Source organism: Microtus pennsylvanicus, chromosome 3, assembly GCF_037038515.1.
Source record: "Microtus pennsylvanicus isolate mMicPen1 chromosome 3, mMicPen1.hap1, whole genome shotgun sequence".
In the NCBI taxonomy this organism is placed as follows: Eukaryota; Metazoa; Chordata; class Mammalia; order Rodentia; family Cricetidae; genus Microtus; species Microtus pennsylvanicus.
In genome coordinates this window covers 44,294,789-44,438,967 of record NC_134581.1, presented here as the reverse complement: position 1 = coordinate 44,438,967, position 144,179 = coordinate 44,294,789, and the positions used below count along the sequence as shown (strand labels likewise).

General features: G+C 38.1%; 2 protein-coding genes across 2 annotated transcripts; one reads left to right on the top strand and one right to left on the bottom strand.

The window, feature by feature from the left end:
* Window positions 1-49,127: 49,127 nt before the first annotated feature.
* Fam83b (family with sequence similarity 83 member B) lies at window positions 49,128-114,304 on the bottom strand. Its single transcript, XM_075967746.1, has 5 exons — window positions 114,250-114,304; window positions 105,063-105,559; window positions 67,855-68,019; window positions 66,192-66,316; window positions 49,128-54,995 (listed from the first exon to the last, which is right to left on the bottom strand). Exons 2-5 carry the CDS (start codon window positions 105,504-105,506, stop codon window positions 52,691-52,693), a joined length of 3,039 nt encoding a protein of 1,012 aa, XP_075823861.1. The 5' UTR covers window positions 105,507-105,559; window positions 114,250-114,304; the 3' UTR covers window positions 49,128-52,690.
* Window positions 114,305-134,536: 20,232 nt separating this feature from the next.
* On the top strand, window positions 134,537-134,919 carry LOC142846998 (large ribosomal subunit protein eL39-like). Its single transcript, XM_075967745.1, has one exon. The coding sequence runs from the start codon at window positions 134,609-134,611 to the stop codon at window positions 134,762-134,764; it is 156 nt and encodes a 51-aa protein (XP_075823860.1). The 5' UTR covers window positions 134,537-134,608; the 3' UTR covers window positions 134,765-134,919.
* Window positions 134,920-144,179: the final 9,260 nt, after the last annotated feature.

Sequence of the window (144,179 nt, the reverse complement as noted above, 5' to 3'; positions counted from 1 at the left end):
AGGAATCACTAGTAGATAGTCAGCAAAAAGTCAGAGTTCTCATTCATGAAAACACCCATGCTCTGAGTTCTGATAACAGCCACATGCACTTAAAGGAGGACTAATAAGATGCACCCTGACTAAATAAATAACTATAGACTGTAGACACATTGAGAAGTGGGTCAAATCAAGCCACCCATGACTCCAGGCTCTGGAAACTGTGAAAGAATATATAAAGGTGTTAATATCCTCTCTGTACTTATTTGCTGTGTCGTTACAGAAAATAAATCTATTTTTGTTTGTGCTTTCAAGTCATGACATAAATGTCAAATAAGTGAAACTTAAAATTCTTAAATACTTCAGCATGAAGTGATTTTTGTATGAGTTTAAGTGCATGGCTTTTTCATTGGCATAAGCTTGAAGAGTTCATCTGGAAATGGAAAGACGCAGATTCTACAGCTTGGTGGTGCCTTAGTTCAACAATAGCAACCTGATTATCCTGTCCTTGTTGTGCCTATCTTGATGGCACTGTCGCCAGATACCCTGCCTGTGCCTGACATGAGGAGAGCCATACTTCCTAATCAAACCAATCAGATGGCTCTTCCTAGAATTTGAGTCTCAAGAAGAGCAGCAGCACTGGAAAAAAAATCAAGGCAGACGTTTTATATTTATGGCAACCAGAAAGGGACAAAAAGAACAAAAGGTGCATTTTAAGGCTTCTGCTACCCTCAGCAAGTTGAACATTGAAGGAAAGGAAAGAGCGAAGCTTACAGCCAGTGCTGAAGTCATTTTACTCTAGGGACCTTTTCCTGTTTTCCCACTCCAGATGGAATCAAATTCTTTTTAACCTACTTGGTGAAGCAGAAAAATGAATTATTTGCACTTTGCTTTGGATTCTTGAAAACGTCTGACCCCTTGGTTTATCTCCAATATATGTACCATGGCCTTTGGTTTCCTGTTTACTTTTGGGCCCCTTCTGATAACTTGGTTTCTGAATCATTTGGAGCAGCTATCCTTTGATGACTGGCCTTGTGCTTTAGGGTTCTTCAGCTGAACTCTTTGGGCTATTACGGGTAAAGTAAACAACATGGCTGCAGCAGTAGAAGAGACAGAAGTCTCAGAGGTACTGGAGACTGGACCAAAAGTCAAAGTTAGGAACTGCAGAGATAGGGAGATGTTGCTCTTCCATTTCTTCCACCAGTCAAAGTTGGGCCTCCTTTGTCTAAGGTTTTCTTTTTTCCTGCATAGACCTGTGTGTATTAACCTTCATACAAGGGAGCCTGTCAGTTCTAGTGGAAAACATGGTGTGCTTTTCTTAAGCTATGAGGTCTGACATTGAATAGAGTCCAGCTAAATGGATGGGCCTGGGGCTAGAAAAATGGCTCAGTTGTTGAGAGCACTGAATATGCTTGCAGAGGACAGAGGTTCGATTTCCAGGACCCACATAGCAGCTCACAATCATCTGCATCTCCAGTTTCAGGGAATTTGGCACCTTCTTCTGGCCTAATGGACCACGCACAAATACTGTGTGTTGGCATACATGCATGGGAAACACCCACATGCATAAAGTACAAATAAATATTTAAGGAAAAAGGTAGAGAACCTATGATCTAACAATAATGATATTGATAGGACAGACCTTGTCAATTTGAAAGTCTGTTCGAACAAATGTGGTGGTTTTTTTGAACTATTATGTATGTATGTATATATGACCTAAAAGATTTAGAGTTCTTTTGAGCCACTGTGGCTTTATTGAAACATCTGAGATAAAGAAACAAGAGTGATAAGGATATTTCTTCTGCAATTTACATAACCAAAAGCATATAACGTCTTCATTGCATTGCTACGCACCAGGCAGAAACATAGTGTTCTGGTCTTTTACAGTGGTGTCTATGCTAGCAATGGGTCGAATCCCAGTCTTTGGCTCTGGAGAATCTGACACTAAGAAAGAAAGCTCTGACTTTCCTCTTTTTGCATTTTTTCCTTGTAAAATGCATTATACACTAAAAATTATGATTGACAAGGCTCTTTGGAAATGTGTGTGAATTTATTTATGACTTGGGGACTATTAAGGGCATTTGGTTCTGTGCCTGCTTTTTGTTTTGTTTTGTTTTTGAAGCTAGTTAAAATGCTAAGATTTAGATACAATTTTAATATGGAGGGCATGGTTTTACTGGTCTCTAGCCTGGCAGAATTACCCAAAATTCTAACTAAAATAGTAATTTTGAGCTTGTTTCTTAGTGATTGAGGTCTAGTCCTTTCAAATGTTAATTTTGAAAACTTTGCTGCAGCGGATTGGTTATAAAAAAGTTTTAAAGAATACAGTTTAAATATTTGGAAAATTCTGAACTCCTATTTCTAGGCAAACATAAAATGTACAATTAAGATTAATTTTAGGCTTGACCTGTGTAGAGGTACTTTTGCTTTGGCCCATTTAAAATGTACATACATTTTTGTTAATGTAGCGATGAGTGAATTTTGCTGAAGAGCCTGTAACCCCTAATTCCAGTAACACACATTATGCCGAAGTACTCTCTAGAGTTCCTAAACAAAAAAGGTTGTGCTGTCCTTTACGGAGTAATCAGTTTGGATAGATGAGTTGAGGTGGGCTCCTGGCACTACGGTCAGTGTAGCAGACTGGAAGTACAGTTGATGCAAAAGAAAAGAGGCTTGCTGATGTGCATGTGGGATGCTCTTGGAGTTACTAGATTAACATCAATAGCTCATAATGAAACTGGAAATGATGGGAAGCGATTCACATGTGGATTCATGAGATAATAATTTTTTTTCAAAAAATCAGAATGCTTAGCATTGATGTAAATCCAGAAGCCAAAGATATTTATGGCCACATCTTCTAAAGTCAGCAAAATGCTCACACGTCGTCATCGTACCTTTGGGTTCTCATCCCATACCTAATGAAGCTATGACTGACTGGTCATCTTCACTAAGCCAATTAGAGTAGCCAAATTAATAGTGAAAAGCAGAATAAAGGAGATTTATTCCATGTGATAACATTGGGGAAAGGACGAAGAGATGTAGTGACCTCGAGTTTGATGTGAGCGTAAAATTTATGCAAGAGATAGGTGCCCACCAAAGTATCAGCCTACAAGATCATCTGACAAGTTGATATATATATATATATATATATATATATATATATATATATATATATATATATTGAGGAGACAAGATTCTCTTCTCAATGCTTTCACTACTGTTTCTCCCAGTAGGAGATTCCTGAGGACATTCTAATTTATTAGTGCCTATTCTTAAAGTCGGATAGGCAATGAAGAGAGCAGAGGTGTCTTTTGAGACTGTGTTCTTATCTGCCAGATGATAGGCTAGTTGCCGCCATGGCCATACTGTAAGAAAGGTTTCTCCCTTGTCTCCAAACCACAGTAATCAGCATTCCAGAACTAAAGTCACTTGTTTTCCTGCATTCCTGCCCAAGTCTGGGTGCAGACCCCTGATCACGGCTGCCCATAAGAGATGCTTATCTATCGTCTAAAGTCTGTCAGCATTACTCACCATTCTTTGTCCCTTCTAGCAAAGGTAACGCTAGGGCCCAAAAGGAAACTGGTCCACATCCTTCTCCACTCCTCCCCTGTCTGCTCTATGACTAGGGCAGATTGCATGTGGACAATAGACCCTGATTCCTACAGAAACAAAACCCTCCTGCATCCTCCTCTGCTCCTGAAGGCTTTTTTCCCTTTTAAAATAAAGCCTGCACCCTTTTAAGGGATCCTCTTGTCTATTTTCTTTTACCCCGACCTTTTACCAATTACGTACGTCAAAATGCAAGACCACACTGAAAGCACTAAAGTAGTGCAGAAGCCATGGGAAATTAAGTTCCAACAGATAGACAGAAAGAGGGCTATAGAAATGAACAATTTCAACACTGTGGAAATGACTTGCTTTACAGAATTGTTAGCAAACAAACATAGATAATATTCTTGGCATAGATAATATTCTTGGCATTTGGATTGACAAAGATATTATGAAAATAAAGAAGAACTTACTATATTTTATGACCTGAGAAAAGATTAGCATTTGCTAAATATTACAGTGACTTAGACTATAAGCATCATTAATAATATCAACTATACATGTACATATATATGTATCTATACTTAAAATCCTGCACATGTTTTTGTTGCTGACATCTAGACAGTTCTATGAGTATATCAATATACTATATTTAAAGATTGAACACTGAACTTTTAATATAGCTTGATAGCCAGAAAGTTTTGCCAACTTCCATTAGTATTATAAGTCCTCCGATTCTCCTATATCATAAAACTTTCAATGTCTATCCAATGTGGTAGTCACAAAAGGTATTTCCTTTCAATCTGTAGTTTAAAACAAATAAAATTCAAGTCTAGATTTTTATGTGTGCCTTTTTTTTCCTTTCAGGTTGAAATATAGTCTAACACTTCTGGTATTTTTGTTAAGCTTCAAGTTGAACGAACCTAAGTTTTCTGGTCTAATCCAACAATGGATAGTTTCTTCATTTATTTATTCTGATTTTCCTTGTCCATGCTTGAAATGAATTTCATACTATTCTATAATACTTTTTAGTTGAGTATTTCAAACAAAGGCATTTTAAGTGCTAAATTATTAAGAATATTTTACACGGACTTCATACTTTGATATGTGGTTATTTTAATAAAGTTGCAAAGATGCTGCCCCATTTAATTCAGCATTTTCAGCTAAAATTCTGATTTCAAGGTAATTGTTGGCTTCTAATACCACCACTTTCTTTCATGCGATAACTTCCAATGTTTCTCATCACATGTGGAATCTTTTGAAAGTTGAGCTCAGCCTATCTTGGTGTGAATGTTTGCTCTAACTTCTGCTACTGTGTTGTAAACATTCAGTTAACCCGATTAACACATGCCTTAATTGTCTTCAATTCTGACAGAAATGATCATTTCCTCATTTTCTATTTTGAAATGTGTTAGAACATCGATATCATCCTCATTTCTACGCTGCCATTTTCATTCGTTTGTGGTTAAATTTAAAGGATGTTTAAAAATGTGATCACATACTCATTGTGTGAGCCCTCTCTGATTTCACACCCTCTGCTGGATTTTACTTACACGCGTGTGTTCACACCATCTGGTGGATTTTACTTACACGCACGTGTTTCAGTGCTTCTGGAGTTAGTGCACGTTTTGATTTTTTTTGTTCACTTGTTTTGTTCTGATGCTACTTATTTTTTCTATATTCAATTTTCCAAAGTTATTTCCTCCCTTCCTTCCTTCCTTCCTTCCTTCCTTCCTTCCTTCCTTCCTTCCTTCCTTCCTCCCTTCCTTCCATTCTTTCTTCCTTCCATTATTTTTTTTTTTTAACAGAATCTCACTACATAGCTCTGACTGTCCTGGATCTCACTGTGTAGACTAGGCTGGCCTTGAACTCACAGAGATGCACCACTAAACCAGACTTTCTTTGTACTTTCTATCTCCTCCTTCCCCGGGTATACACAGCATTCCTGATGTTCAGTTCTGTTTTCCTGAGGTTATGTGCCTGGAGGCATGCCTTTCTCCCTTCATTTTACTGAATACAGATTGACAAGGCTGTAGGAAGGGCCGATAATCACATAATTTTCCATATTCTTCTGGGTGCTTCCAGACTCTGACCCACATGTTCATTGCTACTGCTCATGTCTGACCCTGAAGACTTGTCCAACCATGAACAGGGGAGAGGTGTCTGAGCAGCCCCACCTGTCACTCCTATACTGGTTGATACCTCAGTCCTTCCTCCTTAGCTCATGAATCACATCTAAATTTGGAACTACCCCCTTCCTCTGTCCCCCACATCACCTTAAGCTTTTCATCAGAAGTGTTCTCATACATAGCTCTTGAGCTGTGATTTCCTCCTTTAATCCGATTCCGCTGGCTGCCACCTTCCGGTGACTCATTTCTCGTCCACTGAGAAGATGGCTTTTCTATTTCTAGTTCTGTTCTAGGTTTTAAAAAATATACTGTTGCTAGTTACATAGGAGAAGTTCTAGAAGTCTATTTCATGGTAATATGATGTAAATAATGATTATGTGCTATATATTTCAAGAAAATAATTTGACTTGTGGGGGGGTAGACAAAAGAAAAAAATGTGGCTGTTTCACCACAAATAAATGCTTATTTTGACTTGAACATTGCACAATGTATATGTTTATTAAAATTCATAGTGTAGACTATATAAATGTGCCATTTTATGTATTAAGGAAAAAATTGTCTGTGACCTAATAACAGAGAATTATCTAGAGTATATAGTCAGTCAAGAATCTTTAGGACATCTTGAAATAGCCCATTGCAGTGTGAACCCTGGAATGCAGGTCACTAAAACAATGATATTGAGGTATATTTCAGCTCAGCAACAGCAAAAGTGGTCAAAGGACTGCTTTTACACAACATACCCTAACTTCATGCATACAAGCATGGAAAAAGCTCCCATCCACTGATGGTAGAACTGGATACTACACACAGGAGTTTCACCTCTACTTTAGTGCCATAGAAATAAAACCCAAATGTGTGAAGTTTATAATGGTCTTCATTCCCAGAACCTGTGGAACAGATTAGATGCTAAGTTTATAATGTAAGTTTATATAATATAAGTTTATAATATAAGTGTTTAATGCTAAGTTTATAATGGTTCCTCATTCCAGAACCTTTGGAACAGACTAGATGCTAAGAGCTGATGCACAACCCCAGTCTATCAGACTTTTATTTTAGGCAGCTTTATATCATCTGTGAAGCACAAATAACCACAACTATAGGTAGAATTCTTACCACAGTGCTATGCCACTCTTTATTAGCCATGGATTGAGTATGACACATTTTGATGGAGTTGACAGTTAGCATTTCTGTTGCTGTGAAGTATTGGGGAAGATTATTTTAAGGTGAGTTACTTTTGTTTATGCTGTGGAACATTGTTTAATGATATAAAGGTGTGTTGCTATTGTTTCTGCTTCATTTGTTTAATTCTGTGAAGCAGGATTTAGCCCCATTTCACTTCCTGGTCTTCCTTTTTTCTTAAAATTTCACATTTTGTAATTTACCCTACTCATTTTGCTCCTTTTCATTAATAAACCTTCATTAGAATTACCACTAATAACCACATGACTGAGTCTATACTAGGCTCTTTAGAGATTTCCTCTGCCAACAGAATTAATCTAAAATTCTTTGCATTAGCCTCAAATGGACTCTTTGGACAAGGGCAAAAGACAGCCACAGTCTTCATCAAAATATCTCAAGAATGATCTCTACCACATATTAATTTTCTTCTTCTCTGAAATCTCTTGAGCCAGGCCCCTACAGGTCAAACAACTATTAGTACCACTGTCTTCCTTATTCCTACTGGTATGGCCGATTAAGCAGACCTTAAATCATTCCACTGGTTTCCTAACTCAAACTCCTAAAGTCCTTATTTCTTTAAACAAATGCATGGTTGGGTCTTTCACAGCAATATCCCTCTCCCAGCACCAACACCTCTCCTACTTAGGGTTTCTAATGCTGTGAAGAGACACATGACCACAGAAACTCTTATAAAGAAAAGACATTTAATTCGGGGTGGCTTATATTTTCAGAGGCCACACCACCCATTAGTGTCACTTACTTTGGGGGCCATTTTCTTTCAAACCACCACAGCAAGCATAACAATTTGAGGGGGATCCACCCGTGGCAATGTTTCTCAGGGGTAGATAGATTCTCAGTGCCTGACTCTACCTCACTGATTGCATAAAGATAGCTAGCCTACTGTGAGAATTAAAATTAAATGTTGAAGGCTATTTATGTTTCTCTTCTCCTAAACAAATTTGTTTGACCCATCTGCACATGCATTGGATGTGCTTGATCACATGTGAATGGGAGGTATGTGGAAACATGTCAGGATATATGCTTGCTCCTGATGGGATGTAAGCGGGAGGTGTGAAGGTAGAAAATATGTCAAGATATATACTTGTCCCTGATTGCTACTGATGGAAATTATGGTGACCTTGTAGAGTTTCTTCAAGGCATGGCTTGTGGCCATTTTCTCGAAACCCAGAGATGACCCTGGCCAGAGAGTCCACCAACCTTGCCAGGATTTAATTAAAGCATGCTTCAAATTTGGCTTTAAACTGTGGTAGTAGTCTTATTCTTGACTGGTAGGGTTAACATTACTTCAACTTCAACAAAAGGCTTGAGAATAAGGGTACTTGCTATTGGTACTGCCTCCTTCATCCTGAGTCAAACCCAGGAAAATATGGGATTTGGCTACCCACAGTGCTAAATTAGTAATAGTACAATGATAACAAATTCACAGGAAAGTTTGAATTGGGCATGTCCAATAATGAAATAAATGTAATGTCTGTATGCTCAGAGAAAACAAGCAGATTGTTTACAATTTCTGGAAAAGTATATACGCATACACTCACATGCACACACAAACACACACAGAGATACACACACACACATATATGCACACACACAGGATAAGACAATTGTCTAATTTCCAGACCTCCAGTGTAAAGATGAAATAACATGCCAACAAATATGGCCTTTAGAAAACCATGAGCTCACCAACTACCAATATTTTACCAACTGCCAATACTTAGAATATAATAATTAGTATGGAGAAATTTCATAGGGAACATTTAAAACGTGTTAAAAACAACAAAATTCAAGGAACTTCAAGAAAACACAGGGAAATGACTTTATTTTCCAGAAAATTAACAGAGATGTAAGCAATTTAAAGACCTCAAACGAATTCTTTAACTGAAATATATATTAATAGAAATTGAAAATGCAACAGCAAGCATGAAATACCAGAGTAGGCTAAACAAAAGAAATAATTAGGAGCTTAAAATATGCAGTTGGAGAAGGAATAAGAAAGAAGATGGAAGAAAGCTGATAGAACCTTAGGATAGTTCCAGAAGTGTGGTGTGGTGGTTTGAATGACATGACTCCATGGCAGCTGTACTTGGTCCCAGCTGGCACTGTTTGGGAAACTGAGGAAGTGTGACATTGCGGGAGGAAATGTATCACTAGGAGTAGACTTTGAGGTGTCAAAAGCTCACACTATTCCCAGTTCCCTCTCTCTGTTTCTTCTTTGCAGTTCAAGACATAAGCTTTCAGCTCTCAGTTCTCAAATCCTGCCACCGTGCTTGCCTACAGTCACACTTTCCTGCTAGGGTGGTAATGGAATCTTACCCCTCTGGAACCAGAAATCCAAATAAACCCTTCTTTCTGCAAGTTGCTTTGGTCTTGGAATTTTATCAGAGCAAAAAAAAAAAAGTAATATACCTGAATCAATGCACTTAAACAGAAATTCAGAAATTTGAAAATGGCCAAGGTATAAAAGACTTGTTCAAAGAAATAAAATAAAGAATTTCCAAACCTAAAGAAAAGGTAAATAAGATAATAAATGTTTTTCAGGCAGATTATGTGCAATCATGTCTACAAGACTTTTCCCACATTATTTACATACATGTCCTAAAAGAAATGCCAAGGCAAATGGATGAGACAGGAAGAAGAAGGTTAATCAATAATAGGAAAACCACTGGATGGCATAAACTGATAATGACAGCTATCCAAGATTACAATGTTCTAATGCTACAACTGTGGTGTGTAAACTACTTGTCTCTTTAGTATGAAAACAAGAATCGTAAGAATATAAGCATAATGCCAGATAAGTATGGAAATGGAAATAACAAGGATTCAAAGCATCAGAAGGAACAGAGTACAACTCCAGAATTTTCCTAGAACTTTTCCTCTGTCTTTCCTAATGTATGTGTCTTTATGATCACATTAGACTGCTATCATTTCAGAGTAGCTTGTCATAATAAAAAGATGCATTTTGTATCCTCCTGCTTCCCATAAAGTGAAAGCTGGTCATAAGCAGATCTAATTTACTAAACAAGAAATTTAACACATTGCTAGATTAGTTTATGTAATCACAAAAGACAAATGTAAGGGAATAAGAAAAAACTTAAGCATTTTCTACAATATATTTTATTTAATTTAAATATAAGATTGTCATTTCTCCCTTCCATGTCCTCTATTCTAACATTTCCATTTCTCACAACCCAATCTTAGCCTTCTCTTCTTTAACCAGTGTTTTTACATATCCGTATAAGCCAATCAACTTAGAAGTACAACCTGCTGAGTCAGCCAGTGTTGCATGTTTCTAGAGTTTACCACCGGTATTGGATAATCAGTCAGAGGGCTCACTCGTGGAGTAGAATAAATCTGCCTTTCTTCTAAGCTGGTAATTACTTGTAGCCCTTCATTTAGGTGTGGGGCCAGAGGAGATTTCCCCAATTACATTAGGGTGCTAACTGCTGTATGAAATGTTCAGGTTTCATTTAGATAGAGTTTTCAATTGGGCTGTTTTCTTGACAATTAAGTCTTTGAGTTCCTCATGTGTTGTGGATCTTAATCCTGTGTAACCTGCAAAGATTCTCTCCCACTCTGTGGGGTTCTTCACCTAGTAGATTGTTTCCTTAGCAGCGCTGAAGGTTTTCAGTTTTATGAGATCCTGCTCATCAATGCTTTGTCTTTATCTCTAAGCAAATACTCTTGAGAAAGCCCTTTGTTAACCTGTATCTCTCAGAGGTTATCCTGAAATCTGGGAGAGTAATCCTTCCAGTCTTTTTGTTCAGTACTGTTTGGCTATGTTTTCTCCCAGCAGTTTCAGTGTGACAAACGTCCCATTTAGGCCTTTGGTCCATGTGAAGATATTTGTGTGCAAGGCAGAGGATAAGAGTCAAATTTTGTTCTGCATGTAGACATCCAGTTTTTCCGGCATCATTTGCTGGTGATGCTGTTGTTTTCTCCAGTGTATGCTTTTGGCATTGTTGCCATTGAATGAAAAAAGAAACAAAAAAGAAAACGTGGACACGATTCTTCCTAGGTTTGGTGAAGAAGAAAGTTTATTAAAGATATGTGGGAGAGAATAGTCAGAAGCAGATACATCTGGGAGAATCCAGAGTGGACAGGACACAGACTGAACTGCCATGGGGGGGGGGGGAGGGGAAGAAGAGGAATGAGAGGGGAACCAGTGGGTCCAAAAGAGTAGATATAAAAGTCAGACAACCAAAATGTTTGGATTATATAGGGAAGAACAGTTGTGGGAAGGACAGCCTAGCCCCTGGGCTAGAAAATTTATGGTAGGAGTCATGGTATGCCAGCCAGGAGAGCATTGTGATAGCTAGGGACTAAGGGACTGCAGGGAGAACCTGGAAGCCAGGTCCAGTTTGGTATGTTTAATAGATACCTCAGATGGCTGTATTGATATTTGAGGACAGTCTTCTGTTCCTTAAGTTGACAAGTTGGTTTTGGTGCCAGTACCATACTGTTCCTATTAGAAGAGCTCAATAATATACCTTGAAATCTGAACTGGTAATTCTGCCAACATTTGTCTTTTTGTTCAGTATGGTTTTGGCCATTTGGTGTCTTTTGGGACTCTATAAGAATTTTAGATTTCTTTTCTTTTTCTGAGAAGAATACTGTGGTGTTTTGATTGAAATTTCATTGGATCTGTAAACAACTTTCAGTAGAATGGTCCTTTACATAACACCAAGTCACTAATACATGAGCATAAAAGGTATTCTCATTCAGTAATCTTGTCCTCCATCACTTTCTTCAGATATAAAGTTTTCTCCTTGGCTAAGATTATACAAATGCATCTTCTTTTCTTTGACACTATTGTGTCTTAGTTTGTGTCCAAGATCTTTTTCTGGGTATGTTTGTTATTGGTGTGTAGAAAGGCTTTTTCATCCTTCTTTCTTTTATGATTTAGATTGCTATCATTTCAAGGTAGCTTATCATAATAAAAAGATGGTTTTTTTTGCAGTTCTCATGCTTACCATAAAGTGAAGCTTGTAATAGCAAATCTAACTTAATAAGCAAGGAAACAAATTACATTGCTAGAGTACATTACTACATCACAAGGGACAAATGGAAGAGAAAGAATATAAAAAATTCAGTAAAATTCAAAGTTCAGTACAATTTTTCCAAACAGTATATTTGGATCATATTCTTTCTTTTCTCCCAAGATGAGCCCCAAAATTAATAAAAATGTTATTTTTAAAATTAATAATTTGGCAAATTAATATAAAGAATATTTATTAACTCTTATTCAATTAAACCATAAACTCCAATAAAACTATAAAATGTGGAAAGTGTGTTTGCAATAAAGCCTTTTCTTCTGTATAAGGGGATTAATTTTTCAATGAAGAAACATAAAATAATTCAATGAATTAAAATTTATGCAAGTATATAGTGCTTCTGGCAGTAGGATCAGAATCTCTCCCTTGTGCATGAGTTGATTTGTGGGAGCCCATTCCCTATGGTAGGATGCCATGCTCAGCCTCAGTGCTGGGATGAGGGGCTTGGTCCTGCTCCACCTTAGTGTGTCAGACTTTGTTGACTCCCATGGGAGCCCTTACCTGTTGAGAGGAGTAGTTGTGGATTGCCAGCTGCGGGAGGTGGTGGGGAGGAGACAAGGAGGGATAAGAGGAGGGAAGGGAGGGAGAACTGTGGTTGGAATGTAAAATAAAATTGAAAAACAAATAAATTTCTTAAAAAGAAATTCACTTCACCTCCCAGGAAAAAGACTTTACGGAGAGGGATGGGATAAGGTTTTTATACAAACTGAATCAAAAAGACAACAAAAGTTGCCATCACTATCTCATATATACTGCACATGAAGTCATAAAAAGTAAAAAGAGACAAAGAACATCATTATGAAATGACAAAGAACCAATTGTGTAAAAAGAGGTAATTCCAAATATGTATATACTGAACAACCCATAGATCTAGGTGGGGAGGTAAATGGAAAAACACAAAAATAATAGGTTATTTTAATATTGAAATTTAAGAAATAGATAGTTTATTCAGACAGAAAACCAACAAAGATACAAGGAAATTAAAATATTCTCTAAATCAAAAAGTCCTAATAAACATGCCCAGGTCACCCCATCCTAATGCATATTTTTAGCTTATAAAGACTCTCCAGAAGTATGCTAGGCCCCAAGACTAATGTCAACAAACTTCAAATAATTAAAATAACATTGGATGACTATCCTTTCTAGCCACAATGCAATAAAACTACTAACAGCAATAAGAAGTGACTTAGAAATGATGAAAGTATGTGGCAATTAACTTAATTAAAACCAAATTAAATGATGAGAGGAAGGAGAAATGGTCAGTGGTTAAGAACACCGACTGCTGCTCTTTCAGAGGATCTGGGTTCAATTCCCAGCAACCATATGACAGCCCAACTGCCTGTAACACTAGTCCCAAGGGATCCAGAGCCTTATCCTGGACCTCAAGGCCAGCCACTTCAGTATGTAATGTAAAGACACACGTGAACAAAACAGCCACCACACAAAATAAGAAAATAATAAAAAACAATGAAAGTAGAAAAAAATGAAGAAAATTAAGCTTCTTGAAACATACAAAGAACAACACAATGCAGTAAGTGGTCTATGAGGTAAATTTATATGAATCAAAGGAGTGGCTAACCAATCACTGTTCTAGCCTAAAACCCTTGCCAAGAGAGAAAGGCTGCTCCTGACACTGCCTGGAGCACCAGGACCCACAGGATGGATGACCCAAAGACCCTGGCTGGAACCAAACAAGACTGAAGGGAAAAATGTCAATGTAATGATGCTAAATGATGTTCTGCTACACTCATAGATTGGTGCTTACCACAATTGTCATCAGAGAGGCTTCATCAAGCAGATGATGGAAACAGATGTCAAACATTAGGCTAAACTCAAGTAATTTTGCTGATGAGAGCAGAAAGAATTGTAGGAACCAGAGGAGTCAAAGACACCACAAGAAAACCCACAGAATCAACTATCTTGGGCTCATAAGGGTTTGTAGAAAATGAACAGACAACTAAGGAACCAGCATGGGACTGACCTAGGCACTTTGCATATATGTTACAGTTATATAGCTTAGTCTTCTTATGGGATTCCTAATAATGGGAGCAAGGACTGACTGACTCTCCTGCTGGCTTTTTAAAACTCTTCTCATACAGAACCACCTTGTCTAGCCTTAAGACATGGGTGATGCTTAGTTTTACTGTGACTTGCTAAGCCATGTTTTGTTGCTATCCATGGGAAACCTGCCCTTTCTTGAACAGAAATGGAAGAGGAGTGGATTGCTGTTGGGGGTGGGAACAGAGGGAGGTTGTGAGGGAGGGACTGGGAGGAGAGGAGGGAAGTGAAACTATGGCTGGCAGGAGAGAGAGAGAGGGAGAGAGAGAGAGAGAGAGAGAGAGAGAGAGAGAGAGAGAGAGAGAGAGAGAGAGAGAATCAACACCTGCATCAAAAAGTGGAATAATCCTAAATATCCTAAATAATATACAGAACTACATTTCAAAAAACTAGACAGTTAACAACAAATTTCAAAATGAATTTACAGAAGTAAATAATGAGGCTCAGATCATATATAAAAGAAATAGATGATAGAGATTAAATCTGAAAGATCAGGAACGAATACAAGGAACATTTGCTACCTGGTCTGGGCAGATAGTTCAGCAGTTGGAGCCCCAGCTGCACTCCCAGAGGTCTGGAATTCAATTCCCAAAATTTACACAGATGTCTCGTCTCACAACCATTGGTTAACTCCAGCTCCAGAAGATCCAATGCCCTCCTTAGGCCACCACAGGCACAAGGTATACATGTGGTTTGTAGACATTCATATTTATAAACGAAAATAATTTAAAAATAGTCAAAACCTAACTAGGTTAATTTAGAAAAAAACTAACATCAAAAGGGAGACATCACAATGGGCTACACAGAAATGAGAAGAATCATTTAATTTTTTAACAACTATACCAATAAAGTTGATAGAAAGAGTGGACAACTTTCTAGACACAAACAGCTTATAAAGAAGACTGAGCTAAGAAGAAAGAGAACACCTGAATAAATCTATAATGATGAGCTAGCCAATAATGGCTAATGAGATTGAGTCATTAATGAATATCTCCCACCTCAAAAAAAAAAATCCCAGGACTTGTTTTTTTCACTGATAACTTCTGCTAACCATTAAAGAAAAAACTAATATCATCCTTTTTAAGTAAAATGAAAACTAAATGGGAAATAGATATATGCCTTCCACAATGCATTACACTTATACCCAAATGAGACAAAGACATAAAAAGAATATTGCAAACTAATATCCCCAATGAAGTTAATTGTAAAAATCTATAATAAAATAATAACAAACCAAATCCAATAGCACATTCCAAAGAATCATACCAGCAATGCAGAGAGCTTGAAATACATAAATTAATAAATGTTACCACACATAAATAGATTAAAAAGCAAAGCCACCACGATCCTCTAAGTACCAGAAGCAAAATAATTTGATATTGTTCAATATCACTAAATGATAAAATGCTAGATAAGTTAACTAAAAATATAACTTAATTTTCAATAAATAAAAGAAATATATAACTAGCCAATAGTATAATAGGGTAACAGATAATCATACCAAACCCAGTAATGTCATGGTACTCCAATTGCAACCCTAAATGTCAAAAGCAGTTTGTTTTATGAAATATAAAAATAAAAACAATGCCATGAATAATTTAACCTAATTAATAAAGATTGATAAAATAAATTGAAGAGGACACAATGAAAATATTTTATGTTGATGGGTAAGAAGAATTAGTTTCATTAAAATGTCTGCATTATGAAAAGAAATTGATAGATTAAATATTTCCTCTATCAATAAGTTTTTGGAAAACAGAAAGACAATCCTAAAATATAAGTGGACCTACAAGAAATCCCATATTGCTCTGCACCATGGATGTTGAGAAAAAAGAACAAAGTAGGAATCTATGTATTACATAACTTCAACTCTACAAAGTTAAATATACATATATAGCCTAGAAAAAATAAACAGCCTTAAATGAAATCTATGTGTCTATAATGATTTGATTTTCTATAAAGGTAGAACACTCTACAATGGGACAACATTGTCCCTACTTAACACCACATGGTAACAAATAAGAGGCTCAGTGACAGGAATGGGTTACCTCTTTTGAAGTTGTTGGTCAGTAAAGTCTTGTAGACCCTCAAACATTACTGGCCATTGTCAGTTCTTGGGGTTACTCTCTAGAACATGGTGAAAAGATATAAATGCTGAAGACTGTGAAATACACATAGGCTATATGTTTGAATGTTTGTTTTTATTCCGTAAAACTGTTCGCGAAGGATTAGAAGGTTTAGTTTTGTTGAGGAGGTTTGACCTTCTTAGAGGAGGTGTATCACTGGGAATGAACTTTGAGTTTTCAAAATCCCATCCCAGGCCCACTGTTTCCTTCTCTGCCTGCTATCTGCAACCAGGATTTAAAGCTCTCTACTGTTGTTCCAGAACCACACCTATCTGCTTCCTGTCATAATGATCATTGACTAATCCTCTAAAATTTAAACAAGCCCCTAATTAAATGTTTTCTTTCAAAACAATTGCCTTGGTCATAGTGTCTCTTCACAGCAATAGAACAGTATCTAAGGAACTGAGTCACAGAACATGGAAAAATCAAGTCGGTACTTTCCGGAATCTTCGTCACTAGTGGCTAGCTTTCACTGCACTGGAAGGTGCTATGTACACAACCAGAGAAGAAAAGTTATCCGGAGTCTGACTCAGCTGGGAACCACACAAGCTTAAAAATGTCTTTTCCTAGAATGTTCCGAGGAAATAAGATCCAGTGTAAGTACAGTTGGAATCTCATCTTTAAAAATGTCCACTCAACTATATTACAGATACAAATATAAGACTGGAAACCCAGAAATTATTGCAAACAAACATAGCATAAATGCTGTGTTATCCTGGAATAGGCAATAATAGCTGGATAAGGGCCCACAGTACAAGAAAGAAATCAAATAAAACATATAGAATTATGTAAACTTAATACAGCTCTGAATATCAAAGGAAAAAAATCAATAGAGTTCAGAGAAAACCTATAAATAAAAAATAGTTATGAGTTATATATCTGAAAGAAAGTTGATACCCATAATATCTATATGATGCATTTAAGACATGCAAGCTGCACAATAATGCATATGCTCTGTCAAACTCAATCATCAAGTATTTAATTTAAAAATCTGTCAAATACCAAGGCAGATATTTTTCAATGAAGACATTCCAATGACCAAATGATATAAGACAAACTGTTCTGCATCACTTATCATCAGATAAATACAAATAAAAGTTATGGTTTTTGTTTGCTTGGTTTTTTAACTGAGCTATATATTTTTCTCCATTCCTCTCCCTTCCTCCCACTTCTGCTTCTACCCTTTCCCATGATCCCCACACTCCCAATTTACTCAGGAGATTTTTTCTTTTCTCTAAAGAAAAAAAAGAAAAAAAGAAAAGAAACAAAGAAAAAAAGACCCCATTCTGCCACCACAAGTATATGAAATGCAATATACATCATAATTTAAAGCATTATTGCTCTTTAAAATAAAGTACTATGAATTTTCAGTGTTGGGTTTTTCCTTCAAATTTACCTCACTATATTCTGTGTCTAACAGTTTTATATGTATTTCAATACTGAATTAAAAATAAACTTTACACATAAGCTCATCTTAATGGGATAAAAGTAACAAAACTATATTTTGGGTTAAAATGAGTACAAAATAATATAATTATATCTACCTAGTTAGATATTAAGTTATTAATTATTCTCTTTAAGTTAATTTGTGGTCTTAATTACATAAAATTGCATATTGAAAGACATAACCAGGTCAAATTTAACTAGAAGAAAAGTACATTTTGAAAAGTCTCCTATGAATTGCTGATAACATTAAAATTATGTCACTCTGTAAATAACTAGAGAAATAAAAAATATTTTACTCATAAAAGAATCATCATGATACATCAAATCCTCCATGAGAACTATCATTGCAAAAGATATGAAAGGTAAGTACTGCAGAGGATGTGAAGAAAGAGAAACTCTCAAATATTATTATTGGGTTTGAAAATTAATAAATCCATTATGGAAAAGAATATGAAAAAATCCTCATACAATTAAGGTTAATTATGATAGTGTGTGCTTGCTATTTTCCTAGCTGGCAAAGACTAAGGCAAGAAAATGATTTGAAGCCCAGGAGTTTGGGAGAAACGCTGGTATGTAGCAAAAGGCCTAGAGCTCAAAACGCGTGCATTGAAAGTACTACTGCCATGTGATTCATTAATTTCCAGTATGGTTATTTGTCTAAGTAAATAAAGTCCATGTGTTGAACAAATATCTGTGCTCTTGTGTTCACTGAAACACTATTCATATCAGCCAAATAATAGAAACAACTTAAGAGTCCATCAACTGATGAATGGGGGAAAAGTATGTGTAAACATTTGGCAGTTATTCACGGGTAACAATGAATACGGTTATTTTACTCATGACCGTATGGCTGGAATTAGTCATTATTATGTTGAAGGGTGTATGCCACATTTAGAAAGACAAGACTTGCTTCATCTCGTTTGTAAAATCTAAAAACAGTTGATGCCATAGGAACTTGTAATAACCTCATTACCAGTGCTAGGATGGGAAAGGGGTATGATAAAAGGTTAATGTAATGTTATATATACATTACAATTAGGTTGGAATAAGAAATGCTGGTGTGTTATTGTAGTTGGAGACTGCTCATTCATTTCCTAGCTGCCCAGACCTGAAATAACCACCCAGAAACTATCTTAATTACAACACTGTTCGACCAATAGCTTAGGCTTCTTATTAACTAACTCTTACATCTTAAATTAACCCATTTCTATTAATATATGTATTGCCATGAGACTTTCACTGGTATGGTTCTCTAGTATCTTTCTCCTTTGGCAACTACGTGGCATCTCCCTGACTCCACCTACTCTCTCTCTAAATTTCTTCCAACCTGACTATATTCTGTACTGCTATAGGCCAAAGCAGCTTCTTTATTAACCAATAATAATAAAATATATTCACAGCATACAGAAGGGAATCCCACATTGTGTTATAGTACAGCAGGGTAACTATAGATGACAGTAGTGTGCCATATATTATAAAAAAGAAAAAGAAAGAAGAAGAAGAAGAAGAAGAAGAAGAAGAAGAAGAGGAGGAGGAGGAGGAGGAGGAGGAGGAGGAGGAGGAGGAGGAGGAGGAGGAGGAGGAGAAAGAGGAAGAAGGGATTCTAAAGAAGTTAAAAATAAAAAATGACAAAGAAAAGCTAAATATCTTAAATATGATTTGGATATCATACAAATTATGCATGTTACAATATTAATATGCATAGTGTTCTCATGTTAGGTAATATTACAAATAAGTTGAACTTATTTTGTGGTATTGGGATTTAACTCAAATACTTACACATGCTACATAAGTGCTCTACTGCTGAGCTACACATCCCACCCTCCTCTCTTATTTTGCTGTTGTTTTGTTTCATGAAAAGTTTTCTTGAATTTCCCAACCTTATTAAAGTCACATTAAGTGATACTGGGAACTAGGTTTTTCACCATATGTTCTTGAGAGGCCAAAATTTAAAATATTCTTGACTACCTTCTGATGCCATGAAAACATACTGCCTTCAATGATATTAATGATTTCAAACTTTGCTTTTAATTCAGTTAGTTTTCAAAATGTACTGCATTTATATATCATTGCTTAGAGATATGTTCTCAACTCATTGGAAAAGTACCTTATAGAAAAGAATTTGTTCTGGAGTAGAGTTAATTAGTACACAGTAGTATCTTGAATTTGAACAGTAGTGACAGGCTGAACAACTTTTCAACACGCCCAACAATCCTATCACAGACAAGTAGTAACAAACTATTTTATTACATGCAGAGAGAGCAAAGCTGAAATTCTGGCACACTGGAGGCAACTACAGAACTGATTTAGGGTCATGAAGAATCTGAAGAAGTGCACAGATGGGTCATTTGCCTAGGGATCCTTTCAGTCCCTTCCTCTAATCTAATGTTGCGATAGTTACCTCAGACAAACCTTATTGGAAGCAATAGTAATATATGGAAGTCATGAAAGAGAAGCATGGGGGCAGAGTCAGCTTCCTTGTTTCCTTTCCAAAGTTTGCCTTCAATGTATAAGGAGTAAAATTACATAGTAAAAATGGCAAGGTAAGTATTCTTGGAAATTGGTAAGTTGAACTGAACAGTTAGAGATGCCAACCACTACTTTATTAAACAAGTTATAGATTTAATCTTCAGTGTGTTTTCTTTATTAAGTTTTAAAAAATTAGTAAGTGGTCACTTAGGTGCAATAAATGTTAACATATCCCCTCCCCAAAACCCTTGTCCGTTATAAAAATGGTATTCTATTATAGATTACAAATGTTCTTTAGTTCTTTAGCTACTTTTATTGTTAAATTGTGTAGTAATATACTTTAGTTTGTTGACATATTCAGTATGTACAAACTGCTTGACATGTTCCATGTTCCATGGACCCATCAGTAGAAGAAAGTAATTCCAAAAGTCGTCCTTCTAAACAAACAGACTGGGCTACTTCTCCAGCGAGATTGTGGCACCATGCTGATAAAAAATGTTGTTTCCTTTGGGAACAGTGTCTTTTTGTTTTTTTTTAAATTTTGTTTTGCCTTTGTCCCTCTCTGGCTATGTACTCTCAGGCTGCAGCAGAATGAGTTGCTCTGACATTGTAGATTTTATTCAAGCTACTCCCAAATCACAGAGTGTGTCTTGTACTTATAAGCCAGACTACTCTTCTAAATGGAAGGTCTGTGAGTAAAGTTTCCTATTAAAAAAAAAGTCTGTTCATTGCTATATCCAAGCTGTAACTGTATTTGACTTTCATTGCTACTTTACTCTCACTGAAATAATTGTTTACTATTGAAAAAAGATCTGAGATCTAAATAAAACTCAAATAAAATTGATATCCCAAAATATCTCTGAAAATCATAGTTAGACAATTAATAGCACTGTATGAAGTCATTGTTCTGGATAGAATTAACTGCAAAAGTGACAGAGCATAGAAAAAAGCTTTTTATATTGTTTTATTTTAATTATTAATTGAATAACAGTCTTTATCAGCATGGACAACATGTCTGTGAGAGACTATATTTTCTTAACTGATGTAGAAGGGCTCAGACAACTGTGGGTAGTACCATCTCCTGGCCCCGTGGTCCTATGTTACATAAGAAAGCTAGCTAAGTAGGAGCCTGAACAAACCAATGAGCGAACCACCAAGCAGCATTCTTTATGGCTCTTTCCTCCTGCCTCTAGATTCTTACTGTCTTGATATCTCTCAATAATGGACCGTGACCTGAACCTGTAAGACAAATACATCCCTTCTTTCTGCATGCTGTGTTTTATAACAGTAACAGCATGCAATTAGAACAATCATAAATGATGTGTTTCTTTCTCAAGATGCTGCTTGTTTTGCTTTTCTTGCAGATTCTTTATTTCCCTTCTTCATGATACTGAAATTAGAGAAATGCTACAAGGTTCCAGTGGTACAGGTTTCCTGCAATGTCTAAATTTTTCTTAACAAAGCAGCCAGGCATTTGCGGGTTTACATTTAAAAATATCCTTCAAGGTTTCTTGGTCAGCAGCACTTTACCTATTTTCTCATTTTTCTTAGCTATTTCTCAGTTGTTATTAGCATAAATGAGAAGGTGTAATTTTATTATTATTTGAAAGAAATGTTCTTTAAATGCTCATGGCAGTTTCTTTTTTATATGGTAAAGACATAAGGTCCTGAAGGAGTATTCACCAGAATATCATCCCAGTTTTAAGCAAAGGGATCATAAGGGAAATAGAGGACTTTTGCATTCGTGGGACATTTGCCTAAGTTTGAGTGTTGTGAATTGATGCACTGTCAATGCGTGCCTCATTGTACAATGTCCGTCTACGAATTTATCTTCTGATAAAGGAGAAAGCTGAAAAGGCCAGAAATAAACATTTACTGCAACCATGAGAAGTCCTACCTTTAGAAGAGATTGGATAGACTGGACATGCCCTGCACAGGGAGAACAGGACTCCCCAAGTCTGGAGCAGGTGCTGTGAACCCAGCTCATGATCGCAGCAGAGAGGTCTAGCTGTAGTCACCGTAAGACAGATGCTTGCTGTGTCTGTCCTGCCAGCTCATCGTATGGAGCAGAGGGATGTGTGCGATCGGAGTGGAGCTTAGAGGATGCAGACATACAAATGAATGCCATAGGAAACAAGTCTAAACCGGGGCAAGAAGCATCCCTTGACACGCTATTCATTTCAAATAAATATAAGAAAGTAAATGCTGTTTTCACATCCTGGAGCTAAATACAGCATACATGTGATGCTTTTCATTGTAATTCTTTATTGTAGTTTGTAGATTATTTTTGTATTGCTTTTCTATTTGTTTAAAAGGTTGTTATCACCCTAAGAACAAGAACCCTTCATTTACATTTTTGCATTTATGATAGTGTTATTGACTATGAGGGGCACAATCCATGTCTCTAGTTGGATCTGGCCACTCTCCTAAATAAGTCAATTAAAAGAATCAAATTAAAAATGGATTAAATTAAAAATTATTATTCAGTGTTCATGTTGTGAAGAGAGACAGAGAGGCCCAGCAAATGCCTTAAGTCCTTCTTAGGAATCCTAAAGTGATATCAATTTAAATAGCGGGCCAAGGGTTGAACATCAAAGTAATTCTGGTCATTCTGTGGTTCTACCTATCACCACCCAACCCTATTAGATTTCAGTTTCATCTTACAAGGCAGTCTTAAAAGTTGTTTGAACTGTTTGCAATCTCTTTCCAGGAGACAAGGTCCCCATCTAACCAGAGCTATTTCTTTCTCCCAGCATGAGACTCTGGGGAAGTTCTCATTTCTTTGGGATACATTGTTTGAAGAGTCTTGATAGTCTGATTGAGAGATATAAAGTGTGTCTTTAGAATATCTTCATTTCTACCAGACCATTACAATAGCATCATTCCTTTTAATAGTGTTTATGGAGAAAACACCTGTGGTTGTTGATAAGTGATATTCTCGTTTATATCATCATATAGTTTGTGATATTCTCTTACAAGCATGCAAATATAAATGAACAGAAAGATAACTGTGCCAAAGTTATTTCCAAAACTTGGGGAAATAGGAGGTTTACTTACACAAAATAGTTAAAAAGCAAAAACTTATATCCAGACAAGATTCTGATACTTTACCATCTTGATTGCTGGAGAGGTGGCAAGATGAAGATCTTCAGGCCTCGATGTGATGAGACTCTCTTCCCTCCTGACCTCATTGTGCTCTACTGACATGTAAGCTGAGGCCACTTCCTTTCTGGCCCCGATCTTGTTCATGACATCCTAAACTTCACATTAAGCCCCTGCATTACTGACAATTTTTGTATTACTTTAGGGGACTCTGCTTAAATGATGGTAACAATATTTAGAAAAATGTAAAGTAAGCACAGCAGAGACCTAAAATTATATAAGCTATGAGGAAAGATATTTGTTATGGTAAATTCCCATAAAATCCCAGTGGGCCCCGAGGCCCACATCGTGTGATTATCTTTTCTTGCCATAGGATGGAAAGTTAACAAAATTTGTTCTGTAGTTATCAGTGAAGAGCTAGGCTTTTAGTACCCATTTAAGACCCGTGGAGCATTTTAAACAAGGGTAGTAGTTAAGTCTACACTTCGACTGCTCTAATCTCATCTTTAAAGCAGAATATGTTTGCTGATTATATTATATTTTATGAGCATCATAAAGGCACTCCATTTATCAGATGTAAATTGTAGGAGCCATGATTGAAAAACAGCAGAAGTCTGAGTTGGGGATATAGATTAGTGCCAGAATGTTTACCCAGCAGGTACAATGGCCTAAGTTCAATTTTAGTATTAAAAAATAGAAATAAAGAGGAAATGAGAGAGAAGAAAGGAAAGAAGGAAGGAATGAGGGATAGAGGGAGGGCGGAAGAAAGGAAGGATGGAAAACCTTAGGGTATGGCAAATAAAGACAATGTGAAGTCAGGAAGCATCTATACTTCGGAAAGAGTTCACTTTCCTCACAGGTCGGTGTTGGCAAAGAGACAGCTACAAAGATATTCTTTCTTTCCCTTCAATTCCCGTAAGATCACCAGGATACCTGCACTTAGAACTGAAGCGCAGTAGACAAATCTTGGAAGTGGAAGCAGCACCAGTAAGAGCTTTATCATGCTTGGAATCATAGGAATTAAAGAAATAATGCATGCCTTGGGCAAGTCTATATCCCTAATTTTCTGGCTCGTTCCCTCATGCCTTGTGCTCTAGCTTTAAGAATGGAGTCTTCTGTAATTTTCTGCAGAGAGGATTGCTGTTCTGAGTTGTACTGGGTCTTTTAACCACCGACTTGTCTTAAGCTATATCACTTTTATTAAGAGACTGGTCCTGCCCCTTTCCATCTCCTCTAATCCCTCTGCTGTGTTTCGGTGCTTTATCGAAGGTGTCTAAATGCTCTTTAAAGAGCCCTCTGGATAAAAGTCTCTTCATGCGGAAAATAGGCTTTAGGGATTTAAAGGTTTTTTTTTTCTTCCCTTGTCTGATCTGCCAGTCCTCCTCTGCTATAGCAGTTAAGGGGAACTGTAAGGTGAAGTCATTTTTTTTGCAATGGGTTTGAGATCATTTTGTGTCTTTTTTCATAGTTCCCACAGAAAGAGTAAGAACATCAAAGCCAGGTACTTGACAAGATTATTGTAACAATCCCTGTGCGATGAACGAGACACATGTTTAACTGAAGTGGACATAGCGAAGTTTCCAGAGATCTCAGTAAGAAATGAAGTAAAGCTATGGCCAACTTTGTCTTCTGACGGACAGTTTAGGTGACGATGACTAAGAATAGAAAGACAAGAACCCGAGCTTTGCGTGTCCCATTGTCGAAGGTACCTGATTTAACAATTGCAAACCAGAAATCAAACCACAACATTGAAAGTTACTGTGTCAGTGTACAAGCTAGGCATTGACTCGATGTGACTTATCTGTCGCTCTTGGCAGGGATTTCTACAAGGTGCAGAGGACATAGCATCACACGCAAGTCCTGTCAGGGTAGTCTAGAAGAGGAATGAATTCTAAGTAGAAACTGAGGCTTAAAGGAGTTGTAGAAACTGCTAAATTTTGATAAGTGGGAGTACAGTAAGCAGCAGTTCGGCATCCTGAGCATGTCAAATTATTGCTGCAATGTGAAATTTCCTTCCAACACTCTGGCCCTGAACTACAATGTAGGGATTCTGCTTGGAAGTCCAAGTCAATATGAGGCCACTGAGAGCAGTGTACTGAGGTCATTGACAAACAAAAACGAAACAAAAATTCCTTGTTAAAGCCTTCCAGCATACAATATTGACGGATCTAGACTTTGAGGGTTATGGGAAGAGTCTTCATTTTACCCCGATAAAAGCATTCAACATTCTTCTCACATCCTCCTAATTCAAAGTACAATCATTTCTACCTAGACCATTTTGATTTCTCTCTATTCTTATTTGTGTATGGCTTTAAGGAGAAGAGTTCATAAATAGCCAATCTTTTAAAATCCACATGCAATGGAACAATTGTTTTATTTTATGTGAAAGGATTTTGACATATATAGAGAGATGACTAATCTGACTCTTGGAAAATTTGATCTGATTTATATTTCTATCACAACTACTGAAAACTTCACAAAATAATGTGGCTTTCACTCTATGCAGGAGAGGCAGATATCACTTCACTGTCAAATAAAATACAAATGAAAGCAAAGATCATGTTTGCTAAAAGAGTCCCCATTGGGCAGTGGGTGGTTAAGAAAGCTTCTCTTGAACTCTTTGTAGAAGAAACACTTGCTCTGTCTGTCTGTCTATGCCCCATCTCTATCTTTCTCTATCAAGTCATGCCTCAGTTTGAGAATCACAAATTTATTTAATTTACAAAGTTACCTTATGCAGTATAATTTGCCTGAATTTTAGATATTTAGTTGTAACAATAAAATACAAACTATGCACAAGAAGAAATTAGCAAAAAATTAATAGTAGAAGATAATTTTAAATCGTTCTGTATTCCAAGGAAACAATTATCTCTGTCTTTGGAAATTGAATTGCCTTTTGGAATGGAAAAATGCCCAGTGAGTAAAATATTTTAAGTGTGCTCCTCTGATAGAATAATGTGCTGCTGTCTGTACATTTGGGCTATTAAAATATAAAATATATGTGTTCCCTGCCCTCTCTCAAGCAGGGTGGGAGAGGGAGGAGGGGGTGTGGGGGAGCGGGAGGGGATTGGAGGAGGGAAAGAAGTATAAATAATTGAATGGAAAAAGAAAAAAAAATGCCAAGTACCCAAATAAAATTATAGAAATAATAAAAAATAAAAAGAAATAAAATATATGTCTTTCTATAGTTTTTAATTTACTAGAGAAAATAGGTAGCAAATATATTTTTGTTAGAAGACACATGTCTGTTAAGAGTATAACTTTGATAACTGTTATAATAAAATACATTTTTAATTGTTGGATATATGATATAGTAAAAAGGCATTCAAAAAAATAATACAGACATCATCCTCAGACATAAGATATTTGCTTTTTCTTTAGTAGTGCCATTATGTGTATTTCATGCAATAATGTCAAAACAATTTGTTTTTCTTTTTATCATTAACTACTCATTCAGACATACAATTTTCTACAAGATGTAAATTATTAACTATAACTCCAAGTGGAGCACAAGACAGAGAACTCTTTGTTCTTTCATATTTCAATTTCAGTTTTAACAAAGAATTAGGAAGGAAGTGAGGTACAAGGCTGCCTTGAATTTATAAAATAGTTTTTGTCCCGGGAACACAAAATTACATTCTTTTCTTCTTACAAGACGCTTGCGAGGCTTCCAGTTCTTATTATGCTCTTTACACATAAGATGTGCCTGCGGAACGAACACCGCCCCCTCCTTCCTTCTCATCAAGGGAGTAAGCGGAGAGAGTGGTGTGAGCTAGAGAGCTGACTAAACTATTGACACAGTGAATCACAGACATCCGAGAGTGGGGTTGTATCCGCATCCGCGGAGACTTGTTAAGTCTCCACGTAGAAAGGATCATTATCTCATGAAGTCCTACTGTGCACAATTCGGTTCGAGCTTCCTTTGATGGTGGAGCTGTCTTCAGGGTGATTGTTGCTGAGCATTTCCCCCTTTCATCCCACACAGCACTAACTTAATTTTACTGTTTCCCCTTCCCTGTTACTTAATACTTATTATCTTATAATAAAAATTTTTGTCAGCATTGTCAATATTCAAAGAATGAGAAACCAGCTTCTGGCTTTGATAGGTTGTTGGATAAAAGCCACAAAATGAAATTCAGCTAAAATATTAGCTAACATTTATTGATCTTTACATTTAAGCCAAAAACTATTCCAAGCCTTTTTATTTGCGTTTCACTTAATGATCAGTGCAAAATTACAACATGGTAATTATTGTTATCAATACACAATCTTAGAGGAGACATCAAGAGATGCCATATCTGGCCATATCTAGTAAAACGTCTTGCATACATGGTTTTGGCATTGCTGGGTTCCAAGTCACTTCTGAACAGGCAGAGAATTCATGGCTAAGTGGCACAGACCTGCCTGTGGCAACACAGAGCATGAGAAACTTATTGTGGAAAAATGACAAACAAAGGGATTTCAATATAAGAAGACATGATCTCCACAGTTCCTAGGAGTGAGGCGGGGACACAGCACATGCTCAGAGAGGGCCTGAGACAGGTGCTTTAGATTAGTTTGATTTGAGCATCTACTCTACAAGGAAAATATTATGAAAATATGAATAAAAATGACTCACAAGAGAATAATGGAATCAGATTAAGTTTAAAAAATTTCGAACCAGCTTTGTCACAAATAATAAAAACTACAGAAAAATAACATGATTGTCATTCATCAACAACCAAATATACCAATCTGAACATCTGTTTCCTGATATTTTAATGTATACATTCATCTGCCCTTCCAATTTTAATAATTTTCCTACAAACATAATAGAAAGGTAAAAATCCAATGGCTATGATGATGAAAATTTGTATGTTCTTTAAAAGAACTGATTAAAAGGTATCTGTGCCAAATTTCTTTAGTGGTAAAGCCACATCTACTCCAACTGTGTTTTTGCCAAAGAGAAGCTGTGAGGGAACAGTAGTGTTTACGACCAGCCCATCCTGACCGTTTTCTCCTGGACTAGATCCCCAGGATATGTGGTAGAGGTGAACCGCATAGGCTAAGCGCTGTACTGTCTTTCACAAAATTATAATACTTTGTTTAGTCTCTACTCAATGGTGCATAGTATGTTTTATTCCAATTTCATAAACATAGCAAGTGTTAGAATCCAATATATTCTATTTGGAGTCAAGCCCCATTCCTTTTCATAAGATAGGACAGAACATTTTGCTCTTTCGTGTTGTGATTGTTTTTCTCTCTGTTTTGGAAACCCAGGAGAAGTTAGTAAATAGGATTCAATGGAGGAATCCAGATCCTGAAGGCAAAGCACAGTGCTGGTATTCAGATCCACCTGGACCTTTACAATGTCTAGGGAGCCATTTCCCTGGCTAGGGACATTCCATTATTGTGTGTCTGTAGATGTTATCATCTCCTCATTCACAGTAACTCTGAAATGTGTTATGATGAGAAACGGCTCTGTGACGGTGTTAAGAAAGCATGGTTGAATGGCCAGAAGCCTTTTCCATAGCGTGTTAAGTGTCAGTATCACGGCACACAGTGCTCCTCCTCTCCTGAACTAATCAAGACCTGTATTTTCCACCACTGCAGGTTTGCTTTATAAACCTGGCGAGCAGAATGCCTTGCTAAACACTGGAAATCCAAAGCTGTGCCAAGTCCCCACCAGAGTCAATTTCCATTCTTTATATCCGATACTCCATTTTCAAGGTTAACATATTTGATCCCGAGTAGATTGAGTCCTTGTAAATGTTTCTGCTCAGGACTAATTCTGAATGCGTTTGTCCCAAAGACACTTGGATGATTTTTGAACTTGAGTATCTAGATGTGAATAACCCTTGCCACGTTGCACAACACACTAAATTAGATTTCTTCCAGGGTGATCACTGACATTCTGAAAGCCAAATCTGGAGACACCAAGGAGCTGACTATGAAGCTAAGTCATTTCTTCTAAATACTTTGCTTTAGATAGACTTTCCTCGTTCACAGCAAGAAGGAGGGCTTAATGCATCCTCCACCTATTTCCCCAAAGGGAGCACGGAACTGTTCTGAAGCATAATATGATTGAAAAGTATACATTGGCTTTGTTTTATATATAAACTGCTTCCTAAAGACTTTATGTTGCAAGCTACTTATCAGCAAATGGTGATATTAAGAGGAGGCTGGATGCAGGTGCGCAATTTTCAATAAAGTAACCGATTGGTGAGTTCATTAGGGAGCGGACTACTTGAAGGTGGTATCGCTATAGCAGGTGGGCCTAGATGACAGTAAGCCACTAGGGGATGCTCAGCCACTAGGGGATGCTCTAGATACTACGCCCTTAGTTTCTTTTCCTCTCTGCCTTCTATTCATCAAGAGGTAACTAGCCTTGGTCTTCTGTCTTTCATAGGCTCACAGAGATAGAACATGTTATGAACCCAAATCTCTAAAGCCCTGAGTCAGAAACATTTCCTCCTTTAAATTCCAATGGTCGAAGCAATACAACACGACAAGTTGAATTACATGACAAAAATGGGGAAAACCAAATAAGGCTAAGACCTCTGGCTGCACTCTCTGGCCCCTCAGTAGACCTCTGAAGAGCCTGAATGTTTGGACTGTTACACTTTGATAAAGCATTTGCTAAGCTAGGGCTAGTGGGTTACAGTGATACTGACACATTTAATGAAACTGTAGAACTAAGACCTTGTTTGGGCACCCTGTTTCATTTCTCCTTGTATTTATTCTAAATAGAATTTTTAAAAATCCAATCAACTTGACGGCATGAAAACCACAAATCTTCAAAAGAAATAGTGTTCTTAAAAAACAACAATAACAAAAAGAAAACAAATTTCAAAAACAATGGCAACAACACAGACACTTGGCAAAAGGCAAAAGTAGGTTCTCTCTCTTTCTCTTTCCCTCCCTCCTTCCCTCCCTCCCTCCCCCCCTCCCTCCCTCTCTCTCTCTCTCTCCCTCTCTCTCTCCTACATTTCTTCTTTTATAAAACAACCTTTTCTCCTTTAAAATACCAATCCCACTTCTCTCTTCCTCTCCACCCTTGCTTACACACAACCCACCCCCATCCACTCCTCAGAGAGGTGAAGGCTTTCCATAAGGAAACATCACTTTGAGGCAAGACCAAGACCCAATCTCCTATATCTAAGCTGAGCAAGGTATCCCTCAAAAGAGAATGGACGCCATGAAGTTAGTTCAATCACTAGGGATAAATCCTGGTCCCACTGCCATGGCCCCACAGACTGCGCCTGCCATAAAACTGTCACTCACATTTAAAGGGCAGATTTGGGACCTATGCAGGTCTTCCTGCTGTCAGTCCAGAGTCAGTGAGCTCCCCTTAGCTCAATCAGGTGTTTCTGTGGGTATCCACATCATGGCCTTGACCCCTTTGCTCATATTAGCGCTCCTCCTTCTCTTTGACTGAACTCTAGGAGCTCAGCCCGGTGCTTAGCTGTGGATTTCTGCATCTGCTTCCATCCGTTGCTGTATTAAGTTCTATGATGAAGTTTCTGTTAAGGTACAGGGGAAGGCCAATTCATGTACTCTCTCCACTATCGTTTAGGGTCTTAGCTGGGGTCACCCTTGTGGATTCCTGGGAATTTCCCTAGTACCAGGTTTTTTGCTAGCACCATAATGACTCCCTCAATCAAGAAATCCTTGTTCTCCTTCTCTGTCCTTTCCCCACCTCTGTCATCTCATTCCTATATGTTCTATTTCCCATTCTCGTCTCCCCTCCCACTCCCTTTCCGCCCTCTGCTCCCAATTTTCTCAGGAGTTCTTGTCTATTTCCTCTTTCCAGGGGGATCCATGAATGTCTCTGTTAGGATTCACCTTGTTACCTAGTTTCTCTGGGGTTGTGGATTATAAGATGGTTATCCTTTGGTTTATGTATGGTATCTACTTTTAAGTGGATACATACTATGTTTGATTTTCTGGGTCTGGGTTATGTCACTCGGGATGGTTTCTTCTAGTTTCATCCATTTCCCTGCGAATTTCAAGATGTTATTGTTTTTACCAATGAGTAGTACTCTATGTGTAAATGTACCACATTTTCTTTATCCATTATTCAATTTGAGGGACTTCTAGTTTGTTTCCAGGTCATGGCTATTACAAATAATGCTGCTATGAACATAGTTTAGCAAATTTCCTTGAGGTATGAGTGTGCATCTTTTGGGTATATGTCCAAGAGTGGTATTGCTGTGTCTTGAGTTAGATTGACTTCCAATTTTTTTGAACTGCTATACTGATATCCAATGTGGTTGTACAAGTTTTCACTCCCATAAGCAATGGAGAAGTGTTCCCCTTACTCCAAATCCTTTCCTACATAAGCTATCATCAGTGTTTCTGATTTTAGTCATTCTGATTGGTGGTAAGACGGTATCTCAGAGTCATTTTGATTTTCATTTCCCTGATGGCTAAGAATGTTGAGCAATTCCTTAAGTGTCTTGCAGCCATTTGAGATTCTTCTGTTGAGAATTCTCTGTTTAGATCTGGACCTCACTTTTTAATTGGATTATTTGATATTTTAATGTCTAGTTTCTTGAGTTCTTTAAATACTTTGGAGATCAGACCTCTGTCCGATTTCCAATGTCCAATGTGAACATCTTTTCCCATTTAGTTAATTGCCGTTGTATCTCATTGACTGTGTCCTGTGCCTTACAGAAGCTTCTCAGTTTCTTTCTCAGGAGATCCCATTTATTTATTGTTGCTTTCAGTGTCTGTGCTACTGGAGTTATATTTAGGAAATGATCTCCTGTGCCTATGCGTTCAAGGCTACTTCCCATTTTCCTTCTTTGAGGTTCAGTATGGCTGAATTTATGTTGAGGCCATTGATCCATTTGGTCTTGAGTTTTGTGCGTGAGGATATATATGGATCTATTTGCATTCTTCTACATGTTGACATCCAGTTATGTCAGCATCTTTTGTTGAAGATGATTTCTTTTTTTATTGTATAATTTTAGTTTCTATGTCAAAAATCAGATGTTCATAGGTGTGTGGATTAATATTGGGGATTTTGATTCAATTCCATTGGTGCACCTAATCTTCTTTTATATCAGTACCAAACTGTTTTCATTACTGTAACTCATTAGTAGGTCATGACGTCAGGGATAATAATGCCTCTGGAAGTTCCTTTATTATACAGGATTGTTTTTGGCTTTCTTGTTTTTTTTTTTTCTATATGAAGTTGAGTATTTGTTCTTTCAAGGTCTGTGAAGAATTTTTCTGGGATTTTGATGGGCATTCTACTGAATCTGTAGATTGCTTTTGATAAGAGTGCCAATTTAATTATGCTAATCCTATCTATCAAAAAAATCTTTCCATTTTCTTATATCTCCTTTACTTTCTTTCTTCAAAGACTTGAAGTTCTTGTTGAACATGTCTTTTACTTCTTTGGTTAGTGTTACCCCAAGATATTTTTTGTTGCTTATGGCTGTTGTAAAGGGTGATGTTTCTCTGATTTATTTCTCAGCCCTTTTATCATTTGTTTATAGGAGGGCTACTTATTTTTTTTTGAGATGCTCTTCTCTCCTGCCACATTACTGAAGATGTTTATCAGCTGTAGGAGTTCCTCAGTAGAATTTTCGAGGTCACTTATGTATATTTTCATATCAGATGCAAATAAAGAAAGTTTGACTTCTTACTTTCCACTTTGAATCCCCTAGATCTCCTTTTGATATCTTTTTGTTTTTGTTAGATCTTTGAGTATTATTTTGAATAGATATGGAGACAGTGGACAACCTTGTTTTTTTCCTGATTTTTGTGGAATTGCTTTGAGTTTCTCTCCATTTAATTTGATGTTGGCTGTCAGCTTGCTGTATATTGTTTGTATTATGTTTAGATAAATTCCTTCTATCCCTGATAGAACATGAAGTGATGTTGGGTTTTGTTGAAGTTTTTTAAAGTATCTTACATTATGGTCATATGTTTTTTTTTCTTTCAGTTTTTTTATATGGCAGATTACAGTTATAGATTCTTTTTATGTTGAATTATTCCTGCATCTCTGGAATGAAGTCATCTTGATCATGGTAGATAATTCTTTTGATGTTTTCTTGGATTTGGTTTGCCAGTAGTTTAGTAAGTATTTTTGCACCGATGTTTGAAAGGAATCCACAGGTTCTAGTCCTCTGTTGAAATAAAATCCAGACTCTCTGTGTATATTTTATCTTCATACGGCTTATTTTTTCTTACTCTATTACTTTTTCTACAAATTTAATATTTATTTTGCTATCTTTAGTCTTTTAATCTATGGCTGTATTCTTTTATATTATAACTATCTGTACTGTTTTTCCTCTCTCTCTCTCTCTCTCTCTCTCTCTCTCTCTCTCTCTCTCTCTCTCTCTCTCTCCTATGTGCTTTTACCTAACACTGTGAGCCATTTAAAGGTCTTTAAAAAAATCTGAATCTGTCTTTATTGTGTATCTGTAATTATTTTCTGACCAGGAGTGCTTTATTTTTTAATGCTAAGTTGACTTGACTAGGGCCAACTATGTGGTCTTGCCTGTTGGCTCTGCCCATTCAACATGACAGAGGCATATTCGTTGCCTATGAGAGCCATACACATTTTCCCATTTTCAGGCACACAGTGGTCTATGCTGCCATTAAGCAAGTTGTAGCACTCTTCTCACAAAACCCATTCAAATGCTCCATAGCCAGACCTCCCAAAAGAGTGAGAGTTATTTGTGCTGGTGAATCAGGAAACCACCGATTTTCAAAGATACCATGTAGTTTTCAGTGCACCTCTCTTAAAGGAGCTGTGTCTCTGCTTGCCGCCAGCAAACAGAGCAAGAAGCTGCATTAATCTCTGATTTGTGTGTATGTGTGTGTGTGTGTATCTACAATTCCTTCACAAACTCTCCCAGGTTATAAGTGGATTTAGTTGGCCACATTGGTGCCATTCTGCTGGCAGAGGCTGCTTATTCATTTTTGATTGCCTGGACCCAAACTAATCACTCAGAAACTATATTATTTGTAATACTGTTTGGCCAATAGCTTAAGCATCTTTCTAGATAGCTCTTATATCTTAAATTACTATTAATCTGTGTATCATCATGTGTCTGTGGCTTGCTGGGCAAAGTTCCAGAATCTGTCCTGCAGTGGCTACATGGCTTCTCATTGACTCCACCTTCTTTCTCCAAGCATTCAGTTTAGTTTTCCTTCCTAGCTCTATTATGCTAAGCCACTGGCCAAAACAGCTTTATTCATTAACCAATAAAAGCAACACATATGCAGAAGGACTTCCTGCACCAAATGTTCATGAGTGCAATTTGTCTGGAATTCTCTTTGTTAGTTGAATCTTTGTGTGACTTGGGTATTAGGGCAATTGTGGCCTTATAAAAAGAATTTTACAATGTTCCTTCTGTTTCTATTGTGTAAAACGATTTGAGGAGTATAGTTATTAGCTCTTCTTTGACATTTCGGTAGAATTCTGCACTGAGACCATCTGGCCCTGGGCTTTTTTGGTTGGGAGACTTCTGATACTGCTTCTATTTCCTTAGGAGTTTAGGTCTATTTAAGTTGTTCATCTGGTCTTGATTTAATTTTGGTATATGACACCTATCCAGAAAATTGTCCATTTCTTTTAGATTTTCTAATTTTGTGAAGTACTGTTTCCCAAAGTATAATCTAATTCTCTGGACTTCCTCAGTGTTTGATGTTATGCCCCTCCCTTTTCACTTCTAATTTTGTTAATTTGGATATTCTCTCTTTCCTTTTCAGAGACTTTGGATGGGTTTGTCTACCTTCTTGATTTTCTTAAAAACAAAACAAAACAATTCTTTGTTTCATTGATTCTTTGTACTCTTTTCTTTGTTTCTATTATATTGATTTCAGCTCCCAATTGAATATTTTCTGGAGTCTACTCCTCTTGGTAAGTTTCCTTTTTTTCTAGAGCTTTCAGGTGTGCTGTTAAGTTGCTAGTGTGAGATTTCTTCACTTTCTTTATGTAGGTATTTAACGCTATAAACTTTTTTCTTAGCACTGCTTTCATAGTGTCCCATAGGTTTCAGTACACTATGCGTTCATTTTCATTGAGTTCTAGGAAGTTTTTCATTTCTTTCTTTATTTTTTCCTTGACCCAGAGGTGATTCAATTGAGTATTGTTCAATTTCCATGAGTTTTTAGGCTTTCTATGATTAGTGTTATTATATTCTAACTTAAGGCTATGGTAATCTGATAAGATACAAGGTGTTATTCCATTTTCCATATATGTTGAGGTTTGCTTTGTTACCAAGCATGTGGACAATTTTAGAGAAGATCCCATGAGGTTCTGAGAAGGTATATGCTTAGAAGAAGGTGTCTGGTTGAAATGTTCTATACATGTTAAGTTCATATGAATCATGACATGTGCTCTCTTATCTCTCTCTTAAGTTTCTTTCTGGCAGGTCTGTCCATTGGTGAGAGTGAGGTGTTGAAGTCTCTTACTGTTAGTGTGTGTGGCTGCTGTGCAATTTAAGCTTTAGTAATGTTTCTTTTACATATATAGGTGCTCTTGTATTTGGGGAATAGATGTGCAGAATTGAATTTTCATAGATTTCCCCTGTGATGAGTATAAAGTGTCCTTCTCTATCTCTTTTGAATGATTTTAGTTTGAAGTCTATTTTGTTAGATATTAAGATAGATACATCTGCTTGTTTCTTAGGTCCATTTGATTGAAAAATTTTTCCCCAACTCTTTACTCTGAGGTAATGTCTGTGTTTGAGGTTGAGGTGTGTCCACCAGATGGATGGATCCTGTTTTTGTATCCATTCTGTTATTGTGTGTCTTTTTATATGTGAATTGAGTCTGTTGATATTAAGAGATATTAATGACCAATGATTGTTAATTCCTGTTTTTTAACCCTGTGGAAGTGTTTGTGTGTTTATTTTCTTTAGGATATGCTTGTGTGAGGTCATCTGTTGCCTATGCTTTGTGGATGTAGCTAACTTCCTTGTGTTGGAGTTTTCCTTCTAGTTCTTTCTGTAAGCCTGTATTTGTGGATAGGTATTTTCTAGTTCTGGTTTTGTCTGGGAATATTTTGCCTTCCATATATGGTTATTGAAAACATTGCTGGGTATAGTAGTCTGTGCTTGCATCTGTGGTATCTTAGTGTCAGCAGCACATCTATCCAATAACTTCTGGCTTTCAGAGATTCCATTGAGAAGTTGGGTAATTCTGATAGGTTTGCCGTTATATGTTACTTGACGTTTTTCCTTTGCAGCTCTTAATATTCTTTTATTCTGTATGTTTAGTGTTTTAATTATTATATAGTGAGGGAACTTTTTTTTTGGTTAAGTCTCTTTGGTGGACTGTAAGTTTCTTGTAACTTCATTGGCATATCCTTTAAGTTGGGAAAGTTTTCTTCTATGATTTTGTTGAATATATTTTCCGTGTCTTTAAGTTGGATTTTTTTTCCTTCTCCTATCTCTATTATCCTTAGGTTTGATTATTTCATGGTGTCCTGGATATTTTATCTTAAGACGTTGTTGGATTTAGCATTTTCCTTGACCAATAAATCAATCCTCTATTGTATCTTCAATTCCTGAGATTCTCCCTTCCATCTCTTATATTCTGTTGGCTGTGCTTGCATCTGTAGTTCTTGTTCATTTATCTAGCCTTTCCATTTCCAGATTTCTTTTGGTTTGTGTTTTCTTTATTGCAACTCTTTCAATGTTTAAATCTTGAATAGATTAAACTGTTTGTTTCCTCTGTTTGTTTTTTCTTGGCTTTTTTATGAGATTTATTGATTTCTTCCAATGTTTTGTTTGTCCTTTTCTCCATTTCTTTAAGGGAGTTTTTAAATTTCCTCTTTAAGTGTCTCTATCATCTTCATAAAGTTATATTTAAGGTCATTTTCTTCTGCTTCTTCGGGGCTAGAATGTTCAGGTCTCCCTGTAGTAGAACCACTAGGTTCTAGCTCTTTAGGTTGTTGAATGAATTCTTGCATTGGCACCTACTCATCTCTTTTTCCAATTTGTGCAGGTAGTTTCTTTGTCTCTTGGTTCAGTCCTTGCATTCAGTGTCTGTGTCTCAGAGAGCCACTGAGATCTACGTGGATGGGTGGGTTTAGGGGCAAGGTGCTACTTGTCGATTACAGGGTTCAATGTTGGGGTAGTGCTGCAGCCTGCCTTTAGGATGCCTGCCAACTGACTGGTTAGTATGGCTGAGGTTGGTAAGGGAGAGCCTCCAGGTTTTGCTCTGGGGCCTAGGGCCTAGAGAGTGAATTGTAAAACTGAGGTCACTCACCTCTTGGTCTGCTTTGTGTAGTCCCAGTCTGTGTCCCAGAGAGTTGATGAGGTCATGGGGTATGGGTGGGTTTGAGGACAAAGTGGAACTTATAAATTACAGGGTCTGATGAGGGGGTGTTAGGGAAACCTAGCTAGAGAGGCTCACCAGCTGGCAGGCTATTACAGCTGAGGCAGTTGGGATTGGTGCTCAGGGTTTTGTTCAGGGGTCTAGGGACTAGACTGGATTGTTCAGCTGAGGTGCTGGTCACTCACCACTTGGCCTGCTCTGTGCAGTCCCAGTCTGTGTCCCAGAGAGCTGCCAAGGATGTGGAAGCCAAAAGTATCTTCTTACAAAATAAGTCAAGAATAAGACATGAGTAAATTCTTTGTTTTATTAAAAAAAAAGTTCATATTGTAAATTTCCCTGGAATATCTGTTTCAATACATTTTAGGGAAAGAAGCCTCAAATTGGATCTCATCATTTCTCTCTTTGTTGTTATGTTTTTTCTTTTCTCCCTGTGTGTAGAGAGACACAGAGAAAACTAAATAACACAATTAGACAATATGTAAAAATTCCATTGACTTTGATCTTCTTCAAGCTGCACCACACAGTCACTGAGAAATTAATCTCTAACCATATGCAACTGTCAGAAGGTGATATATCTCAAACATGGTTTAGGAAACAGTAAAATATGCATAAGGACTTTATCTCTCTTTACTTTGCCTTTTGGAATGTGTAGCCATTTTCTGTAATATTGTTCACAAGTTCATATCTACTTTTCCATCTACTGAACACAAACCTATTTTCTGCACTTCTTCTTCACCTAAGAAGTTTATTCATGCGTATAACTTTACCTAGCAATCACTTTGCAGTTAGTGGTTAATTTATAATATTTAAAGAGCATGCTTAGAGGAGAAATCCAAAAGCCAAGGATGTTTCAAATTTATGATCCTCTTTATCTCAGCCTGAGGTGTCAGAGGTCTGGGAGGTCCATCAGTGGGGCAGGCAGAGAGCTTTGCTTGGGGAGGACTGGAACTCTCTGAATTGAATCATTGGAAATGTTTTCCAGAATGATCCCCCACAATTCCAATCCTATTGTCAACGGGGAGAGGCAGGGAGGAAAGTTAAAGAAATAGAGAGTCATGTCTATCAGAAATCTAGGAATTTAGAGAAAATGGTTGAGTTATTTAAATCTGAAATAAATATCCAAAAACAGGGGTAGTAATTTCTTCCCTCTTTAGCTAAGTAGAAAATCATGTTTCACACAACTAAGGACCTTGGAATACACACAGCAACCTGTGTATTTGAAATCCACATTATTTTCTCTATTCTGGAGCTTTGTTTAAGAGACAAAAATAGTGTGACTCAAGTACCAGGTCCTACAGAGAAACATGGTAGAATTTTAAAAGCTTGCTGCTTGGCTCTTCGATGTTGACTGTGGGCCTCTGTTTTGTCCTTGGTGTACGAAGGGGGATTTCAATTGGAAGCCATGCAAGGGAACATCAGACAGCATTGGAAGTCATAAGACACTGCTGAGTGGTCAGCAAAGTCACCCAAGTTAGCTTTGGAGAAACAGAGCTCAAGTACCGAGTGTCCTGAGGACCCCATGCTGCTATTGAGCATAGCTCTGCTTATCACCCTCACAGTCTTTACGTACCTCATATTCCATGAGTTGTGTCAACACTCTAAGGGACCTTCTAGCCCCTCGCTGGGCAGTGCTTTTGGTACTTACAATAATAGTGATTGATTTTTTGTTCCTCCAAGCATTGCTGCTGGAGCAGATTAATGAAAAAATTTAGACATGTAGACTGTTAGTAAAGTTAGGTTAAGACTTTTTGTTAATGAGTTTGAAGTAGAAAATCTTGAGGGACAATTTAAAGTTTAGAAAGACACATTTTAATAGATAAATGAGGGATTTATTGATATCAGGGAACAAAAACAATGATAGTCTGGCTATTGCTGGCTGATGTACCTTTCTTACTAGGACAGGTTGGTGATCAAAGTGATAGTTAATTCCTTGTACCTCTTCTGCCCTCAACTTCCTGATATGATTTTATTCAAAGAAATCTGGATGGGTGTGTACGCATCCTGAGAATTTAAAGTATAAAGGTTTTTTTTTAATATATAAAAGTTCATATTTGTGCTTATTTTAAGTTTTTCTTTAAGGTTACCTTTTGAGATAAATAATAAAATGACTGATGTTTATTTGTAATCATAATATAGCCTTCCAGCAAATGAACTGGCTGAGAAAAGTACCTTGCTTTCTTATACTGGGTTAGTGCATAGTAAATTGCTTAGACATGAATGTATAGGAGACTTTGGAAATAATTTGTTTTTCACCTGTAATATGCAAAATGTTTAATCAAGTTAGGGAAATGGGAAACATCCTGCTATTTACTTGTATTCATTGTAATTATTCACCTGAAAAATAGTATGTATTTAATCGCATTGCTAATTTTATATTGCTTGAAAGATTTTGCTGAGGTATATAAGCTGTAAGGAAAAAATAAAGTTAGTCAGAAGGAAGATATCATCAGATATGTAAAGGGAAACATCAGGAAGAGAGGAAAGGAAGAAATGAAGAAAATAAAGTGATCTTGAAGGTATGTGTGTGTGCATGTGTTCATGCGCTCTCCCACTTTTCACGAGTCCCAGAGAATTAAGTTTTATTCCTTCAGATAAAAATGTCAGTTGAGTGATGAGTTCGCCAACTCTGCACCTCCCCTTTAGTTCCTGAGCTGCTGAAAGCTGGTCTTTACAGACCAGATTTCCTACCTTATGGAGTGATTGTCATTACTAAACTTGGTAATAGAGATATTACTTGGGAAAATTTGAATGAGCAAAGCAGAGAAAAAAAATAATTAGGGGGGAACACATCACGAAAGGTTTTCAATGATTGAAGACTTCATTATATGGATAGCTTAAGAGGTTATAAGACCAGAAAGATGTAAAAGTTATATGAATGTCAAATTGTAGGATAAATAGAATTTATTGGTACACAGCCAAGATTATTCATATATTATTGATGATTTATTTTTTGATGAAACTTGAATAGCTGCTACAGACTCATAACTACAAACTGAAAGGATTTTAAATCGGTAAACATTGTTGATTTCTAATACAGATGACACCATAGCTCAGATATTTCTTAAAGCTACCCAAGGCTACAACCAAATAGTTGGTAAACTATAATATTCAACTAAGATTATCATGCATTATGATCATATTTTAACAACTATGCATTGTTTTTACAGTTTTGTTATGGAATCTATGAAGATAGAAAATGGAAAAGAAATCACTTCAGTGATTTTCAGGTCATATTTGCTATCTTGACTACTGCAGGCAGGTTTGGGAGAGGTGATGCCTGGCACTTCTGCATAATGATGTGCTGTTGACTTTAGAACAGTGTTTTGTTTAGCTGACATCTGTGTAGCACAGGGGAATTCTGGTCCTGATCCAAGTGGAACAGTTGCCAACTTCCATATTATAAACATGTCCACTTCTAATCTAACTTCAAAAGCACAGACCATATGTTAGAATTGGATGAAAGGTATAGGAACTATGTCCAAGAAATAATTACAAATGATTATTCAAAATTATACATGCAGTTAATTACTAGTAAGAAAAAAAATTATTCCTGGTTTCTGCAGTCAGAAATTCAGGCAGTAAAATTTGGTCCATTAAATGATTGAAATTATTACATTGTCAGAGTCATGCTTTCAGAGTAACAATTTTACACCTGATATTTATTTTATGATTTACTATTAAATGGCTGTTTAGTGTGATTTTGAGTCTTCTTTTTTTTACTGACTTTTAAATTCAAATACAACAACATAAAACAGCTGTGGTGTGGGAGGTCCTTCTGTCTATGTGTTGCTTTTATTGGTTAATGAATAAAGAAACTGGCTTGGGCTATAGCAAGGTAGAAAGAAAGTGGAGTCAGAGAAAAGCCATGAAACTGGCAGAGACAGATGCTGGGAACTTTACCTGGTAAGCCACAGCCACATGGCCATATACAGGTTAATAGAAATGGGTTAAATTAATATGTAAGAGTTAGCCAATAAGAAGCTAGAGCTAATGGGCCAAGCAGTGATTTAATTAATACAGCTTCTGTGTGATTATTTTGGGTCTAAGCTAGCTAGGCAGCCAAGAACCAACAAGAGACCTCCCTCCAACACAGCTGTACAACTCTACTATCGTTTTTCTCCTCTCTGGTGTGAGAATGATGTTATCCCAGGATATACTTTTCCAGTATGTTAAGATAGATGGCCACAAAAGGCACAGGTGTCTTCTTCTGAACAGATACATAGATAGGGTATAGGAGCAAGCTACTAGTTAGTATTGTAATGATATGTTGACTTATGAATTACCAAATTCATAACTTATTAATAGACTCAATAAATTGTTGTTGATTTTAGGATCACAAGACTAAATCAATGGATCATCTCCATTCCCTTTGCTGCTTCCCACTTCAAAGACTTACACTAGGTGTGATTATTGTTATACTAAGTCACAGAATTCTAGTTTTATGGCATGGTGGTGTGGGTAAATAACTCACCTTGGGAGGGCATTGCTTAATTGAACTAATATTCACTTCCAGTGAAGAAAGTAAGTTTATAAGGCAAATTATTTCCTTGAAATTGAAAGTAGATCAGATATTCCTAAATAGGTTTTTGCTTTTGGGTATTTTCAACTTATTATCTGGGCAAAACTCACTCTACAACTAAGTAATCAGCAGAAACTAATTAAAATAAGATTCTAATCTGATTATGTCTTCTCCTCATCTCAGCATTCTTTGTATTTTATACCGTATGCTTCTTTTATGATATCAGTTATCTATTCATATCTATGCATCTGTAAACTTTTTTAAGGCAGGTTCTTAATCATAACAAATAAAATTTCACTCATCAATACATGTGATGAATGAAAATGAATTTATTTGAATCTAATAAAACATCTAATGGTAGAAATATATAATTCAAAAATCAATGCATATTTTTCCTGGACAGAAAAAAGGAATTTGGATTTGCATGAGTGTTAAACTTAAACAACAGTCTGGTTTTTTTTTATCTGATTTGCATCTGTCCTCCATGAAAACAAAAAGAAGATAAACATGACATAAGAAGAAAATCTGGTTCACTCACTTATATATTGATTTGAAGAAAATATATAAGGAAAAGGGGACTTCAGAGAAGAGTAGAATGGATGGGCCTGTGAAGAACATGTGGTCATTAGAACAAAGGTACAAGAGGGACGCCCAGTCTGAACTCAACTGTCCAGATACATTTCTGGTACACGAGCATACTATTCTTTTTCTCCATCTCTAATATTTATTAACCATTTATCATATCCATTCTACTGGGAGTCATACCTATTTTATATGATAAGAGTGTCAACGTAATTTTGGTGATATAGATAGGTAAATATGATTCTCCACTCTAATTTATGATGCTAAATCAGGTCTGAACAGAGCTGATGATTAAGACAGTAATGATCATGTTTAGAACCACAGCCAACTTGAAAAGAATTTTGGCAGGAGTAAGGGCTACTTAAAGCGACATTGTTAGAAGTGAGTGCATAAGAGAGAGGGCAGAAAGAGAACATCACCTCTTATAAGTCAAAGAAGGTTCATATCATAAGTATGTATTACGTAAGTGTAGACATTGTAGGATATTGAAAAGGAGACGCATTATTTCAAAGAAGCACATTTTATTTTACCTTTGTGAAATCTATTCCAGTTAAATGCTATGATTTCAACATTTACTATAGTAATGCACCCTTTCCTGGAATTATTAAGGCTGATTTTCTTAGCATCACTAAATGATTTAGTACTTAGTAGTTCTCAAATTGAAATGTCAAGGCTACCGGAGAGTACCACAGGGACTTACTAGAAACACACACTCTTGGAATCCACTGCAGACACACTGGCTGAGAATGGGCATCTCACCCCTGGGAGCTGAGATATGAAAATCTATGCTTTAATGTGCTCTCCAAGTAATTTAGATGTATGCCTAAGCTCTAGAGCTCCTGGTCCTCACCAAGTCTTCACTAATGGAGAAATTGGCAAATCTGCCAGGTGACTGATGAGAAGACAACTAGAAAGATTAAAGGAGATACATTATCCAAATGCTACAAGTTTCTCTGTGTTAATTTTGTTCAATTAAATTATAGAGTAATTTACACAGAATCATTTTTATCCTACTTTCGTGCTTCAGTAAATTCTACTTCAGTCTTATTTTGGTGTCTGAAAGAGATCTTAATCATAGTGAGATACACAGTATAGGGTGAATATTATGTCCCCCACACTGCAGGTCACACCTACTGTTGGGGCTTGATACACTTTATCAAGTTATGTGAATAAGGTTTTTTTCTGGAAAAGAATATTTTTTCTCATATTTATTTTGATTCCAGAAAGGATCAAGATTCCACTCACCTTCCTAGACCTGGATGGAGTGGGAGGACCTTGGACTTTCCACAGGGCAGGGAACCCTGACTGCTCTTTGGACTGGAGAGGGAGGGGGAAAGGAGTGGGGGGAGGGGAGAAGAGTGGAAGGAGGGGGAGGGAAATGGGAGGCTGGGAGGAGGCGGAATTTTTTTTCAATAAAAAAAAAAGAAAAAAAAAGATTCCACTCAAGCATTTGCCTCTGACTACTTCCTACTGTTTATAAGAGTGGAATAATTTAGCAAGTGAGTCAAGTCGTGGCTGAGTAACTGGCTGGGGCGTGAACACTGGATGCTGGTAAGGCTTGGAGTGGAGTGGAGAGTGAAGCAGAGGAGGGCAGGCGGGAAGGAGGGAGCACTGACTTTCCCTTCTTAGTGCCTTGATAGGAGCAGGAGAATGGACCTCTGCAGTTTAACCAGGACCTCATAGGAGGCAGAAGCTCTTCACAGAGTGGTGTCTGGTCCCAGATACACCCCGAAGCCCACTTCTGTGAGTGGACTTAGCAGGTCATGTGGGGTCACTTGTCAGTATTGAAGACTCATATTTTGTTGGAACTTTCAAATGTTGAATTCTGACTTGGATCACTTCTTATGGCCTCCTGCTATACGTCCAAAGCCCTAAGTTCTGACTTTTTATTATCTCAAGGCAACTAAATTATGTTCAGGATACTTTCGAAGCCTTTCTAGCTCTACACTCTAGATCATTCCACCTAATTCCCCTGCAGGTACATTTTGCAAACCTGACTCTATTGTACAGGCATACATAGAGGAAAAACACCCATATAAAAAAGCAAATAAATAACTTTTAAAAACATTTGGGAAATACATTTGATTCTATGTACTTATTTGCTGTGGGAAGAAAAATTGATTCTATTCTCAAAGCTATTCTATACCTCTGTCAAAAACTATTTAGAAAATTCTCATAGCTAAAGCCAAGTCAATTCCCACATGTAATTTCAGGTACATCTCTTTTAAGCACATTGTAGAAAGTGATCATAAACTAACATTTTTTTTTATTTTGATGATACAAGGATATATTTATGTTATATATTTATTGGGAGAAAGTTCTTAGCATTTAGAGACTCATAATGAAAAGAGACCTTAGTCCTACAATTTGTTCCGAGTAACATGAAATGTCAGAGTGAAAAAGACTCTCCAGTGAGACAGTTTCATCATTGGGTTAACAGGTGGTTAATTTGTGAGGGCTCAAATTTTTCCCTTCGATTCTCTCCTTTTGTTTTATTTTTTAAAGCCTGCTAACAATGAAAACGTACATTGTCTCAGATTTTTTTCAAACATTATCCTTTACAAAGAGATGATTCATATAGTAGTCTCTGTCCTGTCTAATGCCGTCAGTCTGAATTGCCTATAATCTATATTAAATACTAACCATTTCACAAGCTCCTAGTTTTTTTTTAAAAATCACCATGGTATTGATAGAATGTTACTACGTGGCCCTTGTCATAAAGTAAACTGAGATGAGGCTTTTGAAATTGGTCTAAAGAGACAAAGAATAAGCTAAGACCTAAGAAGGACAGAACATAACATTTTTTCCCAAGTCTATATATTTGAACAGAACATTACTTCGATAAAACAATGAGGTTCAGATAAAGAAGTTGTATCATTTAAATATTTTTTAACCTTGCCATAAATATGTGTCTGGAATGTATGTTATTCCTATCCTCTATTCTGAGTGCATTCATCTTCAATTGTGTTTATTTTTCTGATTGTTCTATTTTCCCATTCTGAGTATTCTTTAGCTTTGTGACTACAGAGAAACTTTGGCTTCTGTGGGTTCTCTGGATATCCAAATTCATTCATTGGATTTTATTGTATAGACTTTGTTTCTAATTTTTAATTGAGTGATATTCTGCATTTCTTAATGTTTTATTTACGAACAATATTTTGTTTTCCATGCCTTCAGAAATGGTGTCAACAGCAAACAATACATATCCAGATTAATACCACACACTCATTCTCAGACACCCATTTCATTTACTTTTAAATTAGTGGGAGCCTCAAAACTAAATTAACTGAATAAATTAAAATATTAAATTGTGAAAAAGCATATTCTGTTAAGTTCTTGATAGAGACAAACTTTACAGATTTAGTTTGATGCAACAGGTATTCATATACATTTACTTCATTTAAGAGTCAAGAGACATGAAAAATAAATATGTAAGCATGTGCATTGTCATTTTTCTTCCTTTTTGTATCATTCTTATGTGTTTACATTATTTTTACTAACTTCTTGTAAGATTCTTGAATACTAAATTCTAGAATGTGGAAGATACTGTTTAATACATGAGTGAAACTTTAATAATGTCCATATTAAATTAAATCCTCAGTTCATTACACTGACATAGGAAGTCACAAGACCAAGATAATGTCTAGGTCCGAAAAGAGATTTATTGGGCAAGCTTGCAAAACCTGACTTACAGTGGCTGAGTATGGTTAGAGCTTGCCTAATTCTACAGGGCACTTTACAACAATTTGGATGAGTCAATATGAAGCCCAGTGTGTAAGTGTTTTTAACTAATAGTTCTGTATACTGTAACAGAGCCCAGTTGCCACACTTTACGAAGTATTGCATTAACTAGACAGAAGTATGACATTTTTGAGGATAGTGATCTGTGAAACTTATAATGTTCTTATAAGTTCATGACATGAGATAGAGGTAATTTAAAAAGAAATTAGCAGTTCCTTTAAAAATTAATAAAATTGACCAATATCTTAAACTAGTACTTAGAATTCCAATAAGAGGAAATGGACTCTGTCTCTGTGCCCGATAGATTGGTTCATATCTATGTATGCCTCAAGGAACACAGACATAATCTAGCCAGTTGAGGTGGTTAAAGAGAAGTATATGCAGTGGCATGTCACCTGTGCCATTCTAGTCCAAATCATCTGCTGTCTTCTGCCTTCATATGACCTGTATCTCAAGCAAAAAACTTCTTTAAAAATTTAAATAAATGTTTATTTTTATAAAACATTAAATATAATAAAAATAAAAACCATCAAATTGAAGTCAGACAAAGCAAATCAATGGTAGGAAAAGAGCCACAAGAAGAAGCACAAGAATCAGAGACCCTCTTGTTTACACACTCAGGAGTCTCATACAAACACTAAATTGAAAGTATATATATATATATATCCTGGTACAGACCTGTGTCAGCTTTGTGCTTGCTGTCCCAGTTTCTGTGAGTTCATATGAGCTTTGCTCATTTGATTTAGAGGACCTTGTTCTACTGGTATTCTCTATCCCCTCTGGCTCCCACACTCTTTTGCCTCTTCTTACACAATATCCCTGAGCTCTGAATGTAGAGATTTAATGGAGACATCTTATTTAGAGTTATTTCAACATCTGCCTGTTTGTGTGTAATGTCTGGATGTGGGTCTCTATTTGTTCCCATTTGCTGAAAAAGGAAGCTTCTCTGATGAAGACTGAATAAGATGCTGGTCTATGAGTATAACAGAATAAATAAATAAGAGCTAAGCTATAATCTGTAGACCCAGAGAGGTTAGGTACAGAGGAAGAGAATGGGACAACACATGGCTCTCCCTGTGAGGGGGAAATAGGATAGATTTCATGGGTGGACTGGGGATGGAAAAGGAAGAATCAGGTTGAGTAGAAAGAGGAGATGGGGTTAAGGAGGGAAATTCAAAGAAAGACAGCTAGAGTACAGGGGCATTTGAGGAGTGGTGCAGAAACCTAGTGCAATGAAATCTTCCTAAAATAGATAAAGGCAATCCCAATGATGTCTCCAGATAATGAGGAAGATGGAGTCCCAACCGGCCATCTTGTCACCAAATGAAGCTTCCAGTACCAGGAGTAGGTTACCTCCAATTGAGTTATCTGCCAAAGGGTTCCCATGGAGATCCACAAACAACCCAGGCTGTTGACAAAACAATAGGTTGCTCTCCATGAACTGGCAGCAAGACCCCATTGCTGAAGACAACACCCACAAAACTCTCTGAACATGGAGAGGATGAGCTGGTGCCAACATAGATTTTTCACCCTTATGTTCTAATGTTTTTGATATGGAAAGGTACTTCCCATTCTACCAAAAAAGAAGAGTAAACACCAACCAAAACACAAAATTTTTGATTTCTAGATGAGTCCAGATGGTCTTGGTTAGACTCTCTTCGAAATATGCTTGAGGTTAGATCCCAAGTTAAAGCAAGTGTGTTTGTACTTTTAAGTGTATGGGATTGTTCAAATCTTAGCCCTTATTAGTAATTTGTCTTTTTCATTATACTTTTGTAACAACAAATATTACCTTTAACAGGAGACAACATTTAACTTATAATATATAGACTTTAAATATTTTGTAATTGACCTGTCAATTTTTTCAAAATATCTATGGTATTTTGAGTTTTCAATAATTTGAAAATTATACTGTTTAATTATATAATACAAATATATCTGTTAGCAATGTGTGCAAAAATAAACTACAAAAATTTCTTTTAAAAATTCTATGAATTTACACTAAAAATTACTTAAAGTAACCCTTCCAGTAGAAACAGAAACAAAGAAGATGGATCATGCGTTTTGTAGCCATGGAGATAGATGCTAGCAATGCATTTAGGGTATTTCACTACTGTGAGTTATCTTAGTGAACTTAGATTCCTGGCATAAGCTATAGAATTTAGGCTATAAACTGTACAGCATCTTACTCTACTGAGGGCTATAGTTAACTATACACAGTCAATTAGGTGTATTGAAACATTTACATATAGAAAAAGTACATTGTAAATACCAGACAATAGGACTATCATCAACACACATACACATTGCCCACTGTTGACCAAACTAAGGCACTGTTACAGTGTAGCAGTTATGGATAAAATGGTATATAAAAGATATGTTTATTAAATACATTTTAGAGGTTTTAAAGTCAGGGGAAATGTTGTTTTGAATGTGTACGTGAGTTCATGTTTGTAGGTGTGTACGTATGCACATGGGATGATGTATGTATGTGCATGTAGAGGCCAGAAGTTGATACCACGTATTTTCTAGATCATTCTGGGCTTCATTTACTGAGGTTGAGCCTTTCATTGAGTCCAGAGCTCATCAATTGAGCAAGTCTAGTTATTCGGCTTCTCCATAGACTCTTCCCAATCCTTTGTATTGGGACTGTAGGAATACCACTACACCCTTCTGGCTTTTATGTGGGTGGTGTGGATCTAAACTCCATCACTCACAGTTTTGTGCAGCAAGTGTTTTATTCATTGATCCATCTCCTTGGGTCCTGAAAAATACTTCTGATAAATTATCATCTAAATTCCTGATTATGATTTCTAAAAAGAAGAGTGCATTTGGATGAAGACACCTTAGGTATAATGATAAAAACTCAACAATATAGCATTTGTATAAAATTATTTAATGTTCATTTATTAATCAAAAATGTTATTTAGAGTAATATTTATTTTTAAAATTCTCTGTATATAAAAGTTACTAAATTGATTTGTTTATAATTTCATCACTTTTTAAAAATATACCAGAACCAAACTGAAATTGTAACTTTTAAAACAATCCCACATTAATCATGAGTTTAGCTAATATGAAGCGATGATTCTACTTTAAACCCCTTAGCTAAAGGCACAGTAAGAGTCAACATATATCAATAAAACAAAAATATCTGTGGCATAATAGTGGCGCAAAGATGGTTCTTTGTTGAGTAAAGTGGACCTGAATGTACCCACAATTCAGCCCTTTTCTGTATTTGTTCACAAAGATTGACAACACGTGCCCACACTTCAGCAACCACGGTAGGGTCAGGCTATGCCGTCAGAGTGGAAGGATATAAACACAGTAGGCTAAGTATCTCCGGTGCTATTATACCACCTGGGAATAGAACCACGTGCCAAGAACCACGTGGGAATCATACTCAGTCCTTGTGTTTGTGCTTAGAAACGAAAGCCTATGTAGAGGGAGAAGTTTATTGCCAAAGTTTAATATCAAAACACATCTAAGTAACAGCTTTCCACCAATATTAAAATGGGGAAGTAAAGAGATAAGAGGTATTATTTGAAATTATATCCACCAAACCTGAACAATATCTAGTGAAAGCTGTAACAACGGATATATATATATATATATTGTTAAGTGTTTTCTAGTCTTAATTGTGGGGACTTTCTCAGTGAAGACATTTTGGAAGGCTATATACACACTCAGACATAAGGGAGATAATCAAAGAAAAGGGGTAAGGAAAATAAATCTGCCATGCAAAAGCTTAAATTATCTGTCAGGCAGATGGGATAAAGCTCCCGACACTCTCCATTCACAAAGAAGAGCCCAGGGACAATTTAACAGGATGTTCCTACAAGTTAACCATACTGGCAGAAATTATGCTGCATTCCTGTGCCACTAAACTTTTGCATATGAACCTCTGGTCTGATTAAAAGGAAATATGCATTCTAAAACCCTGTTTATGAGTTAGAGTTTCTATGAATTGGCTCCTTTCTCATGATGAAAAAAAAAAAAAACGGTTGTTCTCAGCATCCTATTTTTATATTATCATTAGTGTGGATGTTTTCAAGGTCAGCATGCTTCCATTTCTGACAGAATCAGACCAGAATTGCAAACTTGGCAATTTCCTCAATTACAATAGGAGGTTATAAAGCTACTGTAATGATGTGAAACTGAACATCTATTCTGCAGTCTTATTTATAAAATATTATTACTCTAGAGGTACCAGCATATTTCTGCAGTTTATAATGAGAGAATGAGCAAAAGAGCGAGGGAATGAGCAAAAGAGCGAGGCGATTATTAACACTTCCAAAGCAGGTTCTCAAACCCAAAGCAGCTAAGAAGCAACCGGGGACAGAATGCTGGACTAACTCACAGACTGTGCTGAAATCCAGCCTCCGGCATTTGGTGCCAAGCACATCTTGAAAAGCTCAGTAACTTCTGTGAAGTCAGTTTTATTTAAGTGGATGTTCTTGCAATGATTATTGTAAGCATTTACTACTGAGCTCCTTTCCCCACCTCCCTCCCTCTGCAGAGTCAGTCTTTGCTTCCTTGAAGCCCAAATGTTACAACTCACACTGGTTCCCTCTCATTTGTTCTCATTGTCAGAGGCCAACAAGGAGATAAAAATGGCACAAAGCAATTAAAACTGGCCTTGCCGAAATCCCTCAGAATCGCTTCGTCCCTTCCTCTTCTACCTTGACTTACTATAACCATTTAATCCCAGTATGCTCTTGTTGTCTGGTGAAATTCAACTAAACTTTTTCTGGAGGATTCCTAGTTAGGAAGTAAATGTTTTCTTCAGTTCTAACAGGGCAGGTATTGAACCAGTTGGACAGAATGCTAATGTCATGCAGAAATGTTATAATGTAGAGCCACTATTTATTAGCTATGTGACTAGGAACATTATCTCAGTCTCATATCTTAACTGAAATCTCAATAATTTGTAAATAATAGTGGCGATGTTATCATAAACACATGACAGAACATGTTTGTAAGGCCAGACCTGGTTATGGTTATATGCTCAGAAAATACTAGGTAATCCATTCTACAGTCTCTCCTACTAGGATTCTTCTAAGGTAAATTATTTCAGCACCATAATAAGTGTTGATATTTGATAGTATCAAACGAATTTGCATTTTAAAAACAACACAATGTTCTGCTTAGTACTCCTGAAAATATTAAAAAAGATAATTTGAAGCTGGGCAGTGGTGGCACAAATCTTTGATCTCAACACCTGGGAGGCAGAGGCAAGCAGATCTCTATGAGTTCAAGGCCAGCCTGGTCTACAAAGCAAGTTCTAAGACAGCCAGTATTGTTACACAGAGAAATCTTTCTGTCTTTTGTTTCTTGAATTCTACATGCCACGCATAAAACAACACCATGTTCAAGTTTTTTCAATAAACAGGAAGATTTTTGTTCTTTTAAGAATAGTAAATGGTACCTCATGATCTACATAACCATCAAGCTAAGGCATGGAGATGTTTCCATCCAGCCTGGCTGTACCATAGTGAGAGACTAGGCCTGGTTCTCACTGCTACATCTAATCCTCATGAAAGAGTGTGTCATTACACCACATTCAACCCAAACTTTAAAACGGTGAACAGTTTTCAAACAAAACATTTCTGCATTTGGCTATCAATCTAACACAAGATTTGGCAGAATCTTACAGCTTTAGAAGGTTTGTATAGATGGAAAAGGAGGATTCCTATATTGTGTTCACTTCCTTTAAATTTTAATTAAGGCATAGCTATAAAAAATGGACAGCTGATGAAAAAGTGCCAAGCAGAACACTGCACAGTTATTGAGAGTTAGAAAATAAAGCCTGTGTGTGTGTCTGTAGCTTACAAGGCTGATGCTTAAGGCTGATGTATCTAAGTGCAAACACACCTCGGGCTCAATAAAACACGCTGGCCTACATAACTCAAATAACACTCTTTTTGTGCAATGCTGCATAGTAAAGATATTGAAACCATAAAATATATCAAGTTATTCTACAGAATTGATCAACAAAAAAGACTTTGTTCTATTTTCTTATATTTCTGAAAAAAATGAAAACAAAATTGTAAATTATATCACAAAGCACCAGTGGCAAGTAATACTAAGTATTTTTAAGTGACGACTTTGGAAAAAATGATCAAAAATCTAAATGTAATTTCTTCCCTGAAATTTCTTCTAATTAAATACTTAAGATTTTTAGTAGATAGAAAACAATGAATCCCATCTCTTTTTTTTAATGCTATCACCATTTCCAAACAACCTTTTAATATATTTACTGGAATAGTCCCTTGTCTGCTAACCAAGTACAATTAATTTTCCAATAAAACATTAACTTTTCTTTACAACACTACATAGTTCCCCAATTCTAATACAGAACACCCTCAGCATGGCACAAAAATCTGTTCAGTGTTCTTTGGATAAATATTACAGCCACATTCATTTTATATTTCAATTGCAATTTGAAATGAAAGTATTTCATTTGCTTTTGTGAATGAAGTTTCCGAACTTCTGCATAAATCCTCGAAACCTGTTTTCATTGGGGGAGTATGTATGATAAGCACCAGTCTTATAATTCAGCATCGGGCTGGACCTGCCATAACTGCTGCCCATTGCTGTGGCTTTGACTTCTGGGCGGTTGGCATGGGTGTTTGTCAGGCTGTTCGCTGACTGAATAGAGCTTTCAAGCTTACAAAATGGCTCAAATCGACTGTAAACTCGCTGGTTGGTTGAATGAGATCTCAGGAGCTCGGTGGCCTTTATTACCGAAGAAGAGATTGGCCGTCTTTGAGGGGCGGTGACGGAGCTGATCTCCTTCGAATCACGGTATTGGATCTGTTCAGTGTTAAATCTTGGGGCAGAGGCATCTCCCGCTCTCTCGGAAAGCCTTCTTTCAACTGGTCTGGGAGAAGGCGCTATTCTCCTACTTTCCTCTGCGTGGGAATTTACCGCTGGAGATGCGCTAGCTGCTATGTCCTCCTTGCTCTTGTGGATGCTGCCTTGAGAATTTGACGAGGAGGAACGCTTTCTTCTAGGAGATGAATCAACTCTGGGCTCGGATTTTTTGGGCTTCTGATTCTCTTCACCCTCAGAAACCAAAGTGTCAGAACTACTACACATTCTATAAAACGCGGGCGCCTTGTTCTTGGATAGATTTTCTCTCTTATCCGGAGTGAGACTAAGTAAGGATCTTAACTTCTGAGACCCCTTTTTCAAAAAGCTTGGGGAGCCTTTAACTTCCTTCTTAGAAGTAAGTTCTTTGGTGGGGTCCTCTTTATTCACATCAAGCAAAGCAGCAATGGAAATAGATTTGGTGGCCGAGCCACTTGGAGGGTCTCTCTTGATAGCCTCCTCTTCCTCGTCGTCCGTGCTGTGGGTCACATTGTGCATGCTCTTAGAACTCATCAGCACATCCTGCTTGGGTTTTCCCGGCTGTCTAATCCGATTTCTGGTAAGGGTACTATACACATAATTCTTGCTATTGCCGTGCTCTAAATTGACTTTCGAGTGGTCAAAGGATGGGAAACTTCGCCTTTTAAGCAGATTCTCGTTTTCCTGGCTTTTTGTGTTCTCTGTCTGCGTATTGGCACACAGGTTTGCATATATACAGTTGTATAATTCTGCTCGGCCATTCATTGTTTGGTTTAAGATCTCTAGTTGCTTTTCGGGAACCTGCAAGATGTGCGTTTTTGGTGTCTCTGACTGAGTAGGGAGCTTGGCGATTGACTCCAGCAAGGGTCTCTCTGTCACCCCAAGTGCATTTGTGGACCTCTCTTGGACCTCACTATGTGTATCACTTCCTTGAGAACCGATGATGGTGGAATTTGAGGAGCCAGTTGTACAGCTGCTGACTTCTTTTTGTTCAGGTAAAGTTGGTTTAAACGCCAACGAGGAACGCAGCCTCGAATGAGTATAGGCTGCATTGGCTTTCACGTTTTCTGCACTATCGTAGCCTTCGAATCTGTCACCCAGGATGGAGCCATCTGGTTCAGGTGGGACTTCTGAATTATCATTTAAGTAGGAGTCAATCCTCCAGGTGCGCAGGAAAGACTTCGTGGTGCTCTCCAGAGTCGGCATCCGTTGCTGTAAAGAGCGGATATGATTATCTGTCCCGTTAAATGACCTCCGCACATTTGAATTCCTTTCCGCAAGATTGGTTGTTTTCCTCTGGGCAAGCCGATCAGCAAAACTCTGTGCAGGTATGTTTTTCTGGCTTGCCTGGCCTCCCCGTAATGACGATGCCACGCTGAGACTGTCTGAAGGCCTTCTCCACTGTCCAGGCGCATTATTAGTCCGATTCAGAGCTCTGTTGAGCAGCTGGTATGGCGTTGTGTCTGAGGGCTCCCCAGCGTAACTATGCCTTTTCCAGTTTTCATTGATCTGATTGGGTTGGAAGTGTCGAATTGTATTTGGGCCATTGAAGTTTGGAACAAAATGAGGCTTGTATCCGTGATTTCTAATGCTGTGTTTGTCATGTTCGTTTAGGGTATACATCCCTCTGCCTTTGTAGTAACTAGGGTCTATTTTATGCATTTGGTCTTGTCTACTAAAAAGGTTTCTCTGGCTGGAAACAGAAGCTAATGAAGAAATGGATCTCTGGTAAAGGCCATTCTCCCACAGAGCTTTGCCTGGCTTCACCCTTGCTGATTCTTCCTGAGCAAAACAGCTTGGGACACAGGATCTGGCATAGAGTGTTCTAAATTCTTCATCAAATAACTCTACAAGGTGTCCTGTGATGATCTGAACCATGCTGAGATGAACTTTTTCAAATGACCACATGTAGCTGAAAACAGAAGAAAAACAAGAAACTTAATTTTGGTCAAGGATTAATGACACCATACAGTTTCACTGCAAATGTTATTTTAAAATGAGAGAAGAATTCTTGTTTTTCTTGGTTAGCATAATTTAGAATATTTTTATCATTACTACTAATAAATACAAATACGTCTTCTTAAGTAACAAGGCTACTTGACATCTGGTTTTAAGTCCATTCAAACATTTGTATACTATTTTCCAAAAGCAGAAACAAAAGTGGTTGTATATTTTGCATCTACATCTATCACAATGTTATGGAGTTAAAAAAATTATAATTTGCATATTCCAACCCAGTGGGAGTGGGAAAATCCAGGATTAGAGAGAAACATGAGAGACTTGGATGTCAAGCTGTAGCCACATGATGCGGGGCCTACCTTCCTCATGTTTACACTGAAGACATGGATAGCATCATTGTGGCAATGCCCTGACATGCTATAAAGCACAGAAGATCTGTGTTAATGCATGAATTTGAGCATCAGTTCTTTTTGACTCTTATCTCTGTGAGTTATTCATTATAATCTGGGATGCAGAGAGCTACAAATAGAGCAACCGTGGGCAGCTGCCTCAGTGGTTGCTGGACGGACCTCACTGTACTCAGTCTACACAGGATTACAATGTTCCCCATAGAACATGCCATTTAAAATGCCAGCCAGGACTTCTGAGGAAGGTTTACAACTTCTGTGAGATTAAAGTTTATAATGATTTCACCATATTTTATACAACTTTAAATCCCTTTTCCTACATAGTGTTGAAGTGAGGGAAACCTTGAAATTTCATATCAGCTTTTGCATTTGGGCTCTGAGCACCTAAGTTAAATAGAAAGAGTCACAATTTGAAAATTTAAAACTAAATTGCTAATATTATTTATATCAAAGAGTGTATATAACACACTCAAGATTATTAAAAAATAAAGTGAGATAAACACTCTATACCAAATGAATATAATATTTATATATTTCGTAGTATTATTTACATGGGGAAAACAAATACAAATATAAATATTTCCTAAATGTATGGAGTAAAAATTAATAAAATATTACAATGACACTGTACACATTGGGGATTTGTCATTTTGAGATGCTAAATTTATGTGTTACTTCCCATGAATTCATAGCATGAGAGGAATATTTACTAGGAACTCTTGATGCGAATGAGTGAGCCATCAGGATGACTTAAGATTAATGAAATGGAAATCAACAGTCAAAGACATTTTCTAGGTGATGGTGCACACCTTTAATCTCAGCACTCAGGAGGCAGAGGGAGGCAGATCTCTGTGGGTTTGAGGCTAGCCTGGCCTATAGAGTAAGTTGTTAGACATTCAGGGCTACACAGAGAAACCTTGTCCTTGTCTCAGAAAAAAGAAATAAAGAGAAAAAAAGTAAGAAAAAAAAGAGAAAAGAAAGAATTTTTTGACATGAGATCAAAAGTAGAAAAATAAAAATAATTTTTAAAGAAAGAATTTCTTTTTCAATCAAACTGAAGCTATGAATGAAGCAATGCTGAAAATAGTTAGTGATGAATAAATGTTAAATTAGCAGGTATGCAGGGTTCCCCAGAGAAAGTGGGAGTCTACGGAAGACACACAGTGAAAAGCAGAGGAACAGAAACTGCCACTGTTTAGTCCTACACACACACACACACACACACACACACACACACACACGCACGCACGCACACATGTGCACACGCATGCGCACACACATACACACATCAGATTATAGTTATATGGTAAAAAGAAGTGACATGAGGAACTCGCAAGGTGTGTAGGCAAGTTGGAAAGCTTGGGGCTTAGGACTTGCCCCCAAATTCAGATAAACTGTAAGAGAAAGAAGTGTTTGGGGATCATTTCTCTAGTGGTTGTTTGTAGTACACACTTAAAAGGTCAGGGATTGAATTTACTATAAGGAGGAAAATATTAGACTTAAGTACAACCCCAAAGTTTATGAACTAAAGTAATCAGAAGAGTTGAGTTTAGAAAACAGAATATTAGATGTTCCTCTGGAATGCTATAATAAATTGTAGGCTAAGCTAAGATATTCAGCTGAGTGTTGCAAAGGTGAATCTGAATGAGCAACAAGGCTGTTGTCGAATTTGGGAAGGACCTCTGTGATTCTCTGTCACTTTGGGGGACTTGTGTTTTCTACAAGGCAAAAGCTACAAATCTGCACAGTCAGAGCCGAACTTCTCAGAATGTGCAGAATCAATGTCCGGTGTTGGCTTGTAGCATACACCAGCTTCACCAGATTACTACATCCGGTTTGTGGACTCTATGCCCCATCATTCTCCCCAGATCTGTCACTGTTTCAGTCTTACGTGAGCTTTCAAGCACAGCTTTGGGCCATTCACCCACACAAGGCTCTTTCTACCTCAGCCTTACTTAAATCACTCGTTCAAGCATCCTTTTAGTAGTCCACACAAAGCAAGGAATCACCTCTGGATATTCTGGTTCCCAGAACTAATAGAAACAAACAGATTCTGCTCACATTAATTCCAGAAATTCCCACAATTCTACATCACCCAAGTCAAAATGTCATAAGGTAATTTGAATCTTAGCTTCTTTATTTTCTTACTTGTTAATAGACATAGTATAAAAAATCATCCTTACAAAATAAAGACTGGCTTATGTCAAGTTCTGGCATAGGACTTTCTAATTTATTTAAAATAAAATTCAAATCCTTGCCTGACCTAAATGCTCTCATATGTTTTTATCCCAGGCTTGCCTTGGGATCTTCCTGCTTCATCTCTAGAACACTAGGGTTAAGAGCAAGTGCTACCACACCAAGCATGTTTTCTGTTTCATCCTGGATAGCTTACTCTTTGCCTATGACTTGAAATCATATTTTTTTGTCCCCAATCATAAAATTTATCTCAGGGGTCCCATATAGCCTGTTGAAATCTATTTCTGCAGGTATGGTATACTGAAGATACATATAATATTTAATAACAAGTGATCAAATAAATACATTATTATTTTCAAAGTAAAAACCTAAAAGTCAGTAATGCTTATACTGGCAGAAAATATATACATTTCAGTTAAAGCTGTTATTGTACACACTGGTTTCTCTTTCTTCTTTATACACTATTCAAAAGAACAGTTGGAAGAAGAATGGCCACAGATTGAAAAAGAAAACCCAACACGTTAAAAAAAATGAACCAAACTAATGGTAAAGTGGGAACTATATTAGAGGATGTTTTATATGATGAATGCCAATAATGAATAATTTAAGTCTAGAATCTTAAGATACCATACTCCATTTAGGTGGTAGGTAGGTTATGCTTGCAAACCTTAGTACTTGGGAGGCTGAGGCAGAAGGAGCTCCACAAACTCCAGGACAGCCGAGATTACAAATTGAAATCCTATCTCAAAATGAAACAAAGCAAAAATAAGGTATCTATAGAATTCAAGAAAATACAGGAGAAGAGAATCAAGACATATCCCTACAAAAATGCCAACACAACAAAAGAAAGCAGCAGGGAAGGGAGAGGAGTTCCAGCTTGCTCTGAAATTAGCAATGGCAGAGGTAACTTTATTGTTGAAAATCACTTCTAACTCTCCAACCAAAAGTCATAAATCAAATGAATGGATAAAAAGTCTAGACCCAAGCATTGGCTGTCTTCAACACTCCCTTCAGATCTAAAGAGACAGGAGCTAAAAACAATAGACCAAAAAAGCAGTAGCCTGAAAATGATGGCTAATGACAAAAGGCATCATGGTATCAGAGAAGACAGACTTTGAAATGTTATGAAAGATAGACACCATACAATGATAAAAGGGTCAATCTAATTCAGAAAAAAGAACATGTTGGTTAAAATAAAAATAACATTCATAATTAATGAGTAAATATCATTCATAATAATTGTATTTATGCATCAAATCTTTGAAGTATATTAAGCAAATTATGACACAATTGAAAGAGAGTGATCAAAATATAAGAAATAGTAGCTGTTTTCAATGATGAATTTATAGAGAGTTGCAAAACAATACAGAACAACAAAACATAACTAAAACATTTAAAATATCCAGCAAAGCAGAATGTACATGCTTCTTTAGTGTCTATAAAAATGTTTCCAGGACAGACCATCTTTAAACCAATATTTTACTTGGTAAGCAAGTCTTAACAAAGAAAGGAAGATTTGAATGACCAAAGTATGCATTCTGATTATAGTGGAAGTAAATGAACAGCACAAGAAAAGTTAGAAAATTTCTATCTCAAGTTGATCTATAAATAAGTAACTCAGAAAGACACAGAGAAAGAAAAATAAGGGAGAATGGAATTTGGCAAACATGGATCAAAGCACCAGAAACACAGACTATGCTGGGATCTGAGCCTGTGTTCCTGGCATAGGCCCTGCTAGTCTGATTGCACATAACACACTGTCATCAGTAACTGCGCACTGGGAAGAGTCACTCAAGTGTTAAAAACCGCACAGTCAACTAAAACAAGAGCAATAAGTAGAAGAGAAGGTGGTGGATGGGGAAAACAAGCCAGCAAGCAAAAAACAAACAAACAAACAAACAAATAAACGAATAAACAAAAATCCCAAGACTGTTGGAAAGCCCTGAGGAGTGAGAGACAGATTGACTGCAAGGATGACTCCCAGGCCAATGAGTTATGTTATTTCAATACACACACACACACACACACACACACACACACACACACCACACCAGACACCAAAACCAAGAAACAGGAAAGTGCTGCAGGAAAGGAGGTTCTTTGGCTTACCAATGAAACTGCACCTAGCTTGCTAACACATGTGCACACACACGGAAGAAAAATGAAATGGCTATTAACTTTGTGATGGAAAATGAAGCAATTCACCTATACTCAGTTTTGACTTCGTTTCGATGATGTAAACCTGGGCTTTTCTCGTGGGAGAACTTGATGATTATACTCTGCTGGAAGAATGGGGACAGGAAAGGAAAGTGGACACTGGTGGGTGGGTGGGAAATACACCTCAGTCACAATGACACAGGGAGAGATAGTAACAGAAATTCGATTGGAAAAATCAATCCAATGAGACAGTTTAGGAGATTGGAATCAGTATCAGAAGACCTAGCGAGGAGAAATGAGTAACTGCATCTGAAGGCCACGATGAAGGGCAGCTAAAGAAAGAAAATAGCAATTATACTTTGGACTGCATATCTTTAATATTATTTACCTTTTAAAATATATTGTATAGTTTTAAAAATATAAATATATTATTTATGTTTATTTTATTATATTTATCTTTGATATTTGTTTATTTACATTGCTATTGTATATTATTTATATTTATTATATTTAACTTGGGTTAAAAACACTTTCTCTCCTCCTAGCAGGACATCATTCATCATTCATGTGTGTAGTTATTAATCCACATACTAAAAGTGACTTAAGAAGCTGGGCTCATGGCAGGAGGTTAAAAAGTAAAGACCATGAGATTTATGTAGTAGAAGTATATTGGTTGTAGCATGAATCTCAGAGGTGACTATCTTCATGCCTAACTACAAATGGCACCTTAGGAGACACCAAATTTAGTGAAAGTCTTGTAAATTTTGCAGAGGTCATAATATTCAAAAAGTAGGATCTTACAATAATTTTTTTTTTTTGGTGGAGCTTAGAGGCTCACATCTGCAAACCTAACAGTCAGCAGACAAAAGACAAAGGAGGACCTCAAGTTGGGGGCCCTGTCTATAACAAACAAAAAGAACCTTTCTGAGTTTAATTTATTTAAAATACCCTAGAAATATCTCCAAAAATATCTCTTAAAATTTTAGGTGGGGATACCAAGTTAAAAAAGCTATCCATACTCATTGACTATAAAATATGTGTGTTTTATTTAGTAAATGCTTGTGTTTTCCTGATGAGCCATCATTCTGTAAGCTGTTGTTCACGTGTGGCTGTGACAACTGCAGATTCTATGCATCTCTACAAATGATGAGTCTTTAGAACCTAATGGCTTCCATGGGAGGGGTTATCAATTAAAGAAGACTTTTCAGCTGAAGGTGGGGGTACACACCTCTAATATCAACATTGACCAGGCAAAATCTAGAAAACTGGCAATTTAAGGACAACCTAGACTGGATAGCTAGTTCACAGGCAACCTGGGCAATAAAGTATTGCTTTGTCTAAAAAACGTGGGGGGGGGAGATAAATGAAAAGAACTAAAGAAAGAAAAGGAGAAAAGGAAAGGAAATGAGAAAATGGAAGTAAACAAGGAGAAAATAAGAAACAAGTAGCAGGGTGCAAAAGGACAATGAGAAAACAATACACTGTAGTATAAGGGACTCAAGTTCCTTTAACTAGAAAGAACTAGGCTTTGTCCGAGGTGGTTCCTAACTATTATACAAGAACTTTTGGAATATTTTTTTACAATATGAAACTCAGCCAAAGAGGACAGGAGAGACTGCTTAACAGTTAAACATCCTTACTGTTCACCTAGGAGACCTGAGCTTGGTTCAGCAGGAGGTGAACGAGATCAGCAATAGACAGGCTAAAACAGATGAGGCGAAGCCCACGAGGATTCAACCCTACACAGTATTACAGGTAACTAAGGAATGCTGAGAGTGGAACAGCTTTCCCCAGGGAAGAGCACACCAATTGGTCACTCAAGTTCAGCTCTGAAAACACATGTCCCAGTAACAATACATAGACTGAGCGGGTCATATTTATGTAGTTAGGAATATATATATATCTGCATACACATACATGTACCTACATGTGCACGTAACTGATGTGGGAGTGTCATATATCAATCTGTTGATTTCATTGGCTAAGCAATAAAGAAACTGCTAGGCCCATTGGATAGGCCCACCCTTAGGTGGGTGGAGTAAACAGAACAGAATGCCGGGAGGAAGAGGAAGTGAGGTCAGACTCCGCAGCTCTGCTCTCCGGAGCAGACGCAGGAGAGACGCCATGCTACCTGCTCCAGGGAAGACGCACGCTATGAAGCTCCGACCCAGGATGGACTTAGGCTAGAATCTTCCCGGTAAGCGCACCTAGGGGCGCTACACAGATGATTAGAAATGGGCTAAATTAATATGCGAGAGTTAGCCTAGAAGAGGCTAGATAGAGATGGGTCAAGCAGTGATTAAAAGAATACAGAGTCTGTGTAATTATTCTGGGGCATAAGCTAGCCGGGCAGGTGGCTGGGGTTTTGGGGACATAGCCCCGCCGCCGCCCATATTACTACACGTAACAACAAGTGATATGTTTAAAAGGGACCATGAATTTGAAAGGGAGCAAGGAAGGGTGTATGGAAGGGTTCGCAGGGAGGAATGGGATGGGAAAAATGTAATTTTGAATAATCTCAAAAAGTAAAAGAAATGAAAAATCATTCAAGGAAACAAACAGGAAGGTGAGGGTCCAGGCAGGAAACATTCCATGCACAAAATATACTCGAGTGTACTATATAACAGTTCTCAGTACAACAGATGATAGAGGGAAAATGGAAAACAAAATGACAATGACTGACAACAGGTAATTTTTAAAAGAAGTGTATTTAAAAGGTTCTTGAAATATTATAATGGAGTTACTAGAAAAGGGTTTCTATGAACCCATAATATTCTCTGCTCTTAGAGACTCTATATTCTCCTCCACTCCTCACCATGACCTGGGGTTAAAAGGACTTTCTAGATTTGGTTTAGCTTAGTTTGGTTATTTGTTTCTTTTTTTTTTTTTTGAAAATTAAGTACATTTAATCAATTATTTAATTAATTACCCATATCAACCTGAGTAGCTCAGCTCCAGTCATTAAAGCATTTCACTATCAATTCCTACTGGCACAACAAAGAAATTTAGTATTAAAAATATTATTATCGTCATGTCAAAGGGTGAAAATAGAACAACTGGATGTATTTAAATAAGAAATACCATGTATAAGTAAACTCTATCTTAATTAAAAACTCAATTAAAAACTCTTTAAAATTAAGTATGTCTGAAAAAATATATACATACATAATGATATTTTTAAATGACTCATTAATTTCAAGTACTAGCTATAATTTCTGGTCTTTACAAGATTTCATTTGGAACATCAAACAGCTTTAAAAGAGGGGGAGTTCCCCGAGCCTACAGCAAACACAAGCAGAAAATAATGATTAAAAGACAGTCCTAAAATAATAGTTAGAATTATTGTTTGGAAGGTGAAATTGCACAGACAGGCCATGTAGTGTGTCCCATGATTACACTAATTTCATATAAACAATGGAAAGTGCAAGTTGAGCCATTTGCTCAGGACTTCAAGGTTATTTCTTTATAGATGTTTAGATTTATCAAAGTGTAAAGGTTCTGCTGCTTTGATCTGTTCCCTTCCATAGCTCTCTGGAGTCATGCCAATGTCTTCTATGATAGGCCTATAATAACTTAGTGACCTGCACTTTAGAAGCATTTCCTGGAGTTATTATGTGCCTGTTTATATAAGAACATTGGTATCAAATCAGGAATAATGCCATTATCAGATATTAGTGAGCAATTACTAGCCAATGCCTTCACTTTAGATCTGCCTGACTGATCTGGGCTTTCCTGCTGTATGCTGTGATTACCATTAATGAATAAAGAAACTGGCTTGTGCTGTTGATAGGGCAGAACTTAGTAGGTGGGGAAAACTAAACGGAATGCTGGGAGAAGGAAGGCAGGAAGAGAAGCCATGTAGCCCTGCTGGAGACAGATGCTGGAACCTTGCCGGCAAGCCACAGGCCTTGTGGTAAAATATAAAGTGATGGTTAATTCTAGATGTAAGATCTAGCTAGCAATACGCTTAAGTAATTGGCCAAGCAGTGTTTTAAATAATATAGTTTCTGTGTAATTATTTCAGGGCTAAGTGGCTGGTAACCAACAAGTGGCCTCTTTTCATACTTCACCTGGCCAACATAGGTTGTGATTCTGATTTTCTCAGATACTGAACAATCATACAGGAACATCTCTTGGTGCACTTTTCAAAGTGTTAAAATCTAATTTTCTTTTGAGCACTATTTTATGAGTTTTTTTGTTTCTATAGGTGTCAGATATTTATTTTATTCATCATTTATTTTGTTCATGTTTATGTGCATGTGTGTGTGTGTGTGCGGGTGCATGTGTGTGTGGGGGTGCTTGTGTGTGTGGGGGTGCTTGTGTGTGTGTGTGCACATGCATGCATATGTATGCATGTGCCACAGTGTATATATGGATATCAGAGTATTGATTATATCATGGGAGTATTAGGGATCAAACTCAAAACATCAGGATTGGAAATAAATACCTTTATGGGCTAAGTAATCACCTCAGCTCCTGTCTTGTTATTTGAGACAGGATCTTGTTATAACCCTAGCTAATACTTGAATTCACTATGTAGACCAGGCTGCCACTTAACTTGTGGCAATCCTCCTGCATGCTGAGATTACAGGCATACACTACCCAAACTGGCTTAAGTGATTGTTTCTCAATTCATATTATACATTACCCTTGTAGGAGTTAGTCCACTTTGGTTATTTTAGAGTTTCAAGGCACCTGAAATGTTAGCTAAAACCATTACTGTTTTGATGAAGAACCTGAAGCCAAGTTACAGCCTAAGTCACATGAAGATGTTAGCAAGGCCCATGTCTCCAAATCTCCACACTATAGATTCTAAACTTTTCAAATTTTAAAATGGATTTAAAAATAAATTATAATTATGTGTATGTATCCATTTGTGGGTTTTTAAATTTGAGTGAAGTTCTAGAAGAGGCAAGAAGGGGGTCTAGATCACCATCGGGCTGGAGTTAATGGTGGTTGTGAGCCTTCTACAGTAGGTGCTTAGAACCAAACTCAGGTACTCTGTAAGAGTAACAGGTGTTCATAGGTTTGTGGGTTAATATCTGGGTCTTCTATTTGATTCCATTGGTCGACTTCTCTGTTTTTATGCCAATACCAAGCTGTTTTCAATACTGTATCTCTGTAATAGAGTTTGAAGTCAGGGATGGTAATGCCTCCAGAAGTTCCTTTATTGTATAAGATTGTTTTGGCTATCCTGGGTTTTTTGTTTTTCCATATAAAGTTGATTATTGTTCTCTCAAGGTCTGTGAAGAATTTTGTTGGGATTTTAATGGGAATTGCATTGAATTTATAGATTGCCTTTGGTAGAATTGCCATTTTTACTATGTTGATCCTCCCAATCCAAGAGCAAGGGAGATCCTTCCATTTTCTGGTGTCCTCTTCAATTTCTTTCTTCAAAGACTCAAAGTTCTTGTCAAATAGATCTTTCACTTCCTTGGTTAGAGTTACCCCAAGATACTTTATGCTATTTGTGGCTATCGTAAAAGGTGAAGCTTCTCTGATATCCCTCTCTGCTTCTCTATCCTTTCTGTATAGGAGGGCTACTGATTTTGTTGAGTTGATCTTGTAACCTGTTACATCACTGAAGTTATTTATCAGCTGTAGCAGTTCTTTGGTAGAGTTTTTGGGGTCATATCATCTGCAAATAACGAAAGTTTGACTTCTTCCTTTGTGATTCGAATCCCCTTGATCTCCTTATGTTGTCTCATTGCTATTGCTAGAACTTCAAGAACTATGTTGAAGAGATATGGTGAAAATGGACAGCCTTGTCTTGTTCCTGATTTTAGTGGAATGGCTTTGAGTTTCTCTCCATTTAATTTGATAATAGCTGTTGGCTTGCTATATATTGCTTTTATTATATTTAGGTATAATCCTTGTATCTCTAACCTTTCCAAAACCTTTATCATAAAGGGGTGTTGAATTTTGTCAAATGTTTTTTTCCTCATCTATCAAACTGGACTCTCTGAACATGGCAGACAATGAGTGCTGACTGAGAAGCCAAAACAATGGCACTGGATTTTGATTCTACAGCATGCATTGGCTTTGTGGGAGCCTAGTCTGTTTGGATGCTCACCTTTTTAGACCTGGATGGAGTGGGGAGAACCTTGGACTTCACACAGGGCAGGGAATCCTGACTGCTCTTTGGACTGGAAAGGGAGGGGGAGGGAAAGTGGGGGAATTGGGGAGGGAAATGGGAGGTGGGGAGGAGGTGGAAATTTTTAATAATAATAATAATAATAAAGTTAAAAAAAGAGTAACAAGTTTTCAGCATGTCTCCAGCCTCTTTTTTCCTTGGTTCTAAGATACTGCTAAGTTGATTCTGCTAAAATTTCAATGTAATAACTTATTTAAAAGTATGAAAATGCTTAAAATAAACACTATATTCTTACCTGTAAGAACCGTACATCACTTTCTGGCAGTCAACTAACAAAAATTTCTGTTCCATTTTCCCATGGAATTTTGCTCCTGTTTTTGAAAGATAATCTTGGCCTCTTACTGTCCGTACTCGAATGTTCTACAATTATATGCAAACATAAAGTAAAATTACATCTAGAAGTGAGACATTTTGAAAAGCAAATAAATAACAGTGTAAACACATTAAAAACATTGCATTGATTGACTGATTGATTTGAGACAGGGTTTCTCTGTGTAACAGTTCTGACTGTCCTGGAATTCATTCTGTTGACCAGGTTGGTCTTGAACTCACAGAGATCTACTTGCCTTTGCCTCTAGTTTTAAAGGTGTGGGCTACTACTGCCTGGCACCGAAACAATTAATTGAAATAAACTTTTAAAACATAAAAATTCATTAAGAAAATTGCAAACATTTCCCTACAATTAAATACTCAAGAAAGAGAACCATTCCAAAATATTTTTAACACAGCTTAAATGAACATATTTTCTGTTTACATGAAATTATTTCATAAATGATACTAGATTTCACTATGAGAAATACTTTCCGACTATAATAACATAAAAATCTTGACATAAGTCAAATGTCAATGAAGGCACTAATTCAAGTGATTTGACAAAGCAACACATATCAAATTACAGGATCACTAGCCAGAGGTTTCAGAGTTGTATATGTGAGACACAGTCACCAACTGTTGCTGGTGGCATCTTACTCCAGGAAGGGTGGATAGGGGAGCAGGGAAGCACATATCTTAATTAAGGGAGCCATCTTAGGGTTGGCAAGAGACTTGAACCTAGAGAGGCTCCCAGGTGCCCAGGGATATGTCCCTAGTTAGTTCCTTGGGCAGCTGAGGATAGGGAACCTGAAATGGCCCTATTCTATAGCCATACTTATGAATATCTTGCATATCACCATAGAACCTTCATTTGGCGATGGATGGAGATAGAGACAGAGACCCACATTGGAGCACCGGACTGAGCTCCCAAGGTCCCAATGAGGAGCAGAAAGAGGGAGAACATGAGCAAGGAAGTCAGGACCATGAGGGGTGCACCCACACACTGAGACAGTGGGGCTGATCTAATGGGAGCTCACCAAGGCCAGCTGGACTGGGACTGAAAAAGAATGGGATAAAACCGGACTCTCTGAACATGGTGGATAATGAGGCCTGATGAGAAGCCAAGAACAATGGCGCGGGGTTTTGATCCTACTTCATGTTCTGGCTTTGTGGGAGACTAGCCAGTTTGGATGCTCACCTTCCTAGACCTGGATGGAGGGGGGAGGACCTTGGACTTTCCACAGGGCAGGGAACCCTGACTGCTCTTAGGACTGGAGAGGGAGGGGGAGAGGAGTGGGGGGAAGGGGAGAGGAGTGGGAGGAGGGGGAGGGAAATGGGAGGCTGGGAGGAGGTGGAATTTTTTTTTCAATAAAAAAATAAATTAAAAAAAAAGAATACCCAGACATCCTCCCAAGAAGCACATTCCAGAACAAACAGGCCTTCCAATCTTCTCCCAAACATCACTCTGTCTCCATTGTTTTGCCTTTTTCTTTTAATTTTTTTTGGCTAATTTATCTTAACATGACTCAAATTTGAACAGAATGAAAACAGTAAGCAAAAGTATTTGAAAAAAATAGAATTCTTACCCTGAGACGCTGAATTTGACAACCCTGTTTTTCAGTCATAGTTAGAAAATGATTAAAATTGGACTCATCAAGTAAAATATATACAGATATGCCTCGGGTTGATGCCTCTACTATTTCTTTGAAAATATCCACATCAGTAAACATATCCATCACTATGGCAATGACCTGTTAAACACAAAAATATGAGACAGTTTTAGAAGACTAATAAAGATTATGAAATTGCTTTGGTTTTAGTAGAAATCAAAGAAAATAGGAAGCAATTAAGCACATCACTTAGAAATGCATAAATACGTGTGTCATTTCTAAAGTATGATAATGCATACAAATAAAAACAGAATATATGCAAATCTGTAACTTGGCAATCTTCATGCCAGTCTAGGATAATGGCCATCAACACCTCAGCCATTTCCACAATGAAAGGCAAATCCAAACATGCTCTCCACAGTTGTTTATAAACCAAAGATAGCAAGGGAGTTTTAAACTCCTTCTTTGATGGCATCCAGGCAAAGGTGGGATTGTAGAAACTGTCTGAAGAATGAAGGTGTTGGAAGAGTGGAAGAGAAGACTATCTAGGAAATGATGAAAGACAGGGATGAAGAACAGGGCCTTATATGTATCTGTGTCCCTGAAATTACCTTATAGACAGAAGCAGCAAAAATTAACATCAACAACATAAATAGTCAAAGATCAATATGACTAAGAAAGAAACACCTTTAAAAACAGGCCTCTAAGCTGGAGTGCATCATATTTGAAGAAAAAGAGAATGGTTTAATTGGCTTAGCACTTTCAGTGCCAAGCACACTTACTGACAACTTCTAATGTGATTGGCAGTAAGATGGAAGTCCGCAACCTTGTAAAACTTAGATTAGCCTGCAGAAAGGCATTTTGGAGGGACATGGAGCAGCAGATAAAAGGAATCAGGGCTTCCTGACACTGAGGAGTGGTGTAACAGGCTCAGCACAGAAATACCAGTGCCAGGGTCTGCATGAAACAAAGTGCAGCTCTCTCCCTACGGACAGCACAGCTGGAGGGAGAATCATGGGAGAGCAAAACCATTTTTATTTACTCCTCTACAACATTTAGGCACAATACTGAATCATTCTTGAGTTATATAAGATGGTCTTATATATATTCTCGAGATCACCTGTAAAAGACAGTGCAATCAGGCTTGGGGGAAGCAGATTTTCTCTGGCTCCTCCCATTGCTTTCCTATGTACGGACTGTTGTGGGGGGTGGGCGGGAAGAGGAAAAGAAAAGCAGGAGAAAACGATGTCATTTGCTGTCTTGAGAATATTCTTCGTGATCTCAAGTATGTGATGTCTTCAATTCACATCCATGAGTGTTAACTTATAGTACTGTGGTTAATAAATATTAATGAAAGAAAGATTTAAAAGATAATTCATATTTTATAAAACAAATTCTAAAATATATTTCTGACATGGTCTGGCAGTACTTTTTGACTAGAAAACAGTTTAAATAAGGAAACATTACTATCCAAAATATTCTTTTTAACCAATATATATGAAGTCATTTTAATTTACCAGGAACTCTCATGTAACAAGTTATTTTAGACTTTGAAAACGGACAAAAGCCCAATTCATAGGGTTTTGTTTGGAAAAGTAATTGAAATCACTCAGTCAGTGAATGATTCGATCATACCGAGAGTAGAACAAATACCAGTCTTTCTTGTGTGACAGATAAGAGACTAAGTCAAGACCTAGATACTAGATTATACATCTTCAGCAAGCTTATCTGTGGCTGGCCAAGTCTGGCTCCTTCCCAGACATCTGTTTTCTGTCCCCTAACTCAGTGTCTGGAAATTATATGAGCTCTATAAAGCTGCAGAAGGCTACATAGCATTGTGGGGATTAGTCTTGGTCCAGAACATTGACCAGAAGTGATGTGTATTCAGCTTGACCTGAACATACTGCATGCTCACTGTGCTCTAGAAAATGACCACAATGACTACATTTTTTTTTTTTTTGGTTTTTTGAGACAGGGTTTCTCTGTAGCTTTGGAGCCTGTCCTGGAACTAGCTCTGTAGACCAGGCTGGTCTCGAACTCCGAGAGATCCGCCTACCTCTGCCTCCCGAGTGCTGGGATTAAAGGCATGCGCCACCACCGCCCATTTAAGCAAAGAAGAAGTAAAGAAATATCATATCTAGGTTTGATATGAAATACAATACAAATTCTGAAAAGAGAATACCGCTCATTGTAGCCTACTGGGAATATACAAAATGAAAGTACCTATTCTACAAATTTATCTGTGAGAAGGATTGTAAAACCTTCTTTATGAATGAGATCATGATGTTAATCTTTATAACTGTACCAAGACAAAGTCAGTTATCTCAGCTACTGCTCTATTGCCATGAACAGACATGATGAACAAGGCAACTCTTATGAAAGAGAGCACTTAACTGGGGGCATGCTTAATGTTTCGGAAGGTTAGTTCATGTAATCATGGCAGGAAGCAGGCAGGCATAGCATTGGGGCAGTAACTGAGAGTTTTACATCCTGATTCACAGGCAGCAGGCATTGAAAAAGCCAGACTGGGCCTGTCCCAGGATTTTGAAGATTCTATCACTCTCAGTGACTCACCTCCTCCAACAAGGACACACCTACTCTTTTCTAAGAGCCACATCTCCCAATGCTTCTCCAGTAGTTTCCCTAACCAGGCAGCAAGCATTCAAACATATCATCGTATGAGGGCCTTTTTCATTCAAACCACCACACATGCATAGTGCAAATCAGTGAATTTTGTTTTTAAATGGAAAGTTTGTAGTATGTTGGAAAGAAAAGTGTTTACTGTGATGCTGAAGACAAATCCAGCATTTTTTTTCAGAAAAATGGTTCATGATTGCCAGGATTTTCTTTTGAGTCTTATTTGGTTTCCTCTATGCAACCAGCTAGCAAGATATCTTCATAGGGCCTATTTGCCTAATAAGTCTGGGTGAATGATCTGCAGTCACTTTGTTGCTACCAGCACTCTCAAAGGGCTCCATTTCAAGGAATTCTGACTTCCCGGTAATCATCTAAAGTGAGACAGGAAGATTTAATTTTTTCTGGCAGAAGAAATAAAATATTTTGTAAAGATAAAAAGGTTAATGCGATTTTATAAAAAAGTATTTAGAATAAAATTAAACACAACTAAAAATTATTAATAATTGTGTAATGGAAATCAAGGAAAATGATGACTTAAGAGATATATATTTCTAAGTCTGCAAAAACCTGTCAAAATTATGAGCTAATAGGTTTAAAAAAACAAAACAAAAAGAAGCTGATATGGGGAGCAAATGTCTCTGGCCCTTATTCTTGAACAGCTTAAGTAAGAACTAATAGCTTGTAACTGTATATCAACTACTTCGATTTGTCATAAATTAGATGGAAAGTCACTGAAATGACTCTGGCTACAATAAATCAACTAGGCTAGAAAAGATTTTACATGCATTAGGTTCTAAAATTCTAAGCTGCAGTAACTCTTTTCTACTCTTGATAGTGATGTCTGAAGCAGTGTAAATAGGGCTTCTTCCCTGAACTCTAACAGATAGCATCACTCTCACATACTGAAAGTAAAAATTAAATTATCCTAGAGATTTCAGGAGTTTATTATTCAAAATTGATTTACATAAAAATAACCAAACTTCATGTCTACATTCCAAATGATCTCGAGTATGTAAAGAAAGGTATTTCATTTTTCTTTGATAACTTAACAAGATACACTGTACATGATTTACAAAAGTCTAAACCATCACTAATTGGCAAAAGAGAGAAAAATCTAGTATAGAATATATAATACAAATTAACAGAAGAAGTGAAGGGAAAGAAAGCACTAACTGATACATATGTATGGCAACTCAGAGGAGACTTGAAGTAAGGATTATCCACTTTACCTGCATAATATAGGATCCAAAGTCGCTAGTGCAAATATGAAATTTTTGCTTTTACCTTTTTTTTTAACTTAAGCAAACACAGGATCTATACGAGTAAGCAAGCTAACTTTTGAAAATAACTTCAATGGGTACTTGAAAATGAATTATGAGGGAAGAGAGAAGAAAGCATAAATGAAATTGCAAAGGACCCATAGTCCTTTCTTTGATTTAAAAAATTCAAGCATTTCACATGTTCTAATTTCTTCATACTTTTTCCAAATTAACTTTTCCTGAAACTTGAAGTAGCAAGTATACTTAGCATGGGTTCCCAAACCAACTGTGTCAGAGGTCTTAGACAAAGCAGGGAATGGAGGGGGAAAAAAACCTCAAGACCCTTCACATCTATTTTCTATCAAGATAATCTAGCTTGTGTGATCATATAGCCTGCCTTATAAAACCTCACAGGGAACACTGTGGAAAGGCAAAGGCTAGAGAGACAGAAATGGAGAGGAAGAAGCAAATTCTGACCTACCAAAAATCAACCAATTAAAATGCCTCCAGCTGGGTGCAAGCCAGCTCTAGGAGCACAAAAGGAATGCTCTAGAAATAGAGTACTCTAACCAGTCACACAATCCAAGTCAAATTGGATAGAAGTCTTAAATATAAGGCCTCAAAATATAATACTTGCTGAAGAAAGCATGCCAGAAATAAGTCAGAAGCATAGAATGAGCAAGAGATTTTGGACAACACCCCAAACTACAAATCAGCTTTGAATAGTAAGTTTTTTAGATACTAAATATAACTTGGTTCTCCTATTTAATGTGTGAAAATGAAGTTCTTCAAATACAGACAAAGGGCACTGGATTACTAAAACACTAGCAAAAATAAAAAAAAAAAACTTCACAAAACATTTGTGAACAAAGGAAATCAAAATAGAGAAATAATATAAAATATGGGAGAATATATTTGCTAACTACATGCCTGAGAAGCGAATGACATCCAGAACATGTAGAAAACTTCAAATTTCAAGAGCAGAAAGACAAATAGCATGACCTAGAAGTAGGCAACAGAATAGAACATCATTTACCAGAAAGTAACACAATTATTTAATAAGTAAAAAAGAGTTAATAGGTATAAATACCAATAAGTTATAAGTTCAAAATAGTTAATAAGTACAAAAACTGCTTAACATTACTAATGGTCAAAGAAATGTATATTAAAACTATAATGAGATATTTTTTCACAGCAATAAGAATTATTATTACCAAAATATTAACCGTAATAAGTGGTAATAAAATATGAAGGAAAAATAAGGAGGAAAAGTATATGAATACTCTTGGTGGCAAAGTAATCAAAATAGCTGTTTTAAAAAACAGTGTGGACCAAAAGGACTAAATTATAGAACTATCAAGGACTCCCAGGTGAGTGGGGATCTAGAACACTTGGTAGAAGAAGACAGAAGCAAAGGGCAGATGAACGAATCCTCATCCATACTGGATTGCCTACCTGACTGGAACCCACAAGTGGCAACAGCTGAGGAAGCAGAGAGCAAACTTTATCTAAGCAAGGATAAGGTGCCCAGGTACATAGGACCACAATATTAGATGGGGCAGTGGAAATGGGGAGCAGGTAGGAGTTGACTTAGGGTAGAGTATCTAGATGTGCAGAGCCAAGGTGACATATGCAAGGATTGCCCAGAGTTGTGCTGACCCATGGACATGACTCACAGTTGCTGATTCTGCAGAACTTGCTGACTCTGAGGGGGAGACTAATGTTGGACCTGAAAAGTTTAAATATCAGTTCTCAACATTTCAGGCCAGCATACCTTAGATCTCTTCTGAACATTGCAAACCCCTATAAGCCCTATACAAATAAAAAAATAAAATAAAATAAAATGGGTAATTTGAATTAAAAAGAAGATAAAAGTGAGGAAGAAGGTGAGCATCCAAACTGGCTAGGCTCCCACAAAGCCAGAACATGAAGTAGGATCAAAACCCCGTGCCATTGTCCTTGGCTTCTCATCAGCCCTCATTGTTCATCATGTTCAGAGAGTCCGGTTTTATCCCATGCTTTTTCAGTCACAGTCCAGCTGGCCTTGGTGAGCTCCCAATAGATCAGCCCCACTGTCTCAGTGTGTGGGTGCACCCCTCGTGGTCCTGACTTCCTTGCTCATCTTCTCCCTCCTTCTGCTCCTCTTTGGGACCTTGGGAGCTCAGTCCAGTGCTCCAGTGTGGGTCTCTGTCTCTATCTCCATCCATCACCAGATGAAGGTTCTATGATGATATGCAAGATATTCGCCAGTATTGCTATAGGATAGGGACATTTCAGGTTCCCTATCCTCAGCTGCCCCAGGAACTAACTGGGGACATCGCCTTGGGCTCCTGGGAACCACTCTAGGTTCAAGTCTCTTGCCAACCCTAAAGTGGCTCCCTTAACTAAGAATTGTGGTTCTGTGCTCCCCTATCCAACTTTCCTTTATCCCAATCATCCTGTTTCCCCAAAGTTTCCTCCATCCTCCCCTTCTCACTTTTCTCTCCCCATCTCCTCTTACCAGCATCCCACCCCACCCCAAAGATCCCAATTTTTTCCCCGGCAATTTTGTCTACTTCCCATAGCCAGGAGGATAACTATATGTTTTTCTTTGGGTTCACCTTCTTATTTAGCTTCTTTAGGATCACCAATTATATTATAGACTCTGTGACCTTTATTTATGGTTAGAAACCAATTATGAGTGAGTAAATCCTATGTTCATCTTTTTGTGTCTGGGTTACCTCACTCAGGATAGTATTTTCTATTTCCATCCATTTGCATGCAAAATTCGAGAAGTCATTGTTTTTTACCGCAGCGTAGTACTCTAATGTGTATATATTCCACACTTTCCTCATCCATTCTTCCATTGAAGGACATCTAGGTTGTTTCCAGGTTCTGGCTATTACAAATAATACTGCTATGAACATAGTTGAACAAATGCTTTTGTCATATGATAGGGCATCTCTTGGGTATATTCCCAAGAGTGGTATTGCTGGGTCCAGGGGTAGGTTGATCCCGAATTTCCTGAGAAACCGAAACACTGACTTCCACAGTGGACGGAGAGGGGAGGACCTTGGACTTTCCACAGGGCAGGGAACCCTGACTGCTCTTTGGACTGGAGAGGGAGGGGGAGAGGAGTGGGGGGAGGGGGAGAAGGGTGGGAGGAGGTGGGAGGAGGGGGAGAAGGGTGGGAGGAGGGGGAGGAAAATGGGAGACTGGGAGGAGACAGAAACTTTTTTTTTCTTTTTCTCAATAAAAAATTTAAAAAATGGCTCAGAGGTTAAGAGCACTGGCTGCTCTTCCAGAGGTCCTGAGTTCAATTCCCAGCAACCACATGGTGGCTCACAACCATCTGTACTGAGATCTGGCGCCCTCCTCTGGCGTGCGGGCATATATTGAGGCAGAATGTTGTATACATAATAAATAAATAAATCTTTAAAAAAAAAATTTAAAAAAAAGTGAGGAAGAAGAAGAAGAAAAGAAAAGAAAAAAAAAACCTCAGCTAACACTAATGCCAGAGACAAAAGTCCCAGTGTAGAAACAAACACAACACAAAAAGCAAAGCAACACCTACCCTCCAAAATTCACCAATCTTGTAGGAGCGGACTCAAAAGACAGTGACTTGAAAGAACCCTCAAAGTGTACAAAAGAACAGTAAGAAGTATGTTTGATCAACACAAAGACATTATGAAGTACTCCAAGAGAACAAAAACAAACAAGCGAATGACATAAGGAAGTCAATTCAGGAGGTGAAAGTTGGTTTCAGTAAGGGAGAACTGTCAAAGAAAAGTCAGGCTGTAATGATATGGGAAATGGAAATTTTCATGAAAAGCCTCACCAAAAGGACACATCATGTGGAGAACAAAAGTACGAAGGCTTGAAGAGAAGAAAGAGGAAATGGGTCATTCATTCAATGGGAAAATTTTAAAGAATGTGAGGTGAATGCAGGAGAAATTAGACCCTATGTGAAAGGGTCTTTGAATTATGGGAACAGAAGAATTGCATGGGAAATGCATGGAATTTTCAACAAAACTGTAGACTGTTTCCCAAAGGCATGGCCATCCAGCTTCAAAATGCATGCCCATTCTTCCCAAGATTCCACTTCACTTACTGTTGGGACCCAGTGCATCACAAAGCAAAATTACAACCCGAACCAAAGATAGGAAAGTAGAGCTGTGAGATGTCAGTGGGTAAAAGTGCTTGCCATCAAGCCAAAGGGCCTGAATCCAGTCCCCAGACTCACAGAACTAATTCGTGAAAGCTGTCCTCTGCCTCCATATATGCACTGCGGAACATGCATGGATACACACACACACACACACACACACACACACACACAAATAAATAAGTAAATAAATCTTTTTTTAAAAATTGCAGAAAGATGTGGTTGAGATCTGGGGATTTGGGGGATGAGTAGGAAAAAAATGAGAGAGGTCAAAGATTGAGTGTGACCAGAACGTGTATAAAATTGCCAAACATTAAATCAATAAAACTTTTGTTAAAATGTAGAACTACCACATTATCTAAGAACCCTTCTACCCCCCTACAAAGCATACAGCCTTAGGAAATTAAATCAGCTTCTCAGGCATCTATATTTCCGTGTTTATTGCAGCATGATTTACAACAGCCAAGAAGTGGGAACAAATTAAATGTTTCCCTAACTGATAAATGGCGAAAGAAAATGTGGTACATACATATGGTGGAATACTATTCAGCCATAAAATGATGGAATTCTAAGAAATGCCCACCATAAACTCAGACACTTGGTCCCCACGTGGTGGCACTGTCTTGGGGGAGTTATGGGGAGATATAGCCTTGCTAGAAAAAGTGTGTCACTAGGGATGGACCTTGAAATTCCAGAGTCTTGACAACCTGTATGCTTCCTATGAGTGGACCAAAAGGTGACGTCTTAGCTTACTACTCCAGGTGCCATCTCTCTCATTCCTCCACTGTCATACAAGACTTCCCTTTGGAAACAAGGAGGCAAGATAGTCTTCCTTAGATACTTTGCTTTGGGCTATGGGTTACAGCAGCAGCAACAACAACAACAAAGCAGTTAACACATGAAGAATCTAATAGAGTCAGCATCACCGAAATGGGTGGCTATGGAGGTGCCTTAGCCAAGGGAATACAGAGGGAGGAAGGGATAGACAAAGCTAGCAGTGGGTACTACGCTGTGTTTAGACTGGAGTGGGGATTGCTAATATGCTATTGCATGGTAGGGTGACTACAGATATTATTATATGCTTTATATTCTCAAGAGCAAGGGACTTTTAATACCTTCATACTAGTGAAGCAATACATGTTAAGTAAATTGAATTTGATATTGCAATATATACATCACATAGTCCTCTATGAAGATGCACAAGTTTGTGACTATCTACACTGGTTAAAATGAGTAACTTTAAGAAATAAAATGTAAGGATTGTTGCTAAGTAACTACAGATCTAAAGCTGTCTTTTAAGTGGTGTTACACTGAAGAATGAGGACTATATTTAGTCAAAGTTTAGGCGCGCATAAAACATAAGGGGAAAGTTGAGTTTGTTTGCACACTCCAAAGAAATCACCGATGTTACCAGGAAATCATGGCACACTGACGGCCCTTCCAAGCCCGTGCCCATTACTGTATTTTAATATCTCAAGGCGTACAGATGGCAGAGGAAAAAGATGTTCTGCAGCAACACCCTACCACAGAGTGAAGAACCCAGTATCATATTTGCATATCACATCGTAAGCTTTGCTTTTAATTTTATTATTAAATTTGTCAAACCTTCAGAAAAACTGAAATGACAAATCTATAATCTATTACAAGTATTTTAATATTATATTTTATTTAATTTTGTAGATAAATAGCATGATCTGGGATCAAAGTTTAGAGTAAAAATGAACATAGTCATCAACCATATTTTTCAAGGATGCTTGAATAGAAGGCATTGAGTAGCTATATAAGGCAATGTGCTAAAACAGTTCATTTTTTAGAGACTTGAATCCATTCATTAAAATTAATAAACTTTTTTTACTTAATTACTTGTTACTTAATTGTACCAATAATAGTTTAAAAGGAAACTTATTAAGGAGAAAATGAATATATTGTAATGAATATCATTTTAAATCATTAAATTGAACAAAAAACCTATTCAAATTGTGATCAATGAGGGAAGAATACGACAAATATTTAAAATTTAATTAATCATGTATATAAACATGGCACTAAAATGAGAAACAAAATCAATTTAAATTTAAATGGGAATAAGTTATGAAAAAATATTCAAAAGCAGAAAGTTTAAAAAATCATTTTAGAGTTTGTGAAAACTTTCTGTATAAAATCTTTATGTTGGATTAAATAATAATTCATTTAGTAAACTGGATTATAGTTCCTCAGATATACCCAGCTTTTGAGAGAAGTATACAAGACAAATATCAAATGTTGATAATTTTGTTGAGATGCAGTGTGTGTGTGTGTGTGTGTGTATACATATACATACATATATCATGTCTTTTCTAGGGGAATAGTTATGCAAGGCATTAATTCATAAAACTATAAAGAAACATGCCATTTTTATAATAAAATTATAAGCAAACTACAACAATTTACATGCACTTAATTTTCTCTGTATTTTGTCTGATTCGTCTATTATCTTTATTATCTGTTCTTCACAGCCTCAGCTTTCTTAAATTACATGCAGCTGGAACTTGAGGGTTTGGCTCTGGTGGTCAGGGAAGGTTGTCTTCAAAGTTAGGAAGTAAGGGGGATAGTTTTCAGGAGATGTCAAGTTAAACTGGAAAAGTTTCTCCACGCTACATAGACTGCGACTACGCCACCAGCAGTTCGAGTTTCTTAAGTCCTTGAATATCTGAGGACAGACACTCTTTACAGAGGAGCAGTACACAGGCACAGAGCACACGGATGCTTGCAGCTGAACGGTGCACATCTTGTAGTCTGTTACAGCTTCTATTCTCAGGTCATCGAGATTATCATTAACATCTCACTGTCCAATTCTCAATTGTTTTCACAATACATGGGAAGTAGAAAGTAGAAAAAGACAAGATCTCCTGAGTAGATTGGGAACATGGGGACTTGCCTTGGGGGAGATCTGGAGAGGAGAGGGGAGAGGCAGGGAGGGGAGCAGAGAAAAATGTAGAGCTCATTAAAAATCAATAAAAAAAAGGAAAAAAAAGAAAGTTATAAACTATAACTACTTTCCTTCAACTGGTTCATAAAATATGTTTGTGGTTAAAAAAGCTTCTTAGTCTGTTATTCTACATATAGAGACTGCACCAACAAAAACTGAAATAAGAGCACACATCCCAAATGTTCTCATTCGATTAGATCAAATTGTTTCATTAAAAAATTAGAGAAATTATATGCTTATATGTATTGTCCTTCATTGGCATTCTACATTCATGTTATCTGAAAATAAATGGTCCATATAAATCACCAAAAGCCCACAGTTAAGCCGTTACCGTAGTGGAGGCTGATTATTAAAGAAGAAGACAGCAAATGATGAGGACATAATGGGGAAGAAAATCTATATAAAAATTATCCTGCAGCAATCATCAAATTTCACCACTTTAGCAATATAAAATACAACTTTGAAACTTATTTAACCTCTAAGTGAGTTTCCAAAGGGTGAATAATTTCAATTTTCATACATATGCACAACTAACACTTTAAAAGCTGCATCTACTCTAGCAACATTCAAATCACAATCTTGATTGGGTTGAGCACAATGTTTCTGAGGCAATTGTAATGCCCCTGAAATCTGGTTTATTTGAGACTTCGTTGGCGAATAAATCAAAGGGTATAGTATAAATATACAGATATTCTTGAAAGCATTAAGAAGTCAGGGAAGAGGAAAAAATATTGAAATTATGAAAACGAGAAGCACTGCAGTAGGAAATCTCCCTTTAACTCGGGTTATTGGGCTGATGAAATGCAGCGGCGAGCCTGGAAACTGAATCCAATACCTGATGGGCTGCATAATTTTCAATAATTTAGTTTTAAACTAAATTACAATTAACGAGCATTTAAAAAGATTCCACCTCCATTCATAAAGTGACTGTAAAGTTCAGAGAGAACCTCACTGCTGCTCCAGACCCAATGACGTGTCAGATTGACTTTTGTTTATTTTTAACACTGATTGCAAACTACATATGTAAAATATGGGTATTTCAACTCTAGGAAGCCAAGCAAGTGCATAGTAACATTCTTAAGACATGAAAAACATTATTAAAAAGTACTTCTAATATTCAGTATACAGGGTGTCTTTCCCGGTGCCTACCTCTCCTGAATGTGTAGATTCTATTAAGAGCAAATTATATAGAAAAAGAAACAAAAGCCCAATTTCCTCTTTCATGTTGGTATGCATTCGTTTTTATATGGTTCAAACTATTTTATGTAATATTGTGTATTATGTATTTGTCATTATGGGGTATTTTCTTCTCATTAAAAACTGTTGGATGATCCTGCATGGAAAAGACTTTCCCTCAAAGAAGTGTGAAGACCACAGCATGCAGACAAAGAGGAGTCAAAAATCTGTTGCAAACATGTAAAAGAGAGCATCAAAACCTAGTTGGTTTGGAAGATTCTGCCGTTTAGAGTTCTGGAAGTAATCCAAATTTTCCAAGCAGCTTTCATAATTGATGCATTTATGGAAAAAATAAAAACTATCTACAGAACTGTATGTATTATTAAGGAAGCCAAAGAAAGAGGACTTCAGTGCTTAATCAGGGAGAGAGCAAAGAAAAACAAATAAATACCCGCCACCCTCTCTGGCTAGTGCCTTCCACTGGGCAAGTTTCTCCACAGTAGGAAGACAAGTCCCAGGGAAAAGAGATGTTTGGCCTTCAAAATCTTCTTTATAACTATAGTTTTGCTAGTGTTTTGATTCCTAATGTAAATATCTGTGTTTTCTTTTTCTTCCCCTCATATGTACTGGAGATCCAAACTCAATAACCTCTTGTTTGTGTGTGTGGCAAGCATTTTAACAAGCCATCTCCCAAACTTCCTAAATAGGACTTTAAATAAGTACTTTTAGCTTTGTGTGTCTTAGGCTTATAATATTTTTAGAGAGAGAGGAGAGAGAAACTATATATATATATATATATATATATATATATATATATATATATATATGTATATTGGGATGAATGAGAAATGAGAGAGGAATGGAAATATATATATATATACATATATATATATATATATATTACCCTTTGAGAATCTTAATTATGAAATCAAAGTGCAAAGGTCATAGCTAATATAAACAGAATGAATAAGAGGCATTTGTTTCTCCACATAGGAATGACATGTTTACATATGCAAATAAAATTAGAAGTGGCCAGGTGTGGTGGCACACACCTTTACTTTCAACATTCAGGTGATAGAAGAAGTTCGATCTCTGTGAGTTCCAGGCCAGCCCCATCAACATAGTGGGTTCAAGGACAGGGAAAGCCTACACAATAAGACATTATCTCAAGGACAGGGAAAGGGCTTCACAATAAGACATTATCTCAAAAAATAGATGTAAATAAATGCATATAGTAAGTAGGTAAGCTTTGTAATACAGCCTGAATAGTTCGTGATGAATGGTTGAGATATTGAAATCTTGATATTGTTCTAGTTTCACTGTAATATCTGAAATCTATCCTGATTGATTAAATTCTCGCATATTTGATCTTTAACTTGCTGTATAGCTTCTTTAGAATTCTCCTCGCATTCTTGAGAGATCTCAACACATTCTTGAGATCTACTGTAACAGCACAGTGATTACACTTAGTAATAATATTTTGTATTATTATTTATACATTTTAGTAATTAACAAATATTTAATTGTTTTATTAATTTGTCAATAATTTTAATTATTTTAGTTATATTATTATATAATATATTGTATTACAATATATCATAGTTATATTCTAAATTATTAAGAAAAGCTTAAAATTCTCAGTGCAAAAAAGTTATAAGAATGGAGGTAATATATTAATTAACTTTGTTTCATAATTGTATAGTACATATATTAAGATATTACACACGAAGCTGGCAAGATGGCTCAGCTGGTAAAGGTATTTGCTGCCAAGTCTGACCATCTGATTCGATCTCCAGGACATGCCTGGTCGAAGGAGAAAACTGACTCCTGCAAGTTCTTTGACTTCCACACATATACCTTAGTGCATGCACATGCAAGTACATACGTGTGTGCGCACATACATACACACGTTAAATGAATAAATGCAGTAAAATATTTGCCCTTCTTTAAAACAATACACACAGTGTATACCTTAAATCTACGTACATATACATAATACATATTGCTTGAAAATGTTTTATGCCTATTTATGTCTGTGCAGCACAATCAGAAACATACCGAGGAGTTCATGGTAAAGGGAAACTGGCTTCCACTAGAGTGTCTCTGGCACCTGGCCGATGTGGAAGCTATTTAGAGGTATCACAAGGGTCAAGAGTGATTCCAATCAGCTCAATAGTTTTACTTTTCCCTGCAGCAGGTAAACAGTCCCTGGTTAAGCAGCATCCATTCTTCCGGCTCTTCTCTTTGAAGAGAGAAGAATGACTTGTCATTATCAGGTGCTTTCAGGCGCTCCTCATGTCTGCCTGGCTGGTTCCCAACCTTCACTCCACTGCTTCTGCACCTGGGAATCCTCCGGCTATGCTTTTCTTTGTATCTCTTCACTGATTTTCAAGTCCATACATTTCTCACTATTTGCCCTGCAATCCTAGTCTGCCAACTTTGTTTTTGTTTTTTTTTCACCAGAGCCATGCATGCTACAACCATAATCTGGTCCTCAAAAGTTTTTGGCTTTGTAGTTCTAGTGACAATAATGTACAGATTGCAGTCCCTCATAGTGTGATATCATAACTAACAGTCAGGATCACACTGACTGAGTCTCAGAACAGGAGTGATGGGCAGTCTAGGCACAGGCAGTGCCACACTGGTGCTAAATGATAAAGTATGTACTGAGCTTGTCAGACAGTGTGAGAAGGATCGGATCAGGCTGGAGACAGGGGAAAGGTGCGAGAAGGTGTGTCTTAAACGTTATTATTGGAGGTAGCAGTGATCCACATTAGACTAACAACATTTGGACAACAGCACAGAAGTTGTCCAAATGGAAGGCAGCTCCCATGGATTCAGTCTACAGGGCACCTCAGGACTCTTGGGAGATGGTGATCCTTACTGGTTTTATTTTTAGACCTTTTAATTAGTATATACTAATTAATTAGTATATTTTACGTCCTGACTGTAGTTTCCCATCTTTCCTCTCTTCCTATTTCCTTTTCTACCTTTCCCTCCACCCCCTCCCTGAATCCATTTCTGTTTAAGGTAGACTTTTTGATAAATGGCTGCATGCCACTTTATGTCCTTGGTTGGTCACTGCCTCCTAAACCACTAAATATCTGTGAAGATGAAACATTTGGTAGAGTGTCTCTTCCAAAAAGAGACAGCCTTTGCTTTGTAAATTAAAAACAAACAAACAAACAAAATCCCAGGAGTACATAAAGAAAGCAAGGCTGTTTTTAAGAAGAGACCCTTTGACTTTGCCTGACACTTCTGTATCATACAACGCTGAGTCACTGCAGCATCTTAAAATGCCTTTCTCTGTCAACATGTGATTCATTAAAATCTTTCCCTATTTTAGGAAATTCTTTAACATCATGGGGGATAAAACTGAAGTCTATTTACCATATTATAATAAGCAAAACTTGCTGAGAAAGAGGAGAACCATGGGTAGAGAGACAGGTTTGTAAGCATGAAAACCACTCTTAAGTCGGAGACAGATTACTAACTGCCCCTTTACATGGACATAGGTGTGTTTATTAGGTTTCCCTCCTGCATTGATGTTTTAGTGTAGGTATGTCTGGAGAACAAATTCAGAGAAGGTAACAGTATTTAAGGGTGATAGCCTGAAAGGAGGACCAATAGAAGTATATTTTGAACTATTTATATTCTTTAGCCTCAGGGTCTTTTCAGACTGTTCAAAAACCCTAGCTGGGCTATGACAGACAGGATGCCCTGTGCTTCCTCCACAAGTGAAGAATATCTGAGATTGCCCTTAACTTAGCAAAGATTTCCAGAGTCAAAGAACTGTCACGTTCTATTGAAAAAATGTAAATTTTGACCTATAGTTGCCTTTTAATGTCCAAATACACAACTACAGTTGCATTCAGTATTATGCATGCTACCCTTGGCAAGTGCTTAAGAGCTAGCTACACATGTGGCCACGGTGCTTGGAGTTCAGTACCCACATACTTTCTTCTCAGTAGCACAGGGCTGGGAAAAGGAAAGGCCTAGCACAGCCATCAGTTCTGGCATCATTCACTTTCCTGTTTAAGGAAATATTTAAAGTAGCCCAAAAATTCGACTGTGAGCTACAGAATCTGTTAAGAATTCCTAAGACGAGCAATGGCAATATATGCACGTGTGTATGTGTGTGTGTGTGTGTGTGTGTGTGTGTGTGTGTGTGAGAGAGAGAGAGAGAGAGAGAGAGAATATGCATTCCCATATGTTTTGTCACTGACATACATGAAGCTGAAGCAGGGCTTTATAATACATTGGTCACCAACTATTAACAGGAGCGATGGAATAGTGGGCACTGACATATGTAAAAATGTACTCCATTTTGGGTATAAAAACAATTTATACTTGATAAATATAAAATAAAAGATAAACTAATGGCTATCCTTCACCAATATATTTTTATGCCTTCTTTTCCCCTGTAATCTTCAGAAAGAGCATAGGCCCATCAGGCAATGCTCACCTTACAACTGATCTTCATGCTGAGGTCAAAGAGATGGAGCAATGTTGTAGGGACCCCCTCCCCCCCAGAGACTCTGATGTGCTGGCGTGGGGTCAGAGGAGGCTGGGAGTGTCCCCTTCTTCTCTCATCACTCCATTCCACAGAGAGGCAGTGATTTAAAAATAGACTGGCTCTTTGTTCTTGTCTCCATGCATCCTTTTAAAGAAAGATTTGTTCATTTTTATTATGTATGCATGTACATGCCTGTATGAGTTTATGTTCACCATGTGCATGCAAGTCCAGGGAAGTAGAGACATTAGATCCACTTGTTCAAATGTGTGCTTTGTATATAAAGACAATAAAAGGAAAGCCATGTGTGTTACAGTCTTAGAAGAGTGGTTGATTAGTTAGAACTTCAGCTATGGAGAGCTGGAATGTTACAGGTTCACAGCTAACAAGCAACAAATATTACATTTTGCCCTATTTAACTCACAAAATAACCATTCGTTATCTACCTCTGGTGTTTGACCGAGCATTCTCATTACTATTGGGAGAAATCCTTCTTTGGAATGTACAAACAGATCCCTAGCTTCTGCCATTCAAAAGCTAAGAATATCATCAAATAATATCTGAGGCCTATATGGGAGCTTCTCTGCTTTGCTATGACCTGCCTATGTGGACTTCTCATTAATGTATTTTTAAGTACTTTGATTCATGACTTTCTTTGTTCCATTACTATACAAAGCTGACAAAACTCCTACCACGTTGGAACATTTTATTTGGGGCAACCTGAATCAGCTTTCCTGGGCCGTGACCTCTCTTATTTGGCTTTAGGATCAGTGATCTTTTATTCCCTTTGCAGTTGGAACTGCACTTTTGAAATTATAAATGTCATTACTTTCTCCATATCTAATTTGAATTCATTGGCTCCTTCCACCACGAGTGGACACAGCGAGAGGATGGCTAGTAACAAGCAATGCCTGGCATGCCTTCTGACGTGGAAATGTGACGGTGTGTCTCCTCCCCTTGTCAGATCCTGCTGCCTGCTATGGGTATGTCTGTCATTCACCCCACCGAACTCTTGTCTCAAGAGTAGTAGGAATACAGCTGGAGCCTCCTGGAGCCTGGCTCTCAGTTACCCCTTCCCTTTCTTACTGAAGTTCTGGTTCCGTCTGAGCTCCAGGCCAAATTCTCTTGAGAACTTTATAAGAGGCCCCTTGAGATCTTGTTCATAGCCATGAGGACAGGCATTAGCAATTTTAAAAGGTCCCAGGGTGATCCTGATGTGCAGCCACGAGGGGACCCACAGCTACTCCCAAATTTCATCTGATCAAAAACACCTGTTAAAACACTGGCCAGCAGGGAAAATCAAATGCCCAAGTAGAAGCACAGGGGTCAGGAGTTTCAGACCATCATTCTTGGGTAGTGGCAGCTCTGCTGGTTGGGGACAAAACTTTGATGCAAAATACTTTGATGCAACATCAATTAGATTCTCAAAAATTATTGATCTGGAGATAGGCTGTGGTGGTGCATGCCGTAAGCCCTTAATCCCAGCACTCAGGAGGCAGAGGTAGATGGATCTTTGTGAGTTCAAAGCCAGCCTGGTTTACAGAATGAGTTCCAGGACAGGCTCCAAAAGCTACAGAGAAATCCTGTCTCCAAAAAACAAAAAAAGAAAGAAAGAAAAAGAAAAGAAAAAATGTGATTGTGATGTGGGATTCTGAGCGCCAACCTTGGTGTTCTACCCCAGGTTTTAGATTCTGAAGGCGTGGGGTAGTTCAAGGTGCATTTCTCAGGAGTCCCGGGTGCTTCTGGTGGTGCTGGAGTGGGGAGCACACTTTGATAAGCAGTGACAGGGTCCACGTACTTTGTGCTTGGGTGACAGGAGGCATAAAGATGATACCTTGAGCACTCCCTGGCAGCAGGTCTTATCAAAATGCCTGAGATTGTTCTGCACTGTAGAAGAAGCCAAAGAAGCAAGGAGCTCAGTTTTCACAGACAAAGAATCTTCTTTTATTCCTCTCCTAATTGTGGCCACAATGAAAAAAAATCCCCTTTATCTGATTTTCACTGTAACGAGTCTCTTTAGTTGGCATACTTGAGGACAGTGAGCTGAGCCTACCGTCTAAGGGTACTAGGATCCAGGATTGGACCCTAAGAACTCCAGTGACAATGACAGGGAATACAGAACCAATTAGACAGGATGTGTGTAATAGAATTAATTAGTCCGGAGAAAACTTCACATGAGGTTATGGGAAGATAAAGGGGAGAAAAATACTTTAAACAAATGACTTCAAGGTTAGTAATTTGAATGTGTGGTTAGATAGTGATAACATTATCCTACTAAGAAAACAAATTCAATCCCTAGTTAAGAAGTAGAGATAAGTAGCTCAGTTAAGGATGCATTAAGTTGAGGGTCTCTGGACACTCCAGTGTGAATGTATAGAAGATGTTGGACATGAACAGAGATCATGGACGGTGCTTCATTCTTTCTGGCCATTGTCCTAGTTCCCAACCCATGATATATGACTACAAAGACCAGCCAGCCCCAACTCTGACTCCCCTGAAAAATAAGGAGTGGCCACTTATATGTTCTGTCTACATGGAGGTAGTGATATAAGAACTCTCCTGGGCTTGCCTGCTTGTAACATTTAAAGTACTTAGAACACACAATTACAGACATAATGATGTTCATTATCAGCAAGGAGATTATAACTACTTGTGACTAATCATGATATCCAAATTTGTATTCCACCTGTGAGTTCACCACTGTCCAGATAGTACGTGTGTGGGTGTACAACACATTAGGTCTGGAGTTCCCGTATTAAACTAGGCCATTGGCTATTGCAGTACCAGTATAATAGAAGATTGGCCAGGAAAATACCCCAGCTATGCTGAAAAGTAGTGACTTGCCTAAAGGGTCTCGTATAAAAGACCTTGAAAGGATGAGGCAGTGGTAACAGAACCAACACAAAGGATTCTGGTAAGGACTAGTACAGTGGCTTCCAGGTGAATAGGGTCAGAATTGTGTCAAATATGTTTCGCACCGTTTTGAATTTTTATTATTTCACGATGATTTCGCAAACTAGAAATGCTATGATCCTCAGTTATGTTTAATAAGCAAATTAATTTTTAGACAAGTTCCAAGGACTTTGGCTGACACGTGTAATCTCAAAACTAATGGGTTTCCCTGACAGTAATAAAAATGAGACTTCAAGTATCAACATATTTTGCCATTTTCATTTTGCCAATTTTAATATAAAATGCTTGTAAATGTGTACTATTTGTCCACAACTTCTCTAAACTACTACATGGATGTAATTTACATGTACTTCAATAAAATGTCAATTTTAAGACTATCAACACTGACCGTCAGTATAGTCTAGGGCAGTGGATCTCAACCTTCCTAATGCTGTAATCCTTAATACAGTTTCGAATGTGGTGTCCCCAACCATAAAATTATTTTTGGTGCTACTTAATAACTGTAATTTTGTTACTGTCAATGAATTGTAATGTAAATATTTTTGGAGATAGAGGTTTGCCAAAGGAGTCACAACCCATAGGTTGAGAACAACCGTTCCTAGAAAAACAGCCATTATACATAGCACACACACACTAAACAGAAGGTAAACACTTAAACATCAGGTGATTATTTTCAGAATGAGTAACTGGTCAGTCTTCACAAAGGAATTAGTGTGTTTGAGCACACACAACGTATACCGATTAAAGTAGAACGCAGAAAGAGCCCAACTGGCACAGCTACGCAAGGGCATAAAACTTCATATATAAACATAAGTGTACACATTTCAAGGATACACAGGGAGAATGATGTAACTTTTGTTAGAATGAGGAAATCTTGAGATATCATCAGAGTATCCCTCTGTGGTCCTCAGCTCACAACGGTTCCACCTTAATGAACCCCATCCTCTCCAGGCTGAAGAGTAATAATTTCTCCAATATCTCTTTATAATGTCCCTTCTCATTAGGCTTTTGATGTTATCCTAGCTAGGGTTTCTAGTGCTGTGATGCAACACCATGATCAAAGCAACTTGGGAAGGAAAGGGTTTATTTGGCTTACACTTGCACATCACTGTTCACCACTGAAGGAAGACAGGGTAAGAAATCAAGACAGGAACCTGGAATCAGGAGCTGATGCAAAGGTCTTGGACGGGTGCTGCTTACTGGCTTGCTCCTCACGGCTTGCTCAGCCTGCTTTTTTTTTTTTTTTTTTGGTTTTTCGAGACAGGGTTTCCCTGTGGCTTTGGAGCCTGCTTTTTTATAGAACCCAGGACCACAAGCCGAGGGATGGCACCACCCACCATGGGCTGGGCCTTTCCAAATCAGTCACTAAGGAAATGCCCTCTAGGCTTGCCTACTGCCTGGTTTTATAGAGGTATTTTGTTAATTGAGGTTCTCTCCTCTTGGATGAACTTAGCTTGTGTTAAATTGACATGAACCTGTCCAGCACAGATGTTATTCGTGCTCCCTCCCTTTTCTTCTCTGCCACAGTCTACACAATCAAGCATTTTTAAAGCCACCAGCCTTAGCTGAATTAAACCCTAACCTCTGGAATGAGAGATTTACTTTCCCTTTTTGGGCAACACACCTATCCCACAACATTTTAAAGTCAACTTAAGTATTTTTGAGGCTTACAGCACCACCCCCAATATATATTATAAAGCTAAGGGGTGGAGTTAAGACATAAAATCAGGTAAACTTACCCAGAATGAAGGTTTCATGCCTGTGGATGAGCTAAAAGTTCTTTCTAAAAGGTATAATAACATGTTTGCACCTGCTCGTTTCCAATACTTTTTGGCCAAACAAATCATTTTTTTTTTATTTTAATCCTGATTTCTAGGGACTTGCTACTCTTTCTTGAGCCATTTATTAAATAAAAACACCTAAGGAACAAGCTTCATATTGTACTCCAGAAAAATAACCCACAAAAATATTAAGCGAAACACCAGATGGCTGAGGACAAACCCCTGTAGAGTTCTATTTCTTAGGTTCTTAATTAAAATCACTTCAAGTGAATCCTCTCAAATCTGACACCTGAACAGACTACATTGTAGTTTTACACCATGCATGGAGTGTACGTATGCTTCTTGGCAGACACCATGCACATATGTTAAAATTAGATGAATCTGATTTTCTTCCCCCAATTTACCTTTGAGATTGTCAGTCTACATGAATTCAACAGATGATCACTGTCCAAAGAGGTGGGGGCTGCTCTTACAAATTCATGACACATCTATCTGTACGTCAGATATTGAACAGTTGGGAAACCCATGTAAGTCTGAAGAGGCCATGCCAGGTACAGCATTTACAGGACTCAAGTTAATAGGTGACTGAAGTACCATACATACTGTATAATTGAAGCCCTGAAAGAACCTTTTTATCCAAAAATTAACCCTTTAGCAATAAATATCAATGACAAAGTGAGATAGAACCTACTGTACTTTCTAGAATACTAGTGGAGGAATGTACTTCCTAGGACTTTGGGTTTAATGTAGAAACTGGCTCTGCATAGAACTTGTATTAAAAGACTATTAATACTTTAATATATCCATATATGTTATACAGATATCAGAATAAAAAATATGAAAATTAGGTGTAATGTGATGGTAAACCTTTATATCAGTAAATATCTTAAAACATAAAGCATTAAGATATCAAGTTGATAATTAAAATTTTGGTAATGTTTTAAAATTTTATGTGTTTACATGATTTATTAGGTAGTTTATAGCTGTAAAATAATTGTATTAATATAGCATATTATGAATTTTATTAAATTATTACATTATGAAAAGACTATTATTATAAGAAAACTCCATGATTAACAAATAATAATTCTCAGGAGTTATATTTTCTCACCAGGAAAGACCAGACTTCTTGGGAAATATGCTGTATTTGCTCTCCGCCACTGCACAACAAATTATCCTCAAAACTTAAAACAGTAGAATCTTTATCTTACACTTGAAGAGGATGAGGAATCTGAGGGCAAAGCTGGTAGGTGCTAAAAGGCTCTTCCAGCTCCACACTGGAGCTATCTACGGTAGGTAGGAAGGAAAACTGTTTCCAAGACAGTTCATTCCATGGCAGTTTGTAGGTGACCTCATCTCCTCATTCCAATAAACACTATGTCAGCTGCTAGGTGACCTCATGAGGCAGCCATTGGATTCATCCAGAGCATAGTGCAATAGAGAAGTAGATCAGAATGCCTTCTATCCCAAGATCACATCATCATGTCCAGTTCCACTCACTGGAAAGGAGTCACAAAGTCTAACCCATGCAAAACGAAAGAGCGGGACGAGCAGGCTCCACCTTTTACAGACTACTGAAAATGGTCAATGGTGAATGCCTCCCTTGAGTCCCCTTTCCTGCCTTGTTACATTGTTAAGACCTTCAATTTCTTGATATCACTCACAAAATTTAAAACTCAGTAGACATTTGCATTATTATAAAATGAAGTTCAAGAAAACTTGTGACTTTGCACTCCAGGGATTATGTCTCTGAAACTATGTAAATAAATTCTAAAACCCTTCTGACAGAATCAAGATTGGTCTGAAGTGGGAGTCCCCTCTGTATGCCGTGAATACCACTGGTTACTAAAGAAACTGTCTTGGCCTGTGATAGGGCAAAAGAATAGAAGTAGGCAGGGTAAACTAAACTAAAAGCTTGGAGAAAGGAGGCAGAGTGAGAGAGAAGCCAGGTAGTCCAATCAGAGCGGGATGGAACTTTACCTGGTAAGCCACTGCCACGAGGCAATACACAGATTTCTAGAAATTGGTTAAATTAATATGTAAGAGTTAGCCAAAAAGACGCTCAAGCTAATGGACCAAGCAGTGATTTAAATAATATGGTTTCTGTGTGGTTATTTCTGGGTCTAAACTGCGAGGTGGCCAGGAAACAAGCGACCTCTCACAATATTGGTCTACTCTTACAAAACTATGAAAAGGCAGCAGACAAAGTAATATTTAATTCTGCAATAAGTTGCAGAGTTTTTAATACCAGGTTGTTATCAGCTGAAATAAATCCTTAAAAATGTGACTGGGAGGAAGAAACTGTGATTGGCTTCCAATGGACAATTTTTAATTTCACTCTCACATGGAATGAAAAAAAATTAATTCATATATAGTCCAGAAACATGACACTTTCGGAAACATATTTTCCAAATGTAAAATATTTTTTAAATAACTACAATTGATAAGAAGTTTTTAAGATTCTTGCATTTTGTTTCATTGATGGATATAAAGTTTGATCTTCATATTTAAAAAATTGGGGTTATATACCTTTTAAAAATTATATTTACCATAAATAGAGCAAATGTGAAATTTGTACAAATGTCAGAACACTTTGCTACTAAATTTCACATGGTTGTTCAATTTTATAGCATTATCTGAAAACATGTTTTAGCCTTTAGATATTGAAGCACGCGGCTGGAGGGATGGCCTGGTGGCTAAGGGAACTGATTGCTCCCGGTTTGGTCTGTTGGGTTCCCAGCAGCTGACAACCAGCTGCAACTCCAGTTCAATCAGACCCAACACCTCTTCTGACCTCCACAGTCTTTTGCACACATGTGATGCATATACACATACCCAGACACACACACACATACACATACCAAAACTTAGTAAACAAATAAGTAAATCTTTAGATTTAGAAGTGCACAAACTCTGTTAAGTTTCTCACAGTTAAACTTGTGTTTCAAAGACCTGGTGGGCTTTCTAAGATTCTAAAAATGAGAAAGAAAAATCCAAATACCCCCCTTTTAGCTTTGCCATTTTCTCCACAGAAGCCCAGCAGATGTAGTTTTGATTCACAAAATTTCATTAAGACAACATTGAGAATAATATGTTTTCTGATGTGCCCCAGAAGTGAGGAAAGTATATGCAAATCAGGTGGTGGTACACACCTTTAATCCTAGCACTGAAGGCACAGGCGGGCAGATCTCTGTGAGTTCAAGGCCTGCCTGGTCTACAGAGTGTGTTCTTGGATATTCAGGACTGTATAGCAAGACCCTGTCTTAAAAGAAAAAGGGAAAAAAAAGAAAAGAAAATAAAAAAGCATAAGACAGAAGGGAAAACAAAATGCAGAATGGCTCCTATCTACACAAATGCTGAAAATACTCAACATGAAAGTAAAATAAGTGTAAGCTTTAAGATTCCCCAGGTGAGCAATATCTATACTTTAGTGCCAACATAAATTTAGACAACTGTCTGGTGAATTTTCTAGTGATATTTCACTTTTTGTATTTTAAAACCCTTTAATAGCATGTAAGATAGAAGCATTTTTTATTAAATTCACATGTAGTTCAGACTACAGTGGTTTGCATTAAACCAAACATCTTATAAAAAAACTGATCTGAGTGGGAAAAACAACTTAAAAAAAATAAGGTCAAAAAAGCTTGTGGGACCAAGATCTAGATAAAGGCAGCTTCTGTCCCTGTCTCACCTCTCACAGCTCTCATTTGCTCGTTCATAGGGCAAGAACTGAGGCCTGATAGTAAAGTAATGTCCAGAGGATAAAAAAAAATAGTGTTGGCTCATAATTTCCAAAATAAAATATCCTAAAAGAGTTCTGACCACACAGAAAAGGGATTCCATGTGAAGTCAGTGTCTAGGCAGTTAAGATGTGCACCAGATCTGACCCAGGGTGATGAGCAAGAAGGAAATGTAACAGATCTAACAGAGAAGGTAAAACCCTAAGAGCACGTTGGATGCTCTCTAGGAAGCTGAAGGTTATTGCAGTCACGGTTTTCCCGAGGAAAAGGAGAGCCTGGCACACATTTGGGCTTTTAATGAGAGCCCAGAGGGTCACACGGAATAATTCACACGGAATAAGTGAAAATGGATGGCAGCACCATAAAGCCCCAGAACTTATCAGAAATAGGGTGATCTATCTTGACAATAACTGTCAAGCCCTCCTTAAATACATCATGTATTCCACACTAAACTCCCAAAGGCACTCTAATCCTCCAGGCCTGTGAGAAGACTGAATCAAATCATCAACAGCCAAGAGGCAATGAAATGGGTAGAAAACACATGAAAACACACACAGTTGAGAGCTTCCACATGAGCAACTAGTGGAACAGCCCTGTAAGTTAGTCTGTTGTTAGAGCCCATGATGAGATGGTGTCGCAGGCACTATCCAGAAATTGTCCATGACATGGCCATTAGAAGGCCAGAGGATAGGACTGGGGAGAGGGATCAGTGCTGGCAAAGGATCTGGGCTCCGTTCCTTGCACCCGCATTGTCGCTCATAGGTAGGCAGGTGGCACACATATGTACACACAAACAAAATACTCACACACAGAGAATCAGATACACCTAATGATGATGATGATTATAATAATAAGAAGAAGAATAGAAAACTTTGAAGTAAAAAGATGCAGAGGTCTGAGTCTACTTGCAGTGTTCAGTGATCAAGTCTGCCTTTTCAGGTTTCTAAAGGCATAAACATGTACCGCTCCCAAGCTCTGGAGGCGGAGCACAATGGTGCACTACGGTGCAGAGCCTGGTGACTGTGAGTGCTTATGGTTACTCATCAGCTGGGTGTCTTCAGACTTTTGGACTTTCTCTACCTCTCTCTGCCTGTCTGCAAAAACAGAAGCATCCTGTTTGCTTCTACTATCAATTGCTCCCAAGTGCCTGCCAGCTGAAATATGACTCCTGTGAGGCTGATGTTTCCCATTATGGATTTTTCAGTAGTGAATATTGGATTGATATTTAGCCAAATGGCAATGCTTTTGCCTTTCACATTTATTTGCTTGTTTAAGATATTCGTTGCATTCCGATCCAAGAGGCAAACATAGAAACGATTACTAGTAGGAAATTGGTAAGACCGAAAGGGAAGTCTTGCCTTGTGAAAGAAGAGAAGGGAACTGCATTTTCTGCTTCTTAGAATTCAGAAGGCAAGTAATGATTTAGTAGCAAACATTTATGCACAGTTAGGAGACTTTCCTCATTCCTAAAGGAATCCTGCTGGGAGACTCTCATCTCAGAACTGCTATTGAGAGGGATACTAATAAGTAAGAGATGGGTGGAGGAAGAGTGATGAAGTAGCCCCCCTTATCATTAATGCTGCTCTTAATTGCCAGTGCTACACTGTAATAAAAAGCCAGAGGCCTTTCTAAGCAGCAATATTACCAGCAATTTTAAAATTTCCACACAACAGGGAACCCCTTATCACTTGTACTCAGGGTGTTCCATACTGTTAAATTATTGCATCACTATGCAGAAGTTCTACCATTTGATTATGGCAAAATCAGAAGCAAAAAAAGGCAGAGACGGTCCTTTTATACTATTCACAATATGTATATGTATCCCGTACTTGACAAATGAACATTCTTTTTAACAATCTGGGAAAGGCATTAAAATACAGATAGGTGAACCCAAAGAAAAACATATAGGCATCCTCCTGAATATTAACCTTCATCAGGCGATGAAAGGAGACAGAGACAGAGACCCACATTGGAGCACTGGACTGAAATCTCAAGGTCCAAATCTGGAACAGAAGGAGAGAGAGCACGAGCAAGAAACTCAGGACCGCGAGGGGTGCACCCACACACTGAGACAATGGGGATGTTTTATTGAGAACCCATCAAGGCCAGCTGGCCTGGGTCTGAAAAAGCATGGTATAAAACCGGACTTGCTGAACATAGCAGACAATGAGGACTCCTGAGAACTCAAGAACAATGGCAATGGGTTTTTGATCCTACTGCATGTACTGGCTTTGGGGGAGCCTAGGCAGTTTGGATGCACACCTTACTAGACCTGGATGGAGGTGGGTGGTCCTTGGACTTCCCACAGGTCAGGGAACCTTGATTGCTCTTCAAGCTGATGAGGGAGGGTGACTTGATCGGTGGAGGGGGAGGGAAATGGGTGGCGGTGGCGGGGAGGAGGCAGAAATCTTTAATAAATAAATAAATTAAAAAACAAAAAAATAAAATACAGACAGACACACAAGCACATAGTTGGGTGCTGTAGGAACTCCTTCATCCAATGGCCTTTGAGATGCTGGCCCACTTTGGACATGGCCTTGGGTACTATATAAACAGATATAGAAACATGCTCAGGCTCTCTCCCTTGGCTGCTGGATCCAGTTCTTGTTCCCCACTTGTGCAGAGGACTGCTGATCTGTGGGTCTACCCCTGAATAAAAAAATCCTTTATTATACTCCATTATGAGCTAGTATGGGACTACTTTATTGTAATTGCTAACACATGGTGCCAGTGTGGGACTAAATACATCCACATAAAGTCTGAGAGAGCTTGGAAAGGAATTCTAGAAAGAAAAGAACAGAGCAGCTTCTTCGTAGCCACATTTTTTTTCTAATGGGCTCTGTAGTGAGCAGGGGCTCCATGGTCCCTTTAAGAGAGGTCTTTCTGATTCATCATTGGCAGCAAAGGCTGCGCAGCTTCTTTAGGGGAGGAGTTTCTGGTTTGTGTTAGTTGCATGAACAGCTCTGGCTCTTTCAGAAGACAGAGCACTTAAAAGGGATCTGTGAGCAGCATGTTACAAATTTCTTAAGGGTGACATAGACCAGCTGCTACCCTGGAGCTGGGGTGGTGTGCAAGGCTCTCAGAGGCGGTGAACATGCCTCTGCCATGTTAGACTGGGCAAAGTCAACAGGCAGGGCTCGGGAGTTGGTTCTAGTCATTCCCGCTTAGCATTTAAAAAGGAAAAGAAAAAGTGCTCCTGGTCAAAAAATAATTACAGATAGGCATATAATAAAGACAAATTCAAATAAAAAAGACCTCTAAATGTGTTATGGTGTTGGATAAATGTCTCTTGGGATAGAGAAAAATACTTATAAAAAAGTAAATGGTTTAAAAATGCTAAAGTCTTTAAAGAGGCATAGTACAGTCTTAGATTAAAGGATTAAAGAAAAGCAAACTATGTAGAGATTAAAAAATACACATAGAGTCTGGATTATGAAATTGTTGTTCTTCCTTTGAAATTTTTGACTGTGAATGAGCTCAGTACAGAGAGACATTTCATTGTACGGGCTGCTAAGCTAACCAACATATATAGTTTAAATGTATCTTGACTTCAAAATTTGGGTCAAGGGATATGTTGCTTTAGAAAAGAGGTTCTGCTTTTGTTTCCACAGAGAATGAGAATCTATGGATTTTTTCCAGACTAATGTGATTTGATGAATCAAGAACCCTCTAAAATGTCTCCATGAACACCTAAAAATACTTTGCCCAACAAAAAGCAGGAAGCAGTTTGGAGAGAACTACACCAAAATTCCCTAATATTATTTAAAATGTTTGTTTATATTTACAGGGGATATGCTATAAAGATGAATACTTTGCATTGGTATGGATATTGGTCTATTGATACAAATTTAAGGTTAATTTTGTTATATGTATTTCTGCTCTTTTTAAGCTATTATGTTTGTGTAGTTCATTTAAAAATGTAACGTATAATTAAAAATACAAATTAATAGATAGTTATCTATAATAATCAAGCTTGTAGTCATGTTAGTTAGATTTACTAGATGTGTAGAAATAGATATATTTCAGACGCATAGTTATTTTTCAACCCTTTCAAAGACTAACAGAATACAGCATTTAAAATATTTTAAGAACTTAGGACTTTTCATAACAATGAGAAAAATCTGCTCTTGCAGCACCAACCTACTTCAAGAAGATGATGGGCATAACTTATGGAGTTTATTAGCCATTTGGCCAAAAAACTGCTCCTGCTGGACTGTTTAATGGTACGCTGTGCTGTATGAACTGGACTTGCAGGACCCATAGAAAAATGACTGCTGAGCATCCCAAAAGACAGGATGGTCCTTCAGGGTTCCTGTTTCACAGAAGAAACTTCCAGACATTATGCAGGACACAGAAGAAAGTAACTGAGAAATTGACAAGATAGGCAAAACAGCCTTTCAAATTTCATGCTTCATGGAAAAATCTGCCATATGCTATGGGCCTATAGACTGAAGATGAATGCCCCAGCATTACAGAAGAACTTTTGGTGACTGTTCAGACAGCTAGATGTCTCTGTCAATTCTAGAGTTTTGGAAGTTGCTTACAATGCACTTTCTGTTTACTTAAGTAATATTATATCCTTCTGGAGTCCTTGATGGAGTTAAAGAATAGTTATAATTATAGTTTTCCTTCGTTATGATAAAAGATAAAATAGATATAAATAACTGTAATTCTTGCTTGAAACCTGTTTTGTATATGTAATTTTACTCTGTTAAAGTTAAAAGTTTTCTTTTTATTTAGACAGAAAAGGAGAAATGGTGTGGAAAATCCTTCTGTATACATGTTGCTTTGATTGGTTAATGAATAAATAAGCTGCTTGTGCCTATGACAGTGAAGAATAAAGCAAGGCCAGAATTCCAAGCAGAGATAGTGGAGGAAAGAATATGGAGTCAGGGAGACACCATGTATCTGCCAAAGGAGAAAGATGCCTACCTGGTGGAAATTACCGATAAACCACAAGCCTTGTGGTAAATATAAAATAATAGAAATAGGTTAATTTAAGATGTAAGAGTTACTTAATAAGAAGTCCTAGAGAAGAGGCTGAACAGTATCTTAATTAATATAGTTTCTGTGTGATTATTTTAGGTCTGAGTGCCTGGGAAAAGAACAAGCAATCTCTGCCTACACTTAGAGACACTGATATTTTTTACATTTGCTTATTTAGCTAACAAGTAAGAAACTTTTTCAACTGTAAATTGGCTGAATTTTATTTTTTTACTTCATTTATAGTGTTTTCCATAAGGGATATGAGTATTCTGAAAATAATGAAAAGAAAAACAATCTTCAATACATACCATTATAGAACTAATAAACTTGCTAATGTCTATTTTCATGGCATTTTATCACATAAATTAAGTATTATATTTTTCTTTCTTATCTACTTTTTCAATTTTATTCTTAACTTCTTATGTTTGAAAGAAAAGTATTGCTATATTGTGATGGATAGCCTGATCCTCACTATGTAAACAAAGTTGTCTTTGAATTCCTGTCAGGATTTTTGCCCCAGTCTTCTGGGTGCTGGGATTAAAGATGTGCGCTATCACACATAGCTGCATCATAATTTTTCTACTCTAAATTTTAAGAAGATGTCATTTCCAGGCCTGATGGTAAAAGCTCAAGTGTTTTTAGATCACTAGGAGTGACTACTTAAAAGATCCCAATAATTGATATAAAAGTATATGCTGAATGATAAAACTGAATAGCAGAGTCCTGCAATGTAAAATGTCATGTTGCACATTATCATCCCAGCAAGGCTCCTTTGCACACTTGCATCACTCTGTCTCATTGAGAAGACTGGCAGGCGAAATAAAGCCATTCCCTGTAGTATCAAGAAGGCCAACCAAGTTATTTCTTTTGTTGTTCATTTTGTTTTGTTGCTTTTATTGTTGGTTTTGGTTGTTAGCATCTAGTTGTACAGTGTTTGCTGGTCTGGAATTCACAATGTAGACAGGCCCATTACACATATATTCTACCACACCCAGACTGAAAATTAACCTTTGATATGAAGCCTCAGTGAATACAAAGGTCTTTTGCTTATCAAAACGGTAGTGTTTTAAAGAGGACTACCTAAAATCAGGACATGTTATCTCTTCTTTGTCAATATTCTTTCATTCCCTGGTGGAATGCCACCTGCTCCTTACTTTTTGTCACTATTTATCATCATCATCATCATCATCATCATCATCATCATCGTCGTCATCATCGTTGTTATCATGAAAACATCTAACTTTGTAAAGTTGCTAAAATCTGTTCCTATAAAATGTAGTCTCACCCAATAGTGGTAGCACATACCTTTAATTCCAGCATTCTAGAAGCAGATGAAAGTGGATCTTTGATTTCAAGGCCAGCCTTCTAAAGAGCAACTTCCAAGGCAGCCAATGCTATACAGAGAATCCCTGTCTCCATAAACCACATCTCTCTTCTTTCCACTCCTCTTTTTCTTTCACATATATCCTCAAACATAAACATGCACCTCTACAGAATGCACCTCATTCAAGGAAAAGAGACTCAATTCAAAGCCACTGAATAATGATGGCATTAAATCTGACGACGCAGAATATGACTTCCAGGAAGGAACTAATTTTGAGTCAAATTCAATGAAAGGATTCACAATGAGAGTCGGAACAGAGATCAGGCAGAAAGGAAGCTCTCAGCAGAGATTGAGATCACTGGGGGATGATCCTAGTGTAATGAAGGTGTTGATAAATACTTAAGAGCTGCTTAGATAGACAGGACATGCTTGCAAAATGACGCAAAGGGGAGAACTCTGTGACACAATGCCGCTCGCTCACATCGTATACTAACTCAGCCAGGAGGTTTATACATTAGAAAGATCTTGAGTTGGTAAGAACTGTCAGAGGCTTAGAAAGGGCGACTGGAATTTTAAAATGCACAAAAAGATTTTGTTTTATATCTTTTATGAAATAAGTGACAATACTGATCTTGCAAAGGTGTAATACTTGACTGATGTCACAGTTAGAGCAGAGTCCTGGTGAGCAAATACCTCATTTAGCACTCATTTCATTCCAAGAGCTGATTCCCAAGAAAAGCAGTCATCGTCTGCTCTCCTTCGCCTTTGCATCTATGAGGCCCAAGGATGAGCAATATTCTTACGTATCACTAACAACTAACAAGGCCAAACAAACACTCCCAGGAACTGTGACTCAGGGTGGAGCCGAGACCTGAGCCTCAGTGATGTGGTGCTGCAGGAATGACTCCACCCTCGTTCAAACTACACTTCTGCTCGTGAGTCTTCCTGATTCCAGATTCCTAGGAATCAGATTTCTATCTCAAGAAATAAGCGGTCCTAGCATGAGGACTCAGGAGGAAGCAGAGATGCAAACAGCTTTCTAAACACACCCAGATCCAAGAACATCAGAAGTAACAGCTCCTTGGATGCATACCACAGAGTAAGTAGAAAATACACTCCATGAAAGATAACTGCTTAAACTCATCAGTAGGAACGTTTCACAAGAGTTCGCAGTAATTACCATACATGCATATATAATCTTGGGAACACTTCTTTAGATCTTAATAATTGCCTGGGAAAAGTCATGCTAGACACTATCAGAATATATGAAGACAATACACATGTAACTATGCCAGCCACACAGAAAAGCAGAGAAAGGGGTTAAGGAAGTTGAAATACATTACTTTACAGAATATGTATGAGGGTAGCTGCAGCTGTCTTTTCCAAAGTGAAAATTCAGAAGAGAACAAAATAAACAAATACAAAATAATAAAGCAGGGGGATCATAAAGCGACTTCTAAGCAATAACTGATAAGAAATGATATGCATAAATTTTAAAAATCTAGATTATTAAATGCTATAAAATAATATCCTAGTTAAAAAACAAAGTGATTTATAGACTGTATAACAAGCTAGAAAGAAAAGTTTAATAGTAATATTCAAAAGCACTCAGAAGTGGGGATCAATAGCTCAATGGCAGATGTGCATGCTCAGTGCATGTGAGGCACTGCGTTCAAGCCTACGCATAAAAGAAGTGAAAAAATAAACATAAAACTGTATGTAAATATATATTACACACACATACACAGAGTCTCACACACACAGTCACATACAGACACACATATTTGTTCTGAGTAAAGACAGACAAGATACAGTGGAAGTATCACCCCTTTGTCCAAGAATGGGAAGGTGACCTTGGTGTCCAATAAAGACCTTAGCTGCCAGACACTGAATTTACATGCTTTCCCTGAATGTAAGATGTTTTGCATAATAAGTGACTTATTGGTTATGGAATAGCAGTTTAAGATGTGTTATATTTGTTTACACTGTGGAATATTTGTTTAATGATTCAAAGATATGTAACATTTTTTTATGTTGTATTTGTTTAACTCTGAAGCTGTGCCACTTTGCCTGTCGAAAATACATGATTGGTCTAATAAAGAGTTGAATGGCCAATAGAGAGGCAGAGAGGAGGACAAGTGGGGCTGCCAGTGAGAGAGAATAAATAGAAGGAATCTAGGCTTGAAAGAAGAGGGAGGAGCCAGAGGAAGAGAAGGAGAGGAGGATACCAGGGCCCAGCCATCCAGCCAGCCATGTATCTATTTGGGAGCTGAGTGGCAGGCCCTCAAAGAGTAAAAACACACAAACAAACCCCCCCCCCCCCAACAATTCCACTTACTTTCTGGAGTGTCTTAGCTTAGATGCAAATGGAATAGTAAACCTGGATGTAACTTACTTTGGGACCACTTCCTGGCTTTGCTGTTCTTTTTCCCATCCTTGTTTATTTAGCATTGTATTTCTATAAAATTTGGCAAGGCGCAAGTCTCTCCCAAGGGGGTCTGAAGCACAAAATTTGTTTCTACCACTTAAATCTATCTTATTCAAAAACATTTTGATAAAAGGTCATCCCAACGCCATATTATGACAATATACTGGCTACTAATAAAGAAAATTAATCCTCTGAAAAAATCTAAAACAAAGTTTATCACTGATTAGCAGGTTTCTAAAGAAATAGAACAGGGAATGATTTCCTGTTGTAGGGATGACAGGCATGAAGATCACAATTCATATTTAAAAATCCATATGCCAGCTTTCATGGTAGCTATTTCTCAATGTACAGTTAATTAACTTGGCCTTTTGAGACAGCATCACACTATAGAGGCCATGCTGAACTCGAGTTCACAATACTCCTGCCTTAGTATCTGGAATTTGGGTGTTACCTGTGTCTGATGCTATATCTGCCTGACTATTTGCTTTTATGTTGAAATTTATAACAAGACCTTAGCCAGTTATTGGGTTAAACATGAATTCAAAAAGAGAGAGGGAGATTACAAAGTTTCCCAAGTATTGGATCCTTTCAATATCTTCAGAGAGTCTTCTGAAGGACTGTCTAAAGTCCTTGAGATACAGCACCCCTGATGCAATCCGCTTTATGCATGGAGCCCCTCGACCTTAATAATTACTGCATCTAAACAGAGGTGAGAATATTTGATCTCCTCAAGCAACAAATCTTAATTTCCGTGATTTATACTTGACTGCAATGCATGCAATTTGTAAGATCAAATAATTATCTCTAACTCAGCATGTATATGACATGCTTTTTAATTTTATATTATCTTGATTGTATGGCCAAGGAAGCAGAATATAACCTTATTTTATAATACAGACTTTCAGTTCCTCTCAAAGTCCGTATTCAAGTGGGAGTTTCCAGATGAAAATATTATTTCAGAGGCTTATTAAACAGGGCTACATTAGGAAGAAAAATATATAAAAGGTCATGAATAATGCTCAGTTTCCATGGGAGCTGCATTATGTTTATGGTCTCGTAGCCTGTGGGAAGCTGATCAGTGTGATTGCAACTACTCTGACACAGTCCCTAGATTACCTTTAATACTGAGACTCACAACATATGACATTTCCTGATAAAAATTAGCAAAATCTGGTAAGTGCCACGTCTTATTATGCTTTTGGAACTCTCGTTTGATTTATAAATTATAATTGTATCATTTGTTCCCAGCACAAAAGAAAGGATAATTTTTAAAATAGATTAGTTCAAAAGATTTGTCTGACAATTTAACTCAGTCACTAAAAGCTTGGTCCACTACTAAGTCCTCATTTAATAGCTAATGTTTAGTAATGAAAACAGATAAGCATTTTTCAACATAATATGGCTAATTAAATCAGCACCCCTAAAAAGTGAGGTTATTTGAATTCAAAGGGTTTGGCTTTCCTTTCACAAAGCTTACATCCAACACTAGCTTAAGAACACTGTGTCTCCCTTGTACAACTTTTAGGTATTAGATACATGTCTTGGAAACTGTAATATCACTGAGAACTCTGAGGTCCTTATTTTTTATACTTCATGAAACTGTATTTTTCAAGCTGTTTTATGTCATGTCAACATAGAAAATAAATGAGGATGTTTGTTTATTTCCTCAATTCCTTTTCTTTCCTAAATTTCTCTATTATACAGCATGGACCTAATAGATAATTTATAAATTTATAAAAAATTATTTTTTTGTCCATTTTCCCCTAAAAAACAAACAAACAAACCTTGAGTCAGTGTTTCACTAACTCTGTCTGATCCAGAATTCACCAGACAGATAAGGATGGCCTCAAAGATGGTCTTAAGGTCCTGCTGACTCTGTCTCTTTTGTATCAAAAGTACAGACATGTGCCACCATGCCCAGACTGGCCTACATCTTCTAAACTTGGGAATTTGATATGGGGTTCCCCTCTGTATGCTGTGAATACCATTGGTTAATAAAGAAACTGTCTTAAGCCTGCACAGGGTAGAATAGGGTAGGCAGGGAAAAACTAAACTGAATGTTAGGAGAAAGAAGGTAGAGTCAGGAGAAACCATGTAGCCCCACTAGAGACAGACGCTGGAACTTTACCTGATAAGGCACAGCCTCATGGTGATACACAGATTAATGGAGATGGGTTAAATTAATATGTAAGAGTTAGCCAATAAGACTCTAGAGCTAATAGGCCAAGCAGTGATTTAATTAATACAGTTTCTGTGTGGTTATTTTGGGTCTGAGCTGCCAGGCTGCAGGGAAACAAACAAGCAGCCTCCTACAACAAGAATTGCTGCCATAGTCTTAAAAATATCTTTCATGGTGATCATCACATTTAAACTAACACAAGAAAGACAAAAGAAACTCTTAATAATTTTCAATGATTAAAAAGATATTTCTGTAGGTTTATCTGAATTCTAAAATAAGTTTTATATGATTAATAAGGCAATATAAGTAATTGATAAAGAGTACAAGACCCTAGACTGCTAAGTGCTTCAGAACTTTGCTTGAAAAAATTGTCATAATGTTGATTTTATATTATACATTAATGTATAATTCAGAAAATAGTTAAGTAGAACTCTAGTTTATATATTAATAGAATGAACCATTCTGAAAGCAAAACAATTGTTTTTAGTACTATAGCAAACAAAGATTCACCAATATACATATTTTTCAAAGAGTAAGAAAAGTTTCTAAGTGCTTAAAACATATGAATATGTCAAAAATCATCTTATTCCAGCCCATGTACTTTCATCTCCAATGGCAAAAGGCCTCTTAGGTGCATTGTGAGAGAAATTACTTTCTTTTATTTCTTTAATAGAAATATCTTTCTATTAAAGGACCTCTTGCTACTGTCTCAGATACACATAAGACTGGGGAATGTACGGGGGTAGGGAGATGGCTGAAAAGTTAAGAACATTTGCTGCTGTTTCAGAGGACGCAAGTTCAGTTCCTAGTACTCGTACTGATAAGCTCACAACAGCCTGTAAGTCTAGCAAGGGGATATGACACCTTCTTTGGCCTTTATGGGTACCCACATACATGGGTACAAGTGTTCATACACACACACACACACACACACACACACACACAAAGAAATCTTGAAAGATATGAGTGTGTGAGTTTCCTATATATATCTATAGGTATATTTTCTGAAATTAGCAGGAATGAGCCACACCCATAGATTTTTAAGTTAACATATATGCCCATCATAGAACAAGTGCATAGAACACTGCACTTATCTACATTTCATATCTTTCATTTCAAAAAAGATATACTACTACCTTTCTTGCTTCTTTTATCATCTTCCGAATAGTTTCCTTTATTGTAAGTAGATGTGCTCTCGGTGGGTGGAAGAGGAGGTCTATATGCGTACTCCCTAAGAATCCAGGCATTACACATGGCCAGCCTAAATCAAGATTTGGAGCCTCCACATCAGACTGTGTGGGCCAGTAAGTCCCTGACGAGGAGGCACCATCACAGGAACTATCAGAACCACTTTCTGTGTTTTGTGCAAACTTCTGGACATTTTTCAAAATATAATTAACTTCTTCCTCAGCTAGAAAATCTGAAGCTCGCTCCTTGATGAGGAATTCTTGGTAGGCATCTATCCCATGTTCAATCAGAGCATCAAGGGCCACACGGTACCACTCCTTGTAGTGGGGCTCAATGTAGCTATCGGATCTCCACTCATCATTCAGTGAAGAAAGCATTGACGACGTCTCCATGGTTGCAGATGTTTGACGATGATGCTTTCAAATGTTCATCTGTGCAGAGGTTCCTGCGTGTGCGATAAGAAAGCCAAGGTCAGTTAGAAGTCTATGTGCAGATATTTATGATATATGTCATGTATCACTTTGACAGCATTGCATTAAGTACTGTTTGAGTTCTTACATTTACATTAAGTACTGAACTGACACACTTCATATCCAAAATGACATTAATAGAGCCACAATTCAGTAGCTATCACAGATCACAGTCAGTTATATGGATCTCCCTTGCAAACTCAAGACATTCCAAATTAAGTGTCTCATGTGACATCATGGACCTGTCTTCTCTGATGATATAGAACATCCACTCAACTTACATGTGAGAGCAGGGTGTGCTTGATGAGGTGGGATACTTTTTGACATTAAAATAGTATTGGAATAGGATTAATGCCTGGCTAGTCAATGATACAAATACGTTGATATGCTGAATATTCAAGAAAAGCACAAAATATCTGTCTTCCAGGAATATACTATTTAGTTGAAGTACATAGGAAGATATACATATAAAACTGTTATACATATAAAACTATAGGCCATGCATTACAGAGGGCCAAATGGGTTAGTATTTATGCTCATAAATTAATCATGTTGTAGTCGCTGGTTTAAGAATAAAAGCAAGCAGAGATCGGTACAAAATAGACAAGCTATGGGCAGCCCTGAGCAGGAGGCATGCTGCAGCTAAGGCTAAGGCTACAAGAAAAGTCCTGCAGCAGAAGATACTTTCATTTCGGACAAGGCCAAAGGCACAGTTAGAAGAACAAAGCAGAAATGGAGAGGGTATTCAGGAGTCAGGGAGGAAATCTCGGTATGCGGGAAAACAGGTTTCTTTAGGAATGAGAGACTGAGCTGAGAAGATAAGACCAAGTGAGCCAGGTGTGGAGCTCAGGAGACTGCCACGGTTCCACCAAACCAATGGTAAGAGGCTCCACATCAGACTCCTTGTGTCCTGCTTCACAGAAAGAGACACTGGGCTTCATCTCAGTCAGATTAGGGGTTTCTCAGCTGTTTGTAAGTCCTGATATTCATTGTGGGGCTCACAGAGCAGCTACATTCTGGGTTACAAAACTACAAAGCTGATCTGACTAGAGTGGCATTAGCTGTGGTTCTGAACTACTTTAACATCCTATGCTTTACTGATCTTTTCAGTCGCCCTCCCACACCAATTCAAACTCAGCCTGTGAGGGGCAAGTCTGGAAGCCATTACCCTTCCTCATAATACTCACTCAAGATTCACTCTGCCAAGTACACAGAGGAGCTGTGAGGATACAGGCTGATGAGCAAGGCTCAAAAGATCTATCCCCTGCAGAGACTTTCACTGTGAGGAGATGATAGATAGATAGATAGATAGATAGATAGATAGATAGATAGATAGATAGATCAGATCAATTGATCAATTGGTGGATAGGTCGATAGATGGATAAATGGATAAACGGTGGATAGATGGATGGATGAATGGACGAATGGATGGACTGACAGATGGACAGATAGATAATAGATGATAGATAGATGATAGACAGACAGATGATAGATAGATAGATAGATAGATAGATAGATAGATAGATAGATAGATAGATAGATGATAGATGATAGATAGATAGATGATAGTAGATAGATAGATAGATAGATAGATAGATAGATAGATAGATAGATGATGGATAGGTAGGTAGATAGTTTGATGGATAGATAGATTATAGATGCCGGCTACCCATTTCGGAGGTAAATTACATAAAATTCTTTAAAAACATCATTCATTTCTTGTTTTTTATGCATATGAAAGTATTACAATTGTTCAAAATTAATTGCTGAACTATAGGTATACTGACAAGCTACAGAGGTCAAAAGGATAATGACCACAAAGGAAACTGTAATTTATCATTTGCATTGAAGGATAGGCATAAAGGAACAAAACCACACTATGAACTAGTCTGGAAAGTGAAATTCTAAGGGTTAATCTACCAGTTAATATGAAATGCTAGGGGTTAATCTAACAGTTAACATGTAATCTGACAGTTAATATGAAATGCTAGGGATTACCCTAATAGTTAACAAATAGGAGGCCATTGTGGGAAAGTGCAAAAGTCATGTCACCTGAGTTTGGATCTTACAGACAAGACTAGCGATAATACTATGTTTGATATCCTTCTTTGGGAACAGTTATACTCCAGATGGGTACTGGAGTATATGATATTAGTTTATCACAAGAGCTGTTTACAAGGAATAATCTTGAAGGGGAATACCTACAAACCAATTTTAACTGAGAATAAGGAATTAATATCACTTCTACAAATGCAAACTGAAGCAAAAGAGCATCTGTGTTTAGTTACAGACTCGGGATTTCATTTGGAAGAGTTTTGCTGAACATTTCCAAAGGTTCATTAGAGTACAAAATTAATTAGGTGTGGCTCTAACACAAAACTGAAAAGTACTTCATTAAGAATGATTAAAACAGCTATGAAGCATGTACTCTTTTAACATAGAAATAATGAGTTGGTACAAATAAGTCTCAATGTGGCATAAAAGCTAGACTGAGTATTAGGATTCACTGCTAGTGAAGTGGTTCATTCTAGAAAAACATACCCTTAAAGTCTATGCATCCAAAAAGCATAAGTACTCTTGATATCAAATTTGAAGTGTCATTTATGGCAAGCAAATAGAAATTCAAAATATAAATTCTGCTAATACAAAACTATATAATAAGCCAGAGAATAGATTTCACAAGTCACTCTGGGAAATCCCACTCAGCCTTTATCAGAGAGGCATCCTCCTGCAGTAGATGGGTAGTAATGCAGAGACCCACAGCTGGATTACCTGCAAAGAATGAGAGATCTTGGAACCCCCAGTATAAAAATGGATGACCCCATCTAATCCCTTCTCTCTGGGCTCAGGTAGCTTTGCAGAAGAGGAAGCCGAAAGATTTTAAGAGCCAAGAACCTGTCTTCCAGACACAACAGGGCTGGTGCACATAAGAACTCAGAGACTGTGGCAGCACACATAGGGGCTATACATGTTCAAGACAGACAGGACCCCAGCTCTAGAGGGGGAAATGGCCATGATCATCCATTTCCAAACAAGATGCTATCTCCAACTGACAACTGTTTGGAAAGGGAAAATTTAGTTGTCTCCAATGGAATTTGACTGGGTTTATAAAACACACATAAGGGTAATATCCATGCCCAGTTGTAGAAGGCCAACATAAAATGAACTCAGTAGTGTTTTTTGTAGATGTTTTATTTCATATTGTTTTGTTTTTGATTTTTTTATCTTCCTGGTCTTTTTGCTTATATTTTATGATTTCTGATTTTGTGTTTGCATGTTTTTTCATGTATGTGTGTGTGTGTGTGTGTGTGTGTGTGTGTGTGTGAGAGAGAGAGAGAGAGAGAGTGTGTATTTTTGTGTGTGTTGTGCTTTTTTATGATGTTCTTACACCCTCTTTTTTTTCTTAAAGAGAAAAAGAACAAAGGCTTGGAGTTGGGTGGGTAGGTGGGAGGATCTGGGAGGATGGGGAAGGGAAACCATTAGCTAAATACATTGTGTGAAATTTCAGTTAAAACACACACACAAATATGAATGTTGAAATCAAACTTTTAAAGTTTCAAAGGCATTTTTCCCATCTTTTTCTGTGGTGCATGGAGCATTTTGATGAAGACTTAAGTGAAGAAATGTCTACAGTCTGGAGGTGGTTTTCAAGTAGGAAGGGAGTACTGATAAAGAAAACTGGGGTAAGGAAAAGCACAAATATCTAAATGAACACATGGGAGTAAGAATTCCTGTACAGACACGTGAACAAAGGGGGAAAAATAGCAGCTGTGGGTGCACGCCCATCTTATAGCTTTGAGAGGCTGTAATACATTTGAAGATCTATCAACCAAAAAAGTAAAACAGTTTGTGGAAATGCAAGTTTACGAAGAGTGCAAAACGGGTGAACTCAGAAGGGAGAACCTAGGCAAGCACTGCACAGTTAACGAGGAGGACAGCGTGAGAAGGAGCAGAAGGTAAGATCCAGTGGGTCCCACCTGCTCTTTATTACACAGCTCTCATAAAGGAGGGTCCAACTTAGATGTGTCACGAAAATGGGAAGGCCGTGAACACATGTGCCTTTAAATCTGTAACACACTAACCTGTCTCTTGTACAGAGGTAGATTTAAAACTAATGACAAACTCTAAATCAACTTCTGCAACTTCATTCTAAACTATTAACATTTTTGTATAGACTAAAATGTTGGATGAAATCACACATTTGTATTATTGGACAAATTCTAACCATAAACCAATCGCAAGAAAATTTAGCCTTATTTAGAATCATTTATATTAAAGTTTATTTAGAATAAATATATAAAGCAATTAATATATATAAATCTATCCGTATTTATGCCTCTGACAACTTAATATCAATGATTGTTTTGAGTATTTTTAAAAAATTTTATAAGATTGAACATATTCTAAATTCAATATTAAATAATATTTTCATGTTGTACTTAGAGAAAGTTTATATTAATAGATAAAAATGATTCCTGGTATTGTGTAATTCCATGCACAAATTTTGTTTGAATGACAACTCATATTGGACAATCTTTCTGTCAGGCAAAAACCAGAAATGGTCTTCTATTCAATAAATTTTATATGAAGAAGAATATAAAAAGAAAATTTTAGACCCTTCCGCCTTTAAAATTTTATTTGTAAGGGTTGTGTTTTATTTCTAATTTGATTACTAGAACTTTAGAATGACAAAACATCAAGATGCTGCAATTAAATTATGAACTTATTTTAATAAGCTGTCAAGTATAAGTTAATTTATACTTCTGGTATCCAATGTCATTATATTTGAAAGTGGCTTTATTGTCGCACTTATGATAAATTAGCTCAAAAATACAGGTTAATCAGCACTCAGGACCACTAGAGGCAGACCCTACTCTGCCACAGGTGCTAGGAGCAAATATCCCAAAGAGTAGAATTTGTTATCTTCTGGACCCAGAAATATTAAGCAAGAGCATCTCAGTATCAATTCATTCATCCCAAAGCAAATCCCAGTGGCTCAATACCTAATTATCTTTTAATTTCCTTAACTATTTTAACTGGAAGATGGGATAGCAATATCGCTTTTACATCAATATAATTTCTGGTTTATTAGTATTGGCTGTTATTCAGCACATTTGCCATGCCTGATCCAATGTAGCAATTTCAGATATTAGGGGTGAAAGTCTTTAGTAAATATCGATAACTTTAAAACATAAACAATAGTTGGAAGTCCATGTCTATACTGAAGAATTCCCACAATTAATTCATAAGAATAACAATGAAGCAGGCAGGCAGTGGTGGCGCACAACATTAATCCCAGCACTCAGGAAGCAGAGGCAGGCCAACCACTGTGAGTTCAAGGCCAGCCTAGGCTATAGAGGGTGTTCTAGGACAGCCAGGGTTACACAGAGAAACCCTGTCTCGAAAACCTAAAAAATACAAAAAGCAAGCAGACAAACAAACAAAAAGCAAACAGTTTCATAAAGAGCACACAGGATTTGTCTACACAAAGTTTAGAATGGAAGTAAGGTAAACCAACCTTTACCCATTTCCAAACCATTCCTGAATCTGTCTACCAAACTTTGAGTACTCCATCAACTACAATGAATGGAACATGGCCGTCCTGATGCCATTATGTGTTGTGCTATGCTGAAGTACTCTATTCTTCCTCTGTCCTTGATAAATGTAGAAATATTTGAATGAATAAATATAAGCAGAGTGATATAACTTTGGATAAATAAAAACATAGTGATATAACTTTAGAACTAGATGTCAGAATAAGACTCAATTTTTTTTAAATGGTGTTAACATGGCAAAATAATAAACATTAACAGTAGTGAGTTGGGGTGGAGTTGAACTCAGTTATAGAACATTTGCATAACATATATAAGTCCCCATTTGCACCAATAAAACAGTACCAAGGTCAACTACAATAAATTCAGAGGTGTGAATCAACATTCAAAAGTTACACAAATACAGGCCTATACAAGCTGTATAGTTCATTATTTTATGTGGATTAGTTAAAAAATAAAAATGTTTAATGCAGAAAGTGACCAATTATATGAAATAAAGAATCAGAATTATTTTAAGGACCAAATAAGAAAATAGAGATGGCACAATGTGTAATGTGGCTTAGCTCTGACTTCTGCTAAAACCTCCCATTAGTGTTGCAAAAGCTAGAAATCTCAAAGTTGCCCCCAGGAAAATGGGTAAATTTAATGGTTGTAACCTCAAAGAGTCTTCGTAAAGATTAAATGAGATTGAACTCCTCACCATTTTACCTGCCATCAAACTCTGTTTAAACATGTTAGGCAGTAACCTGAGAAATAATTTCATATAATAAGAAAGCAAATGTCAGGGGTGGAGAGATAACTCAATCACAGCTCAGTATTAAAAATTATGCTAAAAACTGGTGAGTAGCATAGCCTGTGCCTGTGGTCTTAGTGCTGGGGACAAAGACAAGCAGGCCTGTGGGGCTCATAGAAGCCATCTGAGCTCCTGTGGAGAGTTTCACGGAAGAGACCGTGTCAACAATAATAACAATGATGATGATGATAATGACGGTGGTGGCAGAGGATCTTCCCTGCTACACTGCATACATACAAGCACATAAAAATATACACACAGACACACCCACACAGAAAGTAAAATGAAATAATAAAACTCATCATTTTATACAGTGAATTTTTGTAAATAGAAAATTAATCTATATATACATTTAGTGCTTACCTTCCAGGTTTTTTTTTCCCCTTACTAAGGCCTTTCTTTTTCTGTGGGAACTGGCCTGTGACACTGATTTAAAGTACCTCGGTGACTCATGGCGGGTGAGAACTCAGGTCTGTTGGTGACCACTTAGAGGTCTCCTACAATCCCAGCTTCACGGTGCAAGCTGGATTCTCCCTCCGTCTGGGTGTGTTGTGCAGTGATCCTCCATGGCTGGGCTAGAGCTCCTTCAGCTCTTGCCTTCCCCTGTGTCCTAAATATCCAGGCCCAAATACTGTAATCTAGACCAGAGGCCTCTAAATCCCATGACCTCAGATAAGATTTCAGGCCATCTGCTTCTAGACCTAAAACATTTCACCCAGCAGGCATTACTTCCTTCAACATTTTAAAAATGTACACAAGATTTACAATTAGAAGAATGCAAGCAATCATTTTGTGGATTGTCATTCCCTGAATTTAATAAATTTTGGATTTTTTATAAAACTTGTTCTATACACTTCAGTACATATTAGAGAATAGCATATTAATTGCTTACGCAATAAGTTCTGCCTATAAAATGAGCTGCTCTGGTGTCCTCATGAGCTGAAGGGCATCAAGGACAAGGAAAATGGATCAAAAGGCAAGGAATTCTGACATAGGACACAGAATGGGGTTTTACGTCTGGGCAGAACATTTTCTCTAAGCAAATGATGGCCTAGCGTATACATTTTAGGTTTACTATCATCTTGAATTAACTTTGTATACACAAAAGACTGCATTTGTTTTTATATGTGTATCCATTTGTTCAAGGCCTACTGGAAAGACATACAGTCTTTTCCCACTACACTCGTCAAAGCATATGTTGATCTGCCAATTGGAAATCCCATACTGCATAAAAGACCATCAATTTCTGAGTTTGTTTACCTTTTATGGATGTCTTTGTTGACCTGTTTGTCAGTTTCAGAGGTTTTGGATGCTATCGCTTAAAGTAAAATAATATAAGCTCTCCACTTTTCTCTCCTTCAAGATTGTTTAATATGTTCTGGGCCTTTTACATTTTCATAAGTATTTTAAAATCAACCTGAAAATTTTCACACTAAATTATCGCAAAGATTGCAACTTAGGAACCGCCAAATGAAAAAGATACACAGGGCAAGATAAGAGACAATGAGGAAAGGGAGCTCCAAGGCCTTTAGGGCAGGTCTCATTCCAGTTCTACCCCTAGCAAGTCAATACCTCCCAAAGAGGAAGTACTCCAAGTTTCACTTCTAGCCTGCTTCTTAGTTTATGGACGCTAACCAAACATCATAGCATCAGAATGCAAAGACAAGACAGGAAGGCCAGCAGCTGCATGAAGTCCTTTAATGACACTCAGAAAAGCTTGCTGTAGATTAGTGGGCTGAATAGAAGACACACTCACACACACACACACACACACACACACACAAGCAAAATTGTAATTCAAGAAAAGTTTTCTAAAAACCCAATAAATAATTCTCAAAATGAAGGTGGGTTTTCACTTTGTTTCTTTTTTTGAGGAAGGCTCTAATGTGAAAGGTCTCATATGTGATAGAGGACCATAAACCAGAAGGCTCTTTTGGACAAGGTTAGTTAATGCCAGAGAGACTGTGGCAGGGTGTGGAAGGAGAAGGAGAATTTCTGGGACTTGTAATCCCAGCCTCGGCCTCCATCTTTGGAGGCCCTTCCCTTGTGCCCCTCAAATCTTGACCCCTCCAAGGTAACAGGACTACCCTGAAAAATGAGGGAATATACACTATTTTGGAGAAGGGGGCAGGGGTTGTCTTGCCCTTTAGGAAAGTGTTTACGGAATATTTTATGTGGTGGGAAGTACGGAGGAAGAGAACCTTAGGTGTGTCCAAAGATGAGCCTTAGCCTTTTGGTATCTGAGGCCTCTAAGTTCTTACGTGCCTGTCATTTTCCAAGAATTAGACTTTTGATTTAAAAACTCAGGTAGACTGCTTACCTCTCCCTGTAGAAGCAGAGATCCCAGCCCAGAATCTACAGGAAGGCCCAGCTGCTGGAGATAGGGAGATAAGTTACCTGGCCTGTGGGAGATAGCATTCCTCCCCTGAAGTACCTTTGTCCTGGGAGTCTGCCAAAGAGGAAAAGACTTCTTGCTGGCAAAGCGCCTGCTGCTATCTGTAAGGCTGACTTCCGGAAATATGCTCTATTTTATATATATAGTTGCTAGTTCACAGCTAACATCAAGTAGTCCAGGCTGACTTTGTGATCTAGAACCTGCTATTAAGCTGAGGCTGGCCTTGAACTCAGGGTCCTCCAATTTATACCTCCTATTTTGTAGGACCACAGACATGTAGCAGCACACCCAGCTCACAAAGGAGGTTTTCTCTACGTGGTACTTCTACAGGAGATTTTATTTTTCAAAACCCCTTTCCACTTTTTTTTTATAATTCAAAACGTTTATTAATGAATATACATTATTTTTGCACCGAAGAAAAATAAATTTTAAAAGAAGTACCTCAGAAGTTATTTTGAACTAATGCAGGCATTTAACTGATGGTAATCTGTGATTCAGAACTCTACATATAAAGCTGTTCAATAATCCTTACACAGTGAAGCAAACACTGCAGAGTGTCCAGAAGCTAAAGCTATTGGGATATACCAAATCCAAAAATTAAAAAGAAGGAAGGAAAGAAAGGAGGGAGGGAAAGAAAGAAGGAAGGAGAGAAGGAAGAAGAAGGGAAGGAGAGAGGGAGGGAAGAAGGGAGGGAAGGAGGGAGGGAGGGAGGGAGGGAGGGAGGGAGGGAGGGAGGGAGGGAGAGAAAGAAGGAGACAGCGAGGAAGAAAGAGCAGAACAGAATGGGCTGCGTTTCACTGGAACTTAGCAAGGAACTCCAGCACAGAGTTGCCACCACCCTCCCTACCCAGATCACACATCAGCAACATCCCAACTGTCCTCTTCAGCGTGTTTTGTGATGGCAACAATTGTGTCTGTCCAACAAAATTCTTAATGCTCACTACATAACTGCTAAATGCTAGGCTAATGATATATACTAGAATAATAACACATTACCTTAGCGACTCAAGTGTGACACATTAGAAAATACTGCAGCCGAATTTAAACATTGAACCATCGACGCAGAACTTCTTAAGATTCAAGCACACAGCTGTTTCTATTAAGTGGAGGTGTTGAAGTAATACAAAACACAGAGCTTCCAAAAGAACAATGCAGACACACTGGACACTCAAAAGCAATCAATAGGGCGGTCTCAAAAGGCAAGTATTACTTTCAACTGCACCTTGTCAGAAAAATAGAGATATTACATATTTGAAGCGGGGGTGCTCCTGAAGTCTTGTATTTTCGTGTCTTAATTAAAGTCATTCTGCAAACAGCTTTTGTACATTTATGTTAATCATAATGAAAGTTCTAAACTCTGTTTTCAATACAAGTAGGGATTCTCAAGAGGTGTCAGGATGAGTCATTTTTTGTGTCTTGTATGGGTTTTGCTTCTTATAAAATTATTTCATAAGGAAGAGTGAGTATTAAAATTAATTACAGTTATGTAGTTTGGTATATCATTAATTGGAGTAAGCTGTATTGGAGTTAAGATTCTAATTTCTCACCACACCCTTTGGTCATAGGACACAGACAAGTCACCAGCCAGACACAGAGGAAGCAAGATGAGACTGCCTCACTGAGAAAAGGTACCAAGACACATGGCTAAACATAGATAAGAATTATGGGTTAATTTAAGTTGTAAGAGCTAGTTAATAATAAGCCTGAGCTACCAGGCCAAACAATTTATAATTAATATAAGCCTCTGTGTGTTTCTTTGGGACTGAATGACTGTGGGACTGTGTAGGACAGAAACTTCTGTTTACAGAACAGAGCTTGAAACCCTCTACTGCCTAGTTTTCCTGGTGTCAAAGATGTCATGCAGAATGCTGGGGGACAGAAAACTTATCAGGGCTCTTGCCTAGCTGTAGAATACAAGTACTACAATACCTACTCACTGTGCAAAGTATGCTCATTGGTGCCATAGTGGCACAATCATTTTAGAGATAACCAACTGCTTTGCTGCCAAGCGGCCTTCTAAATACTTATGTTTACATTCACAAACTAGTCAAACTCTCCGCCTGAAGCAGTCCTCTCTGCAAAGTATGGTCAATGCAGAAACTCCAACCTGGTTAACACACTAAGAATAAGAGACTGATGAATGTTCAGTATCCAGCAATCTATCTCTATCAACACTCATCCCTCCCCCACCCCCACCCCATACTAAGGCACGGTATGGTGGCACCACAAAAGGCAGAAAGAATTTAAGAGCCGGAGGATGGGGTAGAGTGACATGAAAAGCCATCATCCAGATGTGACATTGCTGTTAGCCACGAACACATGGCAGCTATGGATATCTGCAGTGCCCACTAGTCTTCCACTACAGGCAGAGAAGCTGACCACTAAGCCCCATCCTCTCCTGAGGAGCATATGACAGTTGATGGTTGCTGGAGAAGGGAATGTCTTTGTCTTTAATGATGTAGCCACCAGACTACTAGGTATGAGGGAGTTTGTTGGGGTGTGGGAGGGGGAGGGCAGGATGGTACTAGAGGGTCATGGGTAGGGAACATAATCCCAATACACAATCCAAAAGGAAACAAAAGACTAGTTTGCAACTTGAGGAAATAGCAAGTGATGTTTTGAGTTATCAGATAAATCAATCCTCCAGTTATGAATCCAGATTGGAGGTTAAGAAACATGTCTCTCTCTCTAAAATGAAAACAGGATGAAGGGCATTTTTCCCCTGAGACACTGCAGGTGTGGGGAAATGATTTTACGATAGGGATAATCAAGAGTGCCAAAGGTCTCTGGAAGCCACTGACACATATCCTAAAGCTGGGTTCTGGAAAAGGATAAGGATTCCCTCACAGCTCATCAGAGGTACCTGTTTCCCAGTTGCCAATGTTTAGGTGAAGAAGTTCTGCTTACCTGTTTTCTCTCATCTCATTGCTCACCCCAGAACAACCTCACCCAGTGTTAGATCCATGGACTACTGGCAAAACTCTTGAAGCTGTCTGCTGTGCTGAGCTCCCACCCATATGTTCCTTGACTTGTGGGCACTTTCCTGGATACACAATAGATTCCTTCTATTTACCACCCCAGCTAATCACTATTTTTGTACCAGTTTTTCCATGTGCCTGGAATGTTTTGTGTTTACAATGCTTTCTTAGTGACCATTACTAATCTCCTTAGAGGGGTCTCCTAGACCCCCTTTTTAAAATGGGCCCATCTTGACCCCATGCTTACTCTGATCACCTCACTTTTTAAAATATGTGAAACAGTTGTCACCTGCATAGGCTCATCAGAACAGGGACTCCCTAAGGGCCTCTGAGGGGACTGTGCTCACTTATTGGTGAGCTGGCAGTGCTGTCTTAGATAAGGCCATTTCTTTTGCATAAAATTTTCAATTCTATTCACTATGCAATTATACAGGAGAAACAAGGAGTGTGCCTTGTGTCTTCCATCTTGTTTTGCCGTGGCTGTCTTCCTCACTTTTAAACACCCTCTACAAATTCTCGAATGTCAGAACCTTAATAAAACTTACAACATATTTAGACGAAACACTACAGGCAAGAAGTGGCCCTTGGTGCTAAAATATTTGACACGTGTCATAAGCACTTATGTCCCACTTTTTGAATCTGCTTAGAATACAAAGCTGTTTTGGGGACGTGTTGGCATTTACAGACAAACGATAGAGGGAAGAATAGCAAATACATGCTGCGATATGAACTCTTAAAATGGTGTTTCAAATAATTTTAGCAAAGGCAGCGCGCCTCATCTATGAAAAAGCAAAAGCCTACAAACTTCATGTCACAGTGTGCAGAGACACACAGAGCAGCGGCAGGCTCATTCTTAAAATTCCATTATGTTACATGTATGAGTGTTTTACATGTATGTAGAGCTGTGCAGCATGTGTCGGTTGCCCGCAGAGTCCCCAAGAGGTTGCTGCATCTCCTGGAACTGGATACAGACAATTGTGAGACACCATGTGGATGCTAGAAATTGAACCCTGGTCCTCTGGAAGAGCAGCCAGTAATCTTAGCTGCTGATCCATCCCCCTAGCCCAACCTCAGGCTCTTAAAAAGAAGCTTGAAATGGATATAAATCCTGGAAATTATGTCAGTGAAGACAAATTTAGACAACTAAAGAGCCAAGAAAAGTATCAATGTTAATATCAAGTTTCCCACAGTAAGACATGGGACACTGATCATACATGTAACGGGGACATCAGCCAGGGTCTACCTAGTCACTGAGCTCAAAACTGGCTTTTACTCCTTTTATCAATAAAAATAAAAATAAAAAGAACAGAATTGTAACAGAATTGGCAGCCCATAGCTTTGTGTGGCAGCATTTCCAACGGCGCCACAGTCGTATGGAACCCATTGCTACTTTCATTTGATGTTGGCACATCAAGACTATGTTCTATTCTCAAAAGAACTAATCCCAGGCCTAAAAGAGAAATTTCTGTTTATTATTTCATTATTCAATAAATAAATTCCTCTGTTTATTATTTACTTTTAAAAAAACTGGCTTTTAATCAAGCTTGCTGAGGCGTCTATGCCATGATTGAAATAAAGTGGCTTTCATTTGACATTTTACCCCCAGAAACTCTCAAAGAAAATCTGAGAACTAGCCTCCTCTTGTTTTCAGACCTGTTTTCTCAACAACCTTATTCGCTTCTTTCCTTTGTTTGCAATCTACTCACACACACATAGGTATTAGTCAATAAACTATAGCCCAAGTATGCAAATTGGTGCTGAGCTTGGATGTGTAGGCATTCCAGTCCCTGAGAGCAGAGCGGCCCCAGGAGACCAAAGAATAGCCAAGCTGGTGCTCGTAGACTCATGTCACAGATCTAAACCATCCTCATTAGAAAAAGGATCTGGATGCTACTGCTTTACTTCCGACTGCTCCCATGCCCAGGTCGGACTGGCAGTGATGGAGAGGAGAGCTTACACAGTTCTCTAGCTCTGGATTCTTGCTGTTGCTCTGTCCACCTTGCCTAGGTGAATACATTTTTATGCAAATGTGTTAAGTCTTGCTTTTCTGTTTACTCTTTTCCCACTCCAAGCTCTGATTTCACAACCAGGTCATGTGCACGCAGCACACCCAATTAGCAGGCCCAGAGAATCTGGTCACAGATTTTTGGAATTTTCATTTTGCAGCACATGACCTTGGAAAGGTTTCCTTCAGGCTTTTTTTTTCTCTTGCATTTCAAATTGCAGCTCTTTGACACACAAGATTTAACATGCCGAGTGGAGTGAGTCTACTCCACAGAGGCTGCAATGTCAGGCAGTTGGAGGATTCAGTATTAACAGCAGAACTGAGTCACGGCTTTGGATTTAAGTCAAGTGACTGATTTCCCAGAGAGTAAGAACGGGTCCACTGCTGCAAGACCAGAACTTTCCACCAGAGCCCTTCTTATGGCACTTCCAATGGAGAGATTGGCGTCTCTTTCTTCTCTTGGCTTAACACAGAAATTGCACATATGTATTAAAACTTTGAATTATTCATTATTGTTCTACTGTTGTAATAAATATTAAAGGCTAAACAATAGATACAAATGAACTACCCTTATATCCTCTACGGTTTGTCACTTTAAATATATATATATATATATATTAACATATTTTTATCATTCTTGAAAATTTTATAAATGATTACAATAGAACATGATCTGATCCTCACCTCCATTTCCAACCTTCTTCTCCAAAATAGCCCCCTCTTGACCTCTCCTTTTCTTTTATTTCTTTTGGTTTTGTTTCTTTTTTGACAACCCACTAATTCTAATTAGTGCCATCTACAAGTGTCTGGGTACAGGGTCATACAATGGAGCATGTAAAATCTACCAGTGACCACATATTCAAAAAGAATGGATCTCCCTTCCCTCAACAGCTAATAGCACCTCAGTAAATTACCTTTGAACAGCCTGGACTCTTTCACATAAACACTGACACATAAAATACTTTTTATTTCATATAATTTGATTGCCAAATATTTTAACTCACTGCACACTAGGCTGTGGGCATGCCATGCTGTGTCTTTCCTAATCATTTGCTTTCATTGTCTTACTTCTACAATTATTTGAGTGTTATAATTAATACAAGGCGAACTTCTAAGCTTTGGGGGAATGGAAAAACCAAAGTCCATATTTTAGTAATATACACCTCATAAGTTAAATATAATTTAAGCCCAGAGAGAATTGGCTGGCTATTCCAAATGAAGCAGAGCTTTAATTCTAATCAGAAAGTCATTGTGGATACTTTCTATTGGAAAAGAAAGGAATCACCATTTTAAATATGCAAAACGCTGTAAATATTTTGTTTAATATTTAATTAACATTCAAAGAACAGCTCTTTTAATATAATATATTATATATTCTATGGACAAAAGTTCAGTTTCTAAAATTTGCTTTGCACTTGACTTCCGTACAATGTTGCAGACTTTTGGAAACCTATATCATCTTCTGACAGAGAGGACAGACAGGCATCTGATGGAGCAAGGGGGAAAACAACAGACAGGATAGAACAAAGAAATGAGAGAAATAGGAAAAGCATGGGAAAGGAGCAGAACAGAAAGAACAAAAGGAGCAAGAAAGACAAGAAGCTATTTTTATGAGCAGTAGAGGGAGAAAATGGGAAGGGAGGGTGGCGACTGAGAACAAACCACAGGGGACACAGCAACACAGCTATGCTACACATTTCCCCAGCAAACAAATCAGAAATTCCATTTATTCAAGGAAAACACAGTTCTTTCAAAACATCAAGAAACAGCTGCTAAATGAGTCAGACAAGTCTATGTGGAGTGACTACGCAGAGCACTGAGCTGCAAAAAATTAAAGTCATGATTATGTGTGTCGATGGCAGCTCAGATCAAAATCCCATGTTGGATGATCCTATCACGAGCCCTGGGGTGGGAGATGCCACTCTTTGGTGCTCCCAAACTTCCCTTTCCTTCCCCAGTGAACAATGTTCATGCTACCACAGAAGCAAGCTGAGATTAGCTAGCACCGAAACCTTCCAAAATGAAAATATGACATGAAAAAGGGAAATCAGGAGCTTCCTGGTGACACTGTCAGGAGACTGCTCACAACATTTCAGTGTGCTCTCAGTGGGAAATAACCACAGAGCACTTCAGAGCACAGTGGGACAAAGGAGTGATCACATGGCGCAAATAGTGCACAACTGTAGAAAAACTGAATTAAATACTTGATCCAAATCTGCGAATGCTCACTTCGAGAGCATACAATACCCACAAGCACCTGCAGCACTCATCTGTGTGTAGGTAACATCACTCTCGGGTCTGTCAACTGGGAGGGCCCTGATATCCAAGAACGGTGTCTTGCTTCTAGTTCTCGGTGGGATTGGTCTGCTTGGAATACAATGGTGAATAGTTTTAACCACTGGACAGTGTGAAGAGCACAAATATTATCCATTTAATGTCATCATCGCTGTAAGATGTTCGTATACACCCTTTAGAATCGATGCCTGCCAGGACAGGAGACTACACTTGATACTATGTCAGTATTCACAGAAAGCTAATCCTTAATTTCTACTTTACTTTCACCAGGGATGAGCAGTCTAAAAGCTATAGGATATACAGCTCAAATGATAAATAGCAAGTGCCCCAGGGGATATCTTACCCCTCTTTTAGGGGCAAGGAGACAATAAAACACAATAAAAATCACACAGTAATTAGATGTCCCCAGAGGAAAAATTTCCTAAAATCATCCATGATCATGTAACTAAAGAATTCCCCAGCATAGACATGCCCAGCGAATATCCCTGCTGTTAGTGTCTTTTCAGCTGGTGATAGGAAGATTATCCATTGGTCAGGGTCAAGTACCTGCCACCAAGCAAGTGTGAGGACCTAAGTTGGGATTCCCAGCACCAAAATATTAGCCAGGTGTAGTAGAGAGCCTGAAACCACCATGCTGGGCGATGGGATCCTCAGAACTTTCTGGTCAGACAATCGAGCACAATTTATGAGCTTCAGGTTAAGTGAGAAATCTTGTATGAAAAATAAGGCGAAAATCAAAAGGGGAGATACCCGACATTTACCTCTGTTCTCCGCGTGAACATGCAATTCGCAACGTGGAACAGAGCACACAAGCGTGCACACACACAAGCATGCACACACACAAGCGTGCACACTCACAAGCGCGATCTTTTTCACCCCCATTCACCTTCCACAGAATCACAGCCACTGAAGATCCTTCCCAACCCCGTTTTGTCTCCCCCTATATATGTTAGACTTCCTGGTTTCTTAATGCAAACCTTCCCCAGCTTGTCCCTCCACTCTGCCTCCACACGTAACTCCTGCCACTGGAGCCTCCATTGCCACAGCTCCTGTCTCAGGTGACCACAACAAACAGCCTGGCAAATGGCTGGCAGTACCCTTCTCTCTGGGAGGTACTGAAGTACCCTACTTATGGGGCCTTGGTTACTTCAAGACAAAGACCACCAATATCATAGAGAATCGCACTGCCTCTGAAGGCTCCAATACATTTTCTCCAGAAAACAAAATGCTGAGTTTGATCTTAATTAGACTTAAGTGATATTTGTACAAAATTTTATTCATAGCATCTCCAAGCCTCGTTTTCCTTTTAGAAGTGTTTGATGAGAAGGAAGGATTGAGTCTGACCTGCAGATGAGAAATTCACCAATAAAGCTCTAAAACACAACGTACAGAGTGAACTCATGGGGCCAGAAGTACCTTTCACATCCGTCAGTGATAGTGTATTTATCAGAGCTTCTTTGCAGACACTCACATCTGACAAGCTGCACAGGGGCAGACAAGCACACTTACCTACCCAACTAGCTAGACAAGGGTAACTTGTCACTTTGCAAATAATTAGTCAAATTCAATTAAGTGGGCACTTCTTGAAAGGTGTCCTATGACCAGATGCGCGCTTTGGAGAGCTCTGCTTTACCGGGGCCAGAAGTTCTCCCGCCACAGTATTCTCTAGGTCAATGTAGAATAATGTTACCTGTTAGAAACTTGTTATGATTTAGCATAGTTGATTAGGGTGTAAGCAGGGGAGGGCTGCAAAGTGAGAGTGTCATCTTGAGAAAACACTCATGGGCCGTGAGACATCTTAGCCAGTAAAAGTCTTGCGGTGCAAGCCTGGACTACGTGGGTTTATTCAGGAGCCACCCCAGACCTGTCCCCTCCCCTCTACACATTGTAGCACTCACGCACACGCATACACAATAAAATAAATACTTTCAGAGAACAAGCCGCACCATACACTGTAAGAAATGTGACTGCGGGAACAGACAAAGATAAAAAACATAGAAATTAATTATTCCACCCCAAGAATTTTGTAAATTATGAAATAACCTCGAGCACAATCGCAAAAGGCATCACTGAGTCAGCAGCAGGGGTGTGGTGTGTCTCTGCATCTGTGCAATCCCTTTCGCCAACTGTTCGACTGAGCTCCTTCCCACAGTAAATTCTGGGCAGCTGCAGTCTCCACCTGCCAGGCTTAGAAAGGAGATCCACCCTTCCCCTTGGGCAGGCTCTGCAGGGTGCACCAAGCACTCTTAATAGGAGTATACACCCCTAATGCCCTAGCCCCAAAAGCAAAGAGGTGGAATTAACAATCTGAAGGTGTGGGGACAGCTACCGTGCTTGGGACTAACAGTGGAAGCCAGGAGAAGGCAGACAGATCTCTGCCCCACCTTGCAATCACCCCCATTCTTTACTTTGGAAAACTGCAAAGTGCTCTCTCTGCTAAGCACCTCTCATCACCTGTCTCTTTCCCTGCTGCCTGTCAGCACTGATTCAGCATCACTCAGATGTCCTTGGGCTCTTGGGCTTGTTGGGATGAGAGAGGGAAAGAAGGGAGGTGCCTGCCAGTAACCAGGAATGATTTTCGTGGGGTGAGTCTGAAAATGGGCCGTGGGAAATTATAGTCTCGCTTCAACTGCTGGCAACTAGAGCGTCTTCTTGTCAGTGTCCTGGTCTCTTGATATGTATTTATTTAGTCTCCACCTCTAGTGAGACCTTGAAGTCTACAACCTTATCACACTTAGCATAGCCAACATGCCACCAACATTGTGGTAACCTCCTGTCTCTGTCCTGAGAAGCACTATTAACATACTCACAATTCCAACAATTAGCAAACCCTCTCCTCAGCCCTCAATCACAGGAAAGACATCAGACAAAACAGGCCTGAAGTCTCCAAGACCGTTTCCAGGAGCCATCTCCTGCAGTAACATTTTCCCCTTAAGGTTACAACCTACAGGAGCAGATTCCTGTGTATCAGAATCATCTTGGAGAGCTCAGTGAGGTCAAAGACCCAAGGTATGCCAACTGGAATCATAAAAGTACTGGTCTATCACCCAGCAGAAAGTGGATCTTACAAAACGCTTCCTCTTCAACTTCTGCTTGGCCTTTGAGCTCTCTGCAGCTTAGCTCTGGGCTTTTTGGGACCCCTGGCCCTGCCACTTCCATCCTCCTCCCTCGCTCTCCCCTGGACCCCCAGACCCTAGTTTTCTCCAGCCCTCTCCAAGGGTCCTTCTCTTCAGCAGGAAATACACCAACCGATCCCGGTGGGCGGTGCCTGTCCTCTAGACCGCACCTCCTAAGTCAGAGACTTCACTTTTCAAACTTTCCGACTCCCTCTCCCCAAGTCCATAAAGAAGGAAGAACCCAGGATAGCAACCCCGCGCTCCGCAGGCCGCTTCGATACCCCGCACTCCAGACTCACCCTCTACCGCCGCCGCCGCCGCCGCCGCGCCGCAGCAAAGGTGGCGCCCAGGAAGCCGGGAGGAGGGAGGCGCACCTGCGAGGGCGGGAGCTGGCCGCACCTCCCAGGCGGTGCCGAGCGTGTCACCAGGGGGCGGCGAGTTGCAACAGGTCCCGATTCTCAACACTGCACAGCCCGCGTGGCCGAGCGCCCTGTCTGAACTCAAAATCCCAGCCCTGCACACAGCAGCCTTTCTTTTCCTCCTCCCCCGCCGGGCTGGGACGCTAGAACAAGTCCGGACACCTGTGCACTGAGAGCAGGGACCCGGAAAAAGCCAAGCTCACCTGGAAAGAAGGTGGACCTTTGAGTAGGACAAGAGTGCTTTCCGCCAGGCTCTTGGACACTGGAATGCATCCTGGAGCCCCAGGCGAGGAACAGAGTTGGTTCCCTTCAGGCAGGAGCCTTCAGCCCCAAGCCCACAGCCCGCAGCCCACAGCCAGTTCAGACCCCCAGCTGGTTTGGAAAAGACACAGAGGTGGAACTGTGTTTGAACAGTATTTCAAAAAACATCAGTTTGGGTATGGATTTTTGACTGTCCTGATTACTTGGGAGGAAAGGACAGGGTTTTAAACAATCATGTAAGCTCTGCAAGCAGCTCACTCAGGATGCAATGGGGGAAGCAGAGACTGCAATTTTGTTTTAACAGAAACAACAGTAAACAAAAGTTTTATTCCCTTAACTCTCAGTTAATGCCATGAGTGTTAAGAGGAACCTGTATAACACAAAGCCATCAAGATACAACCATTGAAGGAGTGTTATAATTTCAGCCTATTAGGTCTGGAGAGGTGGCTCAGTTCATAATAACACTGACTGCTCTTTGAAAAGACCTAGGTTCGATTCCTAGCACCCACAAGACAGCTCACAACCATCTTTAACTCCAGTATGAGGGAATCCAGTGCCCTCTTCTGGCTCCTGTGGGTACCGTGCATACATATGGTGCACATGCTTACATTCATGCAGGCAAAATACTCATACACATAAATTTAAAAAAAATATTTTTTCCAATGCAGTCTAGTACGGAAACATGATGTCTAAGGGTCAAGATAGGCGCATTTTCATCTTCTGGCATGACACTTAAATTATCACAAAATGAAACTAACCTTTAAGTGACTTTTAGGGGAAATATTAAACTGTTAGAAATTGAATTTTGCCAGTACTGATGAACTGGTTTAAGCAGGAGGATGAAACTTACATAGTCTAGACATTGTCTAGACTTACATAGTGAGACATTACAACCTAGGCAAAAGAGTATGTTTTAGCACAGATCAGGGTTTGTGGCATCTGACTGCTACAGTTTCCTTTCTTCAAAACAATGCAGAGAATTATCTTGTTTTACACATTAAAGTTTTTCTTCTGTTCCTACTAATTCCTTTTGTTCTCACGATTATATTTTTTGCAGACTGGTCTTTACTGACAAGCACCATCTTTTGACTCAGGTATGTTCCCACTGACAAGTGTACATCCACTGCCTTCAAATATAACTGAAGATTTTATCATCATTCTCATGTTGGGACTGAACCCCAGGCCTAGTCTCTTTCTTCTTCTTCTTCTTCTTCTTCTTCTTCTTCTTCTTCTTCTTCTTCTTCTTCTTCTTCTTCTTCTTCTTCTTCTTCTGCTTCTGCTTCTGCTTCTGCTTCTGCTTCTGCTTCTGCTTCTGCTTCTGCTTCTGCTTCTGCTTCTGCTTCTTCTTCTTCTTCTTCTTCTTCTTCTTCTTCTTCTTCTTCTTCTTCTTCTTCTTCTTCTTCTTCTTCTTCTTCTTCTTCTCCTTCTTCTCCTTTTTCTCCTCCTCCTCCTCCACCACCTTCACCACCACTTCCTCCTTCTCCTCCTCTTCTTCCTCCTCTTTTCCCTCCACATCTTCTTCATCCCTCCTCTCTTTATTGTTTTTGTTTATTTGTTTTGATGCAGGATTTCATATATCTCAAGTCAGCCTTATGAAACTCTTTATGTAGCAAAGGTTGACATTAAAATGCTGAATTTTTTACCCATCCCCCTCCCCCAAATAAGAATGATTGGCTTTAGAAGTCTGTGCCACATTGCCCAACTCTAAGATACTTCTTAAGATTAAATTTTCTTTTATATTTGTTTGGGGAGGAGTCCACATGCATATAGAAGAAACATGTTGAGACTACCTTAGTGTAGATGCACATAACTTACATCTCAAATGTCATGGTTTTGTGTGTGTGTGTTTGTTTGTTTCCAACTTAACATAAGCCATTTTCATCTGGGAAAAGGAACCATAACTGAGAAAATGCCTCTATCAGATTGTCTGTAGGCACGTCTTTGGGTATTTTCTTTATTAACAATTGATGTAGAGATCCCAGCCCACTGTGACTGATGCTATCCTTGGGCAGGTGGACTTTGGTTGTATGAAAAAACAAGTTGACTACCACATGAGGAGAAAGCCAATAAGCAGAATTCCTCTGCGGTCTCTGCTTTCATTTCTGCTTCCAGGCCCTGCCCTGATTCCCTGCCCTGAGTTGAGTTCCTGCTTTGGCTTCCTGCCTAGAGCTCCTGCCTTGGCTTCCTCTGATGATGGACTGTAATCCATTAACCAAATAAACCCTTTCCTGCTCAACATGAATTTCATCAAATTGTTTATCACAGCAGTAGAAATCAAAACTAAGACAGCCTATTTAAAAAATATATGCAGAGTAAACAAATTAAAATGGGGCCATCAGTAAAGGGGAGTCCAGTTTTATTAAATAAGCATGCTTTCATAGATCAAGAGAATCACGAAGACAGAAGGAATTCTGCTGGAGTGATAATTATTAAAAGCAAATAAAAAGCAGGGAAATAGAAGTAGAGAGACTCTATTAATGGCTTCATTTCAAGTGTTGTTTTTCATCCTTGGTTGGACAGGTAATGTACAAAATTGTCCTCACCTACTGCAGAATGTATATGTAGGTTTTTTTACTTACTTTTCCATTGCCATGGAAACAGGACCAAGGTCACTTGTAAAAGACAGCATTTAATTTGGGGGCTTACAGTTCCAGAGGGTTAAAGTTCATGACCACCCATGGCAGAGAGCATGGAAACAATCAGACAGGTGTGGCAGTGGAGCAGTAGCTGAGAGCTTATATCTGATCCTCAGGCAGTAGGCAGGAGAAAAGGGAGAGGTCCTGGCATGGGAATGACACACCTCCTCCAACAAGGCCATACTTCTTAATTCTTCCCCAAACTAGGACCAAGCATCCAAATATTTGAGCCGCTAGGAACCATTTCATTAAAATAACCACAGTAAGCAAGGAATACTGAAACACCTTGACGTAACTTCCTTAAACTGATGGTTCCTGAAGAATGGATTTCTTTGAAGAATGCAAATGGCACATTCACATCCTGAAAAAGCAGGATTAAGGTTTAAACAGAAAAGCAAGAACAACTTCTGAAACATATCAGTCCATTACTAAATTGGGCCATGCAGAAGATAAGTTTATAAATACAATTTCCCCACACTCAATATTATTTATTCCCTAAGATTGTGATGGGAATAATAAATTAAGAATGGTGTAGGGAAAACATTGTGACCTTGAGCATGCTGTAGTAAATAGTAAGCAGCCACTACTGTTGCACTTGGGAGTCACATTGTGAGGGATCCGAAGTAAAAATTGAAAAATATGCCCTAGTGTCTACTGATGGTGATCTGAACATTCTAGTACTTAATATCCTTCCCAAAAAATTCTAAAAAATGAGGCCATGATTTATATCCATCTATAGTAGGGAAAGTATGCCAAACATGAGAGCAATAAAAGGGAAAAGGAAAAGATGAATGTCCAGGAAATGAGGCTAAAAAACCCGCTATCACTGAGTCAGAGTCAGTGTACAAGCAAAGGAGAGGGAAAAGAAGCAGGGACTTTTCAGGCTGCCAAAAGTGCACAGTGGAGACAAAAATCCCAGGAATGGGAAGAGAAGCACGAGATGAGTGCACGGTCATGTGTCAACCTGTCTTCATGGTGGCAGGACCCTCTGTAATCCTCAAGTACTCAGAAAAATATCCAAGGAATAGCAGGTACCAGACAGGACCCACTTGGGATGTCTTTGCATGTAAACTCTTAAGAATTCTCCCTTCTGTTTCTAATCAGTTTTCATTGAAGGTTGTCTGACATTTTCTGTTCCACTTGGTCCTTGTTCTGCCCAGTACCTACAGTCATTAAGTCCCAAAGAAATAACATAGAGGTCTACATTAACTATAAACTGATTGGCCCAGTATCTCAGGCTACTTATGAACTCTTACAACTTATATTAACCCATTATTCTTATCTGTGTTAGCCATGTGGCTCGTTACCTTATTTAGTGGGGCAGTCATTTGCTTCTTCTGTAGCTGGGACAGGACTGCAAAGGGATGGGCTTCCTTCTTCTCAAAATTCTCCTGTTCTTATTGACCTGTGATGAAGGAAGGTCATTGGTTAAAAAAAAATAAAGAAACTGCTTGGCTGGCCCTCATAGGTTAGAACACAGGTGGGTGGAGAAAACAGAACAGAATGCTGGGAGGAAGAGGAAGTGAGCTCAGACTAGACAGCTTTCCTCTCGGGAGCAGACGCCTCAGAAGAGATGCCATGCCCCACTCCCTGGCAGACACAGGCTATGAAGCTCTGACCCAGGAAGGACGTGAGCTAGAATCTTCCCGGTAAGACTGGTGCTCACAGATTATTAGAGATGGGTTGATCCGGATATCAGAATTAGCCAGTAAGGGCTAGAGCTAAAGGGCCAAGCAGTGTTTAAAAGAATACAATGTCGGTGTAATTATTTCGGGTAAAGCTAGCCGTGCGGGCGGTTGGGTGCTGGGGACGCAGCCCTGCTGCTCCTATTACTACATACCTGCCTCTACTTACTGTCTGGCTGTCCCACCTATACTCCCTGCCTGGCTATTGGCCAATCAGTTTATAGCTAATGTAGACCTCTGTGTGATTTCTTTGGGACCTAATGACTGCGGGAACCAGGCAGAACAAGGACCGGGTAGAACAGAAAACCTCAGACAACAATTGAAGACAACCAAAATTAGAGTTTTAAAAGTTATACTCAGAAAATCAAAGGATTATTGAGAACTCTGAGCTCCAGTTAAAGGGCTTCCAAGAGAAGGCCTCTAATAAAAGCAAATCAATCTTCATGTAATTTTACCTTATCTATAAAGCTCAGTCTGAAGACCAATAACAAATCAGTGAAACTAATATTCAACAAGTCTTCGTGGATTTCTTATATTGAGCTAAGTACACAAGGGGGATGAACAACAGTATTCAAGATTTTTCCATCTTTAAAGTGCTTATTCTTTGAGAAAATTATAGATACATAAAGTACAAGAATCTAGGTAGTAGTAGACATATAAACAAAATACAGATAGATTAAAACAGAGAGAAATCATAGAAGAGGGAAGCAAAGCTTATTGAGAAAGAAGGAGATTATGTTTTGAATAATAGTTTCTGCCTTAATTATTTTGTTTTCAACCAAAAGGAATCCCTTAAAAACTTCTCCCATATGTAATAAATTGCTATTCCATTTTGTTACCAGGGCTCAGTAATTATTTGCACACAAGTGCTGACAATGCCTTGTAGGCAGGCAGATAAAGCCATTAGTATAGAAAGAAGTCACATTTAACAATAAGAATCTGGGGAGATTAACAAACAAAGTTCCTGCCAGTGTTCTCAAAATCCAATGTTGGATGAATCATCATACTAGTTCAACAATGTTACTACACTTCATGGGCAACTTCTGGGAAGATTATTTAAATGAATGTCACAATCACGTCATGTATCTCTTATATTTCAAATGTTACATAAAGTATTATGTGTCATTAATTCAAAAAATTTATTGAGAATTTTCCATAAGCAAGGCATCATATAAGGCTCTGTCTGGGGTAAGGATGAAAGATTAACAAAGCAGTCTATAACATAAGAGATGATACCTCTAGGAATCCATTCCTTGTGTGATTCCTTGATTTGATTTGTGTCTGTTCATATTAGTGTAAACACTGAGCAACCTTATTATTTAAAATCCAAAAGTTGGTATAAAATATTTCTGAAAAGAGGTGTGGAATCAAATGGGGATTGGAAAAAGAAGAAATCCTTACTTTATGCATCCTCTTAACCCTACTTTTCAAATCCCCATCCCACCCCATCACTAAATCCCTTTAGGAAGAAATGAGGAATTGTTTTTAGTTTGCACTGCAGCCAATCCTCAATGTATAATATAGCACTGGGGATTTGTTTTTTTATCTTCAAACATCTGTAAAAGCTTAAATAATATTAACAAATTATTTTGGTGAAGAGGTAAAGGATAAAATGACTTAATTAAAACCAGAATAAACAATGATAATTTATTTTTAATAGCTAAAGTCATTAACTATTCTGAATGCATTGTTTCTCTGGGATAGACCAAACACACAAAAAATATTATGCTGCTTACATTTTTAATAATATGAATAAATCACTTTCAGGATCTTGTCACTATTTCTTGGTATAATACATAATAGAGCAATTATATGGAGTGACAATTATTAGGATGAGTATAGGAAGATATTTAATATAAAGTATTTATTTTTTAATTATTTGATTTTAGCAATGTCCATTATTGTTCTGTTAAAATGACCTGGAAAATTCCCCCTTTAAATATGCTTTAAAATATTTAATGTAACTTCCAGGAAGTCAGTAGCTTTTTAGCATTGTTATAAGTTTGAATAGTCATCATAAAGGTATTTTATATTTTAACACAGCACTATGTAAAAGTCATGATAGCCAACAATAATAACGTAACAACAGACATCCTTTATTTCCCTTGTGTTGTATTGATTATGCAGAAATGCATCAGCACATCAGTGACCTCATACCTGATGTCCTGTAGAGTCAATCAACTCTTGCCTGTAATTCAGTCTGCTAAAGTCTTTGAAACCTCTGATAATTGAAAGAGAATACAGAGAAAATGCGCACAAACAAAGAAAATAAAGAACAGTAGTAAAGCCAGTGGCAAGTGCTTTTTTGGGAAGGTGACCTTTAGGGATGTCTGTAGGGGACCAGCTCCCAAGCAGATGAGTTTTTGCCACCTCTGCTCAGTGGTTCCCAGCCCAAGATGGGACCCCAGTTCCTTTTCTGTCTCCTCTCAATGATTGCCTTCCTTATGATTGGTTAGTATTGTTAAGTTTCAGGCTTGACTGTCATGATCCATTTGAAATGAGTAATACTGCTTTTCTGACCTCTCTACCAACAATATGTGACTGCTGATAGTTACTTCATTGTTTCCTGGAACCATTACTGAAGTTCTCTGCTGTGTCTTAACCTGCCCAGGTTTTCTGCTTCAGTCAGATCGGTGCCATTCAGTATACCATTTCACAGTACTTGCAAAATATTTCAGTGATGGAAGAATGTTCTGTTGTTTGGAGCATAGGGTACTACAAATCCCATAATATATCTTTTACAGCTGAAACTTATTTAATGTCCTATGTAGTACTGCCAGACTTGATGAAGGTGAACCAAACCTATAATTATCTACATGATAGACTTCTGGTTTACCTACAAATAATAAACATTTAAGTAAAGTTGTATGCACATTGAGTTCTAGGGATCAACATCTATTACATGGTATATATTTAAGACATGTGCCAAGCATTTCTCAATATTTTGTAGTGCAGTCCTAACAACATGCTTCAGAGTCAATGCAGCTCATCTAGTTCTTCTGCACTTGTAGATGAAGCAGCTAGTGGCTCTCAACCTGTGGGTCATAACCCCCTTAGGGTGTTGAATGACCCTTTTGGAGGGATTATCTAAGGCCATCAGAAAACACAGATATTTACATTGTAATTCATAACAGTAGCAAAATTGCAATTATGAAATAGCAATAAATAAATTATAGTTGGGGTCACCACAACATGACGAACTGTACTAAAGGGTCCCAGCATTAGGAAGGAAGTTGAGAACCACTGATCTGCAGTCTTGTCATGTCTTCTTGGATGGCTTTATGTAAATGTTTATATTACAAAAGTAATGCTTTATAAATTGCTGTTATTGATAATGCATGTAAAATAGAGCACTTTTCAAATTTATAGGTATAGGTTAAGTATGTCATCAACAGATTTCATTGTTTTGTAAATGCAGGTAACAAAGTATTTACTTAAAACCAAAATGAGGCATTAAATCCGAAAGTTTGGAACTACAAAACCAGGTTATATGCGTGTGCAGCAAAATAGAGAAGAGGAAGCAAAGTAGAGACTTGGAGTTGACTGAGAATTTTCTTTTATGGCAAGTAAAGTGTCTTAGATCCTAATGTAAGCTGTGTGCTCTGCAGGACTAGCCCAGTGCTGGCATGCAGTCATTCACTCATGAAGGAAGAAATAGATGAAGGGTGTAAACATTTCTCTATGGTTAGTGTGGCCTTCCATTGCATGACTTTGTCTGTCTGATATTTTACCCCAGCTCTTCCATCCTCCTCAGGCCCAGTTCTACACCTTGTTCCTTCACTTCTGAGATCCAGGGCCATCAGTGTCCTCTTGGCTCATCTACTTTTCCAGGCCCTCTTCCTTAAGGCAATCACACATAGAGGCCCTTCTTTTCCTCATTTCACCTTTCCCTTGAGCAAATCTCTTTCTGAATTATTCCTGTTTTCCTAAATATGTGGTCCTTCACACTCAACTTCACTTCTCAGAAAGCCTTGCACATCAGTAGAAAGGAATGATTGATTCTTTTGCTGATAGTCTCTCATAGGCTTTATTTCTGGCATTCTTCTGTGGAGGAGAATTTTGTATTGAGACCATTGTTCTACTATTTTCAAAACTGCTATATACATGTAATTCATGGTCAATTTGGCTGTTTCTTTGACTGGTTCTGAAATCCACAACCATATACATTGTGCATTTATGTGAGGGATTTTCTTGATTGGGTTTATTTAAGTGGGCTCAATGTGTTTAGCAATTTCTAAGTGATTGCCAAGATAAAGACAACAGTGAAGGAAAATCCTTGGTTTTTGTCTGCTTCCCTGTACCGGTCACTGGCAAGTTCATCTGCCCTGTTTGTGGGTTTATCTACTCTGCCATTGCTGCTTCCCTTCACTGATTTCAGAATGTTTATTCTTCAGGCTTCTACCAATGACTGAACACTAGTGGCTCTCCAAGAATCCTCAAGGCCTTCACCACCAGACTGGGACCTCTAAGGACTCCATCCTTGAGGAGTGAGCAGCTACTAGGCTCTCACCACCAATGTGAGACAGTCATTGTTGGGCTACTTGCACTGTAGTGTGTAAACTAATCCAATAATCCCATTTTAGTTCTTTCAGAACTGCTCCTCTAGACAACTCTAATACAGACTGGGGAAACAAATATGAATCTTCAGGACACCTTTCTTATTGTCCCAGTGGACAGCACGAAGATTCTTTTTAATGTTGCTAATCTCCTTAATAAGAACAGATGCTTTATCATATGTACACTCCCTGTTTACAACTTTAGGCTTGCTCACACACCTTTTCTTGACAAACTTCTTTTTAAAAATTTCTTCTGGGCGTTTTTCCGGTCGGAGCCTTCTCTTCGCCTTTCCTTCGCCATCGTGTGCCACCCGCCCGCCTAGCCTTCTCGCCATGTCTTCTCACAAGACTTTCAGAATCAAGCGATTCCTGGCTAAGAAACAAAAGCAAAATCGTCCTATTCCTCAGTGGATTCGGATGAAAATTGGCAACAAAATCAGGTACAACTCCAAGAGAAGACAGTGGAGGAGAACAAAGCTGGGTCTGTAAGGAGTCAACAATGAATGGCAAAACAATTAATGATGAATCGTGATCCTTGATGAGTGTTACAAGATGAAGTTCAACATTTTCAATCTGGAGACTTGATCATGTTTAAGTTGGGAGTGGTTTCTCCAGTAATAAAATGTAGAACCTTTTGAAAAAAATATTTCTTCTGGTTTTACTTACTGTTCTTGCTACATGTCACTTTCAAGACAATGACAGCATTCAGAAAGAACCATGATATAGCATCAATATTGTTTTATCTTGACATTTCCTTCTTTAAAATAATTAGTTGGTTACCTTTAAATTCAGCCTTACCCAAGATATCAGGGCATGAATTAAATACAGCCAGACTCTTAGCCAAAATATAACCTGAATGACCTCTAGCCCAGTTCCCAATATAGTCCTTTTGTTCTTCCTAAAACCTAGCAGGGCAGACCATTTTCCCACTGTTTTCTGGTCTTTCAAACTCCAAAATGAACAGCCTATTAAACTCTTTTCTTTTATCAATGAAGGGTTTTCCCTGCCCAAACTTCCAAACTCTGTCACATCCCTTCTATACATTAATCCTTCATACTTAAGAAGAACATAGTTAAGTTTGTCCCGGCGATGGCCCTACTCCTTGGCTCAAGTTCTTGGCTTACTTTTCTGTTATTTTGATAAAAAAATTGACAAAAGCAACTTGAGAATGAAAAGATCTATTTTGGCTTACAGTTACTGGAGGGCACAGTCCACCATGGCAAGGAAGACACAGCAGCATGCTGCAATGGTACAGTGGCAAGAGCAAGAATCAGGAGGTTGGTTGCTCACATTGCATTTAATCCAGGAAGCAGAGAGTGAACAAGAATTAAGGCCAGGCTATGAAATCCCAAGGCCATCCCACAATAACCCACTTCCTCTAGTGAGGTTCCACAAACTTCCCAAAGAATGCTACTACCTGGGGATCAATTGTCCAATTAAAATCCATCAGTATCTCAAAGTTGTTTTGATTTGCATTTCCCTGATCGCTAAGGAGGCTGAGCATGACATTAACTGTCCTTTGGCCATTTGAACTTCTTCTGTTGAGAATTCTCTGTTCAGTTCAGTGCCCCATTTTTTTTAATTGGGTTAATTAGCATTTTAAAGTCTAATTTCTTGAGTTCTTCATATATTTTGGAGATCAGACCTTTGTCTGTGGCGGGGTTGGTGAAGATCTTCTCCCAGTCAGTAGGTTGCCTTTTTATCTTAATAACAGTGTCCGTTGCTTTACAGAAGCTTCTCAGTTTCAGGAGGTCCCATTTATTCAATGTTGCTCTTATTGTCTGTGCTGCTGGGGTTGTATGTAGGAAGTAGTCTCCTGTGCCCATGTGTTGTAGACTACTTCCCACTTACTCTTCAATCAGGTTCAGTGTGTTCAAATTAATATTGAGATCTTTAATCCATTTGGACTTGAGTTTTGTGCATGGTGATAGATATGGATCTATTTTCGTTCTTCTACAGGTTGACATCCAGTTATGTCAGCACCATTTGTTGAAGATGCTTTGTTTTTTCCATTGCATACTTTTAGCTCTTTTGTCGAAAATCAGGTGTTCATAGGTTTGTGGGTTAATATCTGGGTCTTCTATTCGATTCCATTGGTCAACTTCTCTGTTTTTATGCCAATACCAAGCTGTTTTCAATACTGTAGCTCTGTAATAAGAGTTTGAAGTCAAGGATGGTAATGCCTCCAGAAGTTCCTTTATTGTATAAGATTGTTTTGGCTATCCTGGGTTTTTTGTTCCTCCATATAAAGTTGATTATTGTCTTCTCCAGATCTGTGAAGAATTTTGTTGGGATTTTAATGGGGATTGTGGTGAATTTATAGATTGCCTTTGGTAGAATTGCCATTTTTACTATGTTGATTCTACCCATCCAAGAGCATGGGAGATCCTTATATTTTCTGGTGTCCTCTTCAGTTTCTTTCTTCAAAGACTTAAAGTTCTTGTCAAATAGCACTTTTGCTCCCTTGGTTAGAGTAACCCTATGATACTTTATACTATTTGTGGCTATCGTAAAAGGTGAAGTTTCTCTGAATTCCCTCTCTGCTTCTGTCAGAATAGCTAAAATCAAAAACACCAATGATAGCCTTTGATGGAGAGGATGTGGAGTAAGGGGAACACTCATCCATTTCTGGTGGGAATGCAAACTTCTGCAACCACTTTGGAAACCAGTGTGGCAGTTTCTCAGGAAATTCGGGATCAACCTACCCCAAGATCCAGCAATACCACTCTTGGGAATATAACCAAGAGATGCCCTATCATACTAAAAAAGCATTTGTTCAACTATGTTCATAGCAGCATTATTTGTAATTGCCAGAACCTGGAAACAACCTAGATGCCCCTCAATGGAAGAATGGATAAAGAAAGTGTGGAATATATACACATTAGAGTACTACTCAGCGGTAAAAAAACAATGGCATCTTGGATTTTGCATGCAAATGGATGGAAATAGAAAACACTATCCTGAGTGAGGTAACCCAGACCCAAAAAGATGAATATGGTATGTACTCACTCTTAAGTGGATTCTAGCCATAAATAAAGAACATTGAGCCTACAATTCGTGATCCTAGAGAAGCTAAATAAGAAGGTGAACCCAAAGAAAAACATATAGTTATCCTCCTGGATATTGGAAGTAGACAAGATTGCCAGGCAAAAATTGGAAACTTGGGGGTAGGGGTGGAGTGGGGGTAAGGGGAGATGGGGAGAGATTGGGAGAATGGGAGGGTTGGGATGGAGGAAAGGTGGATATGGGAGCAGGGAAGTATATATCTTAATTAAGGGAGCCATTTTAGGGTTTGCAAGAGACTTGACTCTAGAGGGGTTCCCAGGTGTCCAAGGAGATATCCCCAGCTAGTTCCTTGGGCAGCTGAGGAGAGGGAACCTGAAATGGTCCTATCCTATAGCCATACTGATGAATATCTTGCATATCACCATAGAACCTTCATCTGGCGATGGATGGAGATAGAGACAGAGACCCACATTGGAGCACTGGACTGAGCTCCCAAGGTCCAAATGAGAAGCAGAAGGAGGGAGAACATGAGCAAGGAAGTCAGAACCGTGAGGGGTGCACCCACCCACTGAGACGGTGGGGCTGATCTAATGGCAGCTCACCAAGGCCAGGTGAACTGGGATTGATGGAGCATGTGATCAAACCAGACTCTCTGAACGTGGTGGACAATGAGGGCTGACTGGGAAGCCAAGGACAATGGCACTGGGTTTTGATCCTACTGCATGTACTGGCTTTGAGGGAGCCTAGTCTGTTTGCTCACCTTTCAAGACCTGGATGGAGGGGGGAGGACCTTGGACTTCCCACAGGGCAGGGAACCCTGACTGCTCTTTGGACTGGAGAGGGAGGGGGAATGGGAGGAGGGGGAGAGAAATGGGAAGAGGGAAGGAGGTGGAAATTTTTAATAATAATAATAAAAGAAAAAAAATAATAAAATCCATCAGTATATGAGGGACATTTTGCATTTAACCCACATCTTTGTGTATTTATGAAAAAGAAAGTCTACTGTGAGCTAACTCCTCTTCCAAGTTGTAAGCAACTTTTCTTCTCACAGGAACTTCATGTGGCTTCTAAAATTCAGTCACTTCTAGGCTTATAAGTTTTCTTGAAATTCTTCTTCCTGAAAAATACTATAATGATAACTTAGAGTTATTTGTGAAAAAAATACCAGCTCTCACGCTTCTGAAAAAACTCCCATCAATCCCTACAGACCAGGCATTTCTTTCCATTTACCGCTGAACATTAGTTCACAATTAGCATTTTGTTGGCCCTCGGTTGACATTTAAGGAATGGAAAGGGAATAAATGGAGTGAATGAGTTCATAAGGCATTATAATCAAGAGTGTGTTCTTTATCAAGTATGTTTGCACACTCTTTTTTTGTCTCTTGTGGTAGGTAATCTTTACTCTCAACTTGGCTACAGAGAATTATCATGGAAATATATTTCTGGGTATGGCCATGAGAGATTTTCTAAATTAAGTTAGTTAATTGAAGTGAAAAGGCATATTCTAAATGCAGGCTGTACCTTTTGATATTCTGTGAAACAAAGTAAGTTCTTCCTTCCTTCTTCCCTCCCTTGCTTCCTCCCTCCTTTCTTTATTAAATTACTTGTGTTAAGTAGTTCATCATAGCAACAAGAACATTAACTAATAGATCTCACTCCTCATCCCCTTACTTCTTTTGAGACAGGATCTCATTGAGTAAACCTTGCTGGTATGGAACTTGTTATGTAAACCAGATGGCCTCAGACTCACAGAGATCTTCTGGGATTAAAGAAGTGCCATAATACCACATATTAATAGATTTCCAAACTCCTGTAGATCATTTTTCTTCATTTTGAGAATTCAGAGAGGATATAATACTAAAACAAACATGTATGAAATTTAAGAGACCATAAGCGTCAAATGTCCTAATATTTATATTCTTAATATCAAGCTTCAATACTAAGGATATATCCTAATCATTAATCTAATCATTTGAGTGAAAATAGTCACATTTAAACAAGGAAGTGTCTTAGTTGGTTTTCCTCTTGCTCTGATAAAGCACTCTGATAAAAACAACTTACAGTCTCATCTCTGTCCTTCCTACATCTCTACTGTCCCATTCCCTCAAGTTCTTCTCCTTCCTCCCCTTCTTTTCTCCTTCCATGCTCCCTACTCTACCCACTTCCATGCTAACAATTTTGTCAGGAGATCTTGTCTCTTTCCCCTTTCCAGGTGGATCTATGTATTTTTTTTTAGAGTTCACTTAACTTCTCTAGGATCATGAACTGTAGGCTTATTATACTTTGTTTTATAACTAGTATCCACTTATGAGTAAATACATACCACGTTCATCTTTCTGGGTTTGGGTTGCCTCCCTCAGGATGGTGTTTTCTAGTTTCATCCATTTGTATGCAAATTTCGATATGTTATCATTTTTTACCACTAAGAAAATGTGTAAATGTGTCACATTTTCTTTATCCATTCTTCAGTTGAGGGGCATCTAGGTTGTTTCCAGGTTCTGGCTATTACAAATAATTCTGCTATGAACATAGTTGAACAAATATCCTTGTATTATGATTGGGCATTTTTGGGTATATGCCCAAGAGTGGTATTGTTGGGTCCTGAAGTAGGTTGATTCCCAATCTTCTAAGAAACCACCATACTGATTTCCAGAGTAGCTGTACAAGTTTACATTCCCACCAGCAATGGAGGAGTGTTCCCCTTACTCCACATCCTCTCCAGCATAAGCTATTATTGGTGTTTTTCGTCTTAGCCATTCTGACTGGTGTAACATGGCATCTCAGAGTTGTTTTGATTAGCATTTCCCTGATGGCCAAGGATGTTGAACATTTCCTTAAGCATGTTTCAGGCATTTGAGATTCTCTGATTAATTCTGTACCCCATTTTTTTCACTGGGTTATTTGGAATATTGATGCCTAATTTCTTGAGTTTTTTATATATTTTGGAGATCAATCCTCTCTTATGTGGGGTTGGTGAAGATTTTTTTTTCAAATCAGAAGGCTGCCTTTTCATCTTATTGACTGTGTCTATTTGACTTATCCCTACTGCTTGTAATGGCTTTTTTGGAACCTATTCTCTTTGGATGGATACCTTGCTCTGCCTAGAAATATTAGGAAGGGTCTGGGATCGGCCCCCAAAGCAATGTACCTTAGCCTCTCTGAGGAGTGGATGGAGGTGGGTGGGGGTTGGGGGGTAAGTGGAGGGAATGGGAAAAGAGAAGGGAATGGGAACTGGGATTGGTATATAAATGGAAAAAGATAGTTTGTTATCTTTTTTAAAATAAATAAAATATAATAAAAAGGTAAAACAACAATATAAAACAACTTATCTAAGAAAGATTTTAATTTTGGTCAGAGATGGATGGTTCTAGCTGGAATTCTCTTTGGGCTACCAACCAGCTCCCAAATGAAGACACCAAGACTTATTATTAATTGTGAATGCTCAGCTTTAGCTTAGGCTTATCACACTCGCTCTTTTAACTTAATTTAACCTGTTTCTATTAATCTACATTTTTGCCTGGGGCTTTTTACCTTTCCTTCATTCACACCCGTCCTGCATTCCTGCTTCCTCCACATACGGCTGTCTGGCCCCTGAAGTCTCCCTGTCATCTCTTTTTCTTTATTCTCCAAGCCTAAAGTCCTCCTCCTACTTACTCTCCATGCCTGGAAGTCCTATCTATACCACCTCTCTCACTATTGGTCATTCGGCTTTCTATTAGACCAATTAGGTGCCTTGGACAAGTAAGGTAAAATGGCAGCACATGTTGACATAATTAAATAAATACAACATATCTTTACATAGTTATACAAATACAATACATCTTTGCATATTTAAACAAGTACTCCTCAACTCTAGGTATCCCATCAAGGCTGGAGAAGTGCTGGTAGCAGGAACTTAAGGCATTGGGTCTTGTTGTATCCACAGTCAAGAAACAGAGAGCTATAAATGTTCCTACTTAGCTAACCTTTTTCTTTTGTATACACTATAGGACCACAGTACAGGGAATGGTGCTTTCCACTTTTAGATGGGGTCTTTTCACCTCAATTACCCAGGTTACAATAATTCTTCACAGGTATTCTTGGGGGTTTTCCTTCTTGTAATTCTAAATTTTTTTCAATTCAACAGTATTAAATATCACTACATGATTTTGAATGTTTTTGTTTTTGTTGTTTTTGCCTTCATTAACCCCATAAGTAGACTTTTTTCTTTGTATATTTGAAACAGAAATAGCCACTACTCCCCTGAAGTTTCAAGTTTCCATAGAAATAAAGGAAAATAAAATTCATAATTAGTATGATTGTTAGTTGAAAAAAATATACCAAAGAACAATGTTAAGCAAAGGAAATAAATTGAAGGACACTGTTGATCTGAAAAATTAGAATACATTGATATCTGCTACTATACAAAACCATATTTCTAATTTAAAAGCCTGCCATATAATGTGTTTGTGTAAGAGGAAACCAAATTGAAGACATTTTGAATGAAAGTTTCATCTTAAATAGGGGTTGAATAAAGTTTAATTTCCCAAGGCCTCCTCATATTTCCCTGGGTAACTAACATCCTGGTTGGCAAGTTGAGACATGAATGGTGGACAAGCTACCCCACCACACTAGAGTAAACCACCATAGAGAACAAGATAAGTGCACCACAGAACAATGTTCCTTGGAAAATCTCTAATCTGTGAATCCTGATTGATGGGAAAATGTAACTGTAACTTGGCACAGGTGGTTTTTTTTTTTCTGCTTAAATACTTCCTGAAATGAATGCTCAGGCATGTAGTCAGCTCCCGTGTTTGTACTGTTGCTCCTGACCAGTCCGTTTCTTCTGTAATGACAATAAATCTTGCTTTGCGTAACCTCTTCCGTCTTTTTGGGTTGTTTCAGATTCTCATACCCACACCAGTTGTAATATTGCAGTTTGTGGAAAGAAACATGGTGGGAAGAAGGCACGCACTGTGTAAATATATACCACTGTGATTGGTTTAATTAAAAGAAACCTGAATATCCAATAGCTAGGTAGGATTTCCAGGCACAGAGGATGTTGGGAAGAAAGTGGAGTCACCAGCCAGAGGAAGAAGAAGCAGGATGTGCTGGAGGAGAAGTAACAGCCATGAGCCACATGCCAGGACAGAGAGTAATGGAAATGAATTAAGTTAAGTTATAAGAACTAGTTAGAAACAAGCTTAAGCTATAGGCAAAGCTTTCATAATTAATAATAAATATCCATGTAATGATTTGGGAGGTAGGTGGTGGGACAGAGAAAGACTCACAACAATTTCCAGATATATTAAGACTTGAAATCTAGCATCAATACTAAGTGTGGGCCCATGTTCCAAGAGAGTTGATCTTAATACAAATTCTGGTTTACTCTTGCATTGGCTATGACCCACTTAGCACAGAAACATAAATTCCAGTGTCTCTACATTCGTATTCTTAAAGCTGACCTAATTATAATAACATAGCAAAATTATTTACCTGAGATGTACTCCAAAAATGTATCAAACCCTCAGCCCTAAACTGAGTTTTCACAGAGTACCACCTTTGAACTGAGGGAAGGCATCTGCTTTAAAATAAATCAATCAGATTTTCACTTGGAATTCACAGACAACAGGAGGAAGAAGGCTCTTATGACTTCTAAAACAATGGGAAATGGGAGTTTAAGGTAACACTCAGAAATCTCAAATGGAGAGAAGGAGGATACCCCTCCTTTCTTAGACAGGGTCCCATTATGATGCTTAGGTGGCCTAGATGGATCTCTTTATGTAGATCAGGCTGGCCTTGACCTCACAGAGATCCACTGCTTCTGTCTCTTTAGTGCTGAGATTAAAGGCGTGTGCCAGCATGCCTGGAACAAGAGGAGACCTTTTGGTGGAGTTGCTGACAAGCTGAGTAGGGAACTCCAGAGGTACTCCTACCTGTAGGGAACTTCAGAGGCGCTCCTACCTGTAGCTTATGTAAACTCATTGGGTCAATAATTGGACTTGAGTGAATTCATTTCTTGTCTTCTGTTGAAGCCCTACCTGAGATAAATAGATGCTTGTTCACATATATTCAGAAAACGTCATTCAAGAGAGGTAACGCCTAAAATTCAAACGAAACATTAAGTTAGAGCACATTTTAGCATCAGGTGTTGGATGGGTTGAAAGTGTGAGAACCTTGGTAAATGAGGGACTAGCTATACCAGTTGAGGACCAAGTCTAGAGAGAACTTTCCCACCTCAGAGAGGGAAAATGTAGTCCTGCCACAACACGAACAAGTATTTGATGAACCTGCTGTTGGATTTTGAGACTAAGGCTGATTGATTACCAATATTCAAATTGAAGTGAAAAAAGAATCAATTGCTGTATGGTGGGACCATATTGCTTTACAGTAATTCAGTTTCCTGCTTGAAACTCAAATTCTAAGTATATAAGAACGCCTGGGTCACTACTTTAAAATATCTAAGGTCTACTTAAAGAATTAACTAGGAATCAAATAAGTTGTAGTGGGCAGATTCAGCAGGCACTGTGAAATGGAAAAATCCAAATACTGCACATCTATCAAAAGTCCTTCTCTCTAACCCTATCTCAGGTATTAAAACAGCCATCTAACAATTTATTTCCTGTGCTGGCTATTTTTGTATCAACTTGGGACAAACTATTGCCATCTGAGAAGAGGAAACCTCAATTGAGAAAATGCCTCCATAAGATTGGGCTGTAAAAATAAAAAACCTGTAGAGCATTTTCTTAATTAGTAATTGATTGAGGACAGCTCAGTCTATTGTGGGCAGCACCACACCTGTGTGGGTGGTCGAGGGTTCTATAAAAAAGCAGGTTGAGAAAGCCATGGAAAGAAAGTCAGTAGGCAACATGCCTTTGCAGTCTCTGCATTAAATCCTGCCTCCAGGTTCCTGCCCTGT

Bases quoted from the DNA above. Each gene is read 5' to 3' on its own strand.
- Fam83b (XM_075967746.1), bottom strand. From the start codon at position 105,506: ATGGAGACGTCGTCAATGCTTTCTTCACTGAATGATGAGTGGAGATCC. The intron at 68,020-105,062 runs GTAGTAGTATAT...TGTGTTTAACAG, and splicing joins TGATAAAAGAAGCAAGAAAG to GTCATTGCCATAGTGATGGA. The intron at 66,317-67,854 runs GTAAGAATTCTA...ATATAATTGTAG, and splicing joins GTCAAATTCAGCGTCTCAGG to AACATTCGAGTACGGACAGT.
- LOC142846998 (XM_075967745.1), top strand. From the start codon at position 134,609: ATGTCTTCTCACAAGACTTTCAGAATCAAGCGATTCCTGGCTAAGAAA.